Raw genomic sequence first — 121,500 nt, 5'->3', positions numbered from 1 at the left:
GTCACTTCTAACAACCAATTAGCTGTAATAATAAAATATTGTACTCTCACGTTTTATAACAGTTACGACAATACCGATTGTAAATTGTTTGTTAACGTTATGATTATCGCTCTTAACGCAAAAATTAAAACGTTCATAAACTTTGCAAGAAGCACGACCGTGCTTTCTCGCGTTGCTCTTGAGCAATTCACGGTGCAATTCGTGTCCCTGCACATTCGGATGTAAAACAACGAATTTTCCACGTGGAACTCGACCTGGTTCTAAGTGGTTGTCGTTTGATGACGGTTATTACCATGATGCGCTGTTTCCTGCGACCGTGAGTATCTTCCACCTACGCTGCGACGCGGCAAGGAAAACGCACGCGTGTCGGCCCGTGCGTGTACACGCACGAGTGGTACATACTTCGTGTGCACGATACGTATACGACCGGTATGTAACGACCTGCGCACGTCCACACGCGTACGTTTCATAAACGCATTCAGGGTCGGACTGGACAGCCAGTGTAATGAGAAATTTCTCAACGACATCGGAAAAGCAACGCGACATTACTCGCGTTCGTATACCTCTTTAGTTTTGTATTACGCAAATTGCATTTTGTGCTGAATTACGAACTCCGCGATGTACGCGTGTATTATCTTGTGAATTTTGTAATTTCAAAAATGTAAATTTTATGACGTATTCTCTCAGGACGCACTTTAGAAATGTTGAAATTGCAAGTATGAGATATAACGATAATAATGATAAATAATGGTTTATAATATGGTCGTAGATCTTTTTTTATACTTGAAATTACGAATTGTAATGTGTTTGTCATCAGTGTCTTATTTTAGATGTTAGATAAGAATTCTTCAATTTAAAGTAATCAAATTAAAAATATTACATACAGCAATGCGTGATATTATTTAAAAGATTTAGAGATGGAGCTGAATTATCTGTGGGAAAATTTAAATTCTTCTTTCCATTGGATTATATATATATAATTCATTATCTATTTTATATTTACCATACGTAAAAGTTTGTAGTAACTATTTTCCTTTTCTTTTCTTTTTTAAATGTGCACATAATTTAAACTATATGTCCACATTAATTTAACATTTTATATGTATTACATACTTTTATTCAAATATTTTTTTTACTCCGAGCCTGGGTGCACCTCTCGATTTCCCGCGGCGGCGCATTTCGCCATTATATAATATACTCGTTTACACAGAACATTATTGTCGCAAATATGTCATTAACGTCGGAAATCAGCGGCCCTTACTCGTAACCGCCCTTGCGTGATATGGTTCCCCAGGATCTGCCGCAATGGAGTCCTGTGCGCCGCGCGCAGAGGATTCCGGCGGTCGGCCCCGCGTGCCGGAAGTCGCCGATACGTCATTGTTCCTGCTAAACGAATCGCTGCTGCCGGAAAGAACTGGTGTCACGACACCTTTGTCTCGGCTCCTGGAAACGCGCGAGCCTCTTCGGGATAATGATCATTTTCGGTTCGTAAATGCGATCGCTCCGTATTTCATCAAAGATAATAGCAATGTTATTATAGTCAGGAATGATACTGTCGTTACAATAGAGTGTGTTGTGTTATCGATCATTTAAATCAAAGCATTGTTAGGCGAACAGATAATTGACGCGTTGAAAACAACGCGTAACTATTTATAAAAAAAATTGATGGTCCGTATTATAGTTGTGATTTCTATTTACGATATCATCTTATTGTCCTAAAATACAGTTATATTTCATTTTTATGAATCCTACACGGGAAAAAATAGTTTCACTGAAATATCTAGAAATTTAACTAAATACAGATTTAAAAATAATTATTTTATTTGACCCCAAATTAAAAATAATCATGTAAGATCACTCAAGCTGATTGAAGAACAAAATGTCAAAACTTTTTGCAGCATAGCTCATCATGCTTGAACACGTCCTACATTATTTTGCTGATCCAATAAAACTCTTTTCAAATCTATGTTCAACTAACAACAATTTTTAGATACTTCGGCAAAATTGTTCTTTCCATATAGATACTTCTACATATTTGTTTTAAACAAAAATATATTTTAACAAAATATTATATCTCTTAAATATTCTTTTTTTTGCAATGCACTTCATTCAATCCCTTTGTCGGTTTGTGTCAAGCAAATCAGCACATTTTGTGAGTAATATAATTATAGGCGAGAGCATCAATGAAAATACGACGTCGACCTCATCGGTGTTTGTTCGTCGCATTCTCCGATTCGAAGATCGTTGTCTAGTTCGCGACAGGAAACTGTCTCACCCGTTTTCTCTTTTCCCACTCTCTCTCTCTCTCTCTCTCTCTCTCTCTCTCTCTCTCTCTCTCTCTCTATTCCGGCGGTAATAATATAATTCAATTCAAGAGAATGAGCGAGCGAGCCAATAAGAGGCCCCCTTTAATCGGGTTACTTCGTTACCGCGTTACTCCGTTACTCGCGACGGTGATATCAGCGGAATATCAATTATAGTGATTAACCAAGACGCTCGGCGCAAACTTCGACTCCCCCGGGAACACGGGACGAAAGAGCGAGGAAGAGGTTCGCGAGTTCGAAACGAGGGAGGGGAGAGAATAACATCTTTTGTCGGTCGGGAATTAGCCGAAGGAATATTCAAATCCACCGTCCGTTCGCGCGACGATCTTCGAGGCATTTCAATTAAGAGCAAAGTACCGCCGAAAGACTCGCCGGCGCTTTTCTTTCGCTGTCGAACGGAGAAATTCTCTCGAGGAATTTTTTTATCCGATTTCTATCTTTAATATCCCAATTTGAAATCGTGTTAAACACTTTTACCGCAAATTGCGAACGAGGTAAACGAGATAAATAATGAAAATCGTGCACCACGAGAAAAATCTTGTCGTATTTTCGTTGTAGCGCAAAAAGATGTGCCTCAACGTTTCTCCTGATTGTACCAAGCTTCGATAAATTATATTGGTCGTCTTTATCGTTAATTTCGAGATCACATGGAAAGAACGAGTTTGCTCAAAATTTAGTCTCTTTTAATGTCTAAAAATTCAGGTCAATGTAGATTTGAAAACAACTTTGTTGAATCATCAACATAATGTTACAAAAAATAACGTTTGACGTTTCAGCAATCAGCTTGAACGTCTTATATAATTACTTTGATGGCCTATAACAAAATTATTTTCAAATCTATATTCAGCTAAATTTTTTAATGTTTTAGCAAAATCATTCTTTTCGTGCACTAACATTATATTAAAATTCTTATCTCAAGCTCATCTAACATAATCAAATCAGAATAAACAAATATTTAAGTCGTTCCCCGCTTCCCGTTTCAATCAGCGCAAATTAGTCGAAGCGGAATCACTGCCAATTATCCGGATCCACTGACTGATCTCGCACTCGTCGCGACCCTGAATACGGACAATGAATTAGGCACGGGCTCGTGATCTGGTAACATTAGGCCCGAGGCCACATTATAATAATACGAGAATCGGGCAAAGTCCCCGAGGGTGGGTGATCTGGCGCGAGCAGAAGTATGTATCGCGACGTGTACAGCTGTCCACGTAGCGTGCGCCCATTGTGGGCCAGGCGCGTTGGATTAACCAACCGTAAACGCCGAAAATCTAATTGACGAAATACAATTTCACGTCGACAATGGTCGCCGCGACGGATTATCGCGCGCGCGCGTCGATACGCGACCGGCTGTACTTTCCAAAAATTACGCTGAAATCGGCTTCGGCGCGTACCACCCTCGATCCGATTCGACACGGCCAAAGGATTCGGCGAGTCGCGCGATTCGTGCTAACGATCATTCTTTCACGCGGGGAGATCATGTGACGACGCTAAGCCGTCCAGCAAACTTTAGAGAGCCCTCCTTCGTACTCGATCATCGTGTCGAACATACGGCGAAAGATTTTCCTCGCGGAAACCACAATGCAGTATAAAATGCATTATGGCAAATATTGTCAGCTTTTGTAACTCTTTTTTTTTTAAGATTGCATACCGAACAATTTCACTGATCCTATGTCACTCTTAACAACACAATTTTATAAAATTCTGAGAATAATTTGCCGTCTATAATTTTATTACGTTTATAAACTAAATTTAGCAACAATAAGACACATTACGTTATTTTTACATCATTTTTTCTTGTTTGAAACGTGTAAACTTATTTACCAATGCTTGTTTTAACAAATACAAAACAAGTCTGTTTTGAAATGTATTTGGAATTGTACACAAGATTTTCTCGCATATATAACACTTTTTTTTGTAAATCCTACTAATCTCTTGTGCCGAATATTTTCAGGAAGACCGGCTACTGCGCGATGTTTTCGAATTTCCATCAGAAAGATCGAATCACCATTTTCCTCTTCCTCTCGCTTTATGTAGCGGGGGAATGGCGTATTAAGGGTGAATTATCGCAGAATCAAAATAATTCGATAGATGGGGTGACGTATTACAAGAGGGACGAATATTTCCGCGCGTTGGGGTGCCAAAACATCTCGTACCATCCGAGAAAGTATTGTCAAAGGTTCATCGTTCTTGATTTTTGTTTATCACAAACTGTTTGATCAATTTTATTCGCATTTTATCATATTAATACCACGATTTTCCGGCAAAAACATTCTAAATTTGAATAAAATTGATAACACATTTTTTAAACACGTTGGAAAATAAGTCTCGCAGTTGCCGGAGGTCAATACTTTTCACACCGAGTCGATTCGTATTTATTCATTTGAGCTAATTTTTTGGGCGTGGACGCGCCTATTAGATTTTCGTGTTACGCCGTAGGGCAGATTGGCGCCGTGGCTTGGAAAAAGTAGTGTTAATGCAGCTGCCAAAATTGAGGCAATAAAGCTCGCAAAAATACATGTGCGATATTTGTAAGCAGCTATTTTTAAAATATCTATGCGTGCAATGATAAATATACGTATCTAAATGTAAGTAAATTTGATTTTTTGCCAAAAAGAATATTTAGACATTTTAGAATGAAGTTAACAGTTTGATTATAAATATTACATGAAAAGAACAATGTTATTAAAGTGTCTAAAATTTACCTACGTATAGATTTAAAAATAATTTTGTTGAAGCATCAAAGTAATTATAAAGGTCATTCAAGCAATTTTGATATTCTGTTCTCTAAATCTCGTAAGAATTTTCGTTTTCTTAGAATGATAACATTACTCTAAAAAAATGAAAATTGAGCCTGTACAATTTTTCGAGTAATCAATTACTCTCTGTACAGTTTTATTTAAAAACAAAATTTCTTCATGTTAACAAATTATATCTGTTTAAAATTATAAATTTTTTCAAGAAGATTTTATATTTTTGCTTATATATAAAACAATGAATTTTGGTGATTTGATGCCAATTTTTTTTCTGTGTGCAATTTAGAGAGTAGCAGCTTGGACATCGTACTATGATTATTTTGATAGTTTTAAAATTATTTTCCAAATCTATATCCATCTAAATCTTTAGATTAGCACAAAAAGTCGTTCTTTTCGTACATGAAATAGGATAATATTTGTTACTTGGCTTCAACTTTTAAAATCCACTCTTGACCTATGTCAATTCCTCGTAACGTAACAATGCAATAGAAATCAAGACAACGTGATTCGGAAAAGTGAAAGACTACGAGATTAAGAGTTCCGTTGTCAGGCGAGATTCGGTGAGCGATCCGCGGTGTCGGGAGCTTAAAATACAGAAAGGCAAACGATAGCGTGTCAAGGGCTGTCAGGTGGCCGTTTTAAAAGGGCACAATGGCTCAATTCGGGACGAAAATCCGCCGGCTAAATCTCCCATTCAAATGCGATCTCAATCCCCTGCGTCAACGGGGCCTAAGTAGGTACTTAGTTGCACATTTGGCTTGAAATTTGTCATAGTCCCCACCGTGGAGGAGCATCGTGCACGCGCGTACCGAATTTGCGATGCTTATCGGCACTTCTGTGATCCAAGTGGCATCTAACTACGTCACGCTGATATATTTCTAGTTCATCCTTATGGTTGCTATAACGTTACACGCTACCCTCGTTTTATATGCGTCGATGCAAATATGTCAATTGTATACCGCATTGAAAAAAACGACTTAATAAAATCAAGCTATGAATATATTCGATCGTGTCATGACCGACATTTCTAAAAAATTTCTAAAAAATTTTCTAAAACAAAAAAATAACGCAAAAATTATACCAAATATATTTTGACAAAAGTATATTTAAACCGAGATAAAAGTTGATATTGAAATATGTTAATCGGATATTGATTTGATTAATTGAAAATATTTAGGGTGTAATTCAAGCAAAACAATAGGTTGCAATGACATTAAAATAAATCATGAATTATTGAAATATTATCATTTTAAAATAATTTTAATAGCACAATGATTTTTTATTCTGCTTGGGAGCAAAATTCTCGAATGCGCAATATCGATTTTTGTATTTATCTGCGTTCTATTATTAGTTTATTCTTTACCTTTGTATTTTTATAATATTAAAGTTTAATATAGAATTCTCGCAAAACTTTGATTCCTCGAAATTGATCACCGGACGAAGAAGTTTCGCGAGTTCTCTCGAAAACCCTCGGTGTCGTTTTCGGTGCCAACAGAGAGCCCCTTTAAACACGCCCTTGCGTATACAATTAGCCGCGATCGCCCGCGGGAGCTCCGATTACGCCGACGGGAATAATTAGTTTTAATTGACCCGCCCGAAACTTATCCCGCTAACGCATTAAGGCCAAAGTTATACGGCCCGCCAGGAGGTTTAGGTTTTGCGAAGCGCGCAGGGCAGGCAGGTAAGGTATACACGTACTACGTGACACGGTTGGTAAACCCGAAGCTGCCTTTGTTAAGCTCGGATTCTGAGTGCCTTTGATACGTGTACTTGCACGCTAACTAACCAACCTAAGCTATCCATAGTGGTTACTGGTTACGTGGCTGTGCGCGACGTATACAGGGTGTTTTCGACCAAACATATCCTTGCTCAGCTTGAGAAATTCCTCGACGAGTTGGGAATTCGTTTGAACATCAAAGACGTTTGCTCAAAGAACGTTTAAAAAAACGTTGCAGAAACGTTTGATAAATTATAATATTTATAGAACTATTATATAATTCTTCTTACTTTTTAAGTAAATTTGATCAAGACAGAAAGTATTAAAACTTGTATATAATGTATGGTAATCGCGGCATAAGAGTTGCGCCTCTGCTGTCTATGCCAAAGATGCGGGTCCCAATTCATCCAGAACTTATCAGATTTTTGATTAATCATCATCTTTTTGCAGAAGGCAATGGCAAATCACGGAGAATATTTTTGCCATGGAACATGCCTGAGCAAATGGGAGATCATCGACTTTCAATTATAAAGAATCAACGCGAGAAAGATAATAATACAATATATTGTACATATACGTAATATAATATTATATTATACAAGATATACGTTTTATAACATGTGAGCATAATTTCAGAAAGCCAATACAAATGCGACATAATAAGTTCATATACATTATAAATAAATTCGGCACAGTTTAGTAATGGAGATATAGTTAATATTGTAATAAGCGAAAAATACTAGAATTAATATTAGAATATTAGATTGCGATTTTTATATAATACAAGTAAAAACAAGAAAGGCCAGTATACGATTATAGCAAGATCTTACAAAATAGTGCAGTACTATGTATTGGCCTTTCTCGATTTTAATTGAAAAATACTAGATTTTATAACTAATTAATATATTTATAAATATTTAGTAACTTTTGTCTCTTATAGTATTAAAAAAATCATTTATGTCTCTATCATCAAATTGATCTATATAATCTTTCTGCGTTATTTCCTGAATTTATTTCTGAAGTTATACCCACATGTTATAAAACACTTGCACATTACGTTATTTGGTTATCGATTTAATGTTTCGGCGTTGGTACCCCAGCAGAGATTTTCACGAAATTAATGGACACTTGCGCAAATATTTGTCAAGCGATTTCAATGACAATCAAACTTCGGTAATGTCACACGCGATATTTTTAGCACATTTTTATTCCGGCAAAATTTCCGTTAATTAACCGCACATTTCTTTAATGAGCTGTGAAAATTGTTAGCGAGACGTTCGTCGATTAGTACGATAAACGGCGCGACCGAAAGGTAACAATATTTTGACAAAGTTTTAAATAATTTCTCATTAGTTAACATTTAAAGAAAAGCTTCTCTCAAATAATTTTAATAAAATGATATAATTCATCATGAGCTCCGATTTATTCCGATGTACGAATTTTTTATTTGGCTTTTATTCTCGCGCTGATTCACATCTCTCTTCATTTTACTGAAAACATGACAAAGCGTTTCTTAATTTTTGCATTATTAAATTGTCGAACAGTTATCTTGAACCCTTATTTTATTTGAACGAGTTCGACGTTCCGAATAGACACTGCTATTCGTCTATCATGATTTTTCGGCACTTTTCTTCGCGCATGGCTGGACATAGGCTACGCGAGCGCGGGCTACATATCCACCCGGGAATTGAATTTCCTCGGTAATTTTAATGCCATTGTAAAGCCGTCGAGGACGAGGGGGAAAGACTCTCCGAGACAGAAGATAACTAACGCAGTCACCGACCGGACTCCCAACCATTTCGAATCCGCGGAATTTTGTTGAAGGAGAAATAGACCTGCATAGACTCAAAATAACTAACACGGATACGTTCGAAAGTTCATTTTTTGCAAGACGAAATACGTATCATGAGAAACAAGAAGAAAAATTGTTATTACACCAAAATTACAATTTTATCGCGTTTATTCTTCTAATTTGTATGTTACTATTAGAATTATTCATGGAAAAACTTTTATACTATTGAATCTTAAAAAGAGTATTTCTACATGGATGTCATATAACATCACTTGTGAAAAATATTGTTTCTTGTTTAATTTACTATTATATTTTCATAATAATTTAAATAAAGATATATTTAAAAATAAAAATACCAGTGAGGATTTTGAGGAAAAATACTGTCTCAACTGAAGTATAAAGATTAAAACAAAAAAAATTAACAAACTGTACAAATTAAGAAAATAAATAATAAATCATTGTAATGTTAATATATCATTAATTATCATTAACATGTTAATTATTAATAATATAGTTAAATAGATTATAAAAAAATAGTAATATAAATTATCTGTATTATAAACAAAAAATATATTATTGATAAAAATTTGTGTTATTTCGGGAAAATGTTAGAAAAAAATATAATTTTGTTGAAAGCATAGTGACATTAATAGTTTCTTTCCTCACGCAGGCACAAATTAAAATCTCATATTACGTTATTTTTATTACGCAATTATATTGTAATTTTCAATATTATTTTCATTATCATGTTATAGTTACAGTCAAAACACTATTTTGTCTCTGAATATGGAGTAAGGAATCGTTCGAAAAGTTTTATGTTACGTTCAAAAGGTTTCTAAAACTTTTACATCGAGCGTAGCGCGATCATGCGAAACATCGTCAAGAGGCGGACGATCCATGATGAATCACCGTGGTCCTCGTAGTCCTTCAGCGCGTGCTCAATCGCGGCTGCACTCTCGCGCATAAATCGAGCGCCGGGCCAGGTTGCGGCCGATAGAGCTTTATTTCCGGTGCTTAAATCGAGCCGTCGGCAAGCCGTTGGATACAAAGCCAAAGCGCCATAACCACTTAAGGGAAGCTTTTCGCCCATCGTGGGTGGCTCATAGCGGAATCGCGAAGTAAGCGGATTTGGCTGCTGTTATATCTTTATAAATGGAACTACTCGGAGCCGCGCGCGATCGCGGACGTTCCATATCGCTCAGGGGATTTGCAAAATTACGCCTTTGTTGCCAGTCGCGCCGCCCCGACCGGAAAATCTCGAGAAAAATCATCGTCGGTTCCTGAGCCGCCAGATTGACGCGAATCGCCTGGCGATTAATGACGCCGGTAATTGACGTGATAATCGAAATTAATTCACGCAAAAGATTGAGAAATACGTGAAATTGTTTTATGTGTAACTGAAAGAATGTTCAGTTTCAAAATAACTGTCTGAGTCGCTCTTTATCGTACTATACACGGTGTTATTAACTATCTCTCTTATTTTAACGAAATTCGATCTATTCTTAATTTTATTATAAATCTGTATTTTCAATATATCTTCTTATTTGTACATGTTTCCATTTCTGTTCGATTTATATTTTATCACTTTTCATAACATTTAAAATTGTTATTGTATCTATAATATTATAATATTTTATACTTTATAGAATATAAATATTCTTGTAGCGACTGATAAACGTTTATTTTTTTTAGGAAAAAAATGAATAAAGTGATCTTTTGATCATATTATGCAATTGCGATATTCCAGAATACTACTTTTCCGACTACAGAAACCTTCTTAAGAACAATGTATATCTGCCGAGATGGCGTTAGTGCACAGAGAATTTTTTGAAGTTATGCGTGTAATTTAGTTATAAAATTAACAATTTTGAACACATCATAATCTTTTATCTCTATCAACATCAACCAAATACAATAAACAATTTTTTAATAAAATACTAATAAAATGCTTTTTTTGTGTTAAGAAATTTAGAATTTAACAGCAGCAGATACTCACTCGTAATCAAACCAGAGAGAATTAATATATACAATTAATATTTATAAAATCTATAGATAATATCCAAGATTTTATGATTCTTTTATTTCTTTTAAGTATGCAATATGTAAATGTCTTGAACTAATATTTTTTTTTAATTTTATACATAACGTTATATTTTAAAAATGACAATGTTTTAATTGTAATATGATTTCATTTCTTATATTGTTTGTCATTATATATTTAAACAATTTTAATTTAACAACAACTCAACTATTTTAACAACTTTTCTTTAAATATGGGACTGCTTCTATTAAGATCTAAAATATAAATGTTTTCTGAATTTTATTGTTTTAAATCTACTAATAAAGAAACTTTACTTTAACTTTGTTTAAACTTGAAAATTATTTTTTATTGTACAATTATTTTTTATTATATTTTAGACAAATAATATAATTACTAAAATCCATTCTCTCTGTTCATATGTATAATGTACCTATACGAGTAGAATTTCAAACACAATAGTACACAAAATAATAATTGATAAAAAACGAGTCCAAGTTTAAATATCTTTCATAATTTTTTAAAATTTATCCATTTTAAAAGTAACGAATCTATAAAGTTTTTATTTATTACAAATATAATTCTAATCTTGTTTAGTACGATGTATACATTTTTATACAATATATATATTTATGTACAAGATAATACATTTTTCATAGATTCATTACTTTATTATTAAAGCTTGTTATCACTCACCGTCCGATGCGCAACAGTGGAGTTATCAGCAACGTAGCTACGATGATTCTATAAACATAAGAAATACAAGATTTAAATTAATAATATATTTTTTAAAAGAACCAATGATTCATAATGTCACAACATGCATAGAATTTTCTAATCGTTTTTCAATTAGATATTTATTAAAATCATTATTTGATTTTAATGATCTAATAAAAAATCTTTTATAAATTTTTTAATTAAAGTTTTTTTAATTATTATATTATTTTAATTATTATTTTTAAATTGAAATAAAACTAATAAATACAAAGGAAAGATTAATTTTATGCATATAAACAATACAAAAATACTTACCGCTATGTTGCTCCACCGATGCCTCTCCTGTGTGGGCCTCCTTTTCCTATTTTAGAATTGTCAAATCTTTTTTCTCTTCTTCCTTCTTCTCACAAATCGTCGCGAAAATCAATCGCGGTGCCATTTGTTCCGGAACAGTCTCGCATCCGCTGCGTTCTATAAAATAAACGTGAATATAATTAATACAGCGAAGTCTCTTCGTTTCCTACACGGTCAATTTGATGAGTGTCGCGATGGCACTATACGTTTCGATCTTCGATCTAACGAGTATTCCAACAAAATTCGCTCCAATAAATAATCAACGTACAAATTATTTTCAATATATTAAATATAATATATTAAATATAAAGTAAGTATAATATTAAGTGTCCAAACTTACTAATTAAAGTTACGATGCTACTCATTCCGGAATCATTTTGTCCCATATTTTGTGAAAGGGTCCAATGCGTTTGATCTGTAAACATAAATGCAATTCTAATGGCTGAGCAGTTTCATCTCCCGTGCGATCATCTTGACGCGCTACGAGGAGCGTCGCGATGCGCATCGCTTATTATGATCTTCGCTCGAATGAGTATTGTGAAATACGCGTTCGAATATATTACCTGCAGCGTACAAATGCCGGATCTATTACGCGACCGTTAGATATAATATGGAAACGTAATGTTGACGCTTGCCTATTAAACAAGCTGCGACACCGCTCGCTCCGGTTCCGATCTGCCTGCCGCATTCTGCAATCAGACGTGAATACGAGTCAAGATGGCGAGCCGGCTTCGTTTCCGCGAGCGGTCAACTTTACGCGTCAAGATCGACGCCGCGCCACGCGCCGCGGCCGCGCTAAGTACGGCCATCGAATTTCTATTACGCAATGATCGAATTGACAGTAAATATCAAGGCGAATTAAGTTTCGTTCACCTGTTAAAGGCTCTGCGGTGTCACTCGTTCCAGAGCCGGTCCGTCTCACGTTCGTCCCGTTCGGGAAAGGACGTGAACGCAGTTAACATAGCGTGAAGCGGCTTCGTCTCTCTCGCGCGGTCAACTTCACGCGGCAAAAGCGCGCCGAAAAACCGCGGTGCGTGACACTACATGTCTATACTGACGGTACCGCCGCGGCGCGGCGCGGCGCGGCATAGCTTTTGCCATAACTATTATACATTTTCGATTGAGTGAATAATTACAACGTAAAACGTAGATTTTACTTACTAGTTAGACATCGCGACGACATCTATCCGCGAATTGATCCGTTTTAGTATTCTGCAAATGAGAGAGAAACACAATTAATATGGCAAAAAGGTTTTCTCTCCCGGGCGATTAGTTTCACGCACCGTAATTAACGAGGCACCCGACAACGATGTACGTCATCGTGACCGCTTGAACGTATTGAGAGATACGCATTTAAATGAATTGTGATGCGAGGTCTATATATGTTACATTTACCAATAAATGATCCGCGATGTCACTCGCTCCGGAGCCAGTGGGAGCCAGTCCGTCCCGCGTCCACCGCGTTCTGGAAAGGACGTGAACGCAGTTAATATAACGTGAAGCGGCTTCGTCTCTCTCGCACGGCCAACTTCACGCGGCAAAAGTGACGCCGTACCGCGGCGCGGCGCGCTGTTTGATATTTAATAATTATATATAAAAAAATTGTTCTTGTTATAATAAAAACAAAGTACAAAAAGTTATTATAATTATAAAAATACTTCTTCTAAAAACCTTTAATTTTCAAATGTACGTTTTCAAACGCAGGTGGTTGAGAAATATTATTAAATAAAGTAGATTAAATAAACCTTTGACTATCTAATACTATCTATTAGTCAAAGGTAATCGCTAACCTCGCTAACCATCTAGTATATGATTGGCTCTTACCCGTAGATTCAGTTAGTTTTAGGTTGATTCACACACACGCAAGAGAGCAATTCAAGAATTCACTTTGACGATACAGACGAGAATAGCATTGACGTAAAAAAAAAATTATAAATTATATATACATTTTAGAAAAATAAATTGTGACTCAAGATTCAATATTACTTTAATGATTAAGAGGATTCTAAATATCGATCGCATTACAGAATAAATTCATTTTCGAATTGGTTTGACAGATCACAAAACCTTTTTGTAGAATAAAAGTTTGCACCAAAAAAAACTTGGATAGAATAGATTTTACGAGAAAAGAAAAAAAAAGCCTGAGACTTTAAAGTTGATTTGTCGAGACGCCATCTCTACAACGTGGATATACACTACTGCCAATGTAAGTACAAGTTATATTTCGGAAAGCACGTCACCCGCGACTGTTGGCACACTTGATAAAAAGGCGCGTATGTACACGAGCTTTAAATCGTTCTTGTTCTAACCGCTTTCGCGAAACTGATTCGTCGTACTGTATCGGCGATAATTTACGCGAACACAATGAGGACAATGTGCGAATACCGAATTGTAGAGAATAAACAGTAAATACAAGTACAAATTGATTCACCGTTTGCCGCTGCTCGCTTCATCCAGCTCCGTCTCGGCCGCAGCTTTCGAACATTCGAGATCCTCCTCGCGACGATTCGTTAATTTTGATTCACATTTGGCACAAACGCGCGATTCTTCGTTTTCGGCACTCTCAAAACACTTCTGGTACTCACACGCGTCTGAAACTCGCGGGATACGAGGCAACGGAGAAGATGCGAAACGCGATTGAACGCGACACGAGTTCACACCATGCATCGTACAGGACAATGAGGATGCGAATTGAAATGCGTCACGACGCGCCGCGACCTTCCGCTGTCCTGCCTAACCGACCAACTACTGCCACTGCGTAGCGGCGTGACTGGCGCAAGGCTCGCCGCTACACAGTAACAGAAGTTGATTGGTTAGGCAGGACGGCGGAAGGTCGCGGCGCGTCGTGACGCATTTCAATTTACATCCTCGTCGTCTTATACAAGTTGTTGACGAGAGCGAGTGTTTTCTAGAATGCTATGCAGTGTCGACAATGAAGTTGTGGCATATGTTGCCACTGTGTCGGGCGTTTGTACCAACATTTGTCGTGTCGAATACGATGCATTATGCTAAGTCGTATCACGTTTAATTATGTTTCGCATTTTCGTTGCTTCGTATCTCGAGTTTTAGACGCGTGTGAGTACCAGGAGTGTGTCGAGAGTGTCGAAAACGAAGGATCGCGCGTTCGTGCCAAATGTGAATCAAAACGAATTGTTGTGAGGATAGGATCTTGGATCTCGAATGTTTGAAAGCTGCGGCCGAGACGGAGCGATCAGCGACGAACGGTGAATTAATTTGTACTCTATCTATTGTTTATTCGTCCCTACAATGCGGTATTCGCACCTCGTTCTTATTATGTTCGCGTAAATGATCGTCGATACAGCGGAGTAAGGAAAGTCTCTTCTGTCATCAGTACTTCCTTGCACCCTCCTCGCTTGAAACTGCTTTGAACGAAATAAGATTTCGGGATGTGTATTCCAAATAGCAAACTATCTATTAGATAGTCAAAGAAATAAACAAAAACGTCTAAGAATTAATTTTTTTTTATATTTAACCCATGTCTCTCTTGATTTAGCACGGAAGACAACCTCAAAATCATAGACATTATCTGTGAGATTCATAACTTTATATCCTTTACATAACTACGTAGTTCAATGTCTACATTTTATGAGAGATGCTCCAAAATAAATCGTGGTCATAGCTCATAGCTTTTTTCAGGCTTCTCTCTGATAATTGAGCGCGCTTATAAATCATTTATTGTCATCTACGAGTAATTTGATATTTATAAATATTTATCAAATGCTACACATACTCACAGTGTGGTGAGCAGGTGACGTATATGTATTGCATTTCATATAATATTACATTATGTTGGAAAAATCGTCCAGTACGGATAATCAGTTATCCAAAGAAGATTATTTAATAATGAAAGCTAAAAAGGCACTGCCGGTCGACATTTATGCGGCTAAATCCTGGCTGATTACCGCGAAATCACTATTTCCACATAGTGCGAAAGTTCAGGTTAGTACCGGCTCATCACTATACGTTTGATCAGTTCCTTACTGCATATATTTACATTTTTTTTTTATACGAGTAAGATAATTTATTTTGAAAAATATTGTCTCATAATTTTTAGTAATTGCTTTTATTAAATAAAAACTTAGCTGCAATAATCATATGAATATAATTCAATCTTTTGCTCTGTTTTCAGTTCGAGGCATATCGTATTGAGAAATTGTCAAAGAATGTAAAGGAAGCAGCGAAATGCTTCAGCGAAATGTAAGTATCAATTATCATTAAAATCTACTTATAAAATCTTTTAATCTTTTCTTAAATGTAAACAGATTCCAAAATTTTCCGGACGATCGCGAAATATGGAAAGAAATAGAGACCGTAACAATGTGTCTTCGTTTGGAGCAGTGCGATAACGAGTCTGAATTTTTATGCCAAATGTTTCAACATATCCCACAGGACTTACAACACAGGCTACTTGTAATGACAGCGGATCATAGCGAAGATACAATGGAACATTGTAAATTGTTACTATTACTGCTACGCAAGTTTCCTCAAACCATAGCAACTCATGGGGTAAGTATCTTAAAATATAAAAGAGACCTAAGTGTTGTAAGATATTTATTTGTATTATCGTTTTAGTCGCGTTTGGTGGAAACTTTATTAACTGCAGAGAAACACAGTCATCCAGGCCGAGCTGTGAATGGTTTTAGAAGATTATTGGCATGCGAAGCATTGCCACTACTTGGTGGTGCTGTAGTGGAATTGAATCCTCGTCTTAGTTTACGATTGTTATGTAAGGCCGTAGAATTTTACTTGGCATACATACAGCAGCCACAAGATACACAAATTCAAAATCCATGGGACAGACTTTATCAAATTGTGGAGCTAATAGGCAAGAAATTGGGATGGGAGTTGAGCAGTCTATTTGCTATACCCTGGAGTCGTGAAATATACAGTGATAGATTGCAGCAATATGCAATTGCTCATAGCACTAGTCTGAATGACGAGCCGATTGTCAGGCAATTACTAATGTGTACAATCGTAGTAGTATTGAGAATATTAAATGAGCATAATACTCTCATTGCCAATGAAGAAACAATGTACTGTCTCGTAGAAGCTTTTGCGGAAGGAGTATATTCTTCTACAGGTGAGATACTACATGTATGATTATTTGGATCGTATGTTGTATTAATTTATATCTTGAATTTTATAAACTAGAACCTAAATTGAAAAAGCGAAAGCGAGATGATGCCGCCATAATAGTAACTAGTGACAGTGATTACAATGGCAGTGGCCTAGCATTAGCAGTAAAGTTATGGGACTTACTACACAGTAGTGACTATCTTCAAAGAGAAATATCCAAACTAATTCAACAATTGCGGCTAGATAATTGGCTGAATCAGTTTTTTACAGATTCAGCAATGTATAAAGGTTTATATCGTGAAGTGTTGGGCAGATTAGCAGAAGGTAGTACTTTATCTGCTAATCTTCGTTTGGCCAGCACTTGTTTCTTTTTGAAAGACTATAAGGTGTGTTATGATTGGATTTGAACAAAATTATATATTTTTGTTAAATCTTAATTGTCTTGTTTTGTTCTTTTTCTAAAGCTATTAAATAATCTTTGTTTTAGGGTATGATGGAATATATTGTTTTAGTAACAAACTTATTGCCTTCAGCATCGGGCAAAATATCTCACAATTTGACAGTTCCAAGTACAAGACATTTACATTATTTGGCTCTCGCTCGTTTCCCTATTTTACAATACTGTTGCAGATTGCTTCTTTTAGCTATAAAGGTAATTATTCTTTTATAATTATATTTTTATATTTTTTTAATTGATCAATATATGATTGATTTTAGGACAATTTTTCTTTACCTGGAAATATTGGGGATTTGGCCATTGGACATGCATTGGTCCTCGTGCAGATAGATTGGCCACAAGAAGCTAGCACTTTAACTATGATAACACAACAAATTGTTAATCGTGGAAGTTTCACTTATCCATTATTTCAACCGTACATAATATGTGTAGATATTTTAGAAGAATTAACATATCTATGGACTGAACATGGCGGAGGAGTATCACTGGACATAACTACAAGCGCGGGAATTATACAAAGTATATATATAATAATTTTCTTTAAGGAATGTACTATATTGCGGAAATAAACAAAATTGACTCATTATTTTAGATCGTCGCGTCACCACACGCGGTGCTGATAAGGGAGTACGCGAGGAATTGAAGCAAGCTATGCGTCGACAAGCCGCACGGGACGGCATTGATCCTTTAGATGAACTGTTACAGAAATTTATTATCAATGAACAAGGCGCCATTCTGCATAGCTTAATCAAATGAATTAATTTTGAGTTTCGTTATTTATAGTTATAACTTGTATACAATATTTTTATATTGAATCTTTGGAAACAATTTTCAACATTTAGCACCATTACGATCTGTTCCTAAGTTTTATAATAATAATTACGTCACATTAACAATATGTTTTATAAATTATAAAGATTTTATAAAATATAATATACAAATTTATATAATTAAAGTTATATTTTCGTTTATTGCAAAATCTTATTTTATACATACATTAAACGTGCATTGAACACAAAATGGAGACCAAAATTATAAGATTTATAAAAAAAAGGTTTGATTTTCTCGTAATAGATTTTAATATTTAATTATATATACATACAATTAATTAAAACAAGGTTTTTATTAACATTTTGCCCGTAAAATCTTTTATATGGACGTCTTCCATAAATATCTTACTTCTCTACATATGTATCGTTAACAATAGGATTAATGATTAACAAAATAATGTAAAATTCCTCTAATAACTGATAAAATATAGCTTTTAAAGCAAAGCATATAGAATTTAATTGACAAATGATACGTAATTGATTATAGATGATGTGCTAAAATTATTAATTACTTGCTATTAATCATACAAAGTTAATATAACAAATAATTCTCTTGTTAAGGCTGTTTTGAATTATAAAAATTCATGAATATATGAACAATTTAGATTTTTGGGCATTCTATCTAATGTAAACGCTCAATTGAAGGGCACTTAGAAGTAATACTTTAATTCCGGGCATGAAGGAAGCTATTTGACTAAAATCTGGTCCTGATACTAATTGCGTATGTAAGTCTAATCCGCCTGTATAATTGCCGTTTTGAATCATCTGTGATATCTGATGTAAGCCTTGCAAAGTATTCTGAGATAACTGGAAATAAGACAATTTATTTTAGATATATATACATAATGTTCAATAATATTACAATTGCCTCACCTTATTTTCTCTAAGGCAATCGTATAGCACTTCCAATTTCTTTGACACATCTTCTATCTTCTTTTTGATTTGCTAGAAGAATAATGCAAAATGTTACATATTAAATAATAACAAAATTAATAAATACGCAAAATAATTAATATGCTTTATGTGTAACATATATTGTTACATATATAATATATTCAGAATAGAGTTCTTACTGGATTTTTTGCATTTTCATAGCATTGATTTTTTAATTCATCCAATATCGTTTTTAAATGCACATGTTGCTCAGGTATAGGTGCTTTAGGTTTCTCAGGTTCCGCCACTCTCGCAGGCATAGCAGGTTGCAATGATTCAACTGGTTTGTTAAGCGGTATAGTATTCGACACACCTTGTCTGAATTGTGGATTATAAATTGCGGGAGGTTCCTGATAGAAATTGTCCTGAGGTAAAGGCTAAAAACAATGTTGAAATATAAATCATATAAATATATGCATGTGAATAGATACATAGAAATTATATTTATATTATACTTACACCTGGTTCTGGTATAGTCGGTTGATTAATTGGCAATGGCTGCATTATTGGATTTTGTGCTTGATAATCTGTCTTCAGCTGAAAAATATAAATAATTCATTCTCTAGTGACACATTCTTATTTTATAGATTTTTTAGCCACGTTACAGTGGTCATCGATAATGCATCTATAGCGCTATAGAAAGAAATAAAAGCTTTAAGACAACAAAGCCCCACAAATTCATTTTAATGTTTGAAGTAGTGATAATATCAATGAAATATATGAAAAAAATTTTTACACTTATAAAATTTATAACGCATAAGATATAAATAAACGACGATAATCTGCGTGACACCAGTTTCAAAATGCAAAGCAATTCGAACTTTTTTTTCGTATAACACGCTTATTAGTTCATATCACACAAATGTAAAAAAGATTATATCATAGATTAATTCTATTATAGTATGGGAACGCATAGGTTTCTATTAAGTATGGAAACACTAACAATAACAAATATATGAAACATTGTAGATATAGCATTCTCGACATGTGTGAAACCGACTACCTTAACGTCTACACCCTTTGAATGTTTTGCCTTCCACTTCCTAGTACCAGAATGCTCCGCAGACATTTCGTTGTATAGTGCCAGTACTGGCTATATGATTTTAATACACATATATCAGTATCTAAATGTTTGAGATTTATTCGAAAAAACAAAAAGGAAATAACCACACGAGGAGCCATTAATCGAAACTGAGACGTAAAACTAAGTAAACTCGAAACTATGATTTACCTGTGCTCTGGAATTTTTCGCAATGGGTGGATCGTTCCATCCAGATGACGGCGGTGGTAATGGATACGTACTTTCGCCTCCATATGTCGTATGTATTTGAGAAGTAGGTTGAGATCTAACAGGATCGTACATTTGGGTCTGTGGCACATTTTGCATCGGCGTCATTATGGTTGGCTGTAGTGGCTTATATGGTTCTGGTTCTTTAGGAGTCATAAAACTTGATGGTTGATTCGGATAGATGTTACTCGACATAGGAATTTGAGGTTGATACGAATTTTGTGGAGAGTAACCAGGGACAGGTGGGACTTGTTGAGAATTGTACATTGGATTTGACGAAAGTGGGAAAGTACTCTGACCATATGACTGAGTGGATTTCACAGACGGATCTACCAGATATTTCGTTCTTGATTGTGGCCCGACGCTGGATGGTCTCGAGCCACTCAAATTAGAACTGGATGTCGGTGGAGGCGGAGGAAGAGGCTGCGCTACTGGGACTTGATTGTACGGGTGTGATGATGTAGGATATTGATCATAAATTGTAGACTGTGTTGGAGGTTGAGGGGGAGGAGGCATTCCATATAATTGAGACTGAGCGCCGAACTGATTTATCGGGGCTCCGTAAGTTTGTTTCAGTGGAGTTGTGTTCCAGTTTTGTGCAGGTGTTGTTTGTTGTAATGGCTGCTGCAGAGGATTGCATGGGCCTTGTGACACTCTTCGTGTCTGTTCATAATAGTAATTCTGAGGTGTAGGATTTGTTGTAACATGTCTCTGATCTTGCATGTAACTTAAAGCTTTACACAAACGATCCCTTAGCATCGAAATTCTTTGCTCTTGACTATTTCCAAGATAATTCAAGGCAGTTTCTAGATCGCCCTCTGCTGCCAGCATCTCAGCATATTGTGACAGCACAGTAGCAATTTTATCCTCTATCTGAATTTCTCTGATACCTTGGAGTTCCAAAGCTTTCTGCATTATTACGACCAGTTCTACCACTTCTTGAATGTCAGCATCGGATACTTCGATTAATTTATTCAAATTGCCAGAGCAAATGTAACAGATTTGTGCTTGTTTTTTAAGAACGGGATTTTCACTCAACACCAAGCGATCACCAAGCATATCTGTTATACACAATTCATGTTGTAAACATGAAAACAATAAATAATCATAACAAATTATTACTTTATTATATTCTTACCGCACAAAGCAGATCGTTCCTGTGTACTGGAATGTGTAAATATACCAACTAGTGCTTCTTTCCAGCACTTTATATCACTGTTGTTAACAACTTCTACCCAATTTTCACTAACTAACGAATTGATAAGAGAATTTAATGCACTAGAGTGCTCTAAAAAGTATCTGTATTGGGTACGTGCTAGTAATTCAGGACCAGCGGCCATCGAAAGGATTATAGCGTCGGCGTACCTCTTGCTAGCAAAGCATAAAGATACAGCGGCCTCGATGTTTCCTAAGAGGATAGCTTGTGTTATAAGACCATCTTCATCTGAAAAAATAATGCAAATGAAAATTGTTTATAAATTTATTTTACTACAGTATTAATACCATCAATATGTGCTGATTACCATCAGAAGTATTTATGATGTAAGTACTATCTGCAGATTTATTTGATGATGCTTTTTTGCTTTGTTCTTGTGCAATAGTGTCAAATGCAGTACTACTAACCATAACATTTCCATTTAATACCTAAGTTGCATAAAAAAATGTATAATTACAGTTAACATAATATTAAGCAAAACAATGTAATTATCAATCAAAACCTCTCTTACATTATTAAGATTAGAGACACCTTCTACGATATTATTTATATCATTCTGAGGCACAAACTGATTCAGCTTATTATTCATTGTCTCAATATTGTAGCCCAAAATCTCCAACATACTCTTTGTTACATTTTCATCAAAGTAAGCACGTACACATCTCCAAACTTTCTTGGTATGTTCGTCTGGAGACTTATCCATTTTTTCCTTACAAAAGTCACTGAATTGTTCAGTTTCCAGTGTTGCTTTTAATTTGTTCGAACGTTGAATAAGACTGGGTTGTACAATTACTTGTGATATAATAACTTTTCTATTCGCTTTTTTCCCTAAATTCGGATCAGCAGGGTGATTCTCGAAAATCACTAATTTACCACCAAACTGAAAATGGCATTATTTTTATGAAATAATTAAACTTTATTACAAACAAATATTTTCTGTTTCACAAATATGATATAAAGAAAAATTAACTTACTCCAAATGACGCTCCAAATGGTCTTTTTAACCATTTAGGAGCTTTCGTCAATACTGCCGTCGTTCCCGTTTGTACTGTCGATTGCGTGAAAGGATCCATTCCTGGGAATGAATCCCCTATTTTGTTAGACATTTCTTGCTGTTGTCCACCTAATACAGAATATACAACAGCGTGACCATCAAAACTACTGCCAACAATTAATCCTGGATTCCTTGGACACCAAGATACATCAAAATTCCACTGAGCTGTTTGGGCTAATTCACATATCACCTCACCATTCTGTCACATTCAAAAATAATATTTCAAACTCTCTTTTTTCTGATTTATTAAAGCATTTAAAATATAACATACCAATGCATTTGAGTTGGGATTCCAACATAAGATTCTGTTATCCTTGGCACAACTCAGGAGTAAATCAGCATCCTGTGGGTTCCATGCAATTGAAAGAACACCACGTTGATGACCTTGTAGAGTTTTTAAAGGTGACGTTGGAACTCTCACGTCCCATAATTCAATGATAGGTGTTTGATCATCTTCAGATGCTAAGCACAATTGTGTTCCAATATCTGGATGCCATTGGGCAACTTTCCAACGTACCTATATACATAATCAAAACAATTGTGATTTTCTCTAAACAAGTATTAGTATATTACATTGTAAGTTCTCAAAAGACAGAAAAAAATTGTACCCTCGAATTTGCATCTGTCAATTTGAATATTGGCTTCTTTTCTTTCACGTTCCATATAACACAGTATTGTGAAAATGTGGAAGCAAGAATATCTTTTAAATGTCCTGTAAAATAAAATAAGAGTAATTTACTATTGATTGAACATCAATAGATAAAATTTGTGTAAAACTTTAGTTTTAACATGTAATTTTTTTAGCATAATTTCATAAAAACCTTGTTTGTTCCAGGCAATGTGTTGAACGTCTTCCGACTGCTGGTTTCTGGCAGAAAGGGTTGTTGGCATATTTGTATTAATATCCCAAATATAGATTTCACCTTCTGTTGCACCTGTAGCCAGTTGATTTTCTTCTCGAAAAGAATTAAAATCCATTGCTCTGACAGGACCTGCGTGCCTGTGTGGACTGTTTATAAGACAGTTACTGTCTCTGGCTAATAACTTTGCAGCGGAATAAATTTTTATTGTCCCATCCTCACAACCACCGACAATTATGCCTGCTGGATTATTTCCATAGGATTCCCAGATAATTTTGTGAAATCTAGATTGATAAATACCAATGATTACTCTGTTCCAGTGTACTAAATTTAATTTCACATAAGTCATTAATACCTGTGATCGCTAGGAACGCTGGCCTGCAGCTCCATTTCATATCCCGGTTGCTGCAGATTCAGAGAGTACAGGTCCAAACTGGCAGAAGTACTGAAACTAGAGTCCAACTGCTGCGCCGCTGTCCCAGCAGCCAGCATAATGGGATGTTGAGCTGGCGGCGACCATGCCACGTTCACCGTCTTCAGCAGCTCTTTGACTTTCATCTGTGTATGACGTGAGAGAAAAACTTACTCTTAATGTTTTATACATTTTGGGAGATGTTTTAGTAAGTTTGGTAAGACGGGCAAAGAAAGCTTGTACGCGAGTGACACCGAAACATGAAAGCCCTCGAGCGATAACAGTTAATTGTGCGTAAATGCAATGGGACGACAGTATCAAAAAATGCAGTCGACGTCGCAGGGTGACGTAGGGAACCGATTGCACCTGTCGTCGTTCGAGCTAAACACAATCGTCGGGATGATCGCCGATGTCTCGAACAAATTGACGCGCTCTCACCTTGGCTCGTGTCTGGGTGGCCGTAAACAAGAAAGTTCTTCGGTCAGACGGGATTCCGGTTACTCCGGTAAGATGCGACGACGACCCGTCAAGTCAAGTCTTCCAACGTGGCGTGTGCCGCACGCGAGCCGTCGGCGATGCCGCCCTCCCTCGGCCCCATTGAAGCACTACGTCCAACTACGACATCTGCGACATCGGTGCGCCCGTCGTTTCCACGCGTCGGCTGCTGCGAACGGCGAATGGCGACATCGCTCGGCGTCGGAGCACTCGCTTTCGCTCCGCTGTTGACAGGAGTTTCCAGGAATTTCGTTTCTCGGGACTTGCGAGATAGTTTTATCGAGGTAATATTATTACGAATACACTTTTAACGACGTTGTCAATGTTCCCGATTGACCAAACGGGTTTTTCGAGCCCGCATGTCCATCGTCTCCAGCGTAATTGTGCTCTGCACGGGCGTTTCTTTCACTCGCTTTGAAGCTTCACATTTATGGTATTGCATGAGCATTGCATCACCGGTTTCTACGCTGCCTCGCGATAAATTGTCTTTCGCAAAGATTTAATTGTCTACTTTTATATAAAATTGAGTTACAGTCAGTGTTGAGCATTTATGTATAAAATATAAGTACTATACATTATGTGTTTTGAATGTAAACTATGTAAACTATATTTTACGTTTTGTCTGTGTAAATAATAATTTGTGGATCATAGAAGATTCAAAAGTAGAAATTTATTCTGTTTTTTTATTTTTTATATTATATATATATATTTTTTTTTTGTCAATAGTAAAGTCAGATCTTTCAAGTCATATATTATGAATCTTATGTCAACTTTTTATCTTAGTAAAGTGTTTCCTGTATTATGTTATCCAATTTATAATAATTTACATTGCTTGTATTGTCTGCATGAAAAAGATTCATGTAAACATAATATAAAACATGCTTAAATAAACCATGAGAACATAATGAAGTACACAGTCCTGATTATAACGTAAGTCATGTTTTAATGCATTCATTGTTAGTACTAAAATTTTATAGTATTCATAATGTTAACTAAAGTGTCTATAATGGCAATAAATATTGAAAATTGTACATTATGAATACATGTGTCATATCTCAAAGTATTATCAAAAATTTTAAATTTCATAGATTGTTCTAATATTACGTTTGAGAATCTAAAATTTGAGCATAATTCTCTTGGTTTAAAAGATATTGCTTAAATTTTGTTCATTATTTATTATTTTGAAGATGAAAATCTTTAAAATAATAAAGTTACAATTAATCTCTACAAATTAATAAATTCTCTTATAACAGGTGCTTTTGAATAAAAGCACCTGTTATGAGAGACAGAGTGAAAAAGAGATATGTATAAAAAAGTGTAATCTTATATTGCATCATATAATATAATTGAAACTAATGTCTTACAATTTTCAATTACATTTCATGAAGCAATTTTTGTACTTTATTATAGCTTAATGATATGCTATGCATTTGTGATTTGTGAAGAAATTCTAGGAATAACTTTGTTTTATGAACACAAAATATAAAGACAAATATTTTTATAAGCAAAAATTTTTTTAATATTATATTTTTTGCTTTGGTTGATAAAATATTATTTTGAACATGTTTTAAACATTTAATATGTTTAATACGTATAAACGTGCTATATATTTAAAACAAGTTTAAAACATGTTTAAAACATATTTTTTATCAACTTTTTTTGAAATCACCATTTTTTTAAAGGAATTATATTTTTTTACATAACATGCTTCTCTTGGTTATTTTGCACACAAAAGTATTGAAGTAGAATAAAAACAATCATTAGTTTATCAGATATTTTGTATTTTATGCTGACATATTTTGCTATCCAAAATACAAAATATCTTATAAACTATTCATTTTATCATATTTTAATACTTTTGTAAATAGAATAATGAATTGAGTCAACTATTTTACAGTATTAGGTCTAGTTATCAAAAAATCAATGAACTACAAGACATTTTATGTCTTACATAAAAATATATCAGAATACAGTATAAAATATCTCGTAAATTATTGATTATATTGATAAATATTGATTTTTGATAACTCTGCTTTAATACATTTACGTGCATAATAGCTAGGAAAATCACATTATGTAAAAAGAATCATACAATTCCATTTCAAAAAATATAATTTTGAGAAAAAAACATTTTACTTATCATATTCGTTTCACCTCAAAATAATCTTTTCCTTTTTATTGATTTCATTCATTTTATTGATTTTATTCATTTTCATTATTTATATCAAGACTATAATATGCAATATAAATTTAAATTTATTATACACATTTAATCGGTTTAATTTATATAATTAAATTGATAGAGAAATAAAGAATGGAAATATACAAAATCGTGAGTTTTAACAAACAGACTTCGAACATCAAAATAATAATAAACAATCTTTCTTCCAGAGTCCACTTCAGAAATTCTTGAAGTTTTTTTGTTGTCGCAATGACCTGACCTACCGATCACGAGGAATTCGTGATAACAGAGTCTGAATCTGCATGATTTCAAAAGCAGCTTGGTAAAAATAAAATGAAGTGGAACTTCCCGAAACTGATCAGTGTGTGAATTGTCTCTCTGCCAATACGTGTAGAGGATGTGAATACAACTGATATTATGGATTAACGAGAAGCAGAATGTGGCCTAGATTGAGACGATCGCGACGTCTGTCGATGATCGTTTTCTTGGTTGTTGTATTCATAGGCGTATTTTTGATTTGGTCTAGGAGCAAAGAGAAAAGTGTTAATCTGCAAAATAATTTCATTCGGTATAAATTAATAGTTGATTATTATTTCTTTTTTTATTTAAGTGATAAAGTGAACTTAAATTCAACATGTTTTTGATTGTTACAGATCACATGAGAATCAGAAAGATTATATTGATCAACGAGGGATTCATGTAGTAGTCGGTCATTACATAGGAGACTCTGTAGATTCCTTGAAAATTCCAAACATCACAAAAGGTAACAATTATATCAGAAATAATCTACGAGCAGAAATATATTTGTTCTTTTTTTTCTTCAGATGTTATTAATCAAAATTTGTTTAACCCACTGCCATTTGAAGGCAAAAATGGAGAACCTGTAGTAATACATCCAAAAGATTTTTACAAGATGCAACAATTATATCAAATTAACCGATTTAATTTAATGGCCAGCGATAAAATACCGCTAAATCGATCTCTACCAGATGTTAGGAAAAAGAAGTAAGAGTGCTATTATCTACTTTCTTAGATAAATTTTTAATATAATTTTAGAATGTCTTTTAAATAGTTCAAAAAAATTTACAGATGTATTTCACGATACGCTAATGTTGGTACTTTACCGAAGACATCAATCATTATAGTCTTCCACAATGAAGCATGGAGCACACTGTTACGAACAGTACACAGTGCCATCAATAGATCACCAAGAGAATTGTTAGAAGAGATTATTCTTGTTGATGATAATAGTGAAAGAGGTAAGTGAATATTAAATTAATTATAAGACAAAGTATATTACCAACTTTTATTTTTGTAATAAATTTTTCTTTAACTTTACTGTCCAGAATTTCTGAAGAATCCTTTGGATGATTACGTTAAAAATTTGAATGTTCCTACAAGAGTTTTGCGATCGAATGAACGGATAGGATTAATAAAAGCGAGAATTTTGGGAGCAAACAATGCTAAAGGTGAAGTTCTCACTTTTCTCGATGCTCACTGCGAATGTACGGTTGGTGGGTAAGCTCTATTATTTTATAATAATATTTTGAACTGTCTTTTTGATATTATTCATGATGTTAATATTCGACGTAATATTTGTAGGATGGTTGGAGCCATTACTTGAAGTGGTTGGTAAAAATGCAACAAGAATAGTTGCCCCCGTTATTGACATAATAAACGATAATACTTTTAGTTATACAAGGTAATTATTTATTCTTGTATTTATCAATTTGATAGTAATCTTAACAAAGGACTTTAATTCTTTGTGATTAAGGCTTTGTTGTTTTTATTTACTTTCTGGTAAATATTTTAAAATTTAATAATTTCGTAGATCGTTTGAGCTTCATTGGGGTGCATTCAACTGGGACTTACACTTTCGCTGGCTAACTTTGAATGGTCGTTTATTGAACGAAAGACGCAATAACATTGTTGAACCGTTTCGAACACCCGCAATGGCAGGCGGGCTATTCTCAATTAACAGAGAGTATTTCTTTAAATTGGGCAGCTACGATGATCAGATGCAAATCTGGGGTGGCGAAAACTTGGAACTGTCATTCCGGGCTTGGCAGTGTGGAGGGAGTATCGAGATTGCCCCGTGCTCTCATGTCGGGCATCTCTTTCGAAAATCTTCCCCTTACACTTTTCCGGGCGGCGTCGGAGATATTTTGTATGGCAACCTTGCTAGAGTCGCTTCGGTATGGATGGATCAATGGGCGGAATTCTATTTCAAGTTCAATCCTGGTAAGATTATTATTAATGATGATACATTTTATCATTTATTTATTTTATATCTATTCAGTTAGATCTTTAATTTCATGGATGAATGATTTTTTATTACTTTGAATTTAGAGGCATCTAGATTAAGATATAAGCAACAAATTCGTTCGAGACTAGCTTTACGCGAGAAACTGCAGTGTAAAAGTTTCGAGTGGTACTTGGAGAATGTGTGGCCAGAGCATTTCTTTCCTATGGATGATCGATTCTTCGGCAGGGTACGCTATTGATTTTGTTATTTAATGCAATTTTAGCTATCATGTGTATAATAATTTTTAATTATTTTATTTTTTATTTAATTATTTTACATATGTATATTTTGTTAATTTTATATTATTTTATTAAATTGAGATTAATTGATTATAACATTATTCCTATTAGATAGTGCATGCTGCAACAAAGAAATGCATTATGCGACCAACTGCGAAAGGTTCTTATGCACAACCTTCAGGGAATGCGGTTCTACACTCATGCATACCGCGGCCGATGCTCAGCCAGATGTTCGTGATGACCAAAAACGGCGTGATAATGACCGATGAAAGTGTATGTTTGGACGCACCGGAACGAGACACGCAACAAAAGACGCCAAAAGTGAAAATAATGGCGTGCAGTGGTCGCGAAAGACAAAAATGGCAATATAATGAACAAGTATCGTATCTCTGATGAAATATCAAGTACAATAATCAACTTCGTTTACTGACTTGTACAGTGTTAATTATTATTTCTAGACGAAAGTATTTTTGCACCTGCCTTCTGAAATGTGTCTTCAGGCAACAACGGACGATGACACGCCTACAATAGCGGCTTGTACTAAGAATCTCGATCAACAATGGATTTTAGAACCAGTTCCTTGGAAGTAATAACACGGACACGATGTTAACATGTTATTAACAAAGAAGAGAAAAGAAAAGCGGTGCCTTAATAAGCTGTCAGTCTATCAGTAATTAATGTATATTTTTACTAGCACACTAACTTTGCGACAATTTGCATAGGTGTGTCATTTTAATGTAAAATTAATATTTTTTTTACTTTTATACTGACGAAATGAAATAAAATGCAATTCCTTTCCTCTATGACAAGATTCGAATTATGCAATAAAAACATAATGGATACTATTCATAATGAATATCTTTGACTCTATCACTATGGATTGCCATTTAACCGATGGAGGTGCGCGTGATGTTGAAGACAGCGCGAAATGGCCAACTGGCAGTCCATAGTTATATAGTCAAAGATGAATACTATGCTCTTCAATTCATTGTGATTAAAATTTCTCGAACTTTCTCGTTTTTTTTATATTTGCATCTTAATTCGTTTATTATTCATTTTGATTTCGTTTTCTTTCTTTATTGCGGTCTGTATTTATACAAAATTGCATTTAATATTTTATTAAATATAAGGTTTATATATTTAAAAAATGAGCACAAAGACATGATACTTTTTTGCATTGTGCGGTCTTTTCATCTTGTAAATGGATCTCGTTTCGCCATCTAATGGATGAGATGACTGTGCTTGATCACGGTTAATAATCTGAACATGAATGGTCGTTTCGCGAATAAGAATGTATCGATGCCATAATTATCGTGCATGTATACGTGAGCATCGTTTTGCTATATAACTTCCTGTTAACGTTACCCTTCAAAGAAGCGTCGTATAAATGCCAAGCTGGATAACTAGTTTGAAAATGTCTTAAATAAATGCACGTGTATCGCGGGGACACGTTCCTTCGACTAATTTGGCATTGTCTTAAATAGGTAATCCTTCGCTGTTGCAATTCCGAAGAAGATGCGTATTGTTAGTGATTCATTGCTAGTTAAGGCCCTGCCGACGAGTCATCTTTATTGTCATCGTCGTCAAGGCTGAATTGAAAGTGCTTCAGTTTGACGTCGTTCTGTTGTAATCTTGGAATATTAACGATAGACATCATTTGTTCCTTTGTTTTTTTTGTGAAATATTTATTCTTTAATACATTCTCAGTGTATTATTTAAACATTCTAAAATTGTATATAGCCTATAAATTAATAAATGTTAAATATTCTAGAAACATATTTTTATCGATCAAACATTTAAAAAGATTTATACGAACATGAGTCTAAAATGCTCAATATTTAAAGAGAAATTTTATTGTGAAGTAGTGGAATATCTGAAAAACAAAGCAATTGACAAAAAAAAAATTTCATCCGTATAAAAATTGTACGGATGAAATATTTTTTTTGTCAATTGCTTTGTTTTTCAGATATTCCACTACTTCACAATAAAATTTCTCTTTAAATATTGAGCATTTTAGACCCATGTTCGTATAAATCTTTTTAAATGTTTAATCGATAAAAATATGTTTCTAGAATATTTAACATTTATTAATTTATAGGCTATATATAATTTTAGAATGTTTAAATAATACATTTAATTTAAAAAGAGGATAAATAATAGTAAAATTAATTATTAAAACAATCGATTTTTTAAAATTATATAAAAGTTTTATTTATTAAATGGAATTATATGATTCTTTTACATACTATGATTCATCTAATTATTCTACCTATAAGAGTGCTAGAACATTAACAAAATTAATTATTTATTTATTACAAGACATGTTTTACTTTATTTTGATATATTACGATAAAATCAATTGCTTCATTTTCAATATATTTTATTGTTTCACATTAAAATTTCTCTTGTCTCAGAAACTTAATGTTTTTAGATCCATGTTCATATAAACTTTTTTAAAGTTTGATCAATGAAAATGCAACTCTAAAATATTTGACGTTTATTTGCGTCCTGTATATTATTTAATACAAACTTTATTTATAGATTTTGAAAGAAGTCATCAAGAATATATTTTAAAGCATGATGTTCCCACTGAGAATACTTCATATATCACGCACTTACACTTCAAAAAAAAAGGGAATAAATACAGCAGATTTTAAAAAAATATTTAACTTGTCAAACTTGATGATTATATGTGATTATATTTTACGTTAATCGACACATTCGACGCCTTCACCTTTTTATTTTAAACGTCCAATTTAATTGAAATACGCCATCACAGTACAACATTCCTAATTAAAAGTAACGCGCGTCTCAAGGATCTCGGTTTCTTCCAACCCTGATTAACTGCAGTAGGCAAATATGTTTGTTGAAGGTTGATACATAATGTACAAAGTTTTCTTGACAGCAATATTTATTTCTTTATATAAAGTATGATTATTTCTGCATACTTAATCGACTTTTTTCGAGAATCTGCATCATATGAACGAGACTTGAATCAATACATAATGAACAGTTCTAACAGTATGAATAAAAAGTGTTTTACACACATGTCTGTATCGTAAAATTATATTCAAATATAATTTTTGTGTCAAAATTTATAAAATTTCGACGATGTACACTGCTGTTTATCTTTTACTGTCATTTTAAATTAGTGTGTCAAAATTTTATAAATTTTTACACACATGTCTGTATCGTAAAATTATATTCAAATATAATTTTACGACATGTGTGTAAAAATTTATAAAATTTTGACACACTAATTTAAAATGACAGTAAAAGATAAACAGCAGTGTACATTATTACCTGCACTGCAATTACTTTACCATATTATGTAATCGTAATTATGACAGAAATGTTTGTATACTTACATGAATGTTCTATAATTACGCATAATAATTACAAACGCGGCATTATCTAACAGTTGCAATCTGCCGAAATCTGAATTCTCAAGGTCGGCAGGCAAATTGATTGGAAAGGAAGAACGTTTGCTAAATTACGACGCGCGGTAGGAGATCGATCTCTGTCATATCGTTTCGGCATGATTTCGACCCAGACGATACGAACAAGTTGCATCTGCGGGCTACTTGGCACAGTTTGCCGATATCTGGGTCAAAGTCACGTCCTCGGTGAGAAGGCACTTAGCCTGAAGCGCACTATTCCGTCTGTGCCTTTGGATCTGATCACCTCCAGGCCAAGTTTGGTCGAGATGAGTGAGACTTTATTTATGGATTCACGTCGTCTCCGAAACGAACAATTTTTTTCCCGTCGACGAAGGTAATCGAAACACCACGAAATGCATCTTGCACAATGTGCAAAATTAAATCTCTTTCAGAAGGAAAGGAATTGGTAATTATGTCTAAAATCATTTAATTTCAGAAATAAAATTATGCTTGACATTATTTGATACCGATTGTCTAATATTATTTATCGTTCGCATCCTTGGTAAAATCAATTTCCATGTGTCATAATATTTTTAAGAATTTTTTATATTTTAAATTTATGAAGAGTTTTAAAAAATACTTCCATCCTTGCTAGATTTTCCAAGTTTCTTTCGAAAATTATAGAACGAAAAATTTAATTTATCAGTATTTATATACACGTATAAAAATTTTTAAAAAGAAGTAGATTTTTTCAGTTTTTTTGAAAAGTAATTGATATAAATTAAAAAAAAAAAATTATAAAACCTATACAAAAATTCTAAAAAATTATGTGAAGATTTCTAACGAAATGTTTTACTAAGGATGTACTTGAGATCAGATGGTGAAATGTGTGCTTGTATTTTATTATTCTTTTTAGTATAACAGAAACTAAGATTTTATAAAGGAAATAATCTTGAGTTATGCTATAAATACGATTAATTCCAGATATTCTGAATAATTCATTTTATAATGTCGATTTTAATGTCTTTAGTCTAATTTAAGTTATGAATACCGTAAGACATGAATATGTGGATGTAGCTTAGGATTAAAGGTCTTGTAATTTTCGAAATTTATTGTCAAGTCACGTCGCCAAAACTCGTTCACTGGCAGTGCAAGTGTTCCGGTTCTCACACACCTATGACCCTGGTCAAGCCGTCGTTTCCCACATTAATTTGTGGTTCTTCTTCTCGAGGTGGGGAAAAGAGAACTTAATTTCTTGAAAACGGGATCATTTTCGGTTGAACTCGCCTCTTGACCTCTTGTACAGCCGTACAAGAAAAAAAATGAGATGATTTTAAAAAGCAGTTGGACGCGAGAGAAAGCATCGTGCCAACTTACGCTGCAGTCTGGCTGCAGTTTACAATGTTATTTTGCGAACCGTGTGCATTTGATGATACGTAGGAACTAAGAAAAATTTCAAGACTAAATGACGCGTAAGAATAAATTAAAGAAAATTCAAGGTATTTACGTGGGAAGGATCTCTGAATGCACCTTATCAATTTTTAGAAGAAATAAACATGTAGGAAGAAATTTAAAAGAATTTAAAAAAATAAACGCTTTAACTGAGAAATAGCGCTTCCTCTTATTTCAAGGAGTTACTCATTCACGAAGAAGGATGCTTGGCTGATTTTCAATTTCTTGTGATTTCATGCAATTTCTTGTGATTTCATGCAATTTCAACGTGATTTTAAAGTAATTTCAATTTTTTTTTTTTATAAACTTAAAATGATTTTGAACGATTTCGTATGATTTCAAGTGATTTTATGTTTAACTATGTGGTTTCAACCGATTTTCTGATTTCAAATAAATTTCAATGATGGATACTTGATTGATTTCGTGAATGAGTAACCTCTTGTCTTACTGTATCAAAGATGTACACGTTTATCAAAATATTGAAAATAAACTATTTATATAAATAAAATATATAAAAATAAAATAAAATATGCAAAAATAAAATAAATAATTTTTTAATTGTATGAAGAACAATTATAACGAATCATTTTCATTCCATAATTATTCTCTTTTTGTTAATAATAAAGTCATTTTGTTTTTCTATATCTAAAGTCTCGTAGAAAAGATTTGATGGAGTAAATATAAACACAAAGAAGTCTTTCTTATATATATATTGAATCATTATATATATATATATTTTTTTTGCATCAAATATTACATATTGACATATATACAGTCATCATCGTGCCGCACACACAAAGGCGTGACTATGTAACTATAAATGTCATATGGAAAATAGGAGTGACGAACAATTATAGGATCGTTCACGCACGTCATCTTTACTCGATCATTCCGTTCGATGAGCCAACTATGTCCTCGCACCATGAGAGGGAATTTAACAATTCAATGGATCATTTCGGAAAGCAGTTTCAATCAGTATCAATCCAAATAAGTGCAGTCTGGAATTCAGAAATCTTAATATAAATAATAATTTCTCAATGTGTATAAAAATATTACATTGAGCTCTTAAGATACTGATTAAAATGAGAATAATTGAAATATCTACAATGAAAGCTGTTTTGAAAAACTTTGAATTTAAAACAGATTTTCCATTTTGCTTTTATAATGAACGTTTAGCTACAGAAACGAACCACTGAAATGTACTTCGGCAAAGGCGTCGTTCATCTTTCACGCAACACACAGTTTATTAAAGGAGAGCATGTCATCCTCTTTGCGACAATAAAACAATACTACGATTGCTCGTCCGGTTGAAGCGCTTCGCGCCTTTTCCATGCTTTTCAACATTTGACTATAGACATAAGAAGAATCTGTGGGATTGAACTGAGCTTGAAAACTTGCGCGTGTACGTGTGTACGTTTGTGTATACGTGTAATTTTTGTGTCCTTAAATGCTACTTGTTCTAAAGGTAACGAGCGCTTTATAGCTTCCTCGGCACACGGCGCCGTTTCCGTGGCTAATAGTAAAAGTACGTATAACACGGTAACCTCGGTCAAATCACAATCGTCGTGGTACAATTTATATATTTATATTTGTATGTATATATATTATCTATATTCACATATATATATCTTGTGTGTGTGTATATATATATATATTTTTTGTGTCTATATACCTCATATAAAAATTAGAGATAGTTCTTTACAGTTCTCTTAATACGTACCGCGCGCGGTTGACTATATATAATTACAGGATGGTGGTACGAACACTCGTGCGAATCGGATCGACAGTTCCATTAGAATTCGACGTAGCGACGATCGAGATCGCGGTACGGCCCAAAGATGGCTAAAGGCCAAACTTGAAACATAACTAAAATAAGGATCTAAGCCGGGACTTAACTTAAACTCAAAGTGAGATGTTACGTCGTCGTGATGGCATACACACAGCTGCGAGAGATTAGATTGACTTTGGTCCACGTATCGCGAAATTTCTTCTCTCATACGTACTATTCAAATGTCAGTTCTCGAATAGCGTTCATCATCGAGATAATATTTAGATTAACATCGTCGAAGAGCGATACTTGATGAAATTGCGAAATGGAAACGTAATATTGACAATATGATAGGCGATATCGTGGCGCAAAGATCTAATCCTGCGCAAGAAGGTTTCGGGGTTTATACTCGAAGGTCCGTTCGACGCTCATCGCAGCGTAACTCTTACGGCTTTGTCTAACTAAGATTGAGCCTCGAATTCTAACAGCTAGGTATGTATACATCGCTCGTACGTGAGAAACATTTGCATAGGCACAGTGCCGTACACGCTACATATCCTTATCATTAACGTCGTAGTTACGATAACGCACTTATACGTTGTGGTCGTCGGAATTTATGATTCGCGACTGAAAGGTAACATAAGGCCATAAGGCTCGCGTGCTGAGGAGCACCGGCAGCTCAAAGCACGCTCGTACAAACGTTACAGTTTCCTCTCCTCCGCTTATTCCCTTTCTTGCTCTCTTTTCTCTTCTTCTTTATCTCTGCTTTGCCGGCTGTCGCAATTCGACGGAGATCGGATGGTCGAGAGTGTCGCAAGTGGACGCGTGAGTGACCGCGGTGAAATCACGCACGTGAACTGGAACGAGAAGTGCGAGGCGTGTCCCGCACCGCGAGAATCTGACGCAATTTATTCGAGTAGACGCGGCGACGATGCGGGAGATGAGAGGGCTTGAGAATCGCTCACGAAATCCCCTCTCCCCCCCATCCGTTAAATTGTGAAAATGGTACGATTCTTTCCCGGGCAATCTTCACTTAGTCTTTGCGTCGCTTTTAACAAAATTTAAGTTCCAAGAGTTTATTGCGACTTGTTATTAACACTCTGTACACACGATTCAACAACTTCGTCCTGCGAATTTCTTTCTTTGAAAAACTAAGAACACTATAATTAATTATGACGTTTAGGTACAATTTTTTTTTTTTAATATACAATACAACCGTACAAATACTTTCCAAAGATGTCGAAGTGTACGTAAGAGCCATCGAAGGATCCTTTTACACTTGTAAAAGTAGTGAAAATTAATTTAGAAATGTCGTAACTGAACGCATGTGCAGAATGTTAAAATGCGAACTTGTTTCGAGATGTCGGGATACGTTTAAAATTAATAGTTACATCCGGAATACGTATAACTTTCGCCGTTAAAAAAATAAACGGTATGCCAACTCTCGAGTGGATCGATCATTGAAAGACTCCTAAGAAGTTTCATCAACACTTTCCTATCGCAAACTCTTTTATCGCGATCAATTGTGGCGTAGAATGCGCAATTTATAGTTAAATTATTATATTTATGTTAAATTATTATCGCTGGTAAATGATATTTGTCAGAAATGCGTAATTTAGAAGAAAATTCAAGATTACAAGAATATCTTCTTGCGCGCCGACGACTGCGGGATGCTGCGAGAAAACCGATTTCCAGGCCTCGAGGTTCTCTGATCGATAGGATCTCACATCTCTTTTTCTCTCTTTGTCCCTCAGTCTGTCTCTCTTTCTCTCTCCCGTCGAGCCCTCTTTTCTTTCTCTTTTCCGCCTTCGCGCGGATCGTTGAGACTCTCGCTCGGCGTGGCTCCTTTATTGCGTTTCACTTTCGCGATGAGCTTACCCGTTCGATCGGGGCGTGGCAAAAGTGTAACGCAAGAGAGGTCCGAGGCCATCGGCTGCGATCGTACACGTGTGAAGGAGAGAAACAGGGCCCGCGTGCGCGCCAGGGCTTCATCCGAGATCTGCATTGTGCGAGCTTAGTCACCGCGCAAGGCCGCGTTACGAAACGCCGACAATAAGAGTAAAATGAGGAATCCGGCGACGGGAGGGCGGATCGATAAAAGAGAAGATGAAAATACGAAGATAAAGTAGAAACTTTTGCGGGAGCATAGAAATATTGGAGGCTGTGCACAAGTGATGCTTTATTACTTCAGCTTTATACAGCCAAAAAGAGAGCATAAGTGTATTATTGACTTTTTTTCGGAAAAAAATGTAAAGATATTAAATACATGCGAGAAGATATATTCAGCAAGTGTCATTAATAAATGGGAAAGAAACAATCGTAAACTAATGTACCATAAGAGAGATTAAAGATTCTAATTTCAGATACGCAGATGTTAGAAAAAGAGAAGATAGAAAAGAAGAAAGTTAGAAGAAGAAAGAAGAACAGATTAAATAGAGATGAAAGAAAAATGAGAAATGCTGATTATTGTAGAACTTAAATTATATTTAATTGTGTAGCGAGGCAGACGAAAAAAGTTGAATTAAATCAAAAAACTTATTAGTATTCATAAACGATTTACGAGTTTAAATCTTTTCGCACACAGCGTTCAATATATTTTTTAATAAAAAAATATATTTTTTAAAATTAAAATATGAGAAGCAAGTTCTAATAAAAAATTGAAATTTTAAGTTGTTCCAAAATTCAATATCAATGTTACAATCGTGCAAGCGATACAAGTTCTCCGATCTCTACCATATAATGAAACAGAACTTATCCGCAAGATTGCTTTCTTATCTTGAAAGCACCCGCTTTGCGTAGATGTTATCGTTTAGAAAGCGCAATAATTTTGATCCGGCGATATTAAATTCTCATCGTCGGGGAGGACGGCAGCACTTTCCGCCACGGCGATTCGAATAATAATCCGGTAGATATTTATTAGATTCCTCCCGCGCGGCGTAAAAGTGGATCGCTTCGGGGAAGCGCACCGTTAAAATGTTGCGGTTTACGAGTCATTGTCGGCCCTATCGCATGCCGGGATCTTTCTGCGCGTTTGCATCCGCGCGTTGTAGAAAGTGCGGATCGTTTTTCGCTCGTATAGTCGCGCGATGAAGGGCGTGGAAAAAAAGCGCATCCAACAGATGCGAGATGCGCCGCGGGAGCACCTTGAGCTACTCCGTAGCTCACGTCATCCCCGAGCCAGACCGGCACGGAATATGTTACGAATCACTGATCGGGTTAATCAAGGTCGGATTTACGCGCACTACCTCTGAGCCACGCTTAGAAAGCGCCAATAAATTTGCACCCAATATCCTACCGGAAGCAACGATTAAATCGTTTCACGGCGAGCGAACTCCACGCGCGACGACTCGTTCGCCGCCGAGATTGCAGTCGTAATCGGACGGAGTTTGCGATAATAACGTCTTTAAGTTGATCTAAAGCGATTTAAAACGGCGACCGTTGCATTGCGATAAAAGGCTAGCAATCGCGATGATCTTACGGAAGTAACGTTCAGTGCATCAATATGTTAACACTTTGTATAGATACACACAATAATTCTACAATTTTGTTCTACGTTTCTTTTCTTTGAAAAATTAAATGGAGAGCACTGTAATTATGCTGAGAGAAAAAAGTTGTTAAATTGAATAAGTTTTTCAACTTGATTAAATTTTTTCAGTTCAAGTACTTATGTATTTAATTCAAATACATAAAATACTTGAGTCTTGATTCCAGCGTTTAACTTAATTTTAGTTTGGTCATTTAACAATTCCTTTCTCTTGTTGTAGTTACAACATTTATATACAATTATTCTTTCAAATAATCTTACAAATATTTTCTAGAAATGTTAAAGTGTACGTAAGAGTCATCGAAGACTTTTTTTACCCTTGTGAAAGTAATGAAAATTAACTGAGAAGAGTCAGTGACCCAACATCAAAAAGCAACAACAATGTGTGTGTGTGTCCAAAGTGTTAATGTACTCTTCACGCTTCATTAATTGCTACGTTTTTATCGTCACTATCAAATGTACGAATCCTTTTCGTATAATTCAAAGATTAAAATTAGTACGATTATAAATATAGAATTGAAACATTTCGTTATTTACGTGTTTGCGAGGATTTACGCGCCATGTGGCTCTCTTATCTTTATAATTATGAGTGATCCTTGGAACGAATGCAGTGAAACAACTCGGACGATATATTATATCGGCATCGCGCGCGGCTTATACGCGTAGACGCGAGTCTCTCGCAATTAATCGGAGTCGTTCGAGATAACACTTTCAGTCACGAAACTGACGTGCTGTTTGTTTTCCGCTTCGATGGTGTCGGCACGATCTAGAAAGCGCAGTAAACTCGCGCCCGAGGAGCCGGGAAGCGATTAATCCATTTTTAAGACTCACCGGTCGAGATTTTCAACTGCGTTCCATGGAACCCGAGGAAACCGAGCGCGCGCCTGTAATAGTGATATCGCGTGTCGCGTGGGATTATTCCAATGACGAAGCAGCTATAAAATATTTCCCAGTCAATTCCATACTACGATTTTAATAGTGGGGATATACGAGAAATTCGCGACGACACTTAAACGAATGATTCTTAGAAAAAAATTATCGTAAAGCCAGTGGAAACTTTATCTCTAGGATTACCAATGTTTAATGTATATCTATTTCCTATTTAATACTCAATAGTTTAAATATTATAAACATATACATATATATATACACATGGAATGTTCCAAAATTCTCGAATCAAAACACTATTAAGCAAAAAAGTTTTCGAAAAATTATGTAAAAAAAAGTACTTTTAAATTTTTATTTCAAGAAATGGCTTTTCAGATATAAACACTGAGAAAAATTTCAATCGGATAACGAACAGATTATCCCGTTAAAAAGTAACAAACGGATATTTCCGATTATTTAGATCAGAATATCCGTAAATAAATGGATAATCTGTCGTATAGTCACTTCCCATACAGCACAAAATCGAGACGTAAGACGACTTTAAGACATCTAAAAAGATATCTTTAAGACACCTTTTCAAAAGTAGTATAATCTTAATATAAGTAGTAGTATAATCTAATATAGTAGTATAATCTTAAATATCTTAAAGAAGTCTTATGGCCTGATTTTAGACTTTGTGCTGTATTTTTAAACAGATTTATCCGTTCATTTCTGCACATTCCGATCTAAATCGAAAATATCCGTTTGATACTTTTTAACAGGATAATCCGATCGTTATTCTCCGGATATTTTTCTCAGTGAAGGTTTAAATTGACCAATCAACGTTTAGAAAGTCATGTATTCGTGAGTCAATACTACCGCGTCATAAAAAGCGATAAAAAAAGTTACGCACAGATTAAGTCTGTGCGCGTATGTGTGCATAATTTTAAAAAATGTTTCTTGATAAATTTATAAACAAATTACAAACTAATTATTCTGGTAGTTCTAGGCTTAAACTTGTAGATTTGGACTACAGTAAGACTTGATTTTTAATTTAGTATTTAAAGTATCTTTTTTTATTGTAGATTTAACGTAAGAGAAGAAAAAAGAAAATAAGATACAGAGAATTAATTTATAGAAAGTAAACAGATTTTTTTTTTGTTAGAAAGAATTCGCAAAGATAATAGAAGCAGACAGTTTTAACAAAGGTGCGTCTCATGATGATTCTAAAAGAAAATATAGCCATCCATCACTTGAGCCGCGAGCCTTCTAATTTAGCAATAAGATTTAGCGAAGATTGCACGTTCAATCTTCCACAATCGTCCGTACGAAGATCTTGGCGCAGACGATGATGATACATACATACATTTAAGGTCCTGGCACACGCGAGGCATATTCACGCACACGAGAACTCGCGCATTTTCTCTACGTGAAAGATACCGGACACGTGAGGTCCTTAAGATCTGCCCTCACACGAAGCTCTCGCACATAAATCTATCTTGTATACACGCAAGACGGATAGACAGTCATACAGTTCCCCTTACGCTTTAGTTTCCATTATGCCTTTGACCTCCCGCGTTACGCTCATGCTACTAGGAATTGATCGGGTTAATCCCGAGGATCAGCGGATTCCTCCTGGAGGAATCCGCATCAGCGATGCCGGCGCTGCTCGCTAGAAAGTGTGGATAAATTTGCACCTGACTCAAGGAGCGGAAGGCGATTACATCGTTTCACCCAAGGTACGGTCTTCAGCGACCGTCCGCAGGAAACGAGGGGATATATCATCATCCGTGTGGGATTGCCCGCGGTGGGGTTTACCAGGCACTCCGATCGTTTACTCGCCTCTTCTTGCCGATCATCGCCGGCAGGAAGCACGGGGCTTTTCCACGCCGCAGAGATTCCGTGCCGCGCCGCGCCGCGTCGATTTTAGATCGGGGTCCTTTCTTCACCGTAGACATTTCCGCGGTTCGATGAGAACCTCGCAGAGATTTCGCATCGTTCGCGCCGTTCGCCAGAAGTGTCGGCCGGAATGATACCCGTTCGCCGACACGAGTTTTTGCTCAGCCCCGCGAACACGCTGCATATCGGCGGATATCGTTTCCCGACGCGTCAGCCACAAACAAAGCATTACGCTCGTACGAGCAAAGCAGAAAAGCCTCGCCACATCCCGCTGTCATTTGCCGATCGAAGAAAAAAGCCGCCTAACGAGATGTGTCAGCGGCAATCCGCGTTAATGCGATCTCTTTGCGAGATCAGATATACGGATATATTTTCCCGTTAATTTCTTGTGGAGTTTTAAGCGTTTAACGCGTAATAAGGAAAACGATAACGCGCGGAAATTAATATCAATAAATTGTCACTTGTGTTTTTATTTAATTCCCGAGCGACAGGATTAGGTAATTCAGAGACTGTATGATGCAGTATACCGATTACGCTCTTAAACCGTGCATGCGTACGAGTGGAGTTCGTTAAGTTCGTGATTTAGATCCGGACAGCTAGAATCGCGCGTTGCTGTAATGATTGCGTCTCTCTCTCTCTCTCTCTCTCTCTCTCTCTCTCTCTCTCTTTCTCGCTGGAGTGATAATTACATATTAATGACTCCTGTGCTACCGATTTCTTTTCCCGGCGCGAATTGGTTTCAGAGACGAAGAACTGTAAAACCTCCTAGTTCTCTTCCGCTTCTTCAGAACAGCGATGTTTCGAGATTAGTCTGCTGACGTTTCCAATTTCAATTAGAAAGTAAACATAATTACATAGCTTTGATAACACAAGCCTGAAAAAAAAATTTTTTTTCTATGCTTGAAAAAGAGTTGGATGTATTGTGTAGATTTTTAGATGCTGAAAACGAATCTGACTTCCAAATTTATATATTATATTGAAATTTCAAGAATAATAAGTTATAAAGGAACGTAAACTTTTTTAACAAAACTTTATAACTTCTGCTGTAATAAATTCCAAGAAATCGTTTGAGGAAACCTATCGTTTTTATTTCTAATTTCGTAATATTTGTACGTTTGCGTAGTTGGCAAAGGCATTCTCCACGATATTTTCATAAACAAAGATAGCGCCAAGACCGGTAAAATTTAAGTTTAAGTGCGCTAAGCATTTCTGAATTGTTACTTGATTTTCACTTTTGTTATTAATCACAGAAAACTATCATAAAAGTATTTTGCTTTTCATAAGTTTTGTTACTAGTGCTTTATTACTATATACTTCCTCACGAACTTTACAACTTATAATAAGTTGAATATTAAATTGATATGTGAACCACACACAAAATGAGAATTGTCATTTTTCGATCGAAGCGAATCCTGTTGTTTAATAATATTTCTATATCAATTTTTTAAATACATTTTTCAGTTCTAGAGGCTGCGTGTTTGATACGGATTGTCATACTTGAACGCAATCGTAACTAGAAATAATATTTCAAATTAAATTAATCGTCAATTTAATAATGATGTTATCGCCATCTCAAAAAATTATAAAAAAACTTGTAAAAAAAATATTTACAACCTATTATTCTTGAAATCTTGACCTCAATGTTTCAACATCCAAAAATCTACACGTTATCTAATTCTATTCTATTCAAATACTTTTTGTAGATTTTTGTAATTGATAATTCTTGAAACAAATTTTAATTATATTTTTGTTTGATTAATATGAATTCGGTGCGTTTACTGATGTTCCAGCCATTTGTGTATCAGAATTGTGTATATCTCAATGTTGAAAGAGGATTGAGAAATGTCTTCTAATGATATTCGCGTTTCATTTCGTGACGATAATTCCCGGCATGTCTCCGACACGTCACCGGCTTCCCCAGATTGAAAACTTAATGATCCGCGGCACGCGGAGTGCGACGAACTTTTCGAGCTCTTCCGATTTCCCAACGCGCGGCCGATCGGCAGCGAGACCGATCGGCGCGCGGAGATCCGCCCATCGATTTCTAAACGCTATTTTATTGTTCGGCTTCCTCAGCGGATCATTGGTCTCGACGATTCGCGGATTACGCTCGAAGGCGCCCGAGTTGCCCGAGCGCTGAAATTCACTTTCTAGGTCGTAAAATCGAACGGTCGCCCATCAGCCGCGTTTTTTTTCCGCCGAAGCAAATCGTCCCGCGCGTTCTCCCGAACTTTTCCTTCCGTCAATTCTTTTTTCGTCCGCTTCGCGCGTCGCGAACCTCTTCGAAGCCTGCGACGAGATCTGTTCGGTATTCGCGAATCTTGCGACACGCGGTTTAAGCTCGGATGCTCATCGGATTACGCAGACTTAACAACCTACTTGGACATTATATGACGACGCTGTATGAGAAAAATGAATATTAAACCGGGCATCCTACAGTATGAATATATTACTTTTCTTCGCGCTTCTTGTAGTTGCGTGATTTGTTGATTTAAAATTTTCAATTAATCATAAAAGTATTATTATCATTAAAACAGACTTGCTTGTATATCACTCTGTCGCGATATTTTTAGCGTTATTGCAATTTATCGTGTATAAATTTGTTTGCACATCTGAGAAGGCAATTCGTCTTATTCTATAATTAAAATGGTCCGCGCGCAATTTTTACGGATGATACTTCTCGTTAATCTCGAAATCAGACTTCGTGCTAAACCCGTCGCGCGAGAGGAATGCGTCGTGAAAGGTGGAAAAGTGTAGGGACGATCGAAAGGATTGCAACGGCCTTAATTACAGTGCCGGCACTTTTTTCCGTGCTATCCTTTCTTCTTTGCAAATTAGTCATGCATTATGCCGTCGTAATTTGCGGCGCGGCTTAACGTAATTTAAGAACAATGTCGCTTTTTTTTCCACAGAGGATTTTCTTACCATTTGCAAATAATATTGACCGGCTGATGTAATTCGTATTTTTGCCCGCTATTTACTGGAAAACTTTGTATTGTGGCGATTCAAATTTACGGTGATGAAACAGCGGTTAAATTCATCTATCATAATTCTCGACAAGTAAATAGAAATATTGCGACAGCCAGCGAGCCTAAATGAATTATGTCTTACATACATCATTTTGTTGATGATTTTGCAGTTGGACCTAGGAAGAGAGAATCCATAAAATGCTCCTTATAATTAACATTGAGCTTGTATGCGAGAAGTATAAAAGAGAAGATACAAATATATTTGAGGTAAAATAAAAATTCATAGAACTCAATTCATAAAGTGTAATTTATAATCACCAAGAGCAACTTTCATCTCATTTTGCAAATAATAAAAATTCAACAAATGTAATAAGTTCTATACTTCATGTTATATCACGCAGAACTCATTTCAATAAAATTAAAAATATGGAAGTAATAACAATCCATAAAAATAAGCACGAAATTTGTCTATATACGAATTAAAAAGCAAGAGATATATTTATATCTTCTTTTACAAAGTGAAAGTTTATATTAGATATCTTTTTTCATATCTCTTCACCAATCTATAGATCACGATCAATTTCGCCTATTTCTCTATGACTTTCCGACTCACTCAAGCACGCGTTTAAGTCTAAGATCTTAATATTGTACGATATTTAATATACGTTAATTGTTTATCTAAGTTTATTATTAAGGCTCTTTATATCGACCCGACTGGATCGTACTTTTCAGGATCAAAGGACGATACGTCCTAAAAGTTAGGCACATGTTTCTTCAAGGCACCACGTTTTAATTTTCAGTTCCATTTACAAACTGATTGAATCTACGTGTTAATGAGTTGCAACCTTCCACGAATTTGTTTCAAAATTCATAATTATTAAAACCTAGAACAAAAAAACTGATTCGACTGCTGCTCGCCATCTTGAGCAAGAAATTCGTTGCCGATCTTTAGGATTTACTTTTATAGATGTATAGATCACCTTTTTTTTCGCTTCCGTCGGTTTATATTACGGTTCGCAAAAATTTCTACGAAGAATGATTTATCTCTATTAGCATCTAATGATGTAGCTTCGAATTAAGTTAGGATCACCGTAAACAAACTAGTTTTTTGTAGTATCACTGTGGAATCTTGTTAAAAGTTTAATTTTAGGTCTTTCACTCTTAATAAATTCCGACCGCTCGAAATATTAAATTTTCTCTTATTCCCAGATTCCACCGTGCCTCTGCCGAACCGACGCAAACCTTTCTTAATTGGATTACCATGCCGATGTAGTCGCGCCCTAGGACTCAGGTGTTATTTCCGGGAGAGAGTGGCGGTGAGTTCACTTCCCTTTGCTCCTCCTGGACGCTCTCCGGCCTGCTGGCCGTACTGCTCGACCTCGAACTGAGATTGTCGCGGTCACTGAAGTACGACGAGTCGCCTCGCTTTTCCTCCAACTGCAGTTGCTGCTTGTCGTTTCTGAAGTCATCGGTTGCGTGACCCAGCAAACCAGGGAAGTACGGTATACCCTGCCGTTGCGAGGTGATCTTTCCCATGAAACTGCGGATCTCCTCAAAGTAGGAATCGTCGGCTCGTGGAAGTTGACCGTGATACCTCGATCTGACCTCATCCAGTATCGTCGGCCCGTCCGCGTCATGCTTCTTCAGATGGCGATCCAGATTGGTTTGTTGGCCAAAGCATCTCTCGCAGAGCGGACACTTGAACGGCTTCTCCTTGTTGTGGATGTTTCTGACGTGACGCTGGAGGTTACTGGAGATGCTGAAACTCCTCTCGCAGTATTTGCACTTGTACGGCTGCTCGCCGGTATGCGTCCTCAGATGTCTCGTCAGGTTCGCCGATCTAGGGAATACCTTGCCGCAGAACTTACAAGAGTATCTGTCCTTGGGCTTGAGACCTTGGGCTTGCACGCTGATCGAGTAGGGCGGCAAACTCGAACTTTGTTGTTGCGGCTGTGGTTGCTGCTGTTGCTGCTGTTGCAAGGGATGATTTTGCTGATGCTGTGGACCAACGGCCGGACTGACGGCTCTCGCGGTCGGCTGCGACGAGGACGAAGAGGACGTGGACGAGGTGGAGGAGAATCTATTAGGCGGCAGGGGTACCATCGTGGGAAGCGCTCTGACTTGGATCTTTGGCAGATCGGGCACCGGCGAGCTGTGATGATGCGATCTGTACATCGCTTCTAGAACCAGCGGGTGCATCGCGTGGTGCTGAGGAAAGAGCACCGTGTGGTAAGGCAAGCTGCCGCCCAGGCTGTTCTGATTCAACACCTCGATCTCGTTCTGATTCTCATCTCTGAGCCGTTCCTTCTTGTGATCGACACGTAGATCGAGCGGCTCGCAGTCGAGCTCGTCCTGATGATGCGACTGGGGCGGTCTGGCCGCGGGGCTCATGTGCGGCTGCTGTTGTTGCTGATTCGTCGGGCTCGACAGGCCGCGGCCGTGACCGTGGCTGAGATCATACGGCAGCTCCTCAACGTCTGGCACGCGGACGCTCAGGGGGTAAATGCTGGCTTGCTTCGGGCTTATGTGGCCCGGCATCTTTCTCGGACTCGAATCCTTCTCCCGCATGGCTGGAGGATACTTCGGGTCGTGCAGCAACGTCGGGGGCAGGGTGATGCTACCGAGGTATCCGCTCATCACACTGCCTCTATCACTCGGCCTTGCTCCTGCTCTCCGCTTGGGGTAATCTGAAACATGGAATATACGGCGCATTGAATCAGCTGACAAAGGAAATTATATTTTTGTTACTATCAAATTTAAAATATTGTTACATGAGCAGAAAAATAATTCCCAAAGAACATAATACACGTTAGAAATCATAAAATTGACATTCAATATTATATATTCTTGATAAGCGAATTTTCTGGAAATGATAAAAATAAAATGTTTGATTTCATGCTACACACGGATATTAGAACATTTTGTATTAATAGTAGGTATTTGCATTTTTCGTAAAAGACAACGACTCCTGATTACAAGATGATTAGAGATTTATGATTGTTCTATTGTAGCGACAGATAAATAAACTAAAGACGTGCTATATTGCAACCTATTAATAAACAAAAGAAAAGAACTTATAGTATTTTCATATATTTAATAAAAGCAAATAAGTCCTCTTTCTTTGTTTCGGCCGATACAAATTTATACATATTTGGGATATTACACGCTAAAAGACACGAGTATACCAATCTCTTGAGCAATAGTAAAATTTGAAACTGACAACTACGGAAATGAAAAAAATTTCATTGAGCAACGCAGGCATTAAACTAATTTTAAGGTCATACCCGATTACAACACTCGAAACGTCAGTCAAAAGCAATTGAATATACCAATCCCTGGCATCTCTAGATAGACACAACCGATTATTAGAGATACGTATCGCGTAACATCTATCGAATGACGAGGGAGCCTCACCGCTTGTGCGTAATCATAAATCAAAAATCCTTCGTGTCGGACTTTGTTCCTATCGCGTGCGATAGAGGCAGATTACGGTGAGCCGAGAAGAATAGAGAAGCGTTATAAGGTCGTTAGAAAACGATGCTATTTGGAAACATTAGTGAAAGGATCTTCTTTCCTCTTTCTCTTTCTCGCTCTTTCTCGATCAATATTATTGTGAATCGTTGGCGATCGTAGTGCGAAAGAGGCAGAGAGAGATAGGGAGAGAAAGAGAGAGTGAAAAAAAAGAGAGAAAGGCAAAGAGAGGGAACGCAACGGGACTCGATAAATCAAGGCATCAATCGCGTTGTGATAAATGTGTCTTCGGCCCGAGGCTGCGGCAAAGATTTTAGAAGCCGAAGAAATCGATCTCTCGGGCAAATCGACCTGCTCGCATTTTTATCGTTTGACGTCAGCGGTCGGAGATTGAAAAAGAAAATATAGATGGAGTAGGAACACCTGCCAGATACGTAAGATGTGTCTATCAGATTTTTACGATCCCGTATTATGGATCATTCAGTCGAGCCTTTCTCTCTCTCTCTCTTTCTCTCCTGTTTCATGCCTTCTAAATGCTTCACCGTTTCACTCTGGCACGTGCTTCGGACTCCGTAGCGCCCGCTAATTGACAGAATTTTATTAATGGATCGCGATCATACGCGCAGTTAATTTTGCTCGGATTTTTGCCATTTCGCTCGTCAGCGAATGGATACTGTAAGTTCTTCCGCGATATAACGAAGTAACGATATCTGTAACAATTCGAAAGGGATATCGTCCGCTTGTACAACCTGTCGATTAAATATAAATATGCTATCAATTAGTTTACGTCTTAAAAAAATAAGTGAAACATAAAATAATTAACGAAAGATAAAAATATAATAAATAAAGCTTTGAGGAAAGAAGAAAGTTTCGAATATATAATGATGAATATTGATGTTATCGTATGGTACATTTATATTGCTGGAATACAGATATAAAATGTAAACATAAAACATGAAAAAAAAAAAAATTAATACGTAGCATAAAATATGATAAAAGTAATTCAACGTAATTTCATACATCACGAACGGAAGAAATATTTTATACTTTTATTCGTTCTGTATTCTACCACTTTGGTTTTTGCTAGCTGCAACAATTATATCGATACGCATTTCCACGTGGAATAATTCATGAGGAAAGAAAAACGCTTTTTTTTTGTTATTGCTACGAAGAGATTGTCGTGATAAGTCGATTGGTTAGCTGAAAGTGACGCAGCTATGTCGGAATCACACTGCTCTCCGCACGTTCTTGCGAGCATTGATGTCTCTATTCGCGCATGGCGAGAAGGCGAGTATATTTTATCTTCAATCGCCACGTGCTACTGAGCTAAACGTAGAAACGCGAAAGGCTTTTATTGTGCATCGCAAACATAATTATTTATTGATTTTTATGACTAATGGAGAAATATAAAATATAATGTAAGACATATAATATGAATCATAATAATCACGTGTAAACTCATAAAATATCTAGATAAAGAAATATAAATTGCCTGTGTAAGTCATCGCCATTATTAATATATAAAATTATTAAATTGAAAAATTAAAATATACGCACACAAACGTTTCAATCCCTATTTAGATCCTTTCAACTGTGAAATTAATAATGATAGAGAAATTAGGTATAAAAAGAGATGAATTCTCTCTCACTCTCTTGTCTCTCTTTGAAAGATATGAAATTTAATAAAACGAAACGATTCCAAATAAATAAAATAAAAAATAATTATAATATAATTATATTCTAAATATAATTATTATAATATTATTTTTTACAATAATTTTTGTTTAAAATACATAAATAATAAAGTGTTTACACATTATATTGTAAAGAATGAAAATCAATAACACTATAAATGCACAATGTTTTATACGTTTCAGCAATTATTTCTTGTGAATCATTTCATAAAAAAGTTATATAAAATAATGACTGCATATGCAGAAAGAAGCAACTGTTTTTACGAGAGAAACAAGAAAAAAGGGAGAATAGAGAAAGAGAGAGTGTTATTATAGCGAGACATCAGTTGCATTTACTCGTGAGCTCTTAATATGCAAATGCGATCTGGAAAATTTCTCATGTCGCAGATATAAGCAATTAATGCAATGATTTAACGACCTCCCTCGTCAAGTCGTAAATACATGCGTATCTCGCAGATCGCGATCGCTTAGCGATCGATGGCTCCGTCTGCGTGTACCGTTGCGCTCGGGTTGATCCAGTTACAAACCAGAAACTCTAATCCACTCTTCGGTTGTCCACTTCGGCGAAAGAGAAATCTGCTCGTGTACCGTCAGCGCGGCCGGCAGGGTAAGGCGGAAAAAGAGCGGCGACGCGCGGCGTAAAAGGCACAGACGAGCGCAAAAATCTCGCTCGTCCGACGATAATAGTGAAAAGCGTTAATTATGGGTGTCAAGAAGGATTCCTTGCGACCTGGGTTTCGAAGTCGAAAGTACACGCGTATACGGCGCGTGGCGTAGCCGCGCCGATCACTCGATCGGTCGATTTTTCTGCATTGGCCGCTACTGCCGCCGCCGCCTTGCGTTTTCGCGCGCAAGAAAGTGATAGTAGTAGAGCGTGTGTGTTGTCCGGCGAGAGATGCGGTCGATTAAGCTCGATTTACATGTACTTTCCCTTGTTCCCAGTAATAATACTCCGCGAGGAGAAACTTTCGCGCGACTCGGACGCGGACGCATCCTCGGGCGACGCCCTGTCGAATTCGAGAAGAGGAGAACCGGGCGGTCCGGATGTTGGGTCTTGGCTCGGGTTGTTTGTCTGAAACTTTTTGGCAACGCGTTATTAACGAAGGAGTCAAGGTGATATTGTTTTCAAGCGCATTGCTGTAATGCTTTCTAATTAACCCGCTGCCGCACCTGTACGCTGGCGCTTAAATTACGTATTCCAGCAATATTTCAGTGTGCAACGATTTTACCAAACATCGATTTAAAAGTTCTCCGAAGCAATAAAAATTTCAATTGATGCCGTGGGACGGTCGTTAAATTTGCCGTTGCAACCGTGTTAATTCATACATTAATTCGAGAATTCAAAGTTTGTAAATTGTTTACCGTTTAAAAAAAAAAGATTCTATTTCAGCTGTTTGATCTAAGGATCGAAGATTAAAAATTTAAAAGTCTAGTTTGATAGTTGTGGAAAATATACTGCGCAACGGAATAATTCAGAAATAAATTACTGGCAGTTAGATATATCATCGATTCTAATTCAGCGCACTGCCCGATCGCCTTGATTAAATGTGCTTGAAAAATCTCAGATTCTTTCTGCACCGAGCGGAGTTTCTCTCTTCGAGCGGCCGAGAGTGAGTAATGTCCACGGGAAATGGTAGCCGGTTACGCGGAACGGGAGGAGAAATAAGAAGAGCGAAAGAAAGAGGAGCGCGGTTGGCGTGGACTGACGTCTGTTACGTGAATCAACCGGGACTGACGTTTCTCGAGATCTCCCGAGATGTTGGCAGCCGCGATCCAGTTTTCGGTTTCTAGAAAGTCGGGATGAGCCCGGGTGTGGTTTGTAACTCCTTCCCGCTCAGTCCGCTCACCCTGTCCTGCTCTTTCTCTCGCTACGTCGTCCTTGCCGGTATGATTTCTCTGCCGACATTCACCTACGTGTGCGATAAGTGCTTCTCCAGGGCCGCATGTATCTTGGTTGCGCGATATTCCAGCAAATGTAAATCTCTATGCTCTAATATTATTAATTTAATATATGCAACAACAGTAGAATTTTTTCCGTTTAGCAGAATAATTTTCATTAAAATTATATACAGATATACCATACATCAAACTTCGTTTATAAATATTTTAATTTCAAACTACTTTCTTAATTTTTTTGCTTTTATACGTGCATGTAAAAATCGATTGCGTGTTTATCGACGCAAAAACATAATAATTTTTGCATTCATTGACTTGTTAATTTATTTCACACGTCACCCTTATTTTTATCGATCTATAGCACTTTCTCGCGGCGTCGGCGTGTACGATCGTCCCTTCGCAAATCGCAGACGACGATTATTTTCACCTTAATTAAATTCCCGCGTGTGTAACACCATAAACGCCGGTCATGTAACGCATATTTATCCACCACTTGTTATACAAACGAGACACGTCCCTGGTCGCTTGTCGAGTACGAAGACGATTTTAATCGGCCGTTTTTTCTCGCGTGACGTAATTTCTCTTTCTTCGGTTGCAAAAAAAAGAGAGCCAAGCGAGACCAAAAGGAGGAAGCGCCAATTTTCTTTGCGTGCATAATAAGCGGATCTTAATGCGCTTTGCGACAGCGAAATCTTAAAGTTGAATCACTCTAACATCCTCAGATTACCAAAGTATTGTGCGATTTCACCACGGCAATTTGTAGTCACTGTTTCTTCTTTTTTGCAAACCCTATTTCCGTTTCGGTCATAACGTTAAGTTATTTATAATTTGTAGAAGCTCAAAGTAATATCAAACACAAGTTAGGAAGAAGCCCATATAGGCCAAAGTAGATCTTGACGCCTAATAATAATTTTGTATAAATTATTCGATTAATCGCAATTCAGTATATTTAAAAATAAAATCAAAAACCATTATTTATATATTATACTTTGTTCAATTAACATTCGAATTATTTTTCAGAGCAATAAGTTTTCGCTTTACCATAGGAACAAGCGTGGCTTTCAAGCATGTCTTGGAGAAAGATTCATATATCGTACAAGAGTGCGATATATTCACGCGCATATTCTCGTACTCATTTTGAAATTTACAATCCATTCAACGAATTCGTCACTCGTTATCCTAACGAGATGAGTCGCTCGGTCGCGCGCGAGATTTTAATCGGCCGTTCTTCTTTTTTTTCGGCTTTGTGACACAATTTCTCTCTGAAATCTCTTCCGTTTACATTTTTCAAGAATGGCGCGAGAGGAGAATTAACAAAGAGAGAAAAAGAATAAAATCGATCTGCATGGCCGCGGGTCCTTTCTTCCTCATTCTCCGCGCGTGGGACCCGCGTACCGGGCCCGCGATCGCTCCTACCGATAAGCCGGCCAAGAAGTGCCGGTATTTAATTACAACGCGCGCCACTTTAAGCATAGCCTTGTCGGAGATAAACTGCGCAAATGTCGCTAAATTGATACATTGCGCGACGCGGAAATATTACACGCCGTATGCGACAGACGGTCACGAAATATCGGTCTTGGGCGCGTGTGGAATATACGCCGTGGCTTCCCCTGCCCCACAAAGGCGCATAATTATTTTAATAATGTTCTTACAAACGAACACTTTCTGAACATGAATGTGGACAGAGATTTCCGTAGAAAGTTGCATAAATATCGGCATAAACTTTACTCAAAGGCTTCAAGAATTTTCTTCCGGTTATATTTTTTTTTCATCTAAGTCCTTGAAATATTGAAGAAAATGTAGTAATAATTTTAATTTTCTTCTGAATGTTTCAGATTAAAATTATTTTTTTATTAATCTTATTTAATTATATAAATTTTTATAAATTTTTTTAAATAACATGTTTCTCTTCTTATGGGAAATCGTAGAAGGATGCTAGCGCGTTCTTTCGCACTCCGCTGCTGACGTTCTATACGTTACCGCGAGTTTTGTCCAATTACCTTATTACTGGAAATGCATATCAGCTCTTTATAAGCTTGGGAAATACGGTGTGTAACGACGCGCGTAATGCGAAAAACTGACCGCTGTTCCAAAGAAATGAATTCATTATGCTGAAAGAGAGCGAGGTACAAGCAAATAGTTTCCTTTCGCTCCATCCCGCGTCTATCTCGTTACCGTGTTAGGTGTAGCGAGAGACGTGCGTTGCCCCTCTGGCAACATTGTTAAAGACCGGAGATATGACGTGGCGCGATCACGTAACGCGCAGAACGTCTTCTTCGTCGTAAAGAAAAATCGTTAGTACGCGAAGTTTATCGGGCTCATTAGCCGCTATGATTCATCGGAACGCGTGCGCGATGCGCCGTTCGGCGTTTCTCGGTGAAAGGATGTAAACAAAGGATGCAGAGGAGATACGCACGCGGATCGCGAATCATTTTATCGCTATTGAAGCTGAGAACAAATTGAGAATATCTGCCGAGTAATCGCAAGAGTATCAATTTTAATAGAAAATTTGTGGCACTAAATGCAAGCGTGATAAGTCTATTATATAACGTTATAATATAGAGAAACGCTTCAAAAATTTACTGAATTCAGCGAATAAAAAATTGATATTTGATTACTAATTTACAAAAAAACTTTTCGTAATATTTTAAATACCTTTTCAAAAATTTATTTATGTATTTCAGTATAAAAATTGTCTTCGTTATATTAATATTAATATAATATTCCCATAATATTAAAAAATATTGAATAATATTCTCGAAATATTATTTTAATATTTTAATTTGTAATAATATTCGTATAATATTCTAGGAATATTGTGTGTTTATAGAGATATAAATATTATTAAAAGACTGTACAGATTGCACAGATGAGCGTGGGGACCCGGTCATTACACAAATCAACCTAACATTCTCAAAGTGGAAAGACTATCATCTTCGTTGTCTTCGTTTTGGCTGCGCGGCCCGATTGACGCGCATCCGAGTAACAGGTGGTAAATAATCCGCGAAGAGGAAACGCACGGTGAAAGGTCTCGCGTTGTGCATTCGAAGACGTCACGCATCGAAGTCAGTGCGTAAGCGTTTAAAAACTGTTAAACATCGCTTTCTCGGTTCGGCTGGCAGTCATCGGTGTTGTTCATTATTCATGGATCTCGCGCGCTACGAAGCGCAGCGCGGCGCAGCGCCGTGCCGCGAGAATTAATTCGCCGCCAACATTACGTCGAGAGGTACGCACGTGTGCATCCGCCGATAATCCGACGATTATTATTTATGATTGCGCTTGGTACCAACGCGACGTAAAAGGCTGAATGTGTCTCGGGTTGTACGCGGGAGCCGACATGTGCTGCGCCCACGCGCGTTTTCCCCCCTCTGGCTCCTTCCTTTACATTATCGTAGTCGGCAGCCTTGCCAATAACGCGTGCAAACGTCAGCATTGTCGTCCCGTATCGTATATCGTTGTGTCCGCCTATAAATACGCTCCTCCTTCGGCGACGATTCGTTTCCTCTCTGAGGATCTCGCATCGTAGATCAAAATCCGAGTTTTTTTTCACGCAACCAGTCTTCCGTAACGATCGCTTCTCTCGATTGGATCACTCGGAGATATACGACTGTTTAATCGAGAGAAGATATTTATCTATGATTTGCATGATAATGCGATTATATAAAATGTTTTTAATAGGTTGGATACAGCTGCATGCAGAAAATTATCAGTTCTCCTGTCAAGAAAAGCAATCACATAATTCACTTTTTTTTTACTAACAGTTATCCTTAACAAAGAATATTTTCTTGATAATTATCTTAAAATGTACTCATTATAATTTAAAAAAAGAAACTCATCATATACTAAGAAAAAAAGAACTATAGTCTTGTCAAGAATATTATAAAATTGTATCGAAGTCGAAATAATAAGCCAATCAAATTTTTATTTTAACTCAATACTCTTGATTTAAGTATTAATTTACTAGGATTTCGAATACATTTTGAATGAATTTGATGCTTATGATGAATTTGTAATTTTGCGGATACCTATATGCAATGAACTTATGAAATATTTGAAATAAGTATTATTTATTTAATTCAATTATATATTTTCTGAGTACACACAAAAGTTTATTTTAAGTAAATATTATTTGTTTCAAATACATGATGTATATTATCAAAATATTCTTTATAAAAATAACTATTAAAATAGAGAAAATTAAAAATCGAGTAATTGCTTTTCTTAATATAAAAATAATATTTTTCACATGTATTTTTATTTAAAAATATGTAACGGACTCTGAAGATCTGCAGATTTGTAGACTCAATAAATTGTACCTATTTCTACAGATCTGTAGTTATCATTTTTAAGATACATTTTATAAAATATACTCTTTGATAAAAAAATATTTATGCACAAACTTTTTTAAATTTCTCATCTCACTTCCTAGTATAAAAATATTTTTAAAAAATCAACTTAAGGAGATGAAAATAGAAATTTCGCTCTTTAAATGACTCTGAAAAGATCGTTGTATAATTATTTTTTCATGAAGATTTATAACAGAAAAATCGCGCAACACATGTCGTAGATTTGTAATTTTTTTTGTGTCAAAGAGTGTATATCAATATTTTTAACATAATAACTTTTTCCTTTGACCTAGCTAGAAACTGAATTTGGAAATAATAAAATACAAGCGCATCTTCAATACGCAATCGCGCTGACAAATACATTAATTCGTTAACGATTTATAATTTACGACTGCGTCGTATATACATCCTGATGCATATTCTCCGATACGGCTAATAAAGAGCCATTTAATAAGCGTTTAAAATTGGTCTTGTACCTTATTTTACGTATCCCTGTCTCGATTGAGATCTGTGGATGTTCCATCGTGTTAGAATGAATTATGTGCCGCGTCGTGTCGGTGGATTCTTTTTTTTTCTTTTCTACGAAGGTAAATTAATGGCTCTTTAATTCACTAGCGACGTTACGCATAAACCGACAGTTGAAAGACAGCGCGAGACGATCGCAGTCAATGCGTGTAAATCGGTTCTAATCGCACAGCCGCTTCTTGGAAGAGGAAACCGGCAGGCTCGGGTCGGACACGTTTGGAAGTAACTTGGCTACTTTTACACGAGGCATTTCACGGTAGCCTCCAAACATTTTCATGTAACACGTGAGTGTCTTCTCCCCCTCCCCCCCCATATCTCACTATTTATCTCCGCGATACTATCTCAATAGGAAATTACGATTCATCTTTCCAAATCGATTAACGCGAAAACAATCTTCCTTAATTGAAGAGTCAAATGGCAGCTAGGCAATAAGATGATATTGTGACTTGTAGAAAAACATTTCGAATTTCATGATTCATCACGTCTCGCGGAGGCCAGCGGAGACTTCGCAACCGATCGCGATCATTAATCTTCGAGATCTGTCGTCTCATTTACTCGGAAGCGCGCTCGTGAAGCGCATCAACGGTCTTATCGGTTAATAAGGCTATCTCTCTCGCCTTCTCGAGCCGACAATGAGCCGGAGGGATTAAGGTTCACTCGCAAACGACTACTTCTTTCAGTCAGTGAGTTTAATAGGATCAAAATCGTCATGAAAAAAAAAAAAAAGATATAATCGCTCAAATGATTATTGTGGACACTGTCAATAGGAGCGTTACAAATATCTCTCTTCTCGCTGTTTTCGAGGAACGCGGCTAAGACGCTCACGTTTCGCGGCGAGTTGCGACGAGGAGCATCGAAAGCGGTTAGCGAGAAGCAATTTATTATCACCCCGCAAAAACTGTCGACAAACCGTTGCGTAATCGGTAATACAATTCCGTCACTGTTATATCGAGATCGGTTGTTTCGGAATTGAGCAACGAGTGACGGTGTCTTAGATCTGCCCGAGCGAAACTAAACTTCCACCTCTGTGGCTCACTTGCTTTTCCGGCCTGGTAAGGCGAGCTCACCGGCCGACAATCGGGCGGTAGCACAGCGCTCGCTGAAGAAGGAGGAGGAGGAAGAAAATCGATCGTAAGCATTTCGGTTTTGCCAGCGATTTTAATGCGGGGATTGCGACACCGCGCGAAAGGCGACTGCTCCTCGCCGCCGCGCGCGGATTTCCTTTTTACGGCGTATCCGCGGAATTTTAGATCGGTCAGACCGCTCAGATGCGCGGACATATCTCGGCGCGCGCCGCGCCGCGCCACGCTGCGCTGTTCGATAGTTTTCTCTATGTGCGAGCACTGTGATTTAGTTAAATAGCGACTCGCTACGAACGTTTCCTTATGAAACCGAAGTGTAAAGCGAGCCGCTGGAATCCCGGCCCGCGCTCTCACCGTAAAACGGACAATCCCGTCGAATTCCGCGTAACTCATAAGTGAAGCCGATTATATAAAAAGGATGATCGCTATGTTAATCATTCATCCAATATTGCGAATTTTTAATAAATCATTTTCACATGGCTACCGCGAATTCGAAAACGTTAACTTGTCTCTTTTTACTTTTTCAGCCGGCCACTTTATAGACTGCTCTCGAGATGAAAATTTGACGTGGATACTCGTACGTCGCGAATGAAGAAAAATATTTATGATGTGGCGAACGGAAGAAATTACTCGGTGCGTCGTACTGCAATTTTCAAACCTCGATTTTCTCCCTCGAGGTTTCAATAAACGCGTGCGCGCGCCTCGCTTTTGCTCGCTTAATTTGTTGCTCTCGTTTCGCGTCTCTTCTTGATTTTATTGAGATTTCACTTCTCTCTCGACACGCAGATGTCGATCTGGCGATCAACGGAATTCATAGAACTTCAAAATTGAAAATTATTGCTCTACTAACGTATCTGCTTCAATAATATTGATTACAATGTCATAATTATTATTTATAATAATTTCGTGCAATTTTTTGCGGATAGTGACAGTGATATTCGGGTGTCTTTATAAATTGCGAAATAAGGAAAGAAGAGTGAGAATTCTTAACAAGCGGATACTCTATATTATCTTACACACAATTTCATTAAACGTAGTTACATCATATGATACATTTTATTGTTCGCATTTGTACAAAATTCTCCTAATACTCCAAACGTGAATGTGCAAATGTTCAGATGCAATAGATATCTGCCTGGTTTTGCTTATAACATAGTTTCACATTAGATAAAAAGTCGCGCACGATAAAAATCGGCTGTGAAAGTATTAGTAACAACCTGCGGCTACATATAAGAGCCAGGTGCAACATCAAGATTCGTCGCGAACAGTGCACGAGCCTTTCTCATGAATTCCGCAGCGTCTTTCCACCGCGTTTGGCCTTTCGTCAGGAAATCGCGGATTAGGGGTAAAGAGGTAAAGACGGTCGGGGAGGAGAGGACGATGAAGGGTTCTGGCGTAACAGAGATATCAAACAATTGGTTCCGCCATTAAACACGATCATCATCAGGCACAATAATTTTCTTCAGTTCTGTTAGCCGCGCTGAAAATGGTTTCTACCCGCTGGCGGATATCCGAGTTTGCGAAACTGGCCGTTAGCGCGACCGATGGAAAGCGAACGCTGAGTGAGTACAAAGTCACTCGCTGTTTTGCTCAACATGACGACTTTTGTCCAGCATTCGCCGATTAACGCTTGATTAACAGTTTCAGCGGCATCGAATTGCCGTTATCAGAGCCATATTTGTAGGAATTTAGAATTAATTTGACTCGAGTTTTATTTTGATGTCTAGCTAAATTACGTTATAAAGTTCTTCTCTCTCTCATTTTTGATATAATTCGGACACTACTCAAATTTAAACTATTTTAATTTTAATCTTAATTTAAAAACTTGATTAAATAAATTTTTGTACACTAAAGATTTATATGCTTGTAGCAGTATTTTATAAATATTTGACTTAAAAAAATGTCAAGTTCAAATCACTGATGTTCATACCAACAAGTTTATATTAATTGAAGACTTCACAAATAAATTGCTCTGGAATTTCAATGTATTATGTAGGTATATAATAACCATTTATTAAAATAAAATTGTTATCTTAGAAAAGCATTTAAAGTTTTCCTTCAACGTCATTATTAAGTTAATAACATTGACCTTCTCATATTAACGTAAACGTACCAAAATAATAATAATAATTATACAATTCGGTAACATATATAATTCGCGTGATGAAGTGTTTACCGTTATTACGGTAACGTGATATTAACTTGCGCAAGGTTCGAATTTTATTTTAAAGTGTTTCACAAACGATCGATCCGGTACGCAATTGAGAAAATAAAGAAATATTTCGTCTTTAACGAGCGATTGTGATTTAAAAGGAGTGAAATCGACGGCGAATGAGAAAACGAGGAGCGCGACAGTATAGAAAATAAATGGGGAACGCCCGTGAGTGATGGCACACGGAGACCGAATGGACTGAATGTAATTTAATTGGACGCTCTAGAAAGTGCCTTCCTAATTATTATAATCGATTAGCACGTTATTAGTTGCCGCATCGCACGAATGCGAATCAGGAAGCGGTCGCGCAATTAAACATTTAATTTGATATTGCGCTTCACTATTGCCGGCCGCTTTCCATAATGATCTAATGAGAAGATTTTCTCAATTAGCATAAACTCTTACGACGGTTTATAGAATCATTAAATTCCGTCCTTTGATTCGAAAGCGTTCAAAACCATTTTAGGATCATTTAAATTTCATCAAATTTTAATGTGCTAATTTGTAAAGTTACAAGACACATTAACATTATTAAATTAATTTTATTATTAAGTTAATAACAAAATTACTAATTTAATAATAAAATTATTTATTTCTCATCATTTCATTTTATTAATTAAATCAATTTTATTTTTATTATTAAATTAAATTTTAATAAAATAATATATAAATATAAATTTATTAGATCCGAATACTTGACGTATAAAATATATATTTACAGTTTTATTTTGCATATTCGTCCACAAATTAAACAGTGAATTAGTTCTTAGTTTGTAATTAAATATTTTCCAGATAATTATCGCCTTCGTATCCAAATTATCGCATCGTAACGCCGAAATATTGATTGAGGAGCGCTCAGCAATTTTCTGCCGAGCGTACGAGGAAAGTCGGGGAATCTCCTCGCTTCTCCTCGCTGGCCAACCGCCAAACAGAATTACATGGACTCTTCCATATTGCGCATAAATATATACAGCGATCGGCCACGAAATCAGGAATAGATTTTCATGAATTTTCCTCCGGGGCCGGTTATTGCCCAGCCGTTGGCCTGATTCCCTTTCTTTAACCTCCCTTCCACTTCCATCTCCTTCCCTGATCTGCCTTCCGTCCTCTTCCGCGATTGTCCCGTTCCCCCGCGTCGTCCTCCTCGTTGTAACGCATTTATCTCGTCGCCTCTCCACGCTCGATCGTCTGCCGATCCGCCGATCTCGCCGACCGCATCGCCCAACTTCTACGCGGCATCTCCGACCGCTTCCTCATGAAATATTCACGCAGTACGACGAAATCATCGTTTGTTAGTCAACACTATCCCTCTGTCTTTCTTCTCCACCTCCGACCTTCTCTTCTCTCGAGAGCGCGAGGGCCTTACACTGCCGAGAGCATTATCAGCCTCGCGGTGGCCCATTTCTTTCCGCGCTTCGGCGATCTCTTAGTTATCACTACATTTCTTTTCTCGCGCGATTTGCGAAGAGAAAATGTACAAGATTTCAGATATATAATACTTTTATATACTTTTCTTATATATCGAATACCTTACAACTTATTATAGAAATTTATCATTTCTGAAGCTTTTCTCTTACGTTTGTTTGAAAAACAATGATGTGATGAAGATTGTAAAAGGCACCGGAAAATGATTGATAAGGATAAGAGAATAATTTTAAGCAATAATAAATAATCTTATTATAATTAAAGTTTTAATGTGTTAGTAAGACGATTTATAAATGAGATTGTGTGTGATAAGGGATATTTATAATATTATTTAAAAGTTAGTTATATTAAAATTCGCTGAATAAAAGTTGGGTTTTATATTTTAAGTTTAATAACTAATTTTGGCATTGTATTTCAAAGAGAATTTAAAAAAATGTTCAATGTAAACATTTTTTTAATCCTCTTTCAAAGTATTTAAAATTATTATTGAATACATATTTGAATATATACACTGAGAAAAAAAGTTGTTAACTTGACTAAAATTTTTTAACTTGATTAAATATCTTCAGTTTAAATATTTATGTATGGTATTTAATTTAAATACATAAATACTTAAACTCTTAAGTAAGAAATTTAATCAAGTTGAAAAATTTAGGCATTTTTAATGTTTTTTGTGCTAAATACAAAAAGAATATAATAATTTTCCAAGTTATTATATTAACGCAATCGACCATACTTTTTCGTAGAATTTGCTAAAAATGATAACTTTCATAAAATATTAGTTATGTTACGCCTAAAAATGGTATAATCAATGTCTAAATTACTGGTGCTTCTACAACCTTGAAACAAAATGGTACTCGAATATCATCGCAAGGTCGACCAATGATGCACGAAACGAAAATTGGTGAAAGAATGCGTGGGATAACACGATCCTCTCTGAAGAGTGCCATGACGTTCACGAACATTTTCTGTGCTTTTAATGAGCAGGTAGATCGTTAATAGACCGTATCGATCGTGAGAACATTTTCATTTTCAGCCTGACAAATTACTGATCTCGTAACGTCCATCACATTCTTACGTTTAGTGAGAGATAGATAAATGAAACGAGTTACAGTATCTCAGGATAGTGAATAATTTTTTACGATACTGATAGTGAATAACTTTTTCTTGTATTTTCGTATTCATGTATTTGACCCTCAACAGACAGATCAACCGAAACAGTTTGAGACCCAGACAATTTTCAAATGATCCAATTCGTCAATTCTGCCTTAAATTCGTACAGCATAAAAAATAAAAACCAGATCATACAATAGTAATAAGTTAAATCGTCAAGTTAATAAGTTAATCATAAAAAGTTAATTGTAATAAACTAAAATATTAAAAAAATATGTCAAAATTTTTTCAGAATTTTTAGAACACTTTGAAAAATACAACTATTTATCAGTGGCCCAGTTGGTTTGTGACGTTGATCACGAATGATAAACTGAAGTTTATCACTCGTGTTCAAGATTATAAAATATTACTAATGAACAAGCAACAACTGAAATTGTGACGCACACAACGATACCCTCTTCAATTTGTCAGATGACTGACCGCCTTAAGATGTTGGTTTCGATTTCAATTCATGATTATGTTCGCATGTAACAATGCAAAGGCAGAATGCGGCTCGCAATGACGAGCAAGAAGTAACAAGTGTGCGCAACCTTCAGCGATGATAGAGGGCTGATTAAGCAAATCAGAAACATGCGTACTAATGTACACGGGATCGATTCTCCTCACGATCAAATGTTGAATTTCAGTAATCTTCTAATTTTTATTTGTCCTAATTCTTATTTTTCTTCAAAAATTTATATACAATTCTTTCATTCAATTGAATAATATATCTTTAAGGGTAATTTAATCTATAATTCTATATTATTTTACTTTTTATATTTACCGTAATTGACTTAAATATTTACTGTTCTTGACTTTATATTCTTATTATGTTTATACTAATGTTTTATTAAAAAACTTAATGTTATATACGTTTCGATATTCAAGCACAAAGTAAAACCAATATCGAACGAGTTATTGCTCGATTACGGCAGCACATTACCTAATTAACGACAATCAACTGGTCTTTATGAAATTCGGTCACGATCAGCGAATATAGCGCAAATTGTCGCCGAGTCATTAAATTAAATTAACTTAAGTAATTCTCGCATTAATTTTGGTACAAGCGTGTATTTTCGCGTGTACTTTCCGCGCAATTTAATTGCGCAAGATTAAGTTAGATATCACATTCGACGGTATTGCTAAATGTTTACTTTAGTTGCGCGATACATTTGAATTTTAAGATGTTCAATTAAGCGAGACAGCAAGGCGAGAAGGCGGCGCGGCGGTGAATCGCGAGATGAAATAAGAGGGTCAGCGTGTTTGGGATAAGTGGTGACGCGCATACATATACGTTGAATAATAAAAACACGTAGGTACTGTTCGGCCCTTTTTTACATCTCCGTTTGCCACTTTACGCACCGCACGATGTTATCGTCGTTCTTACATCACGAATGTAGGCTGCGGCCTCAAATTTAAGCTTCCATCTCGAGGCGCTACAATTATCTTTCCACGTCGGCAAGGTCACCGCATTGTCCACTCGAAGATGCAGTCGATGCAGTTTCACCGCGCCACAAGGTTAGCGTCGCGTCCGTTCACTACAATTAAATAACGGACAATGCGCTTTTTTTTACAGCATCGTTGCAATGTGCCTCACGCAAAACTGGATAAAGGGTTTATTGCACAAATCCGTTTTTTTGCAAGTTTTTGTAAAAAGATTGCACGACACGATATATTCGGTCTATAATTTTCGTGTTTCTTTTTTTCGGCGAAAATGGCTAAAATTAATATGAAGCCTGCTTAAACGATACACTTCGTCCTTTCGATGCGAGACATAAATCACAGTCGGAGCAAAAAAAATCACGTTCGCAGCAATGTTTAACGATTACTGCCTGGTCGTAAAAGCGTCGGCTTCGTGTTTTGGGCAAACGCTCGACGATCTTTCGGCGGGCTGCAACGCGCGTCCGCGACGAGTTCCTCCGTGTTTTTGTATATCTTTCACGCCGAACCGGTCTGTAAATTTTCATTTCCGTCGCGAGCGGTAATTTGCAGAATCAACATTAAACGAGAAGAACAAAGGACTCTATTCTGAATCTGTGGGAGCGTTTTAAGAACCATTACGTAGTTGATTAAGTCGCTGGGGCATGCACGCTTTATTTTGCGATCGATCATCCGTTACGGTTCACGATTCTGGAGCAATGTGACATTTTTAACGAATTACATGCACATAATTTTCTTTATAAACCGGTTCGCATATTTTCTTGCGGGCGGGCACATCGTGAGATAACGTTAAATTTCTCCAACTTATCAGTACACGATAGCAATTACTAACGAGATACAGATACTGAATGTAAAACGGCTTATCGATAATTGTTCATTAGGGAATCGCACTGTTATCCGATGTGAATCATAAATTTCGTTTAACCGGAATTTTCTCGGTCCCACGTGGATTGCCTGTAGTACGAGCTTCTAAACGGCAATGAAATTTAACAATGGCATTGCGGTACTGCACGAATTTAATTTAAAGGCAGCAGGTCCATTGTACGCGCGGGAATGTATAAATAGACTCGGCGTACATGCGAGCCCACGCATTAGCTTCGTGCTACCGAAGAGATCCCGTCCTCGTCGCGAAACGAATTTACATTTATGGCCATAGGCAAAAAGACGATTGAAATTATTTCAATTTTCCCCTCCTTCTTTGGCTTCTTATGTAAGCTCGTTTGTCGACGGAAATCAATTACATCGCAGAATGAATCCGTTTATACAGTAAAAAAAAAAGAAATTGCGCTTACTTCGATATTTTTTTAAGGGTCGGCTATTTTACTTATTGAAATTCTTTGAAATTTGAAAAAATATTTCGTTTGATTTTGTAAAAGTGCAGAGTGTCTGAGTAAAAATAGGTATAAAGAAATTTTAAATGGAAACCTTACTTCGGAAGATTTAATAAATAATAAATTGAATATAATAAAAAAAAAATATTTCAAAATCAAAATTGAAAGATAAAATTTAATGGAACTCTTTAATGGAATTCGGAAAAAAATAAATTAATTTATAAATGCAAGAGAAGATATTTTATATAAACGTTAAAAGGAAACACAATTTATAATAACACGTTAAATACTATTTTGCAATGTGTGTGTGTGTGTGTGTGTGTAAAAATTATTTAATATAAAGATAGTACGTATATCATTACAAATTATGGCAGACACCGCGCGGTTGGTAGGATCATTGCGGTAGAAGTACTTAATGGTACTCGGTGACGGTAATATCGTTCGAGGCCCGTTTTATTGCCGTTTGCGCCAGGACCGAGGTGAGGACATTGTTCGAACGTCTGGGAGTCTCTCATGATTGTCGTGCTCTCCATTCTCGTAATAGCCGGCGTATTCAAATACCGGTCTGTCGGTCTTGTATACGTTTGCCCGGATTGTTGAGCAACAAAAGGAAAAAAAAAAGAGGTAGGATCCCGATGTCGCGTAATATCGCTTGACACTGCCAAGTTCCGTTTGGTTTTGCAAGGGTGAGATTGAAGAGAAAAACGGAGTAGGCGGAGTCGTCATGTATGGCTTTGGTATTAAACCGTATCTGGCTCTATTCGATTCTATTGACATTTAATCTTTGTACAACGTGATTAAATTTATAATATGTATAACGTAATTGAAATCTAGGAAAGGCCAACGAACGACAGCGGGATCTTTGTGTGCATAACACAATGTGAATATATCATAATTATTTCTCTTTTAATTTACACGTTTATAGAAAATTTAACATTTATCACATAACAGATATGATTAGTTCGTTGGCTTTCTCTAGATTTTTTAATTATAAAAATAATTTTGTTGGACAGTTAAAATAATTATGTAAGACGTTCAAACATTATGAACAATATTGCCAAATTTAAAATTTCAGCAACAAATTTCAGTTTAAAAATAATCTTACATAATTATTTTGATGGTTTAAGAAAAGTATTTCCAGATTTGTATTTTGTATCTAGCTGAATTTTTAGTTCAACAAAATAATTCTTCCTGTGTGCGTATATAATAATATTAGGTTGGCAAAAAAGTCATTCCGTTTTTTTGCTTTGTAAATAAAATGTGGAACCCAATTATCGAGTTTGTTGACGTATGCAACTTGTTTTAAATGGTTTTCAATGCTCGATGAAAACGAACAATTTATCAGTGAATAAAGTTTTTGCTTTGTATGAAAAAAATCGCATTTTATTTACGTAAGAAAAATACAACTGTATTGCCAACGTAATATATACGATTATGCAAAATTACTGAAGAGAACGCCAAAGAAGATTTTGGCGATTGTGGAAAAGCGATTTCGAGTGCGACGACGCGCTGACGCTATTCAAGTAGAACACTCACGTCATTTGTCGTCATTTTGACGTTAAAATAACAACAAATAACGTCAGTCTGTTACCTGGATATGAATTTACAAATAGTTACAATACTTTTAACTCTAAATCTCACGTAAGTTGCCGTTAAACAGTTAGGCAGTAAAGAGAAGGTCTACGTATGCATACATTCTACTCGTTGTTCGCGTAGAGATACCTTTTCAAATTTTCTGCCCGCGCAATCGTACAAATTATCATTATTCCCAAGGCGAAGGGAGAAGAGGTCCAGCGCATATTATTTACAATTACTTTCGAGCGATGCGCGATGTTCGCGCCCGTCGTAATTTGCGATTTATCGCATACGGATGGTCATGGGTGCGTCGGCGCACGTACGAAGCCGATTCTAACAAATTGCCGATAGCGAGGCAGAGATGGATCGGGCAACAGCGCGAGGGAGAAGAAAATAATGGGCCACGGGACAAGAGTCGGCCTGCCGCTCTCGGCCGCATTGGTTTCACATAACTGTTAACGGCGTTGTCGGTCGGTCTATATCGAGATCGGCATCGCTCGACGGCAACAAAAATCACCGCGTCCCGCACTCGACTTACCTGTTATCAATTAACTGTTAACGTCACCGTACGCAGCGGTAGCGCGTCTATTGCGTGTGCTATCGGCGCAAGCTGTGCTCTATGAATAATGCATCTCCGGTATATATCTTTCGTGCCGCTTAATCGAATATTCTGACCTGCGTCTTTATTCTCCGAGAATAATCTGACGGGAGAAAATAAAATTAAACCAGTTTTGCGAAATCTAATTTTAGCTTTCAACGATAAATATCCTTTTCTCCCTTTTCTCCCATTTCTCTCGTTTTTAGCAATTATAATTTATAAGAACTTGCAAATGGCTATTAAAAGTTTTTTTCGGCGTTTAATCATTCAATATCTCTCGGATGCGGAAACGAGATTTTGTAACTAATGTGACTGTCACGCGATTACCATATCCCTCACTTTTGCATTCGTATAACACAAATTTAGCCTTGCTTTACGTTATTTCGACTACTCCAACGTAAACACATTTATCGGAGTCTTTCGTGTCTTGCGTATCGGATAATCTCGCTGTGTTCTCTATCCCTCGAATGGGCGCAGTCGCGCGCGCCTGGAGGCACGTAAATTTATGAACGAGGAAACGGCGGGGATGACGCAGGAACATAGCTTTTGCAACGTCTGCTTTCCTGGGCGGCAAAACGAACCGTTCGGTGATATAAGGACGAGCGTGGGCGATTCGCTCTTGCGCGGGATCGCAAGCGCAGCTTCAGAACTGGTCTCGAACGAATTAGACGTCCAACGCATTTTCGCGCGGAACCTACGAGAGCACGAATTTATGGGCGTGACTTTGCGTCGCTTTAATTGCATTACGTAAGATTTTTCTGGTGTCAACCTGCGGTAGTTTCGTAAAATAAACGCGCGCGTAGTGTTTTATATAAATTCTAATATTGTCAGTGGTTGTTCGAGTTTATGCACTGAAAAAAAGTCTTGTTGCATTAATTGGAAATTAATTGGAAATTTGGTAGGTCCAATCAGTATGTCTGTTCAAAAACGAACGAATCAGAAATACCGGATGATAGTGAAGGCTATCAAACGTTAGTTATCAGTGTTATAAAATCTCGACTCCTTAGAATAACCGGAAACTCTTGGCTTCTCTAAAACTTAATCATGTTACGTTGATATATTATAATCAATTCATTTTTCTCGGTATAAATGTTAATTCGGCACTAAAGTTGCGTGGGCAACGGTGAAATAATTTGAAAGAATAATTTGAATAACGTTCGAAAAACCTGCACAACATTTAATTGAATTCATAATGATATTTGTTAAAATGTCGAGATTTTTGTAAATACGTGATATCATAAATCATGCTAAAATTAATCATAGATAAATAATGCCATAAAAAGTGTGATAAGTAATGCTGTAAGAAGTATGTAAGCCAAGTCCAACGTACGTGTTAAATATTATTTATAATGATCAACAAGACAGACAATCAAATATACGCAACGACTTTATTATTAGACCATCATCAATGTGTCATTACAATTTGAACATGAAAGCGCATTAAAACATAAAAACAAATATTTATATATCCTACACTGAGAAAAAAAATGTTAACTTGACTAAATTGATTGTTGACTTGATTAAATTCTTTCAAGCATTTATATATTCAATTTAAATACTTGAACAGTAGAAACTTAATCAAGTTAAAAAATTTATTCAAGTTAATAATTTTTCTTCTTAGTGTATTAATTAATTTTAGTTTAACTATCACATTTTGCTTTCGAGACGTGTGTGCACACTCGTCAGACAATACGTCGATTAATTATCGGTGAACTTCTGCGGTCACATTCTTGCGAAATCCGATTATTTTCATTTAAATGAAAACCCCTCGATCTCCTTTTACTATTCAATGTTCCTGTCCGCAGATTAGCGTGCACGCGTGACACCGTGTCTGCGTTTCACGGCAACTCTGTAATTACCGGGAGCGCGGGATGACGGCGCCAGGAGTACGAATTAAGATTTCGTCGACAATGTTTATGACACACGTCATGCCAACGAGAAAACACGAAAGCATTACTGAATTTCGATTTCGACTTAGAAGATTTTTCAATAATCAGAATCTAAATTTGGCGAACGTAAAATTCAGTTTGTAAATTTTCGGAAAGAATTCTAAATTATCGTGAAAATTTCTATTTTACAATCTTACCTAGAAAAGAAGACACGAGATTATGTTTTCAATTTATAAAAGATTAGATTAAATCTACCAAACATAATAAAATTTTCGTATTATAAATTTAAACTATTACTCATGACAAAATTGCATTTTCTTTTTAAATATAAAAATTTTTGCTTTCTCAATATTTTTGTCTTATTTAGATTATTTGATCATTGACGCAATTTGACATACGATTAGATTAGTGTAGTACTAGAAATGGTTCATAAGTGCTAAATGCTTTCGTTCTTCCCTGAAAAATACCGATCGTGCGACGCGCTCATAAATATTCAGAAGCGCTCTGCTCGGAACATCGAGATATAATAATACACGAGATATAATAATACGCGGCACCGTGACAACGAGCGGGAAGAAATAGAGAGAGAAATCGTAATCGTAAATCGTTTTACCTTATACGACATGCCACGACCTTGAAGCCGAGGGTGACAGCGCACTTCCGTTGATTTTGCGACACTTTGCTCCGCTCATGAGGCAATCCGAACGAAATAGACGGAAGGAGTAGAAGAGGAAGCCGGAAAGAGAAGGAAACGACAGTCAGACGAGATGGATGAGAGGGCGGATGAATGCGGAGGTATCACTTGTTTTACAACAACACACTATCCTCACACTCGTGATCACTCTCCCTCTTTGGCGGACCCTTCCACGTGCGCGAGACGTCGGCCCTTACGAGGATACGAGATGCTGGAACATTCGCACGAACATTTCGCGTTGACCCGTACCAGATCGTTCCTCAACATGTAATACACTCAGGATCCACCGGAAGCTTTCTTGCACCTCGTGGTGCACCGCGACCACGTGCTCGGATAACGGTTCCGATCGTTCCCGCTCCGGCGATACACGACTCGTCCCCTTTTTTTTTATACCACACACCGCACCAGACAGTCTCCCGTTTTCTTCAGGTGACAGCTTTCTTTCTCTCTTTCTCTTTCTCTTCTTCCGCTGTCCTGACTAGAGTTCGTTCTGTTTTTGCGTTCCGATCGGACGCCAATCGGTCTTATTAACAGTTCCTTCGTGGCGATCGTCCGATCTGGTTGACCGATTCCCGTGGGATCACACTGCCGATCTCCGGGTGCGAGCCCGGACGTGTATCGAAACACAAAACGCGTGTATCGTGTCGACAGGACAGTCGAGTCCTGACTGTTGATTTCTCTCACGGGAGGAGCGACGGAAGGAGCCAACCACGTTGCTCACCACCGTCCGGCGATCGTTTGGTGCCCGTGCTCCGTTGTCCAGGTCCTCTCTCGAGGCGTGTGATATCTCCCTCCCCTCCCCCTCTCTCTCTCTCTCTGTTTCTCTTTCTTTCCTCCGTGCCGCGGACGAAGCGGAATATCAGCGAGAACCGTGAGCGCTCTCGGAGGAGATTCGTGAGACGCGACGAGAGCGGAGTGGTCCGTACGGTGGTGAGTAAGCCGTGTGCCGATGTGTGAAGCGGGCGATGCCGCGTACAAACGTCCCGCACACAGGTATATACACACACACACACAAACACGCAAGTACGTTCCGTCGTGGGTACACCGCCGATTGGGCGGGGAGACTGAATCCGTAGGCTGCGGTGCGGGTAGGTTAGTAAGTAGGTAGGTAGGTAGGTAGGTAGGTAGGTGAGCCACACACCGGGAAACACACCGAGGAGACGTCCGCGCACACGGAACGAGGGGGGAACCGCGCCGTTTGTACGCGAGCGCGCGTATACGTATATCAGAGCGGCAGTTCCCTGTGTGTGTGTGCGCGTGTGTATGTATGAGAACGCACGCGGAGGAATATACGCGAAGGAGCTCCCCTGCGTGTTAACCGTGAGAGACGTCGGTAAGGTAAGTGCTCTCCTCTCTTTCAGCTCCGGAGTAGCACCACGCCGGCACGCGACCTGCCCTCCCCCCTTCTTCAGCCTCCCTTCTTCCCCCCTCCCCTCTCTTCTTCAACGGCGCTCGTTGTGTTCCTTTTCCTACTTCGCCGGCGAAGGACGTCTCTCCCTCTAGCCAACGTTTCCTCCTAGCTAGGTTCCTCCGGCACTCTTCTGACTGTCCTTCCCACTCCCCGTGCGCCCCGATCTGGACCCCGAAGAGAGGAGGTGGATGGTGTTGGTGCACCACTCCCACCCGATGGTCACCGACACACCGGAATCCTCCCAGCCAGCCGACGTGCTCTCGCAGAAGCGAGAGGGAGAGAACGAGTGAGAAAGAACGAGAAGGAGAGAGAGAGAGAGGAAGGAGGGAGAGATGGGACGAAGAGTATCGAACACAGTCACTATCTCTTCTCTATCGTTACTCGCGGTGCAACCTCCTAGGCAACTAATTCACCTTTGCAACTGTATCGACACCCTACCGCTCCATTGCTCGCAAGTATATTCGTTTCTTCTTCGATTTCCTCCTGTTCTTCTTCTTCTTCGTTCTCCACGTTCGTCTCGATAAACTTCATTTATAAGAAAGTCAAAGAAAAAAATACTTACAAATATTTAACAGTATTTTCAGATAATTGGATTTTTAGCTGTTTTGTTAAACGATTTTACGTTTGGTATTTTTGTTATTTAATGTTAAGAGTAAACTCGCATTTATACAACACATGAATTTCACGTGCAAAATGCAAAGTTATAAAAAAAAGATCGCCATCGATAATTTTTTCCACATGTACACTAAGAAAAAAAAGTTGCTAACCAAATTTTTTAACTTGATTAAATTTCTTTAGTTCAAGTTAAGTATAATATATAAATTCTAAAATTATAAATACCTAAATACTTGAACTAAAAAAATTTAATCGAGTTGAAAAATTTGGTCAAGTTAACAACTTTTTTTCTGCTTGATTGTTTGGTATATGCTTGATTGTTCATCGGTTGATTTTATTAGAATTTTCTTTGAGTAATGTCAAAAGATGAGATTTTAATTAACCAATATCAGCGAATAATGATCCGCTGTAAAGTCACGCAAGAATCAGATTCGAGTTTATTGCATTGTCTGTGACTGAAAGGACATCTGATAGGCCTGAGACCTTCCTTATATTGTATCGCTAGCTTTCAAGGTATATACCTTCGGCTTAGTTACGCGTCTTACTTGGCTGTCCCGTCGTCACGTTATCCATTCGACTTCCTGCTCAGTCCACTGCGTTTCGATTTCGATTTTGTCGCAACTGTATCGAGTAGTAGGAGTAGAAATGTGTCGGCGTTTCCATGAGCTCACAGCCAAGGATCGAAACCGTTTCTTGTCGTTCGTAGCACTCTCGTCATCGCAGTACTCCCGTTTCGTTCCTCACCTCCTGACTACGCTAATTCACCTCTGCAACTGTATAGTAACCCCACCACGTGATATTTTGCTCCGATATACTCTCCGGTTCTCCACGATGACGATCCGGTTGTCCTAGGACCGGATCGGACGGTTGTTACCGTATCGTACTTTGCTTGGCTTAAATGTCTTCAACTCTCTCTCTTTTTCTCTTTCTGTCTTTTGATCGATGTCGTAACTGTGGGAGTCTTTGATGAAATATTGAGATCAATGAAAAATAATGATTAGTCCAAATTAATACTATAATTGAGATTGATTGCATTGAGAATAAAAATATTTAAAGATTGATAAAATATGCATGATAAAAGATTGCTAATTGCTACAGCGGTTTGATAGCTCAAATAAAGTTATAAAGCGGTGCAGTAAATAAATGTAATTTGTGAGATTGATATTTCTTCACGATTTGACCAGTTCGTCGGTTATAATTGCTGTATCATCCTGTTTTATGGAATTTTTCAAAGCTTCTTTTTTAATCGTGTCGTTAAATCATATATTTCTGTCTTAAGAGCGCAATAAATCAGGATTTCATGCGAACCAGAGTATTAATTATCTGATTAATCATGGTAAGTTATTCATCTTCGCTCCGTCATACTTCGGGGAAAAACTTTTTATCATATTTTTCATACTATTTAGATTCGTCATGAGCATCCTTATATAAAACAAGATTATTTGAAATTGATTGGAAATATTTTACTATGAGAAAAAATTAAACAACACTTTAAACAAATTACTATTCTAATTTAATTTAAGAGATAAAAAATTATATATTTAATTTAAGAGATGAAAAAAATATATCTATATTTTCTTATATGTATAATAATTTTATAAATATGTTTTTTAATTTTTCAAACTACTCGTTACTTTCTCAAAACGCAGATCGGAAATTAAATTAGAATAGTAACATCATAATATTAAATTGATATTCAATTTGATAATACGGATGCCAACACTTAAAAGATCCTCTTTTCCCGAAAAACTAAAGAATTTTCTTGCAAAAAATATTACCTCAGGATTTGAACCTGGACCTTCCTACATTCCGTACGGGCGTCTTAGATAGTTCGATGACCGAGGCATATATATTATCTCATCCAAGAATGTAGGAGGGTCCAAGTTCAAATCCTGAGATAATATTTTTCGCAATAAATCTTCACAGTTTTTCAAGATGAGTCAATGTTATAGATATTTGTTATATAGTTTAGCATCAGTATTATTAAATTGAATATCAATTTAATTTGATTCAACTTAAGAGCTTCAGGAACTTAACAACGCGCAATTTGAAGAACTAGAAAATGTATATAAACTTACATATGAAATATTACTAGAGCACCAAAATTCGCTATAAGCGTTGTTGGCTTTTTCTCGATTTTTAATTGTGTTAAATAATTTTAATGTTTCATTTTCATTTTATTTGTTTTAGATTTTCTAGATCTTACTTTCACGATTAATTTTGCGTTTATTTGCGGGATAGAATCATGTCGATTGTGATGATCATAATTTTTTATAAATTATATGTTTTGAGTTACGTAATATCCGGAAAGAATTATATTCAGAAAAAAAATAAAACACAAATAATTTAGAAAACTTCTATAACGAAATTTTTCGATACTTCTATAATATACATACATATAATTTATAGTATATAATTAGTATATAATTTTTATTTAATTTCGCGTGAGAATCGTGTTATTTTTCACGTTTCTGCATGTTTCGCTCGTTCCGCGATCATCTCTATCATCATCGTTACGACGTATTTGACGGTAACTATATCCAAGCTGGCTTTCTGGGTCAATCTCTTCTCTAGTCAGCTCCTTAGCTTTAGCTTGCCCGAGAAACTAAGCGAGGCGAGTAAATCGAGGAGGCCGGTGTATACGCCCCGAGACCTTAGATCATCGGATCCTCGTGGATCTCCACGCTCCGCCTTGTTGCGCAACCGTCGCGGCGTCGGCGATCTCGAGCACAACGGTCCTGACACAGTTACCTGGTCAGGACGTTACGATGGGATTAAAAAGAGCCAACAGAAGAAGATAAAAAAAAAGAAGAGGAAGAAGAAGCGGAGAAACGTGAGCCACTCTCGGAGAGCCTTCCCCGGTTTCACGGTTTGATGACTTTTTTGCGACCTCTTGTTGCCGGACAAAAACGCTCTCTGATCCCTCTCGCCGCGGCTTTTCTCCGTTAAATGTTGTGCCGTTTCGTCCGTTTCGTCGTCGTCGTTGTCGTCGTTGTCGTCGGCGGCGGCGGCGGCGTGTTGCAACCTTGCACAAATTTTGGCCTTCAACTCGGCACGCGGCCGCCGCGCGTCATAATGTCGCCGCGATGACGTTGAAAGCTGGAGCCCGCTCGTGCAACGCCACAATACCCGATGACGCTCCGAATGACCGTACGTCGTTACAACGAATTGCATCCACAATGGATCCTCTTGCAATTCTGCATAGTCACACAAAATCGCGCACAATGTAACCGTACCTTCATCGCATTCTTATGAAAAAAAAAGAGATCCGCTTTACCATTTATCAGAATCTTTTGTTGCGTCGCGCGCATTGTATCGATATTCTGCGTTCGAAATTTATTCGCGACGCTCATTCGCGCCCGGTTCGTTGCTCAACGAGGTCTCCGGAGAGAACCGGATGAACGCGACGGAGGTTCAACCGTGTTGGTGTCACTTCAGGGTCGTCGATCGTGATATTTGAGGCTTATGGAGGCGGGTCGGAATTCGCGACCGCGTCGCGACGGATTCTCTCCCCTTCCACCTCCCTCCCTCCCCCGTCGCGTCGGGAAGCATTCTATTCTCATATTCTCATACGACGACACCTCTCCGCCACACGACGGCGACGGGGTTGACGGCGTGCATGCACGCGGGCACGCACACGACGACGCCTGCCGTGGAACCCATCATTATACGCCTACGCGGGCGAATATCGGCGAGGACGGCACGACACGGCGCGATGGTGTCGTGCATGTCGCGACAAAGGCTGCGACAAACGCACGTGGAACAGCGTCGCCCTAGTAAGAACGTCGTTGACAATGGCGTGCGCGCACCGGAAGCCTCGCTCACCGCCGCGCCGTGGTGAAAGTTAATCATCCTAAACGCTCCTCTCGGAGATAAGCGCCGAGAATCGTCCGAGATCCACTGGGCGGCCGTCGCCGCGTCGCTTCGATTCAACTTCGTTTCGTGGCGTTACCAATTTGAGAATGTTATTAAGTCGAAGATCCTTCGTCTTCAACGGTATTTGTAAAAAATTAAGTGTACGAGGATTGAATATTGAAGCATGAAGAAAGAAAATTAACTTATATACAATTTATATAATTTGTAATTAATATTAATCATTATATCAATTAAACTATATATTAGAAAAATAAATAAATGCTAGTTTCTTTACGTGTATCTGATTCTTTTAAGAATGTTTGGCTATAAAAGCTAAAAGTTATCGAAATTTAAAAATTGAACTGCTTCTCTAGATTTGAAACCATAGCACAAAGAAAGAAAACTATACATCCTTAATGCATATTTTTTTTCAATAAAAAATTTAATTAATAGTTTTTGTTTAATAATTTTATCGAAAACATCAATGCAACCTACAGAGACAATCGTGAAACTAGAAATAAGACTCGGAAACGGAGATAATTCTTGTACATCAGATTTAAGCCTTTATTGCATCGAGCATCTTAAATCTCGATGTGCTAATAGAGATATCGTAATACCTTCTCGACTTTCATCGACTATGGGCCATCTCGACGGCCGCAAACTTGTCTTTATTGTCGATGCTCGAATCCTGTTTGAATCCTCGTCAGCTCGTTGCAATTTTCGTGCCAATTTGCTTCCCGTGGGCGCAATACTATAGCTGACTCGCTTTAAATCTTACTTTAACGACGTTCGAGATAAGTTAAGTACAAAGATCTCACTTGTTTGGCCCGGGCATTGTTGGTGAGATCCTTGCCACTTGCACAATTTTTGATCTAAATTCTAACGATGCTTCGAGGGAAAATTACGAAAGGACATCGAGGGCGAAGAGAGACACGTTCGCAACAATATTTGCACAGATTCGGAAGCTAAATAATCTCGATACGTATTAATCCTATAGTTTTAAGAGCTCAGAAAAAACATTCTTTTTTCAAATTTTTCTGGATTTTTTTACAGATGAATTTTTCCAATAAATTTTGCTTCTGTTGAAAAAAAAATCAAGAAAATCCAAGAAAAAATTAAAATTAATTAATTAGTAAAATTATAATTAAAATTATAAGAATAAAAAAAATGCATACGAGTGCATCGCATACTTTGTCTTCCTTTCTCCTTACATTATTCACGTATGATAATTACTGCTTTCGTGACAAACTTCTATGATTTGATACTTTCAAATTAATTTTTTCTTGAAAGTTTCAATATTCTGTTTCGACGTGTAAAATCGCGAGGAGGATACACAAAACCGCGCATCTCTAAGCCGGCGAGCGCGAGAATCCGCCGTACGCGTGCGTTCGACGAGCAAGTGCATCTATTATGCATCGCCGTAAGATATTGACGCGGAAGGGGCGACGCGCAATTTCTGTTCTCTCTGGATTGGTCACCATTCCGTCACGTTTTCAGTGGGAGGAGCGCGTTGTGTACGAACGCAGTACGACCGCGCGTAGAGCGAAAATGCATAATGCGTGCCTACGTAACTGTCAGCGTTACAGCGGGCATCCGCGGGCGGCTTCGTTACACCTCTTCGCGTTACGCGGCACGCAATCACGCTTCTTTGTGTGATTCGCGCGCGCACGAATTGTACCTCTGACGGCCGGATGATGAATCGTGGCATGTCCCCCAATTCGATAAGGATCTCGGAACCGGACGGGAATGACCCGCAAAATGTTTACCGTGCGCTTACTATTTTTCTTAAGACGACACATCGTGTTCCCTTCCTTTTTTCTCGCGAACGTAAATTTACAGAGCGTTTACATCGCGGTAGTTATTGCGCGTGTTTATGAATGCGCATTTATTCAACTAATATTAATGCGGAAACTATGAGTAACGTTAATTGTAATCGCGCGAAATATTTTGTTTACGCTGAACGTTGTAATAATTGTTATCTCTTATGTGATTATTATGTGATAATTGTTATCTTGGTATGGAACGCTGCGAAATGACTCTCAATAAAAAGATTAAAGATCTCTAAAGACCGCGCAAAGTATATTTTAATTTTAATTATCGTTAGGTGATTATGTATAATTCTTTTCCATTACTTTAATTATAATCATTAGATAATTATAAATCGTTAAACAATTACCCTTTTCTCAATTTTCTTCTTGCAGTTATGAAATTTATTGATTTTGTACATTGATTTGTACATTAGCAATAAAAGTTATTATGTCTTTTAGAGATAATTTATTTTGCCAAGTCATCGACTATTGGCCGTAAAATTCTTTTGCGAGTGAAAAGTTAAACATTAGACCGATATGTGAATAACACAAGAAATAAGAAGTTTATAAGTAGTAAGAACAGTATTTTAGATGCTTGTAGCATCGTTATTAAATTTGACGATCAAATTAATTTCAGATATTATTTCTAGCTTTTTTCAGTTTACGCGATTGTATCTTAAAGTTTGACTACCATATCGGCACGCAATTTATAGAACTAAAAAATGTATTTAATAAACCCCTATTAAACTAGCCCCTCCCCCTCACTAGCGCAAAATTAATTTTAAAATATTTAAAAATTAATTTTGAGCAAGTGGTAAGAGAGCTAACTTAATAGGAATATTTAATAATTGATATGAAAATATTATTGTTAAAGTACCAAGATCCGCTTCGATCAAAAAATATGACACTTTTTATTTCTTTCATGAGATCATGAAACCATATAACGATCTCGAGACGTGCGTTAACATCACTCTAATATAGTTTTTGGATCTAACGAACAAACGCAAGTGAGATCCTAGGATCCCGATTCATTAATGTGAATCATTAAAGAATGTTCGCTGACGGACATTTATTGCCAGGTGTGCAAGCTTTTGGACTTGTTACGAGCTTCGACTTTGAACATTGCACTCTCGACGGAATGTCGACTGTCACTCATGTCTTTAACGCAGGAAGTACGTTGGACGGAATTCCATTGTCAATTTACATATAAAACGCATTGTCTTAGCCTACATAATGGGGCAGGTCTTCGTCCTAGGTCTTCATCCTAGAAGGAATCTTCCCTCGTCATTACAGAGTGACATTATTATGTCATTCAAATGCTTCTAGAATGCTAGCTAAAGTAGAATCTTTGTTTTATAACTATTTTGTATTCTTAATCGTGATAAACTTTCCTATAAATCAATATATTGTGAACAACAAAATATCGCAATATTCTTTAAAATATCAATCAATATTTTAAAGAATAAATATTTTTTTGCAATGTCTGACATCACAATTTTTTCGTTGTCATTGCTACTAAAACGATCCTTCAAGATTTGCGAACTATGATTTATCATTTAAATCATCAAGTGTCTCTGGCATACGATGGTTAGTCCAGAAGAAACTTCCAGAATGACGTAACTAGAGCGAGTTAGACACCTTCGACCCACCTCACGCAGGCCTAATCTGCCGATCGTGTTCGGTAATTATTTTTTTTCTTCCTCTCGAACTCCTCCCTTTCGCGACTATAAGTGGGTCGACGGTAGATTCATTTCTTACACACAACACACATACTCACACTCTCTCTCTTTCTCTAAATGTCTAAATAAAGAAAATCATACATACAATATTATATTTTAATAAAATCATTTTGGATTTAATTTAAATTTATATTTAATATTTAATTTTTAATATTTGACCGTATATTTAATATGGTTAAATATTAAAAATTAAATATTAAACTTTAACTGGTGAACTCAAATAACTAGTACGTATTAATTGACTAATATTAATAACGTATAAAATAAAACAATATTTTTTATCTAATTTAATAGAAGAACAATCAATTCTAAATCAAATTTATATATTAAAAAGTGATTTTGAAATAGATTTAAAAATTTTAAATAAACAGTATAGTAATAAACTTTTTACGCCAATAAGTTGAAATGAAAATATTTGTTACTATTGGAACATTTTAAAAAATATGAAAAAATATAATTTTCATATTTTTTTAAACAAATGATAAAAATAACATAGATCTATCGAGTATATCATATCAAAAAGAAAAGGACACTTTTTTGGAATTATCTACCGTCTCGTATCCTTCATTTTAATCATAACTAGGCCAATGACTAGATTTCTCTCCTCATCGAAACTATCCCTCCCTCTCTTTACTCGGCGTGTTTCGATCCTCCTTGATGATTACGAATCGACTGTAATTATTGCGATATCTGGTTTGCAGGCGATTCGGTATTTAGGATGACGTCAACTCTGGTAATGTCGAATTGCTGTTTCGATCGATTAATTTGTATCACGTATAAGCGTTTACTGTTATCATTATCGAATACCTACAAACCCTTTGTCAAAATAAATAGAATTTTGAACGTGCCATAATTGCACATATCTTTCTTTATATGACGTATACATTATTAATTTTTTACAAAAATCGCAACATTTTTTTATTCTCTCCAAGATTCTATCATCATTTACAGAGAAAAAATTCTTAAAAAAAAAAAATTAAAAATGTATTGTATTTAAATGCGATAAATACATTAAAACAGAATAATTATTGTAGTTAAATTAATACATAAAGTATAACATAAAAGAGGAAGAGAGAGAGAGAGAGAGAGAGAGAGAGAGAGAGAGAGAGAGAGAACTGTGTTGAAAACATTAGCAAACGATTAAAATATTTATTCACATTTTACGACATATATAAATGTGTGAATATAATTACCGCATCCGTAATTATCCGCCAAATCACGCATTGTTTTTCTCGCATTGACGTATTGTGAATGTCACACAACGGATCGTGGGCACGTGTATTGTTTACGGAGATGCCCGTGGTTAATTGCTGCACTTTAGCAGGTTAGACTCCCAAGCAAAGCGGAGTAATTATCTGATAATTTTCACATATTTCAGCATAATTTTTTCCCGACACACCTATCGTACGATCAACGTTTACACGTACATACATCGATATTACGAAACATTTTCACTTATCAAATTTTGAAATAAATTAAAAAGTATTTGAAAAATATCTTACGTTATTTATATTATCTTAAATTTATTTTAAGATTTGAAACACACACATGTAAAAATAGTGTATGTCTAAAATATGTATTTGACAACTTAATTTCGTTTGACTACCGTGTACTGTTCCAAATTATAATTATTTTAACTTTAAAACTATACAAAATTCGTTGGTCTCTCTAGTGCTCATGCGGGAGCGAAAATCACGAATGTTGCCTGCCAAGTCGGTCAGACTTGGGAGTGCAAGGGGTTAATGCGCGAGTAGGGCCGAGCACGGGGAGATCCCCATTTACGAAGATAGAGGCGGTAATTCGCGGCGTTTTGTTCCCGGTGATTATGCACTTACACGCCCGCCGGAGCGCATCTGCGCCTCGCGCCGCATGTGCACGTATACGAGTGCCCGCGCGGCCGCGTGTGCACGCGAGCGCCGGTGTGTGTCTCGGGTTGCTTCATTCCATTCGCGATATTCCACATTCTTCCCACACGTGTAAGAACACATCGGTAGGTACACGGTGCCCGAGATGCCTGACGCTGATACGATGCTGCTGGGTCGCGCCGCGCCGCTATATACCGCGCCGCGCCATTTATGGGGGGGCCAAGAGAACATCGGAACACCGTTTACGGGGCACACCGGGATGCGCCCCACCGGGAGGGTTCATCGGGCGCGTCCTCCTCTTCGTCGTGCTCGCCTAACTCGCCTGAGAAGTGAATCCCTGCTCCCTGTCGGATCGTTGCCCCAACTTTCGGATGCGCGGATGTGAGGCGTTAAAAATGCAACGATACATCTAGATCTTTGATATGAAAATCAAATTTTATATTTTACTTGAAGTTCTTTGAATATTTCTTTTTGATGAAATTTTTGCTATTACCCGTGCACCGTGACTCTCGATGCACGTTGCGTAAAACGAGAGCTTCCGTAAATCCTCGCGAGTCTGTACGAGTGTATATATATAGCACGCTATATAAGGAAATTACAAAAAGCCGCCGGTAAACTCTGAGAAACATGCAGCGCGGGAGGGAAAGCGTGTGCAAAGTCAAGGCAGAGATTAATCCTACGAAGAAGGCGCGCGCTTGTAGGAATTTTTGGGAAGGGCGAGGATCGCACGTTGCTAAGTATACAAGTGAGTAAGGCGAATTTCGAGAATTCGCGGTCGTCTAACCGCAACGAGATACCCGGATGATTGAAACGGGGGAGCAAGGGGCAGGAAAGGCGCAGCACCGTCTATGGTGTTTCTCAATGGATAAATGCACCGACGGATAGATGCGGGGCCCCGCGATGCGATTGTGGGAGGTGGGAGACACGTGAGATACGGTTTAACGTTCTCATAGCTCTGCATCTCCTTCTCCCGTACCACCGCATCGCGCAGCCTCGTGGGCGTAAGGAGAGGGTTTTATCGCCGTTTTAATGCACGACGGACGTACGCGAGCCGCATAATTAGCCTCGCCCCCGATTCGCAACTAAATCAAATTGAAATTATGACTGTAAATAGCTTCATTAAGGCACGTGAGTAAAATCGAAACGACGTTCCCATAAAATATGTCTCACGCACCGCGAGTGAATGATCGCCGCGGTTTTGTCCGTATCTTTCCAACGCCGTCAGTGTATAGAACGAGTCACGATCGTGCATCTTTTCGTAATTATGACAGCAGTATCAATGTTAGGATAGTAATACAAGAGGTATTCTGCAGTCGAGTGTTAAGAATCAAGTTTATAATCCCGCTGAGAGATAAAACCTATTCAAATTTGTTCTTCTCTCTTCTTTCTCTTTTTATCGCCACGTAACATTATAATTAGCGATTATATCAATCATGTACATATCGGTTATTTTTACGTTGAAGCCGTTGCAAATTTGCGTTACAAATTGCCGAAGATAACTTGCGAGACGCGGAGTAAAAAGACGAAACGAAATAATCGCGAGACGATGCTCATGTCGCGATAATCATAAGGCGTATTCGTTACGCCACATTAGCATTAGCGAGATAACGTTAGCGATAGCGATTGATTTCCAATAGGGAATGGAGACTCGCTTGCTGCACGTACAATAAAATATCTCCGCGATGAGCGAACCGTGAAACGGTCTCACGGCGCGAGAGATGCGCACAAAATTCTACAGGGGGGATAAACTTGCGAGGGAATCCAGGTGTGCCAGTGCGAAAGTGGTGACCCATTATTGCACCTGCGGGGGAAGTCACCGGCGAGGATCGTCTCACTTAGGAATGTTTCGAAAGACCCTAACAGGATAAGCGCCCGTAAATAAGATTTTCACGAGTGTATGACCATTATTTCTGTTTTGAAGCCATACAAATGCAAACGCACACATTGAGTTACGTATTACGATTCAGAAATGATCGACGTGAAAACAGTTGTAAGACGCAAGTAGTAACATAAATGTCCCAGTAACTGGACATGCAACTATATACAGACCGAGAATATTTTTAAGGATTCATGAAATCAAGTGATTTAATTATAAAATTGACTGAAATATGAAATGTAAAATATATTATTAATGTACAAAAATTTTTAAACATTCCGAAAATAATAAAAACATGAAAAGCATTTGACTAAACCAGTCACAATTTCAAACGCTTGTCTTTAATGCTTATCCGAAATACTTGTTTTTAATGAGATAATTAAATTTCAGTATTATAAAAAAAAACACATTTAAGATTAATAATTAGTTTTTGTGTAAACGTTATACATGTCAAGATAATTATTGTTTATAAAATAAATGTAAACAAATATTATCTTGACAAGTACATATAATGTTTCTTAAACAATTTTATAAATATCAAAATATAAACTTTTATCTAGTTGTGTACCATATTGATTTCTTTTTTAATATTTAAATAAACTACTTTAGAAATTAAGGTATTTGAAGATTATACAATTAAATTTTAATATTATAAAAAAAAAGCATTTAAGATTAATAATATTATGTTTCCGTGTAAGTGTACGGAATATAGGGACTATTCGGTCGATGGGATATTTTTTTTACATTTGTCAAGCAAAGAATTTAGAGATCCTCTATCGAATCTATTTCGTCCTGCTAATCAAATTACATGACATAAATGCATTTTGTAATCCGTAAATCATACGTGCACACAACTTCGCGTAAAATTTTTTCAATTATCATCACAAGTACATATAATAATGTTTCTCATATTATATTAATTAGTTCCAGGGTTAAAATAGAAAAATTCCAATAATAAGTAGAAATTTAATTAACTGATAGGATCGTCAAAGTTCGTTGATGATTCTTTTTACGAGCTGAATCAATCTTTATGAAATTGCACGCGATGCTTTCGATGTCGATATTGCCTCATATCTCATCCCGTCACTTCATCAATGAAGCGCGTCTATCGTGTATCGGTATTACCCACGTATATAATCACAATCTCCGTCGACTTATTCACTTTCACTCGTTTCATTCACTCTCCGGCGCTCCATTTGGATGTTTTCGACGAAAGCCAGTGGCAATTCTCTATCCGTTGCTGACCATCTTTCCGCTTCGAAGAATCAATATCCAATAATACCGTAAATCGCGTGCGGCATTTCTCTGCCCTGCGTAAACTCTTTAAGAAAAAATTCAGTAGGAGATAAAGAAAGTTACAGAGATCTTCGGAGTATTCTAAGCAATTTGCTTTACGACCGTCGCTTTTTGCAGTGAAACACGATACAACGACGGACTCTGCTAACACAAGGCAGAAGAAATCTGTTATCGAGTTAATCCATCAAATTGCGTGATCATTTTTATCGTAAAATTTTTGAAGAAACATGCCATCGAAGCATTCAGAATTCATAAATTTTAGGTTGCAGCGGCCTAAGGAATTTCAAGCAGGAAGAAACAGGGGAAAAAATAGAAAAAGAGCGAGCGCTCCACTTTTACTCTCCGCTCCTCGTGTATACCGTCGCCTAATCGCGACGCGTTTCTACGGATAGCCGACGGCGAGCCATCGCTAATCACGCGCGTACGTACGCAGCGTGTGCAGCGTGCACGCGTGCAAGTCTCTTTCAACGGGCGCAGCGTGAGCAACGGGAGCGGAGAGCGCTCGTCAGAGTGGGGCCTACAGACGTCGGGCCGCGCCGGTGGAAGTTTAACTCTTCGGTTTTACTTTCTAAGATCTCTTTCCCCCCCGCGCCACGCCTCTTTTCCTGGATACTCGCGATACTGTCGTACGACGGCCGTGCACGTCCCGAGAACGTACACCTACTCTCGAGAAGGCAGAGCGCAAAAATCGCTTCTCCCCTCGCCACTCGTCCGTCCCCACGTTCCCCGGCATCCTTTCACGAAATTCGTTCTGCTCCTTTTTTCCTTTCGCGGCAGACGACGAAGCGGCCGGCCGGTCGTTCGACGATAGGCGAGATGGGTTTCTGACTTTTTTTTTTGCTTACGACACGATACGTCGCGGTTTATGAATCGTATGGGTTTTTGTCACCCCTACGTCACATTTGCGCAGATGTAGAATTAATTTTAGTTCCAAGGATAACGACAAACGTTGTATTATATAAATAGCTTTGTAAGAAAGAGATCGCGCGATTTTTGTAATTCCGCGTATCGCTCGTGACGGATATTTCTCTTATTTATCGATATCCTAGACTAGATAGACCAGAAGACTTCGTTGCGAGATCGCGCGTTCGTCCTTTTGGAAATCCTTTTGAAATTTCCTTTCAATGAACACGAGCAGCACATCGGAAACTCTGCGCCGCGTCTCGCCGTAACGATGCAGCGCGATCGCTGTTTTCCTCCAGACGCCGCTTTAAATTCGTTCACCGCGCGCACGTACATACGCGAGAGGCTCACGCGTGTGGGAGCGTGCAACGGCTTACGGTGTGCGAGTAGACCACGCCAGGGTGGGGTCTTCTCGCATCCGACTTGGCGTTTTCAGTTTCACTTTCTAAGTCGTCGTTTCCCCGCCGTTCCTCCTTCCCACTTGAGGCCACCTTGCGGGAGCGATCTGGGCTCCGGAGTAGTCAGCCACCCCACGCCCTGCTATTCGCTCGATGCCGCTCGCGGATGCAAGGATCGAGAGAGAAAGAAAGAGAGAGAGAGAGAGATCCACGACTGTTCCTTCGATCGAGCGGCTCGATCGACAAGATTGTGCCCGTCTACGGGAAATTGCCGTCTTTCCAAATTAATCTACTTTTGTGAGCCATGCATTTTTTTTTTCATTTAGCTGATCCTCAAATTTACTAATGGTGATAAGAGATCTAAGGTAATGCTGCATACGATTTTCGTCTTATATGATTTCGAAATCGAAACAATATTCAGATGATATCGCCTTTTTCGAGATCAATATTTTCGACTTAAGAATATTGAAAATATCGAATTTCGATATGATATTTATTTTCAATATTAAATATCAATAATAATATCGAGAAAAGAATTAATTTTTTTATATATGTGCTAGAGGATTTTTTTAAATATCGTTTCCTCTCGTCTCGGTGTATTATTAGAGATCTGTATTTCATTAAAAATATACTATTGCTTTTACTAATTGAGACATAACGAAGTGATAAATTTTGAGTTTTATTAGATTAGTTAGATATAATTTTTTTTTGCTGACTCATAGAAAAAAGTTAATTTTTTTAAGATGATTTATTTTCGATTGTCTGTTACATGATAAATATGGTAATAAATTGTTTTTTTATATAAAAATGTAAAACGTCTAATATATTTGTTAAAAACAAGACATAAGAGCACACGTTATGAGATTTATGATCTCAAAAAACACTTAACGTTTCTTTCGTGACGTCTTATTTAACAGCAGCAAGGTGCCGTTTTCGTGTACCAATTTTCAGCTTGCGTTGCTCTCACGATGACGGTGCACGTGGGTGCGAAATGTGAAATCGTTCCTCAGAAGCTCTCGAGGTGTCCGGACTCGAGGACCTCAGAAATTATCATCTGTGCGTGAGGGTCGACCGTTTACACGGTGAGATTTATTCCTGAATTCGTTGGTGATTTTAATTGGATCGGAACCGCAAGGGCAGTACTGAAACGATTCACGTTATGATCTTCAAGACTTTCTTCGTGGTGCACAGCCGGAATCAAAACTGGATTTTGCTTATACAAGATGGATTTACTTAACATGTAACGAGCAAAAGTATAGTTATATTCTTTAAAGGAATCTTGAAATCTTGAAGATGATTATTTTCCTTCAATAGAATTATATAAACGAAATATTAAGGAAATACTCATTCTACACGATATATATTTTTTAACATCAATAACTCTATATTATACTTTTTAATTAACGAATATGTCAGAGAACATTAGTCTAACCGACAGTATCAAGTTTGATTTTTTTTTTACTATAAAAAAACCGTGAACGTTAGATGGAACATGCTATTTTTGTATAATACTGATTAACTTCTTGAATGTTTAGAAACAAAAATAATGAAACAAAATGGTAAAAACCAAAATAAAAAAATGTATTATTACATATTTCTATGTACATAGTGTGTATTTCTATGTATTAGTACGTAGACTTGTTTCAACTTCGCTTCGAGTTCCGACAGGATTTTATCACAGCTTCTATGTATAATAAATCGCGCGGAATTAACCGCGAGAAAGTCGCCGCTGCGCACGTTCGGCAATGGCAATAAATTAAGGTTTGGTGGCGAATGAGGACGGTGTTAATTGTTGCTGTCGTTGTTATCGGCACTTCCCCCGACGACAAAAATGCAATGTCGACGCGCCGTACACGGTACGGCCCACAACGCTTGCGGTTTGTAATTATAATTAATCGTACATGCTTCCATTTTGCTCCCGTACGAACGAGATGGTACGCGCGAAAAATCTTAACGAGCTAGCAGTAAATGTTTTAGTTAACTGTTAGCCCCGAGATATTTAATTATCATTCGGCAACGTGAGTAAAATAATACGTAAGGAGTTGACTTATACGTCGTGAACTTACATACTGTTGAAAGCTCGTCTTTTAATAAGAATGAAACGGTTAACCAACAAATAAGTGACAAAAACAAATATATACAACAGAGAAAAGTACTGTAATGCAATACTTGGTTAATTATAATATTTTTATGTCAGTTTTACGTCAGTTTTTTTATACTTAAGTCCAATGTACTTAAAAGTACTTTTAAGTACATTGGAATTAAGTATAAAAAAAACTGACGGATTCACGATACGATTAAGTATTTGTTACACGGATACGCGAAGTGTTATACGGAATAGTTAGTCACAGGCATCAAAGTTTCTTTTTCGTTTACTTCACGAGAAGGAGATATCAGATATGGATCCATATTAAGCTAGCCCTCCCTCCCCCAACCAGTGCAAAATTAATTTTAAAATATTTAAAAGTTAAGTACTAATTAAGTACTAATTTGGTGGTAAAGTCCGAAATTAAGTGCTCGACCCATTTGGCAGAAAATAAAAAAAATAGAGTAGGGCTAGCTTTACATTAAGTTAACTTCCCTCCCAACAAAAAAAAATATTTATTATGTACACGAATAAACAAATACAGCAGAATTAAGTGCTAATTAGGTGCTGCTTCAAGAAATAATGAAAATAAACATCGACGTTTATTAAACTGGCACAGTCATTTTAGCACAATCAAATGTGATTAATTTGGTCGACAGGAATTATTTGCTATTTTTTTGTTCTATTTAGAATTGTTTTGTTGTAACCGTTCCGCTAAAAATAATGACGGTGCTAGTTTAATAGACGTACATTCTTACTGCATTTTATTTCACTATTTTGTAAATAAGTTATAAGTTCAAAAATAATTTTAATTTAATTTAATTTAAACTCACAAGTTATAATAGGTATGTTCAAGTTGTTTAAAATCTTCAAAAATTTTTGCACCCAAGATAAAATAAATATATATTCGACTGTAGAAAAGCAAGAAATAACGAAAATACTGATTGCAAAAAAGGCAGCAACACAAACAGGTCTAATGTAAGTATTTGAAAAATGCAGATAATTTTATATATTTATTTTATATACTTTATATTATTTTATATAATAAGTTTTATAATGAAAAATATCTCATGATATTCTGAATTTTCTGAAAATCTTGTGAGTATAAGTGCTTCATGAAAAGTATATAAGAATATGTTTTTATACACACTTGCATGTTTATTCTACAAATTTCAGATGAGTAAAATGTAATTTGTGAACTCGTTTTTCCATAACGTTCATCAAAATATAGACTAATATTTATGTGCAATAAATTGTTGGATGTGGAAATATTTTCTGGAATTAAATATAGAATCTAGTGCAGCGCCAATATTTTAAATGGATCTTCATCAATGGATTTTTATCAATATTGAAGCAATGGATCTCTATCAATATATTCAATAGAGATTCATTACTGGATTAAAATATAAATCTGTCACTCACTGACACACGCTGCGCAACAGTAGAGTTTACAACGTTGACCTGTAAAACACAAATAAATATTATTCACTTTATAGTAGCGTCCACAGTAATTAATATTGCAAAAACTGAATACGTTACATGCACATTGAGTTTTCAATCATTTTTTTCAAGCACAAATTATTACCTCGTGATTGCTCCGCCGTTGCCTGGTGCCTCCCAGGTCCTCCTTCTCCTCCTCTCTTGTTCCTCATTGTTGCTTTTTTTATGGCACTTGCTTACAAAAACTCTAGTACTTAGCAATGATCGGCTCGACAATCGCGCGACATCCTGATCGTCATTCCCATGCAGTTCATTACATTGCATCAACAGAAGTTAACGCGAAACGACGAAAGCGTTATCCGCATTTACCCATCACCCACATCGTCGTCTGAGAAAGGAAGTTAACGTGGCAGATGACGAATCTTAAACATCAGGAGATCGAGCGATCACCTTTATGTCATGCCGCGCGGCGTGACATAACCTTTCGACCGGATGACCGCGTTGCTACCACACAACCGCGCGTCACCGGACGATTATTCACGTTCGTCACGTGCACTGATAAACATACGAATCAAGACCGAAATCGAGACAAACAGCCACGGATTGAAAAATGCGATTGACCGACGAATGATGGATCACTGACGGATAACGCTCTCGCGACAAATTTCGATCGAACGGACTCTCACGATACTCGCGATCTAACAATAGATTATTGGTACAATGGTAAGTACGACAATAATCAGCTTTATATAAATATTGTGCGATACCTTGCACAATGCTTCCGATGTCGACCGACGCGCAGTTTATTAGCGCCATTCAGCGCCATTAGCAATCAGTGTGATCATCTTCACGCGACTGTGGCGACCCCCTTAGTAACTAGGAGTCTATAGTAGGAGGTCGCGCTAGTCGCGTGAAGATGACCACACTGATCGCTAATGGCGTTAACAAACTACACGTCTATCGACATTGGAAGCATCGTGCGAGGTGCCGCGCGACTTTTATATAAAGCTAATTGTCGTCGTACTAACCATTGTACCGGCGATCTGTTGTTAGATCGTGAGTATCGTAAGAGTCCGTTCGACCGAAATTCGTCGCGAGAGCGACGGCGTCAGTGATCAATCGCCCGGCAGTCGACTGCATTTTTCAATCCGCAGCTGTTTGTTTTTGGTCTCAATTTGTATGTTTATAAGCGTACGTGAGAACGCGGACATGATAATCGCCCAGAGATACGCGTCGCGCGTGTGATATGCGTTAGCATCGGATGTGGCCAACTAAGCCTAATGAATCAACGGTTATGTATCGCGTGAAGTTGTCCGCGCGTCCCCATCGTTCGAGAATCGTTCGTCGACTAACGTCATTGCCCGATTGCCGTCAGGTGCCCGAGTGATACAAATCGCAGCTCGCTTGTCGTTTCGCGTTACTGCGACAAAATAAATTGCGCATCTCGCACATCGGAAGTATCGTGCAAGTGCAAGGTGCCGCGCGATTTTCATATCAGGTGGTTAGATTAGCGCCGTATTCGCAAGTGTACCGGGCCGAGCACTTGTTAGAGACCGAATTTCGTGAGACACCGTTCGACCAAAGCTCGTTACGCTAGCGACCGCGTCAGTGATCCATCGCAGTCGGTCAATCGCATTTTTCAATCAGTGGCTGTTTGTTTTTGATCTCAATTTGTATGTTTACCAGCGCACGTGATGAACGCAGACATAACAATCGTCCGGAGACGCGCGTGTTGTGTGTTAGCAACAACCGCGATTAACCAGGTGAAATGTTATGTTACACCGCGCGGCGCGGCGTGAGGGAGGATGTTCGCGCGGTCCCCTGGAGCTCAAGATTCGTCGTCTGCCGCGTTAACTTCCCCGATGGCGCTGTGAATGGTGGGTGGATGCGGATAACGCTTTCGTCGTTTCGCGTTAACTTCCCGTTATCGTAATGACTACGTGTCGTGCACGCCGTCTCGAATATCGCGCAATCGTCAAAGTGATCATTGCTAAGTAGTAGTGTTTTCGTAAGTGAGTGCCATAAAAACGCAACTAGTGGGAACGAGAGAGAAGGAGGAAAACCTGGGAGGCATCAGGCAACGGCGGAGCAACCACGAGGTAATAATTTGTCCTTGAAAAAGATGAGTAACAATTCAATGTGCATGTAACATAATCAGTTTTTGCAATATTAATTACTGTGGACGCTGCTATAATGTGAATTATATTTATTTGTGTTTTACAGGTCGACGTTGAAAACTCCGCTGCTGCGCATCGTGTGTCAGTGAGACAATTTATATTTTAATCTAGTAATAAATCTCTGTTAAATATATTGATAGAGATCCATTGTGCCAAATATTGTTAAAGATCCAGTAATGAAGATTTATTTAAAATATTGGCGCTGCACGATTAATATCAATATTTAATTCTGAAAAGTATTCTTCTCCAACAATTTATTGCACATGAATATACACTTCAGTACATAAAATGAAATTAGTTATATTAATCTGTTAGGATATATTTTAATGAACATTACGAAAAACGAGTTTACAAATACATATTTCATCTGAAATTTGTAGAATTATCATGCAAACGCGTGTAAAAAAATATTCTCATTTACTTTTTGTCAAGCGCTTATATCCGTAAGATTTCCAAAAAATTGAGAATGTCATGAGATATTATAAAACTTATTATATAAAATAATATAAATATAAATTTAAAATATATAAAATAATTATATAAAATAATCTTTTCAAGTACTTACATTATAACTTGTGGGTAATTAGAATTAAAATTATTTTTGATTTTATTACTTATTTACAAAATAGTGAAATAAAATGCAGTAAGAATGTACGTCTTTAATCTAGCATAGTGATTGTTTTTAGCGAAACGGTTGCAGCAAAGAATAGCAAATAATTCCTGTTGACCAAATGAGTTGCATTTGATTGTGCTAAAATGGCTGTGCCAGTTTAATAGACGTCAATTTATTTTTACTATTTCTTGAAGCACCTAATTAGCACTCAATTCTACTGTATTTGTTTATTCGTTTACATAATATATATTTATTTTTTTTATTGGAAGAAAAGCTAGTTTAAGTTAAGCTAGCTTCACCCTTTTTTTTTAATTTTCTGCCAAATAGTTTGAACATCTAATTTCAGACGTTAGCACCTAATTAGTACTTAATTTTAAAATATTTTAAAATTAATTTTGTTTTGATGGGGTGAGGGGGAGGGCTAACTCAATAGAGGTCAGATATGGCAAATAAAGTTTTATACACTAACAGCTGAAAAATGCAAGCCACAAACAGGTTCTTTTAAGCCGGAAATGCGTCTTTATTAAGCAGATCTTGCAGATAGGCTAATTTCCTGTACTTCGATTAAACGGCTTAGATACCTTATGCTGGAAAACGAAATGCAAATCCGACGAGTACGTGGTGTACGTAAACGCGAATAGTTTATTGGCAATTAAATATGATGTCGGGATAGAACACGTAACGCGTTCATGTCTTTTTAAATACGCCGCCTTGTTAGAGAGTTGCCAATTGCACCACTTAATTTTTTTAATTACATTTTATTATACTGATTTGTACGAGAATAAATATTAGAAATTGTAGTTTGATATTTTAGGTATTTATTACAACAAAGTTTGGACAATGTTCAACCTTTCACAAATAACAGATTAATTTGTTATAAATCATGTAAAGCATCTGCAAAAAGTTTAGGCAACCGATCCATTTAATCGTGCTTGTGAGTTTCCTGAATTTATATTGCATTTAAAGGTATTAAATTAACGTTTATATTAATTTTTATATAAAATAAAAATGTAAAATATTGGAGAGGTACGATTTAGAAGACCGGAATGCATTCAATAATTATTCAAAATGGAATTCGGTATTCGATTCCAAACACGATATTCAAAAAAGATCAATCTAAAGCACTGTAAAAGCTATAAATCCGCTTTACCGTTATCATTTACTACGCGTTTTCTGTACATCCCGCGGTCCTAAATTCGTCGTCATAAAAAGTGTCGTTTTCTTGTCGCGATTAGAGCGTTTCACAGGCGTTTCGTATTAATCATGTCTGACCGTGCCATAGCCGACGGCAGATTTCTGAAATCATTTGCTTCCCGTCATGGTTTAATCAACAGTTTCCTCAGTCGTATAATGAACGCCGGATAAAACGAGAGGAGAAAAGAGAGAAAGAGGAACATCCTCTGGCGCTTCTTCCGTAATCGGGCATTTCGCGAAAGTGCGGAGGATAAATGGGATATATAACGGCGGATTAGATTAAATTTGCAACAGTATTTTTGTACCCGGATCGAATACGTAATCTTTTTTTATGCTAGACGTTAGATTCTGACCAAGTTGTCAGATTTAGTAAAATTAATGGAATTTAATATAAGGTAATGTAAATTTAATGAAAATTAAATTAATATTTTTTAATCGTAAGATTCTAATAAAATTGTGCGTTAAACGATAATCGTATGTTAATTGTAGTACATTTTGTTATCACTCGGTATTACATTTCTTCAAGCCCGAAGGTTTATTTTATTCTCCAAAAATCAGGAAATTGTTCGACCATGCGCGAAAAAATTCAATTTTCAAGATCAGATTTAACTTGAAATAAACTGATTTAACATTATTGTTATGTTTATAAAAATGAAATGTTTTAAATTTAATGGTCTAATGCGATAAAATCATAAATATAAGATAAAATAAATCGTCGAGTGTAATTAAATAACACTTGTATTAATAAACACATTAATAAAGGTGTTAATTAATGTGTTTTGAGTGTAATTTTAATAATTACATAAATATCTAATTCCAAAATCCAGAGCAATTATGTAATTTGTTTTTTTATGTCTTATTGCTATTTCTGTCAAAGACATTTACGGAGGCAAAATGTCAAGTCTACAATCTATCTAACCGCCCAACATTGAACTGATATAAATACAAGTCACATATTAGCGATAAAGATTTGTTTGTATTGCCAATAAGTATTGCATAACATAATAAGTTTTAATTGTAATTTCAATTTTTGATGTACAAATTAAGAGCTTAAATTCTTAAATTATTGCTTAAATTCTCATATAAACTAGCATATTTTGTACATAATTGATCTGTCTTTACTATCGATAACCTGATTCAAAGGCACACTTGGCACGAAGAAATGGAAGCCACATCTTACACGGTTGCGAGTATCACGAAGAGTCTCAACCCGTCTGCCGAATTCCCGGTGCGAAGCGTGAGAACACCTCTCTCTTCCTCCACGTCTCGGGTTTCTCTTGGCGTTTTTATCGATTTACCTTCGATCCGCCTGCATCCTTCTGGCAAATAGCTTCTCGAAACTCGACCTCGTTAAAGGTCTTTTTTTCACTTCCGTTGTAATCTCTAGAAAAAATTTACTTGATACTCAGACAAATGTGGGATAAAAGAAAAATACACAAGCTTTGAAGGACATCTAAAATACATGATTACGAATTTCTTTGTTAAGCTAATATTCAGTGCAAACGAGTGAAGTAGAAAAAGGCATATTAATAAAACACATTAATACTTATTAATTAGATTTGATAATTTATTTTACTTTAGGCTAATGATTTTATTGCATTAGACTACTAAATTAAAAAATTTTGATTTAATGTCATAAATATAATAATATTGAGTAAAATCAGTTTTTACCAAGTTAAATCTGATCTTGAAAGTTGCGTTTTTCTTTACCTTTTTTTTCACGCATGGTTGAATAATCTATTCCGTGAATTGTGAAGAATGAAACAAAATAAAGATTTAGGTCTGAAGAAATGTAATATTTACTTAGTGATAATAAAGTGTATTATACATTGACATGTTGAAAGTTCCAGTGAAAGTTTTATCAGCCTGTCGCATCTCAAACATGTACGTTTTACTTGGTGCTTTTAATTTTTCGCAAATTTTACGAACTAGTTGAATAATTAAGTGTAAAATAAAGCATACGTTTATTAAGATGGAAGAATTAGAGAAAGATTAAAGAAAACATCATTTGTAAAAAAAATAATAAAGTTGTAGAAAGACGAATACAGGAAGAAATAAAATTAGAAATAAAAATATAATTAGTAAAATTAATATAACATTATTTTTAAAATAATGTTTGTTTCTGATATATTTATTTAACGCAAAATCATGGCAGCATCTATAGTTAACTGTAGAGGTGGCGACCTTGAAATAGCGGGTTGTCATACGTAGACAGGTTGAAGATACGGAAGAAACGGAGGCAAGAAGCAGTTGGTTAAGATTGATTAAAGCATACCAAGTAAATTGACCTTAAGACACGCGTTATAACAGATCGAATAGCCTTAGTAAGGGAAATTTCACCGTAAGTTAAGAGGTAGACAGATAATGAAGGTTCAAAAGCAGATGAAATTGATTACGATACATTTTTTTATGTTTTTTTATTATTTATTTTCACGTTTACGTTATGGATTACAGTAATCAATATCTTTAAGAATTAAATCGAATAATTAACGGTTGTAGAATCAAATTACAGTAATTATACGATTGCGTATTGTCACGTTTGATACAATAATTGACTTGAGACATATTTTGGTTTTATTCTGGAATTCTTAAATCGTTTTATTTTGAGTTTTTACAATTGTATTCTAAATAATTTACATTATTATTTAACGGAGCTACAACGATTTTAATATATACATACAGATATTTTATTTATATTATTTTTGTTCACTTTATATAATTTTGTAGTTTGTAAATTTTATGCATAACTGCTCATGGCGAGGTTGAAGTTTCAATTGAGCATGGCTGAAAGTTTTCACCTTGGCACAACAGGTGATCCTATTTGGCTAGGCTGAAGATGCGGAAGGAGCTCATGCAAGAAGTAGCCCGTTATGGTCGATTAGGGCGTTTAAGGTTGGACGACCTTAAAGACCAGTCGGTGACAACTCGTTGGCGAGACCGTCTTGTCGTGCACAATGTCGACAAGCGATTGGTCGTGTCGCGCTAACACCTGGCGACGAATGATGCATAGGACCTAACCAGGCATTTCCTGCATTAGTATATCATTTACATCCCCGCGTGCTCTGCTCGCGTATCTCTGCTCATTATCTGCCTACGTGCACCCCGATGTCTGTCGAGCGACCGGTGTTACTGCATCTGTGTACAGGCACTTGACCATAATACGATCAGGGGCGGATTGACCAACAAATTATCGTGAAAAATTTGCCAGAAGCATTTTTTGTGATTTTCTAAATAAAAGATTTTCTTTACAAGAATTTTTTACAGCAATATCGTTGCACATAATCATTGATCAACGTAAAAATTGTAGATTAAATTTGCACTAAATTTTAAAGAAATATTGTGTTAAAAAAATACAATAAGTAATAAATTTATTTGTTAAATATTATGAAGAGTGTATAAGTATAATTTAACTACTGTTTAATACGTTATAATAATATTTAACAGTAATATTTAAATATTTATATGTTCTATATATATTAATTATAGTTTTATAAATATTTTTTATAATTTTATAATTAAATTAAAATATTACTAATTTTATAAATATCTCTATTTATAATATATTTATATTTAAGTTTAATCATATTATAATATTGAATGTAATTTCTTCTATCTTTGAATTTTCTCAGCTGGTCCGCCCCTGAATGTGAACACGATACTTCCACAGATGGAAGTTCTCGTCATCACTTGCACGTAAATGTGGTTTTTAAACAGCAAGAAATTCCCCATCCTCGCGCGAGCTTGTTTCCTCGAAAGACGATAACTTACGTAGCAACACAAATGAAACGCATCAAAGCGCTTCCGTTTCGCATCTTGTCGACGTAATTTGGTTAAACATAAAATGCGAGTTTGTTATCAAGGTTAATCATGTAGAATTAAAAAAAAACATACTTTACTGTACTTTCTCTCAACTAAAGATATTCTTAAAAATTACTTTTTTTCTCGCAACATAAAATTGAGACAGTCGAGAGTATAGAGCTCGCCAGTAATGCAACGTATCGATTAATTTCGCTCATAGGTGCAATTGGTTGTTTTATTGTAATAAATTATCAAAAATAAAATGTGAAAAATTGTTGTCGTCTGTTTTAAAAATTCTGCAGGTTTAATACGAATATATATTGACAATTTTATTAATTTCGAAATATTCAAATATAGTTCACTAATTGTAAGTAAACATTGTATTCGACATGTTACGGTAATTTTTTGAGCAAGCTACTATTTGCTAAATGTTTATTAAATGTCTCGGTGAAATAAAGAAACTCTGAAAGAGAAATTTTCAAGTGGACCTTCTCTGGTTAGAAAAATTAGTGTCGCTGTGTGAATCTGTAAAGTTGGCACGATATTATGTTAATATGGAAAAAAAAAAAAAATATATATATATATATATATATATATAGTTTCAGTGGCGCTTTCTATAGTTCCAGAGTTCCTTATAAAAATAACGAAAAGTTCTTTATTTTTTTATCTAAAAAAAAGTAAAAAATGTTTTAACTTTGCGAATCTAGCACATCTCCTTCTTTAAAGTACAAAAGAAACAATAAATATTAATATATTTGATAAGAGTTCCAGTTAGTATTATCATCTACTAATGATTGCACTTAAAAAAAAATTTTACACGATTAATATTGTTTTGCATTAAAATATTAAACATACCACGATACTTGGATAAAAAGGTCATGCTGCTTATTTATCGCAGTTTAAACGACAATTTTTGCCAGCTCTGGCAGAGTTCTATGCTATATAATCCTTTTTAAAAATTGTACTAGCGATTGCATTTTTTAAAAATAATTTTTTAATGTACGAACTATCATATTTGGACACTGCGTTAAATAGACAGAACGACATTGTATCCAAGTGTACCACTCGGACAGTAGATGTATGTACACCGAACTAGAATATTCAAGATTTTTTACTTCAAAACTTCAAGACTTCTGACTTTAAAAGTTCACCGGGTTTCATCGGACTACACAGACTGTCATGGAGTTCATTGGACTACATCGGACTTAATCGGCATTTGTCGAACTGTCATGAGCTTTATCGATTTACGTCAGATTTAATTCGACTTTGCTGTATTTCATTGGATTTTACTTTACCAGATTTTATGGATTACGCTGGACTTCATTGAATTTCACCGGATTTTATCGGACTTTATGGACTTCACAGAGTGTCATCAGACTTTACGGATTGTCATGGATTTTATCGAACTACGTCGGACTTTATCAGACTTTGTTGGACTATGTCGGACTTTATCGGATTTCATCGAATTACATCAGATTTTATCGGATTTTATTAGATTTCACCGGACTTCATGGACTACTTTGGACTTTATCGGACTTTATGAGGGACGGAATCCGATAGCGCACGGTGCGATAGCCCACCAACCAATCATTTAACTTATCTAACCCAATCAACGGAAAAACTTTAGGCATCGGCCGCTGTGAGTGGTGGTGTGCTATTGGGATCCGCTCCTTCATGAGACTTTATTAGATTTTACCGGACTCCACCGAACTTTATGGATTACACTGGACTTCATCAGATTTTATTGGACTTTACGAATTTCATGGACTACGCTGGACTTTATTGGATTTCACCAAACTTTATTGGATTACATTGGATATTATCGGCCTTTATCGGATTTTATTGGATTTACTTTCCTGAGTTTCACGGATTTTATAGACTACGCTCGATTTCATCGGATTTCATCGGACTTCATGGTCTTCACCGGATTTTACTGGACTTTATCGGACTACGTCGGACTTTCTCGGACTCGGTCGGATTGTCATGGACTTCATCGGATTACGTCGAACTTTATCGAACTACATCGGACTTTATCAAACTTTATGTAACTTCATTAGATTTTACGGACTTTATGTATTACGCTGGACTTTATTGGATTACGTCAGGACCTTTGCCTTAAGGACTTTCGGTCTCGAGATTTCCGCCTTCAGCACTTCCGGTTTCAAGCCTTTCGGTTTTAAGACTTTCGACTTCAAGACTTTCGCCTCCAGGACTTCCGTCTGCAGTACTTCCGCTTTCAGGCTTTTCAATTTTCAGTTTTTTGCTTTCAGGACTTCCGGTTTTAAAACTTTCGCCTTCAGGACTTCCGGTTTCAAGACTTGCCTTCAGGACTTCCAGTTTCAAGATTCCGCCTTAGGACTTCCGCTTTAAAGTCTTCCGGTTTTAAGACTTTCGGCTTCAAGATTTCCGGCTTCAGGACATCCGGTTTCAAGACTTTTGTGTTCAGGACTTCCGATTTCAAGACTTCCTCTCTCAGGTCTTCCGGTTTTAAGACTTTTGGCTTCAAAACTTCCGTCTGCAGGATTTTCAGTATCAAGACTTTACCAGATTACACAGACTGTCATGGACTTTATCGGACTTTATTGGATTTCATTGTACTTTACGCATTTCATAGACTCCTGGGAAAATAAGTGAACATCGAACTACAAGACTTCAAGACTTTATTGGACTTCACTAGACTGTACGGACTGTCATAGACTTCATCGGACTACGTCGGATTTTATTGAACTCTATTGGATTTCATCGGACTTCACGCATTTTATGGACCACTAGGAAAATAGGTATACACCGGTAAAATTTCAAGATTTCTGATTTGAAGACTTCACCGGATTACACGGATTGTCATGGACTTCATCGGACCAATAGGAAAATAGATATACACTGGACTACAAGACTTTAAGATTTCTAATTTGAAGACTTCATCAGATTACACAGACTGTTATGGACTTCATCGAACTACGTCAGATTTCATCGGACTACGTCGGATTTTATCGGACTTTGTCAGACTGTCATGAATTTTATTGGACTACGTTGGACTTCATCAGTCATTTCATGGATTATGCTGGACTTCATTAGACTTATAAGAAATAATTTTTTATGTATAGTGTACTTACGAAGTAATCGATCCTGACTAGTTAGTTACGAATCTTACAAACAATTATCTGCAAGATTCGAAATGTACTTGTAAGTACTTTTTAACATAAAAAATTGAATGTTTTATTAGCGCTCGAACTTTAAATATTAATTTGTTAAATTAAAACGTATTACACTTTGTGATTATCAATGACCTACGTTGAACTTTTCAGCATTTTTATTTTTCAGCATTTTTACTTTTCAGCATTTTTACTTTTCAGCATTTTTACTTTTCAGCATTTTTACTTTTCAGCATTTTGTTTTTAAGATCCATTTTAGCATTTGATTCTAGGGGGTAACAACTCAGAAAATAAGTGTACACTAGAATTCTGACTTTAAGACTTCATCAAACTACACGGACTGTTATGGACTTCATGGACTACGCGGGACTTCATCGGACTTTCACAGATTGTTATCGGATTTTACTAAACTACATGGACTGTCATGGACTTTATTGGATTATGCTGGATTTTATTGGATTTCACCAGACTTCACGGATTTCATGGAATTTATCGGACTACGTCGGATTTCACCGGATTTCGTGGATTACGCTGGACTTTATTGGATTTCACCGGACTTTATGGACTTTACAAACAAAGCTAGATTTTATCGGACTTTATCGGATTTCATCGGACTTCGTCGGACTTTATTGAATTTCACCAGAATATGTCATTCAATATTTTAATATTGAATTATAATATTAAATGTTTTCATATTAGACACTATGACACTTTATCCAAATGCCGTACTGGTTCGTATTAAAAAATTTTAAAATTACAATTGCCAGAACTATTTTAAAAAATGTTTGTGTAGCATAGATCTCTACCAGAACTGACGATAACTGTCGCTGGTATTGCGATAAATTGGCAGCACGATACTTTTTTTTCCAAGTGTCGTGGTATGTTTAATATTTTAGTGTAAAATAATGTTAATTGTGTAAATTTTTTTTTAAATTGCAACGATCAAACTTTGATAGTACTAACTAGAACTCTTGTCAAAGATATTAATATTTATTGTTTTCTTGTACTTTAGAGAAGGTTTCGTGGTAGTTTCGCGAAGTTAGCACATTTTTTCATTTTTGTTATTTTTGGAGTATAAAGCGCAGAACTTTTCATTTTATTTTTATAAGGAACTTGGGAATTCTGAAAAGTACCGCTGGAACTTTATGTATTTCTTTTATATTACAGAATGTCCATACCAACTTCACAGATTCTTGCTGTGCTTCGTCGAGTAAGGTCTCAAGGCTTTTACGAATGCAGGACGATTCTTTCTCGAGTTTGTGTCGAATTAATGAACGTGACTAAAGAATGGGTTTCACGCGGTAGCTGGTCTCTTGAACCTTGCGACAACACGAAATTGAAGACTTAACTCGCGAAAGTAATCTACCCGTGTACGAATGAATCCCACAGAGTTAAAGCTTCGACCTCTGCGGTCGGCTGTCCATACTCCATCTCGCGTCACTTTCTATATCAACAAAAGGATTTTTTTCATAAATCTATTCTGTAAACAAGTTGTAACTTTATTTAAACTTCACTTCACTGTTTTCTTTTTATGAATTTATGAAACAAATTTGCATCAAAAATACATAATTTTGAAATAATTATAAAAATTGTTTTGTTATAATTGAAAATTAAAATTAAAATTACATCTCAGGAAAAATTCTTCAAAAGTATGGAAAGATTTTTTTGGAACAACAATGTATTTTTTGCGTTGATAGTTAAGAAAATTTATTAATTTGATTAATTTCCAAACCGTTTCTGTCATTCATGCTCTTTGACAATGAGAGTCATTTCTAGCTCTGGAGAAGAAAGGAAAGAAAACTTAAAAGAGGACAAATTGCTCATCCGTTTAATTCGAGGGGTCGGCATAGACCATCAGATGTGGCTGCAACGGCGTGGCTTTCACCCATTCCTCATAAAATCCGAAACGCGCATCTTCGTAGATATTCTCGTTTCAAGATAATTTACCGGCGTACTTGCATGCCGCGCGCGATGCATATTTACTGGCCTGGAAAATAATTCAAATAACGGAAAAATCCTAGGAATTCTAAATTTATGTCTCGTATTATTCAATTCCTGGTAAGACTGAAGTTTACGAATATCTTCTAGTGATTATACTATTAGCTTTTTCCTAATTATTATATTAATTTAATATTGTAAACTTAATATTGTATACTTATATATAGTATAAACGCTGACAACAAGAAAATCAAACTTACAAAAATATAAAATACAGTCATGAGGAAGAAAGTTGCAGAGTATTAGTGATTAAGAATAAATTTTATTAAATCTTTAGATCTTTTAAAGGAAATGGTTTAAAATTAGGCACATAATCTCGTATACTTTAACATAAATTTTCTACGATCAGTATTTATAATCTAATCTTATTCAAGATCATTTTAATCCATATTTTAAGATGCTAATACGACTCTGTGATTGATGACATCTTAGATACTACTTAAGTTGGTCTTAAATAAAAGAATTGACTATGAATACCGGTCTCTATCTGTGCGTGCATATGAATGAAAAAGGAAAATATAAGTGTAGGATAAATTGCTCGTCGGTGCGAGGTTAACTGATTCAACATTTTGTATTGCTATTTCTATTTTTTAAAACATCAAAGATTTTTATATTTTTGTTTCAATGTAAAATTATTGACAATTTGCTGTGATATCACTATTACTTTAATTTAGAATCTTATTTTCCGTGTTCTTTACCAATCAAAAATATATAGAACAGTAGATTTTACATATTATTATCAAAATGTTTAAATATTAAAATAATAAAACAAAATGTAAGATTTAAATAATAAAACATATAAAAACATAAAATTTATGTCATCAAATTTGTACACTTAATAAACTTTGTAAAATAATCATACTAAATCAGCATATTAAAAATATTATGCAGTATTAAACAATAAATCGCAATTAATGATAACAACGCGTTTTAAATGAATTATTTGTATGATTGCGGTGCGTGCGATAGAAAGTAATACATGAAATTCAAATTTACTAAAAGTGAGTATATTATATTCTAATAATAATCGATCTAATTATTTTAAGAGCAAAATACGATTATACGCTTAAAAAGTGGAACGAACATGTAGAAATATGAGGGAGATGAATCCTTCGAGATAGCGTTTGCTACGTATCTGGCGTAACCTGTTTCGGACGTGCATTTAAATTTACCTTAATTACCGGCTTCCCCTCGTTATAAAGTTGTACGGTATTTATCGTACGCCCCACATTTTCGCGAACTCGAGAATTTCATCAAACGGTCCGACCGGCGTAATCCGCCGGCGTGGCTTTCACTCGTTCTTCGCAAAATCTTGTACAACTCGTCTGCTTGAGTTCTTCGGATGATGCTGTTTCAAGTGAGGATTGAAATCGTATATAATGTAAAGAATCTTCTCTTAATATCCGGAAAGAATGACTTTGCCGAAGTATCTAAAAATTTAGCTGGATAGAGATGTGAAAATAATTTTGTTGGACCATTAAAATAATTGTGGCGAACATCCGGTATGATTAGCAATGCTGCAGAAAGTTTTGATATTCTAACAAGCCTGAGTGTACTACATAATTATTTTGATGGTTTAACAAAATTAGATTTGTTCAGATTTGTATCCAGCTTAATTTTTAAATACTTTGATAAAGCTGTTTTTTTCCGTGTAGTATAATGTTAAATGAAAAAGAAATAGATAACAGCATTAGCAAAATTTATATAAAAAAATTGCAGTTTCAATTTTCTTCAAAGTATAAAATTACAATGTATAAAAATATAGTATCCTTAGCATTGTTAAACGAAGAAAATTTTTTTTTAGAATTTATTTTCTCAAAACCATGATAATCGTAGAATAACACAGCCTTCACAAAATTTTACTAAAATTTAATAAAATTTTAGTATAAAATTGAATCAAATTATTTTATATTATTGAATAATTTTCCTAAAATTTAACTAAATTTTATTAAAAGTATAATAAAATTTTTCAAAGGCCATGTTGTCTCACAACTATTATAACCGTGATTGAGGGAATTCTACGTAAAAATTCTCCGTATGGTAGCGATGAATATCCGATAATTTGCATTAAAATTTAAATTTATTTCTATGATTAAGAGCTCAGCTTGAAACGAGCAACCGGATAATTCCCGACTTCCGTCGTCGGCGAAGAGGAAAGACGAATCTCGGCTAGCGGTGTAATGGATTCGTACAGGTGACGTGTCGTTGCCACTGAAAGGCGGTGACGACGGTGACTCTCGTTAAAACGTTTCTGGAGCACGCGATTCCCGGTGGCGATTGTTGCCCAACGTGAACCGTGACTTTAGGACCCTTCTCCCTCTCTGTCTCTCTCTCTCTCTTTCTCTGTTCTTCTTTCTCTGCGCCTTTCCCTTCCTTTTTTATTTTTCCCGCACCTTCTCCACTCCTATTCCCGACGCGACCTGATGCATTTGGATTGACAGCAAGACCGATCGAGCCTGTTCATCTTGTCTTTTTTTGCACAAAAAAACAGAATATATTGCTGCTTGACGGTGGAACACTTACAATAAAATTAGTAATTACGAATGACACGTATGCGCGATTTTTTTTCGCGCGAAACGGTTTGAAAGTTGTGTGTGCGGTCAACGCTATTACAAAATCAATTAATTTAACATTTCTGAGAAATAGACGTGCTACAAACTACCGTGAGAATGATCGCGGAAACAATCTTTTGATATTGTTTGACGCGTGTCTTGCGCGTGTAGATTCCACGCGCACCTCTCTCTCGAGCTTATCAATTAGCCGTTATTAGCGGTAGTTGTTAATACTCGATGTTGAGTCAGATAACTATCGTTAATGGTAAATTACTGATTACGGCGACTGCCGCGATAAATTCGCCGTTTAGTTTGCCTTTGCAGGGCATCTCCTGTCAACTTGTGATACGATCTTGTTCGTAGAAGCGTAAGACTGTGAAAAAAATCAAGACGCGTGTGAAAATGTCCTAGATGGGATAGACTTGTTTACGGCGGCTCGTCGTAATAACGGGACAACTAATTGAAACTTCGTGACAAATTTTATATATATATATATATATATATATATATATATATATATATATTGAAACTAATTGATTGATCCACCAATACATATGTATTGGTGGATTGGTTAATTAATTTATCGAATACCGAGAGTAGCGGAGCAAAATTTATCTTGCATTGATCTTCCTTAATCTGTAACCTGCTAAGTTGGCATATAAACCTCACCGGCTGATAAGCCACAATAAGGTACTCCTGATAAGTCTCATGAAATACTAACTGCCGAGTAAAAAAGTGCGCTAATGTATTTATATGTTCATTACCCAATATTCACGTAACACGAGCCAATTATCGTCGGTGCTCTGAAGTATAATTGACACATCATTCACGGAACATTGAGGCTGCATTGGGATTAAGCAACATGCAAATAAGCCCAATCTACGCTATAAAACGTCTAATTTACGTATCCTTGCTCCAATGCAAGGATACGTAAATGCGAGGGTACATTAACATCGTGTACTTTTGTAATTGATAATGTTTCTCTGTATTAACAAGGATCATTAAATTGGATGCAAACTAATAGCAAGATAATTTCAATCGATTTGGGTAAAATTATCTATTAAGGAGATATTCCAGTCTAGAGCGCGAAAAAGTGGCCTACTTTTGAGAATCTTTTAAAGAAAATTTCTGTACATAATCTTCTATGCTTTTACATTTTCGTAAGGCTACATGTTTTATATTATTTAAATTGAAAAAAATTTTTTTAATTGGCTGACAATTTCTCAAAATCTAATGGAGTTATCAATTCTAATTTTTTACTTTTATTTCAGTTTATGTATTTGTATATACATTTATATGTATAAAATACATATAAATTAAATTGCATAAATTAAAATAAAAATATTGCAAATTATTAAATTATGGTTTTAAAAAATAAGCATTGATTTTTTAATTAATGAAGTACTTACAATTAGTAAATAACGATTCAAACTGGTAAATAGATCAGAATGAACTTTTGCACGAACTTGCAGCAAAGTGGTTATTTTCATTGCACAAGCTATTACAAATTAAAATTTTTACATTGTTTTCTTTTTTGCTGTTGCATTTATTTTTCTAAATTTTTACACATATATTTGTATAATAACATATTCAGTTAATATTAACAAATTTTGATATAGCTAAATGTTTATTAGTTTTTATGTTACGAAAATTTAAAAATAAACATAATTTTCGAGTCGGTTAATATGATTTCTCAGAAATTACTGAAGCTACCGACTTTGCAGCTGGTTCCAGGATCAATTCAAGTAGTATTCATGTTCAAATTTTTTTTTTATTGATTAGAAAAGAAAAAAAGAATATATCTAAGAAGCCCGCAGTTTTCAAATTTTGATAACTTAGCTAATCTGTAGAGGTTTTTGGTTATAGAGCCAAAACATTCTTAAGTTATCATCTGCGTCTTGGCAATTGATAATTTAAAGATGTTCTTGAGGATCTATGAATTTGATTTAACGAAACATTCTTCGACAATATTCATTTGTTGATATCAATTTATTGCTATAAGTCGCTTTTAATATCGAGGAATGGATATGGTCGGACTATATTTCGTTAAACCGAGTTCATTGACGTCAGACGATCGACGTCAAATATCTCGCGGCGCTGCAAAAATGAATATGACTCGAGCACGTGTTATTCGAGTTGGAGTTAAGACGAAAGGTAGCCATTTCCCGATGACGTGTTACGCGGCGGGCATCAAAGGTCGTACAATTTTATCGGGAAACTTCGTACTATTACTCAAATCCTTTTACGAACTCTCGTCGGATTCGCGAAACGGTGGCGCAAATCGGACAACCCTAGCACAGCATACGTCCGTCTTATCGGCGAACACGAGTGCATACGGAAACGTGGCGCAACGAAATAACGAGTTCTAATTGCGAAAGCAGATCTGCAGGCCGGCCGGTCGTGCAACAGAAAAAAGCGAGGAGCGAGATAGGAGAAAAGAAAAAGAGTGAGGTAGATAGAGAGGGATAGCGATTGCTGAAGAGGGAAAAAAAACGAAAGAACGAGAAGGTGCACCCGGCACCTGATTCATTTGAGTAGATAGCGATCTATGACGCAGATACGCGAGCGGGTCTCCTTTAAAAATCGTCCTTCCACGCCCGGGAGTTTCGCCCTTTCGAGAGATACCGCGCGAAGCGAGATTAAAAAAGATCTTTCTCTTTCTCTCTCGTGCGCGCGCGCGCGCGCGTTGGCGTGATGTTGCAAAGTGCAGTAGTCAACGTCGGTTCGCGCCTCGCTGTTGTGTGTCAACTCCGAGGATTTCGCCGATTAAAGATCGCAAAAACCAGCGCCGTTACCTGACCCGATTGATTAATTGCGCTGGCACTGACGTACGATTAATTGGAATATCATGTCGGTGGCTTGTTTCCTGCGTGCGAACGTATGAGCACTCGCGAAGCGCTGCGGCAATTTTCTTGACGTGAAGTGCGATAGATCGATGTTTGTATTGCAAATTGAAGAAAAATCCTTATCCTTCCTTCCCTTACGTAATTTCAAAGATACCTGCGCGTTAGGCAGCAGTCGAAATCGATTTATGTTGCTCGTTAGATTCTTTCCATTTCAGCAAACGAAAGTGAATTGAAATGGGAGGAAATGAATTTATGTCAACATTTTCAAATTCGCGCTTCAGATTTTTCGAATTCAAAAATAATTATATAATGGTCACAAATCTATCCGAATTTGAAGTAATGAACAACTTATTTCGTATTTCAACCCATTCATATTTGAGTCCATTTGAATACAAAAATACTCCGGGACTCTAAAGCATGAATAAATCGGATAAGTTAAAATGAATTGCCATTTTCAATTCATTGGAATTTATTTTCGATTATTGGGATTCTCATTTTATAGCTTCTAAAAGCGTCGTTTCGACACACTCGATGTTGCTGAAAATTCTTCAAAAATCGGTATTAGCTAATATATTATTTAATATTTTAGTGTTATTTATTTATTCAGCTTACTTTATTATTATTAATGTATTAATTAGTTTATATTTATTTAATTATATTATTTTCCTAGTATTTTAACATATTATTAAGTAAAAATTGGGACTTTAATGACAGAATATCCCGGAACAGAAATGTCTGGATTCGCACGCGGTACAAGCTCCTTTCCACACTTAGACTTTAGGGATTTGCACTCGGCGGGATCTGCGGGATCCGCGCAATCGCGCTGCCGGGCGTAAGTATCTCTTACGTGGCACTACAATTACGCCTGAATTGAAGACCATCCGCTAATTCCGCTGGTAGACAGAGGTCATTTGCAACATGATGACTTCCTTCGCTTCAAGAGATCGCGGCTCTCCCTCGCCTCCATTACACGAGAAACGAGTAATCCGATTAACGGCTCTCTCTTTCTCTCTCTTTCTTTTTCTCTGCGTTTGTCCGACCAGTAAAAGCGCCTTTCGTGAAAAGCGGGCCTTTCTTTCCATAATTTTTGTTAATTACATTACGTGGATAATTCCACAAATACGTAACCGCGTCCACCTTAATATCCGGCGTTTACGGTTCTTTAATTCGAGAAGGAAAAGAAAAAAAAAGGACAGATGCACCTTTTCCCAGGATCGCGTTTCGTCGATTTGCGCCGCTTGATATCGCAAACTTAGAAATTCGATGCCCCCCAAGACCCTGCGATGAGGATACCGTGCAATTTTCATCGTGCGCTTTGTACCGTACCTTCGCATTGATATTAATGATATACTTCAGCCGTGGAACCCGTGGTACACACACGATGTTTTCATGATTTCGACGTTGCTAAACGATACGTTCATCGCGGTAATAAACAGCGCGATTTCAAACGTTACATCTTGATACAGAAAGGAGTCAAGGCTTGATGTACAAGTCGCTATCTCCATCGTGACATCTGTTTCCATAAACGCGAGTGAATTCCTTAACGCTCTACGCGCGGTCCTAACGGCGAGTCGCAGGGAAATCTAGTAACGAAATAACGAGTTTTGTTTGCGAAACCAGAACTCACGCCTGATACAAAAAGAAGAGAAAAAAGGGAGTAGCAGCCGCGGCCGATCGCCGTATGCGTGTACTAATACCGCGACAAAAAGGCGCTACGATCCGGCTTTAACGCGGCATTAAAGTGACAGATAAGCGAATCGAAGCCATTTATATTTGCTGCAATCGACAAATTAATGTTGTCAGACCGGTTGATTCCCGCGATATCAATTAGTTTCTACGCTCCGAAGACATTGCGCCTTGCACATTTGACCGGCATGCATTTACATGTTTCTATAATAATATCATAATGGCACAATTTAAAGAATATTTTGCGACGCAGTTTAAATAATATGTAAAGGCTTGGCTAAAAAATGTTAAACCGATGCTTATATCTCCATACTATGAATAAAGTAACAAAAATTATAGCTACGAGAATGATTGGAATTTAAATCTCCAAGATATGCGTTTATAATAACAACAATGACGACGGTTGTTAAAAATTGTACAAAGATGTTGTTAGCTAAACAAGGCGTTATAAATTATAAGAAACATCGATTAGAGTTACTTGATCAAAATTTTTTAGTCGATTAGTTATTGTAGAATCTTTTTTACATTAAAAAAAAAAAATAGTGACGTGATTTACTTATTAATACTAACGTTTGTAAAATTTTAAAGAGCGTTTAATATTATTTATATCGCATTTAATATTATTTAATATAATTATTTAATATGTAAAATAATTCGCAAGAAAGGAATCGCTGTTTTTTAAACAATCAGATTTAATCTGAAAATTTCGCAACTCTTCTCTCGGAAATGCATAGAGCGATCCGCACAACTTTATAGTATACCTTAAAACGCTCATATATGTAGGTTTATAATTATACGTGTGCACATGCCTGCGTATATGTATACGATCATACATGCGTGCGTGCAGATACGCGCGAGTGTTCCCGTGCACGCCATTAGTTTGCACGGTCGGCGCGCGACAGCATAATTGATAATTATCGTTATAGCGCCGGGTGGAAGCGAATTCAAGCCGCGCGCGCTCGTTTTCTCTCCATCCGACATAAGAATTCTCTCCGTTCAACGTACGGTACGGTGCGCGCTGTCGACCAGTTCCCCGTGGCGCAAATCAGCTTTTCCGCGACCCGCTTCGCCGGAGCGCGCAGCGGCGACACTTCGCGCGGCAGCGAAGCCGTCCGCTTAAAGAGCGCACGTTAAATGCATTCAAGAAGGAGCGCGAAAAATATATCGGTTGTAGTAACAAGCGGTCGTTACCGTATTTCTGCGGGCTACCGAAATCGCGATAATTAGCCGATCTTTTTTTCCTCTCCCGCTGCGCCGTCCGCGACGCAAGCCGCTCACGGTTACACGGGGCAGACGGTATATTGCGAAATGAAGAAAACTATTGTATTATTAACAAAAAACAAATAATCGTTTCGTGTTTGTTTTCTCATGTCTTTTCGCTCCGTCCAGCCGTACACAATTGGACGATTTAAGTTAAATTTAACCCTTAAACACATAAGTGGGTCTGGGAGTTCTTTCCGAAAAAACTTTACTTTCGTGCCATTTTATTTTAAATAAGTAATAAAGTTGGTCAATCGTAGTAGTCGATAGAGGAGACTTCAAACTTTTTTTTACCTAGCCCGAATCTCTTTTTTTTTTTTTTCCGTTTTCGCACAGTAAGCGATCGAAAATCTAGGGGAATTTTCAATATGTGTTTAAGGGTTAATATCACGTGTCCTAAATTAAGATCAAAATTGTTGTGTTCGTTTAACGCAAGATGGAAAACTTTGGAAAGTAATGCAAATACTTATTATGTAAAACATTAAAACGAAAGAACACTTTGAAACAACTTGGAAACAAATTGTGGGAGCATATTTTGTAAGTAAACATTTATGTTAAATTAACACATTTAATTTATTTATCTTGAAATTTTTTAATTACATTATTTTTATGTTACTTGTTTTCATCCATGATTTGTGTTATTTTAACACTACTAAATATTGAATATTAATTTAAAACAAATTTTAAATTAACATTTGCACTAAAAAGAAGATTTGGTAATAATTAACAAATTCCTTTTTTATTGTGTGTATTTTAAAAAACATAAAAATTTTTATAAGGATTAGTTTTAACACAAATATAAAATGTTTCTTACTGTATATTTCTGTACATTAAAAAAGTTAAAGCCATCGAGTTCTCTTATCCTTAAGAAGCACGCCTTTGTACCATGACTAAATATAATTTTAATTCTACTTTACGTTAATATCTTATACAGTTTTTGATATGACGTAAAATTAACTTTGCAAGAACGAGGTAATGTACCTCCATGAGACGATATCTCGTATTTCTACTCTTGTTCTCCGCGTTTCCGTCGTAGATGCAATCGATGCGGCTACATTACGGTAGATCTCGATGCACACGTACGCGGGATTGTTACACTCGGACGTATGTATGCACGCGTGTCCGTGTGCAAAGCTGGTCGTGCAGCCGGAATTGCGAAAGCGCCAGGACGCACATCTATTAATACCGGGTTATCTTTGTTAGTGTGGGTGTTATCAGGGCAGGGCGTGTCGCCAGGAAAGCAGCCTAGCGAACCGGCAGTCAGCAACGTGACTGTCTGCTGCAGCTAGCCAGGATCCGCTTCGTTCTCCTTTTCGTTACTGCATCTTCGGCCTCTTACTTCTCTCACTCTCTATCCTTCTGCACTTTCTACGGGTTTTCTTATGCTATCTATTTAATGTAAAGTACCCTGTCTCTTTATCGTGAAACGATATTTCGATTATTCCGACAATTTTATTAACACATGATCAACATTTAGATGATATAAATGAAGCTCGAATTACACAGTTTTGATTCTCTAATTTAATCGGTATCTAAAAAGTAATATGCTCATTATGTCAATTTGAAGTAATTGAATAATTAATGTTTGAAGTTATTTGTTTACAGTGCAGTTATGCAGTGCACATTAGAACAGGATTTCTCTACTTGTGCATAGAAAAGAAATTATTATCAAATCACCAATCATATTCTCATACATATATAAGCAAAAGTATAAGCTTTTTGTGAAAGAATTTGATAACCTTAAACAAATATAACTTGCTTATACGAATAATTTGGTGTTTTTACGTAAGCAAGTTATGTCTGTTTAAGATTACCAAATTCTTTCAAGAAAATTCTATACTTTTGCTTATGTATACATAAAAATATAATTGTCGATTTGATACTAATTTTTTTTTTGTATGATTACGACCCAGTTCTTAAACGACAAACATTCGCGACTCTTCTAGCTTCAGGGATTATATCAAAGCGAAAGGGAGGGATTAAATTAATCGTTTATTTATACCACATTAAACCTCTTATTTTTTTATTTTTTGTTGAACATAATTTTATAAATCTATTATATTTCTCAAAATTTGAGGTATACAGGTTTGAACAATGCGTTTACTTTCTATTCTCATTGATAATATTTTTAACATAGCATTATGCAAATTATTCTCGCCGCGTGTACAGAAAATTTAATAATTGTTTAGGAGTTTATTTTAAAATTTGGTTTTGATTTTTAGAAAAAAAATGTTTTGCCACCGATCAATGGATCGCAACTCATCCTTTGGAAGTTTCTGCATTAGAATGTTTCTTCTGTAAAAATATGCAAAATCGCATATCCAAAGTTTTTTTTGTTTCATGATCATTGAATTCTCTGGCTCGCCGATCAAATTTTCGCTGTGTCCAGCACCTCAGGTGTGTCGGTATCGTTTTAAAGTTTGGTATCCGGAGTAGTGAGTCACGGTCTGGCAGGAGAAAATATTGCGCAAGATCCCTGCGGGAAGTTTCCTCGAAATCTAAAGCGTTTTCCGCGAGACCGCGTCATACACGACATTCCTCTCGCTATTGCTTCAGTGTACACATACTTGGGTTCAGTATACGCATACAGAGAGAACGTATTGGACTATATGAATCAAGTCTATTTACATACAATCTCTCTCGCGCGTCTTGTCGTTACCACATCTGTCCTTTGTGGGAGAATATTCTCCACCGTTATTAACCGTGCGATGGCGACGTAATATTACAATGACGGGGAAGGTGACATCCTATCTTCCTATGATGTCTTCTCGTCGCGAGCATTATTTCGCTAACTGTCTCTCCGCCGGTGATTCAGCGCGACGAGAGAGAGAGAGAGAGAGAGAAGAAAAGAAGTTGCGTAGCGAGAATGCGGCGATAAGAGAGTTTCTCGAAGGCAAAGGTCAGCTGCATTCGGTACCAGCGCGGCTGGTACCGAAAACGCCTCGTAAAGCTTGCGCGCGCGTGGTCCCCGTGATTCACGAGTGGCCGTCCCTTCGCCCCGTGAGAACGACTTCGCACGCGTGAGATAGGCGTACACGACCGGGACGTATGAGTACATACGTACGAGCGAGCGTGGAGATTTCACGGTGAAACGGTACACGTACAACGACGGCAGATAACCGGATAACCGGCGTTATGTAACGCGTGAATATAATTATGCAGATCGGCGTGCCACGACGTGTCTCTTTTAACATTTACCTTTAGCCCGGCCCGGCGGATCGCGATACTTAAGGACGGGTCACGCATGCGGTTCCAGGCCGGTTTTCTAGGCGACGGACACGCAAGACGATGCTGATCACGGCGACCATGCTTTTCCACGGTGTGTGTAGAAGTGTACCGCCGTAATAAGAGAAACGGTATTATCCGTATTTAAGATCGTCATTACCCGGACTTTAGCCGGTAGCAGTTTGAATCTGGAAACGTGTGAATTGCTCGCGCGAGAGATCCCGCGGCGCGTACATCCCTGTTCGGGCAAACCTGATTTTAATCGGTCGGTGATTTGTTTGAATTATTGTGTCTTATAACAGATTTACGATATTAAGTGTGAATAATTCTCTATTCTTTTTTTTTTCTTTGTAAGAAACATTCTGCTGTAAAGAACAGGAAACGCATAACGATGTTCTATGTGTAAGTTGTTTATATTTCGTGTTACGGTATATTGATATCATACGACGTATGTATTTAAATACGAGAATTTTAATACGTCCTTTGAGGTACTTTCTCGACATAATTATCGTGACGGTTACTCGTAAGCTGTACACGAAACGTTTTATATACTGATGCAATGTCCTTTGGATATAATGTCCTGATATGCGTTTAGAAAGTCTATTGACTACGATCCTTGAATAAAGACTTGCTGAGAGTACTGCAGGATTAATTCCAACTTCTACGTGTAGTATTATTATTATAAAAAGAAGTTACCAAATTACATTTTTATTTTTATACACGGAAAGAACTTTTTTGTTGAATCATCAAACTAATTATGAAAGACGTTCAAGCGTGATGAGCAATGCTACATAAAATTTGGATGGTTTAACAAAGTTATTTTCAAATCTGTATTTTAAATTTTTAGATACTTTTATAAAAATTTTATGCTGCTGAAAATGAAAGCATCAAAAGCAATGTTTTTATCAATAATTATCAATTTTTTTGTATTCTTAGAAAAGTAATTACATTCATTTATTAAAATCTAGGTTTATTGGTAATATTTAAAAAAAGCTTTTATTTCTTTATCATTTCCAATGCTTCTGCGCATTTCATTTGGAAAATAATTATCTATCTAAAAAACATAAAATATTATCATATATATATCAAGTTATGGTACATATTTTAAAAAATTAATACTTTTATGTAGAAAAAATAACATCTTCCACACTAGATTTTCTTTTCACTTGTTGCTTGCTACTAACAAGAATTGTGCTTGGAAAGGAAATTCAATTTCGAATAGATAGAAAAAAAACTGCGTTACTGGTCGGATCAGTGATAAAAATGTAAGCGAGAAATAAAACACACGCGATAGGGTCGGTGATTTTTGTTGCCATCATCTTGCTTCGCCATTCAATCGTATACGCATGTATACATCAATTATTCTTTATGTTTGCCACCGTATAAATTGATGGCGATCCACCTTTTCCATTAGAGCTAATAGGGAAAAGAGCTCGATCGGTTTTCTACGGACTGTAATAACATTTCGTCGAACGCGCACGCTGCTACACTCATACGCGTACATGCGTACATTCACGTGCGTTCCATGACGATCGGCTGTACGTATCGCAGTATATTGTGCACCCACAACACACGGGTATTCTCCGCAGAAGCCAATTAAGTCGGACTCTCTAGTCGATCGGAACCGGTCTGCTCTCGGACACTTTACGTCGCGCTCTTCACCGGATTAACGAAGGAAACGACGATTATTATTAATGAAGCACCGATCGCCCCCGTATACTTCATTAACGAGGAGTATACGCGATTTTTTGTTATTGACGTCTGTTGAGCACGTCATAGTTAACGTATGATCGAGATTCGATGGCGACCACCGTGGACGAATTGATGTTACGCCTCTGGACGTCTCAATTAAGACGCTGTTATGTGAATACCTTGTAACGCAAACAATATCTTGAGAGTGAGATTAATCGTGCAAGAAGACACATTAATACATATGTCATCGATATTTTTATTAATGCACATTTTATTGATGTAAATTTTTAAATTGATTTTTAACTGATTGATCAAAATTTCAACATAATAAAAAATTGATTAAGATTCCAGAGAAAGAGAGAGAGAGAGAGAGAGAGACTTAAAAAAGAAGTTTTATGTTTCACATAAAGCGCCGTTGATGTTTACCATATTCCACATTTATTCCGTTCATCTCTCCTGGCTTCGTCGAATATGAGTCGGATCAGTTTTCTTGTCGCCGAAAGGGACGTTTTACGATACTTTCGCGTTCGAGTTTCCGCATTGAAAATCACTTCTTCGATCCCTGCCTTAAGCCGTGAGGAAACACAATTACAAGTCGATAGAGATATGTACACCGACAGTAAATTTTCTTGTCATCATCGAGAGAGAAAAGCTCGTGTTACGATTAAAAATTTCAATAATGAAACAATAAACAAAGCACAGAACACTTGTATGTAAATCACTTATAATCATAAACATTGCTGAATAAACGTTATAAAGGCACGTTTGGAATAAGCTTTATATTACTTCCATTTTCCCAGAAGAAAAAAATTGTTTATGGATTTTACGGTTAGTAAAACGTGTAATCGTGGTTAATAATGAGCAATTGTCAATTAACGCGTTATATGGTAATGAAGCGTAGAATAGAATAGAACAGCGAAGAAGTATCGTACTACTCTATATCGAAATGAGTTCCGTATCGCGTATCTAAATTATCGCATAAACTTCATATAACGGCACTTTATGAAGAAAATCAAGACGATCCTTTTGCGTCTTGATTTTCTTCATAACTTTTCAATCATTAAAAACAAATATTTTATTAATTAGATTGAAATGAAATTTTTTTTGTAAAAAGAACTAACTCAGAATTAATTAAATAGATAAAATATCGCCATTCGTTTAAATTCTAAAGTTAATCTCTTCTTTCAGGTCGCACTCTTCAGAACTTTTCTCATTTCAATCGTTTACAGATAGGAATGATTTTCTTTTTTTTTAAATAATACATCGTGTGAGGATTCTCGTTAATCAGAAATCAAATATCAGGCAAATCAAAATCAAGCGTACAGTTAATGTAGCGCAATTTTAATCTCTTTTAATATTAAAAATAAAAAATATAAAGTAAAATGTAGTTTTATTCATTCAACTATATTGTCTACTTTTAATTTTTTTTTATTTATACTATTATTAAATTAGCAAAATATTTTTAATTAGACTGATGCTGTTGATTCAATAGCATTTTTTTCTCTGTGTACTGTGAAACTATTGCTGACTATAGAATTATCCGAATTTACAAGGTATATGTAGTATTATTCACTGATGATGACTCGAAGAAGAGTCGAAATGTTTGAAAACTTTATTTATTTTTAATATTAAAAGATTAAACTTGCGTTACTGTGCTAACAGCTCCTGACTCTCATTTTCCCGACATTTCGTTTAACTTTAATTTTTAATTCTATTTTTAACAAACTCAACTTTTTGCAACAAACACCTCTCAAGATTTCCGCGTCGTTAGTTGAGGACCACCCCGTAGAATTTACCGTTACTCCCCGACGCCGATGCGTCCGAGTACTTCTCGGATCCTCCTTGAATCTTTTTCCGCGCTCTCTCGGGTTGCGTTTACGAAAGATTCCCTACGGCCGCCACGTAAGAGACCGAGTGACTTTGCGCGCGCGAGAGGACGAGCAGGCCGTGCACCGCCGCGCCGCTCCACGCTCCAGCCGGGGATGTTGCCGATACGGTGACGACTCGTGATTGCCCCAAGAAGGGAAAGGTGTGGCACGGCGCAGTCATGTTGCTGATTTATAAGGCTAAATTCCTTTGCTGCTCCGCGCGCGCAATACCTCTGCGGCAGCGGCGGCGGGTCGCCGCGCAGGCAATATAACCGCCTACACCTACAGCCCTAACGCGCGCGATTCGGTTCTAACGTTAAACTAAATTTATCGCCATTTTACCATCCTTCGCCCCCTCGGCCTTCCACAACACAACGCTCGCGCGTACTCTCCCCGACCCCCGTGAGAGCCGTTCTCGCTCTCGCCTTTCCACTGTCTCTCTCCCTCCTCTCTCTCTCTCTCTCTCTCTCTCTCTTTGCTCTCTTCTTACGACAAGCGTTAACGTGCGGGAGTACCTACCATCTCTCTCTCTTTCTCGCTCTTACGCTATTGATTGTGCACCGCAGTTGATTATTACACGCGTTTTACCGTTAATTCCTTCTGCGCAATAAAAATTTGTTTGATTTTTTAAACGTGAGGACGAGTTGCGTTTAACACGCGTTTATATAATTTTATTTGCGTTAATTATTTTGTTTATATAACATTTCTGTCATTTTTATATCCTGTTCGCAGTAAAGTGCTACAAGTTATAAAGTTTTCGAGTGCATTTGCTCTGTGCACGCTAGGCGCAGTCTTATCATTAGTATAATTTTCCATGAAACTGGAAAGCACAGTTCACTTATAACGAAAATCCCGTTTTAGATTTTAATTGTTTTAATTCCAACTGAAACTTACGACTCAATCATAAAAGCTTGCTAACGGCTTCGTCTATCGTCTATCGGCTATCGGCTATCGGTGGCAATAGAGGATAGAAAACGCACTTTACGCGTTCGTCGCGTGTGCCGGCGTGCGTAAAATGTTGTGAAATTAATTTAATTACCCCTGGGGAATATCGCCGGTGCGGCGGCGATATTGAGCGACATTAAAGCCGCACGTAAATAATGATAATTGTACGGTACAACCTGATATTATCTTCCTACACCGATGTCGCTGTTAGATCCGGCATTGGGCAAGTCGCGCGCCCGTACGTCTGTTTACGCGCTTATCACGGTCTATTTATATCACTCCGTAATTAAATAGACGATCGCATCGGGAGATAATGAATCGCCGCAATCATAAATATACATCGTGAAACGCGTGCACCGCGCGACTTGCATTATATTGTACTTTCAGTTCGACCCCGACGCTCTCGGATATAGGCTCGAGAATTCTTTGATCGAAGCGCGATCGCGCGCATATAAAAGCATTTCCTTTGTGCCCCGTTACTCCGTTGTTAGTTTCGAACCATGTCGGCTCTCTTTCAGAGAGCTATTTGCACGCCGATCTAATTCCTTTCGCACGGGAAGACGTTCGTTGGGCGACGATAATGCGTTCGTCCTTTCGCGTTTGCGTGTCAGCGGCGCTACAGTGTCGCTCGTCGTGTCGGTGCTTCAGAGGACGGCTATTAAACGTCATTTACGCAAGATAATGCATAGTCGTTGGAATCGGGACTTGCAAGGCTTACTATATCATCGTTAAATGGTCACCGGACTTTCTGAGCGCTGCAATATTATTTAATATTAAATAATATTGCTGAAATATTATATGAATGTTACATGAGAAATAAATAGTATTATGTACTTCAATATTTTAAATTATTGGGAATATTATAACTTTTAATTGTAATTATAATTATAAAGTTTATGAATATTTTATGCATAATAATTCACCTTAATTTTTGACCACAATAATATTCGTAGAACGTTTTCATAATATTTCACAGATATTGAAATAATGTACCACCAATATTATGTAAAAACGGACATATAACATTAATACAATATTTTGCCATAATATTGAAATTATATTAAAAACATCGAATAATATTCTTGGAATATTATTTTTAAGAATATTCGTATAATAATCTAAGATCATTGTAACGCTTAAAGGAGAGTTTTCTATTAGCATTTCTGCACACTCAATGCATATTCGTTCCTGATAAGAATATCATGCATCATGCAACAAAAACGCAAAGTTTATTCCGAGGAAGGATATTTATTCCTGATCCTCGGACGTGAATTATGCAGAGAGAGAGAGAGAGAGAGAGAGACACGTTTGCACATCGAAACACATGGCTCGTTTAATACGCGTCTAACGCTCGCGCCACCCACGCATCCTCATTAAACCGATGTAATATTTCGGAATAATCTCCGCAGCCGGCGTCGAGAGCAGCGGCGCGGTGGCCTTGGCGCCTCGGCGATCGACGTTTAGCAAAATAATGAATAGGTAGCAACGATCTCGCGGATTTATCGGTCCGTTCCTCGTGAATAAGCCCGGCCTATGCGCGGCCTCTTTCTCCTTTCTTCCTCTCGGCTCTCCCTGCTTCCCTTCATCGTACGCGAGACCTCCGCGAGTAACTGGGGCGGAGTTGCAGTTGCATCATCGCGCCACAATGCTCGCTGCCTCTCTCTCTCTCTCTCTCTCTTCGTCCTCTTCTCTCTTTCTCTATTCCGACGTTCTTCCATCTCCCTCCCTTTCTCTCTATCTTTTCCTACGATGCTGCTCGGGAGATGCCCGCGATGCCGGGATTTATCTGCGTCGGATCAGGCGAGATCGGTGACGAGATCCCTCGCGGCATACGTGTTCGTGTCATTGTGACACGTTTCTCCGCTGGGAAATCGCGCGATCACGCGCCGTCTCGTAGCTTCGCGTCGCGATTGTCGAAAGAGACGACGCACGAAATTTAACCAGGTGGAGATTTCGAAAGCGCCTCGTGCCGGAGCCTCGTTTTGAAGCGAACGTTAACTCCTTTCTTACTATTTAAGAAAGTGCAATAAAAATTTATCTCCCATTCTGTACCAATAAATACGATTTTTCTCGTCTGTTGGTACAATGCGGTTGATAAAAAAAAGAAAAAAAACAAGAAGGGGGAAAAAGCACGTTTTTCTAGTAGATTACAATGAGAATCGTTGGGTAAGAGATCGCCAGCAATAACAGTTACAAAACAAGATATAAAACGCCTCGGTATGCAATTGAGAGGGTTAAAAACGTACATAAAGAACCCGTAAGCGACGCTGATTTCTTCGAGAAGCTTAAAACGGTCGACGCTATCGGACGCCCCGGGAATGTGTCGGCGCTTTTTGCGCGGACATGAATTACGCAACGTTGATTATCGCGATTTCCCCTTTTCAGTTCCACGGACTCATCGTGTCCTCGGACCCGCCGCGCCGTCGCCACGTTGGTACCACACCGCGATGACCTTAATGTTCGCCCCGTCATTACGTCACGAGAAATAATACTGGGACGGATAATATGCTCCTGCCTGAGTCTCGGTGCGCACAGCGTGGTCCATCCAGCTGATGACAGTCCGATTATTCGGAGTCCATTAAAGTTTGACCTAATTACGGAACGTGATCGGACGGTGGCGGCGGCAGTGGCGGCGGCGGCGGCGGCGACGACGACGACGACACGACGGTCGCTCTGGCGAACATGGAGAAAGAACAACAGCAACGAAGTAGATCCACCTACACGTTAGTAACCGTCGTCCCGGGGCACTGTGTGACGACACCTCTCCTACGTGGTACCGTGGCACCACGCCTTTCTAAGCCCAGGGGCATCTGCGCGCGGATTAGATTCTGGATCGCTCGGAGGCTAGGCAGACCGTACGAACGGATCGCCTTACCGAGGCGAATATTCTGCCGGATTGCGAGTAGTGAAACGCTCGCCGCTATTTA

General features: G+C 36.9%; 4 protein-coding genes across 6 annotated transcripts; 2 read left to right on the top strand and 2 right to left on the bottom strand.

Annotated features, from left to right (window-relative positions):
• Positions 1-15,285: 15,285 nt before the first annotated feature.
• On the top strand, positions 15,286-18,223 carry LOC105201987 (integrator complex subunit 10). The gene is made up of 8 exons (XM_011170313.3): positions 15,286-15,658; positions 15,849-15,916; positions 15,982-16,225; positions 16,292-16,799; positions 16,871-17,181; positions 17,283-17,447; positions 17,513-17,771; positions 17,845-18,223. Exons 1-8 carry the CDS (start codon positions 15,506-15,508, stop codon positions 18,006-18,008), a joined length of 1,872 nt encoding a protein of 623 aa, XP_011168615.1. The 5' UTR covers positions 15,286-15,505; the 3' UTR covers positions 18,009-18,223.
• Positions 18,224-18,307: 84 nt separating this feature from the next.
• Positions 18,308-24,425, bottom strand: LOC105201989 (protein transport protein Sec31A). 2 transcript variants are annotated; one of them, XM_039446762.1, is made up of 15 exons: positions 24,284-24,425; positions 23,789-23,991; positions 23,395-23,717; positions 23,182-23,285; positions 22,845-23,090; positions 22,494-22,772; positions 22,031-22,399; positions 21,827-21,947; positions 21,442-21,747; positions 20,247-21,364; positions 20,019-20,108; positions 19,475-19,552; positions 19,156-19,392; positions 18,956-19,027; positions 18,308-18,889 (listed from the first exon to the last, which is right to left on the bottom strand). In XM_039446762.1, exons 2-15 carry the CDS (start codon positions 23,989-23,991, stop codon positions 18,701-18,703), a joined length of 3,735 nt encoding a protein of 1,244 aa, XP_039302696.1. In that variant the 5' UTR covers positions 24,284-24,425; the 3' UTR covers positions 18,308-18,700. The 2 variants fall into 2 exon arrangements, with proteins under 2 accessions (XP_039302696.1, XP_011168617.1); XM_011170315.3 differs by lacking the exon at positions 20,019-20,108 and having other exon boundaries at positions 24,284-24,424.
• A 62-nt stretch (positions 24,426-24,487) lies between these two features.
• Positions 24,488-29,909, top strand: LOC105201988 (polypeptide N-acetylgalactosaminyltransferase 3). The gene is made up of 11 exons (XM_011170314.3): positions 24,488-24,624; positions 26,732-27,090; positions 27,176-27,285; positions 27,347-27,527; positions 27,612-27,781; positions 27,869-28,036; positions 28,125-28,224; positions 28,354-28,763; positions 28,872-29,014; positions 29,178-29,444; positions 29,525-29,909. Exons 2-11 carry the CDS (start codon positions 26,960-26,962, stop codon positions 29,654-29,656), a joined length of 1,812 nt encoding a protein of 603 aa, XP_011168616.2. The 5' UTR covers positions 24,488-24,624; positions 26,732-26,959; the 3' UTR covers positions 29,657-29,909.
• Positions 29,910-34,593: 4,684 nt separating this feature from the next.
• LOC105201990 (transcription factor hamlet) lies at positions 34,594-89,581 on the bottom strand. Of its 2 annotated transcripts, none has more exons than XM_039447540.1 (2): positions 89,550-89,581; positions 34,594-47,632 (listed from the first exon to the last, which is right to left on the bottom strand). In XM_039447540.1, the coding sequence occupies exon 2, from the start codon at positions 47,580-47,582 to the stop codon at positions 46,233-46,235; it is 1,350 nt and encodes a 449-aa protein (XP_039303474.1). In that variant the 5' UTR covers positions 47,583-47,632; positions 89,550-89,581; the 3' UTR covers positions 34,594-46,232. The 2 variants fall into 2 exon arrangements, with proteins under 2 accessions (XP_039303474.1, XP_011168618.1); XM_011170316.3 differs by lacking the exon at positions 89,550-89,581 and adding an exon at positions 70,195-71,826.
• Between the last annotated feature and the right edge of the window lie 31,919 nt (positions 89,582-121,500).

The sequence above is a fragment of the Solenopsis invicta genome, chromosome 1 (assembly GCF_016802725.1).
Source record: "Solenopsis invicta isolate M01_SB chromosome 1, UNIL_Sinv_3.0, whole genome shotgun sequence".
Lineage (NCBI taxonomy): Eukaryota > Metazoa > Arthropoda > Insecta > Hymenoptera > Formicidae > Solenopsis > Solenopsis invicta.
This window is presented reverse-complemented; position numbering and strand designations above follow the sequence as displayed.

Excerpts from the sequence above, each read along its gene's own strand:
- LOC105201987 (XM_011170313.3), top strand. The coding sequence starts at position 15,506 with ATGTTGGAAAAATCGTCCAGTACGGATAATCAGTTATCCAAAGAAGAT. Across the intron at positions 15,659-15,848 it reads CACATAGTGCGAAAGTTCAG|TTCGAGGCATATCGTATTGA; the intron begins GTTAGTACCGGC and ends CTCTGTTTTCAG. Across the intron at positions 16,226-16,291 it reads AAACCATAGCAACTCATGGG|TCGCGTTTGGTGGAAACTTT; the intron begins GTAAGTATCTTA and ends TTATCGTTTTAG.
- LOC105201988 (XM_011170314.3), top strand. The coding sequence starts at position 26,960 with ATGTGGCCTAGATTGAGACGATCGCGACGTCTGTCGATGATCGTTTTC. Across the intron at positions 27,091-27,175 it reads CTGCAAAATAATTTCATTCG|ATCACATGAGAATCAGAAAG; the intron begins GTATAAATTAAT and ends TGATTGTTACAG. Across the intron at positions 29,015-29,177 it reads ATGATCGATTCTTCGGCAGG|ATAGTGCATGCTGCAACAAA; the intron begins GTACGCTATTGA and ends TATTCCTATTAG.
- LOC105201990 (XM_039447540.1), bottom strand. The coding sequence starts at position 47,582 with ATGAGCGGATACCTCGGTAGCATCACCCTGCCCCCGACGTTGCTGCAC.
- LOC105201989 (XM_039446762.1), bottom strand. The coding sequence starts at position 23,991 with ATGAAAGTCAAAGAGCTGCTGAAGACGGTGAACGTGGCATGGTCGCCG. Across the intron at positions 21,365-21,441 it reads GGAACGATCTGCTTTGTGCG|ATATGCTTGGTGATCGCTTG; the intron begins GTAAGAATATAA and ends TGTGTATAACAG. Across the intron at positions 19,553-20,018 it reads CAAAGGGTGTAGACGTTAAG|CTGAAGACAGATTATCAAGC; the intron begins GTAGTCGGTTTC and ends TATATTTTTCAG.